Source organism: Dermacentor andersoni, chromosome 9 (assembly GCF_023375885.2).
Source record: "Dermacentor andersoni chromosome 9, qqDerAnde1_hic_scaffold, whole genome shotgun sequence".
Classification (NCBI taxonomy): Eukaryota; Metazoa; Arthropoda; class Arachnida; order Ixodida; family Ixodidae; genus Dermacentor; species Dermacentor andersoni.
Window position 1 is genome coordinate 98,205,001 of NC_092822.1, and position 102,500 is coordinate 98,307,500.

The following is a 102,500-nucleotide window of genomic DNA, read 5'->3' on the forward strand; positions in this document are numbered from 1 at the left end:
TCCACGTCAGCAATAAATGACGCTCATAATGTATTTACGAAGGTAACGCAAGTACTAATTAAGTAGCTAGGACTCAAACGCCGGTGTCGTGGGGATCATGGTCTGGACTGTCAACCGGGTGACGGGAAAGACAGTCGGTGTCCTCGTGTAAACGGTCACATTAGTACCGTAGAGTAAGTCTATTTTTGTAGCCCCAGCGCCCAACGACCCAGTCGTCCAGACGGGTCATTCAGTGATGAGATCCAGCACAGGGCATGGTGATCAGTTATAACGAAAAATGGGCGACCAAATAAGTAAGGGCGGAACTTGGCTACTGCCCAAACCAACGCCAGGCACTCGCGTTCTATGGCAGAGAACTTCCGCTCTGTGGACGAGAGAAGGCGGCTAGCGTATGAAATTACGCGCAGTGCGTAGTCCTGCCGTTGAACGGCAATGGCTCCTATTACATGGCCACTGGCATCTGTGTGAACTTCAGTTGCAGCAGATTGGTCATAGTGAGCCAGCAAAGGGGGAACCGTTACAAGGTGGACGAGGGCGGCGAAGGCGTCGGCTTGCGCGGGTCTCCATGAAAAGGAAACATCTTTTTCAGTAGGTCAGCGAGCAGGCGGACGGTGTAGGCAAAGCTCTTGATGAAGCGGCGGGAATATGAGCATAGTCCAGCAAAGCTTCTGACATTTTCTGGGGATTACGGTGCCGGAAGGTCCTTGACGGCGCGAATTTCATCAGGGTCGGGTTGAACTCCTGCGGCACTGACAAGGTGGCCGAGAACAGTTATCTGGCGACGTCGAAAGTGGCACTTCGACGAGTTGAGTTGCAGGCGAGCACGACGGAAAACAGCAAGAGGGATCGACAGACGCGTAGAGTGACTCACAAATGTGGGCGGAAAAAACTATCGCGTCGTGTAATAACATAGACAAGTGGACCATTTATATCCGCGAAGTAGAGAGTCCATCATTCGCTCGAAGGTTGTAGGGGCATTAAAAAGACCGAACGACATAACTTTGCAATGATAAAGCGTGTCAGGTGTTACGAAGGCGGTCTTTTCGCGGTCCATGTGACCTACAGAGGTCTGCCAATACCCGGAGCGAAGGTCTATGGACGAGAAGTACTTGGCTCCATGCAGGCAGTCCAAGGCGTCATCAATACGTGGCAACGGGTACTCGTGTTTGCGCGTGATCTTATTGCTGTGTCGGTAATCGAGGCAAAAGCGCCAGCTGCCACCCTTCTTCTTAACATGGACAACTGGGGACACCCAGGGACTATAGACGAATGTTCGATGATGTTTTTAGTCAGCATTTTGTCCACCTCATGCTGTATAACTTGACATTCGGCATGCGAAACGTGGTATGGACGTCGGCGTGTGGAATTCGCGTCTACAGTATGTATACGGTGAGTGACCACTGACGTCTGGCCTAAGGGACGATTATCAAAATCTGAATTGTCGCGATAAGCCTTCAGGACGGGGCGTATGCCCGCAGCCTGCGTAGGAAGAGGGAAGAGGCCACACCTTTTTCTCGACAAATCATCGTCTTTGTCCATAGTCATACTACGACTATGCCCCACTGCGGCGTAAGTGTGTGCGTGTGTGTGTGTGTGTGTGTGTGTGTGTGTGTGCGTGCGTGCGTGCGTGCGTGCGTGCGTGCGTGCGTGAGTGCGTGCGCGCGCGCGCGCGCGTGTGTGTGTGTGTGTGTGTGTGTGTGTGTGTGTGTGTGTGTGCGTGCGTGTGTGTGTGTGTGTGCGTGCGTGTGTGTGTGTGTGTGTGTGTGTGTGTGTGTGTGTGTGTGTGTGTGTGTGTGTGTGTGTGTGTGTGTGTGTGTGTGTGTGTGTGTTTGTGTGTGTGTGTGCGTGTGTGTGTGCGTGTGTTTAGAGCGAACCTGCTGTAACAAGTAAAGTTAATTTAGGACCGCCTCTGCGTTTGACGAGATAGAGTGCTAGAACACAAGAACAAGGTGCGAATGCCAGCTCTATTTAGTACAGGGACGTTGAGTGAGCGTTTAGCCCCCTGCATATGTATTGGTTGTAAGTTCAAATCGTCGCTGAACTATGGGAATTTTTTTTGGTTGCACTTTTCTCGCGCTGTATTTTGACGTTAGAGCGACTACACTGGCGGGCACCTGAACGACCACAGTAGTAAGGTAACTACAGCAATTGCTGTAATAGAACCGTAAGGCCAGGCAAAAGCTAGTGCGCGAGAAACAATCGTCTTCCCTTTCTGCTGCATTCAATTTTACATCCATGTCTGCAGAATTTTTGCCTGCCATTGATTACATGCATCTCTCTGCTTTCTCAGCTTGCAGTTGCACAACGCTACACAACGCGGGAACAAGAAAGTCACTTACTGGGACTCGCGGGCGGGGTGTGCTTCGTCGTGACGTTTTTGGTTCTTTTCGAGGCCACGCTCTTCGCTGGTTCATCGTCAAGGGCCGCGGTTTTGACCTGCCGATGTCCCGTGCTATATTTTTTCGGAAAGTAGCTCGGCTGGGTGTTGACGGTTTCCTCTGCAGTCGTGCTGACGGCCTCAGACTGACGGAAGGCTGCGGCGTGGAACAGGTTCACGGAGTGAAGGATAGATGGATGGGACGGACGGACGGACCGACAGACAGACAGACAGACAGACAGACAGACAGACAGACAGACAGACAGACAGACAGACAGACAGATAGATAGATAGATAGATAGATAGATAGATAGATAGATAGATAGATAGATAGATAGATAGATAGATAGATAGATAGATAGATAGATAGATAGATAGATAGATAGATAGATAGATAGATAGATAGATAGATAGACAGACACAGACAGACAGACAGACAGACAGACAGACAGACAGACAGACAGACAGATAGATAGATAGATAGATAGATAGATAGATAGATAGATAGATAGATAGATAGATAGATAGATAGATAGATAGATAGATAGATAGATAGATAGATAGATAGATAGATAGATAGATAGATAGATAGATAGATAGATAGATAGAAAATTACGGCAGAACTCATCTCACTGTGACTCGAGCAATTTAGCGACAGACCGCATTCCCGACGCCATGCTTATTTCACACGTGTAGTGGTAATTCTGAGACTTGTTGCTTCGGCTATGTCACTTAATCCGATATTGTCCCACTTTGCTATGGCACTCCCTTGCCTCCATAAGCATGGATGCATGAAGACGACTCTATGATGCTGATGCAGTGGCGACGTAATGTCGAAAAGGAATGTTGTCGATGGAATGATGAAAGCGTATAAGAACGACGGCATGACGAGATTAAGATGTGGATTTTTAAGTTATGACAATGGTTTAAAGACGACAACGTGACGACGGCATGAAAACAATGGGATGGCGACGACAACGTCACGATGACGGTATAACGACAAGCGGGTAAAGTAGCGGGAATGACGAGGATGGCACGACCCAGACGGCACGACGACGACGGTATGATAACGGATTCAATAATAGAATTTGTGTGACGACTACGCAATGGCAACGACGACATGTCATTGGCGGCACATTTACGAATGAATGGCGACAGCGTGATTACGATAAGATGACGAACAAGAAATGACGTCAATAGATCAATGAAGGCGGTACGACGACTGCCAGACGGCAATCGGATGACGATACGGAAGTGAAGACAACGGCACAACGGCATGACGAGAATCAGGTATCGAAGTTACAATGAGGACGATAGAACGATCGCCACGGCATCCCGAGGGTGGTATGGCAGCGAATGCACGATTACGACTCTATGACGATGGTGCAATAAAGATTATGGGATGACGAGTAGTGTAAGCTGACAAGGACGTGACGATAACCGTACACAAAATCTGCATGACGATGATGGCATGACGCGAGTCGGACGACGAAGCTAGAGGTACGACGATGGCACGACACGACGGCATTACGGCGACGGCCTCACAATGCAAGCATGGTGGCGAGCGTCAGATGATGTCAGCATGGCAAGTGTGGCATGATAACGAATAAATGACGACACTATGATTACTATACAACGAAGAAGGAAGACTGACGTTGATCGAACGAATAAGGTGGTACGACAACGATGACAAGGCAACAATGGGATGAAATCACTCAAGTGATAACAATGGTTGAAACACAAGCGTGACAACGACGTAATGGCGACGGCTTGACGAGAGCCGCATGAGAAAGCTGGCATCACGACGATGCAATGACCGCTACAGCAACACAACCCCTAACACATGTTAACACACATGTTGATTGATTGATTGATTGATTGATTGATTGATTGATTGATTGATTGATTGATTGATTGATTGATTGATTGATTGATTGATTGATTGATTGATTGATTGATTGATTGATTGAAAGCGGCTGAAATAGGCAAAGAGTGCTTTTCGAATTATTATTGGTACTCCTTTTATCAGTTTATTTCGTCTCCGTGTTTTTCGCAGCAGGTACTTCAGAGGCACGCTTTTAGAAATAAATGAAAGTCAGCTACTAAACTCTAGTTAGTATACATAGCATTCCCGTAGTATCACCGTCGTTGTTTTGTTGCCCTGTTCATAGCTTCCACAGGTCCGCATTGAACATGATATCTATAACCAGGTAGGGGGCAATCAGCAGAATTCTCGCTGATGTTTTTACACCCCAACGGCCACGATGACGCCACCGTATGCCTCATACTAAAAAAAAATAAAATTATGGGGTTTTACGTGCCAAAGCCACTTTCTGATTATGAGGCACGCCGTAGTGGGGTACTCCGGGAATTTTGGCCACCTGGGGTTCCTTAACGTATGCCTAAATCTAAGTACACGGGTGTTCTCGCATTTCGCCCCATCGAAATGCGGCCGCCGCGGCTGGGATTCGATCCCGCGACCTCGTGCTCAGCAGCCCAACACCATAGCCACTGAGCAACCAATCAGTCCGGGTGGTTCTCTCTTGGAAAATTGTTATCACATGCGCAAAACGAATTCCGTAGACATTACAAACTCAGTAAACATTTATCTCGGCCGCAAAAAAAATACTACAATCAGGAAATCGATATTTACTATCCTAATTACATAAAATGTAGTTCATGCGCGGCACGACACACTACAAATAGCGTGAGTAGCCGTCGCACTCCGTTCTCTAGTTAGCAAGAATTTGCACTGAAATCTCTAATTGCAATCTTTGAGTCCCGTGTTGCAAAACCACGCATTATTATGACGTAGAGGCACATACGTGATCTTTAAAGCGGCTTCCACATTTCAGATATCAGAGATTACTTTGGTGTTCCGATTACCAAACATAGCGCAGACAGTTCGCCGCAAGAGCAGCGCACATTGTTATCGAGGTTGTAGTTTGTACCATAGAGTTTCTTACAACATCTACTAGAGGGAAATTCAGTACTATGTCTAGACTGTAAAAAAAGCCTCTGAAAAAAAGAATGGGAAAAGGATGACAATTCTTTGGCACAGCTTTTCTGTTTTCCTTCCTTTTCTGTTTCTCGCGTTTTCTGTAGTTTCACTGACATTATCTGTTGATGGTCCTTTCCATTATTAAAAAAAATTGTATAGTTTACTTAGCGCAGGGAGAAACTTTTGCTTCTCTCATGATGGCAGCTTTCACGGTGTACGAAAAAGTCAAATGCTGGGAAGCAGTTGTAACAATCTGCACAAGTACAGATAAGTTCGCCACATAGGACACATGAGATGGTACAAGACACCTGGCACTGCTCGAGACATCCGGGTAATCCGTCTACGAGTTTATAGAGCTGTGCTCTGAGCGGCATGACTCGACCGGTGAGCAGCTGCAACTGTTTGTCAAATTAAGACCACTTGGTTCGCGCACATGAGATGCATCTGGCTATAGAGTTTGGCGAAAACGATGTCATTGAGGGTAGTAACATGATGCATAAATCTCATTTCGTTTACAGTATTGCTAAGTTTTCAACCTAATCGTACGTATGTTCATTTCTGTTAAACAGAAGAGAAACGATGCCTTTCAGCATAATCATAAAAAGTTCGTTTCTTATTTTTTTTTTTTGTAGATTAATGAATCTCTGTTTCTCGCAATAAAAAATCTTGCACCAGAAGTTGAATTTATTTGTCTGCGGTTTTTTTTTCACATTCATTTTTTATGGTACACAAGGGGCAAGCATGGCGGTTCAGCCAAAATGATGAGTATAGTACATATATTCGTAATAGCACATGGATACTGCATGTATTGTGTACAGTACATGTATTGCATTGCGGTACATGTACACGCATTCGCCCAAATTTTGTCCTTCTGGCTTCAGAGGACTTTATTACTTCGCAAATGGAGAAATTTAAACAAACTATTGCGTAATGGATGCAACAATTTGATGGCAATGATGACACATGAGACCAGAAACTAATTGTCTAGCTGTGTTAAGAAAACCGTAATCGTTTTGAAATTTCGCAAGGTAAAAAGTAATAAATAAGATAACAAAGACATTCGCTTGTACAAGCCCAAGATTCGACAAATCTATGCACTACCATCATCATCATCAGCAGCAGCAGCGGCATCAGCAGCAGTAGCAGCAGCGGCAGCAGCAGCAGTAGCAGCAGCGGCAGCAGCAGCAACGGCAGCAACGGCAACGGCGGCGGCGCGCCACCGCCGTTGCCGCCTGCTTTATGTCCACAGCAGGACGAAGGCCTCTCTGTACTCGCCAGTTACCCCTGTCCTGCGCCAACCAATTCCAACTAGCACCTGCGAATTTCTTCATTTCATAACCCCGCCTAGTCTTCTCCCGTCCTCGACTGTTCTTTCCTCTTCTTGGCACCCATTCTGTGACCTTAATGGTGTACCGGTACACATGGCATGACGTGCCCAGCTCCATTTCTTTCTCCTAATGTCTATTTGAATATCGGCTATCCCCGTTTGCTCTTCGATTTAAACCGCTTTCTTTCTATTTCTTAACGTTATGCCTAACAGTCTTCGTTCCATTTCTCTTTGCTCGGTCCTTAACTTGTTCTCAAGCTTCTTTGTCAGCCTCCAAGTTTCTGCGCCATATGTCAGCGCCGGTATAATGCACTGATTGTACACCTTTTTTTTTTAATGACAATGGTAAGCTTCCAGTCAGGATCTGACAATGTCTGCCGTATGTGATCCATTCCATTTTTATTCTTCTATGAATCTCCTTCTCATAATAAGGGTTCCCTCTGAGTAATTGACCTAGGTAAACGTACTTCTTCACAGACTCTAGTGACTGACTGGCGATCCTGAACTTTTGTTGCCTTGCCCGGCTATTGATCATTGTCTTTGTCTTCTGCATATTAATCTTCATCCCCACTCTTAACTCTTTCTGTTAAGGTCCTCAATCATTCATTGTATTTCGTCCCCAGTGTTGCTGAACAGGACAATGTCATCTGCAAATGTAAGGTTGCTGAGATATTCGCCGTTGATCCTTACTCCCGAGCCCTGACCGGTTAAAAGTTTGAATACTTCTTCCAAGCCCGCAGTAAATAGCATTGGAGAGATTGTGTCTCCTTGTCTGACCCCTTTCTTGATATGTATCTTTCTACTTTTCCTGTGGAGAATTGAGGTAGCTGTGGAATCTCTGTAGATATTTTCCAAGATATTTACGTAAGCTTCCTGTACGCGTTGATAACGTAATGCCTCTATGACTGTTGTTATCTCTACTGAATCAAATGTTTTTTTGTTATCTATGAAAGCCATATGGAGAGGCTGGCTGTACTCTGCAGATTTCTCGCTTAACTGATTGATCACGTGATCCATTCTACAGTATCTCTTACTGAAGCCAGCCTGTTGTCTTGGTTGGTTGGAGTCAAGTAATGCCTTTGTTCTATTGGAAATTATCTCGGTGAATATTTTGTACAATTTTGAGAGTAAGCTAATGGGCCTATAATTTTTTCCATTTTTTTATTTTATGGACCTTTTAGCTTACAAAATATTCACCAAGATAATTTCCGATCGAATAAGGGCAACACTTGACTTCAGTCAACCAAGAGAACAGGCTGGCTTCAGAAAGGGTACAGCGATTTATTACGTGGCCTCAGAGTTCCCTGTAGTAATTGTTGTAAGAAATTCTTGTCTTGAACAGCTATCGACTGCCTGTCTAGCGCTTAGAAACGTTTGAACCGCTACCGACGGCCTGTCTGGCGCTTAGAAATGTTGCTTCGCGAGACGAAATGCAAGCGTGAGCGGTAAACCCCATGGCTTAAAGAATCGAAACGAAGCAAGAAGCAACAAGCAGCTTTCGGAACATTTCTTAATGCGGAGCCGCCTTCGCCTGGCAACAGGCGCTTTGCGGTAGGTAGGCTTGCTTGGCCATCGTCTGGGGCCTCTTCAATAAAAATTATTACTTCTCCAAGTTGGCTCCCTGAGGGATCCAGCCAGCTCGTAAGGATCAGCTTTTAATGTTTCTTTTTTTTTGCCGCATTACAATACATTAACCGTTATTATGTCGCCGTCACACATCGTCGTCGTCCTCCTCATCGCCTCTCCATACTGTCGTCACATGCCCTCGCACGACACGCACAAACAATTTCTCGCCTTACACAAACATTTGGGTCCATCTGAAAACTGTTCACAGAATCCCAAGCGACGCTGGGTACAGCCAGCTACCTACAGAACGTTTCGCATACCATCGACTCTCAAAGTTCGTCATTGTACCCGCGTGGTGTTTTGTCCACCCTGTTTGGGAAACCGCAGCGCCCGCAGACTGCAAAAGAACAGAAACGCTGCACTCTAAACATTTTTACACTTTTATGGATGTGTAGAGGGTGTTCAGTTCTCGCATGGCTAACACCCTCATGTTTGGTCATAATGTTGTTGGGAACCAATTGTGCCATCTTGTTTCCCGATTCTTTCTAGCATGTCAAGATGATGACAGCTGTGAAATGCGACATAAAAACAGCATTAAATGAAGTTTCATGTATATCCCTGTGAAATTCTCCTGACTAATATTTCTGTGCACCCTATATAGGCTGTCAGAACGATTACATAGTTTTCAACTACGTCTTTTATCATCGCACGTCTAGATAGAGCTCCGTTGCCGTCCCCTAAAAATTTTTGCAAAGCCCTAACGGCAGGGGTGTTACCCGTCTGACAAGCAAACGCATTTCAGGGTGCAAATATTTTTACAGTGTGGCTCTGCACCGCGATTCTCTTACACCCGCTGCATCCCAAATTAATTTCAGAAAACGGATTCGTTTTGTATTGTTTTGTTTTCAAATTGAAGATTGCAAAAGCGACCATACTTACTGTTTGACACTGCTACCATGGTGACCACGAAGGCGAGCAGAACGATCAGTGGCGCAGAGCACGCGACCCACTTGGGTCGTGGGCCGCCGCTGCGTTGGAAGAAATGGGTCGAATAAAAAAGCGTGGAACGGCATCCGTTACAGAGCGGTGTTCGCAAGTATACATGCCTTTGCGCCCGCTCCTGTGCTAGCTGCACACAATCAAAACCCGCTGTGCATGGCGCGCCGGCTTTGACGTTGCGCCGCTAAGCCTGAGGATGCGGGGTCAAATCGCGACCCCGGCGGCCGCCTTTCCATGGCAGCTGAATGCAAAAACACCCGGCGCACCGTGCATTTGATGCACGTCAAAGATCCCCGGATAGTCAAAATTATTTCAGAGACCCCCATTACGACGGTCCGCATAATCATATCATGGTTCTGGCAAGTAAAACACCAGAATAAAAAAAAAGAGAAACAACGTCATCGTGCCGGTGAATGAAGTTCCTAATGGCGCTTAAAGAAGGGACGCCATTCCACGCCGTATACGCACACTCGGCCAGATCTTAAGAGCACTCTCACAGTTTAACAGTTCCTCCATATTTATTTATTTGATCGATCTCTTTTTCCTTTGTTTCTCGCTTTATTCATCAAACTTTGGATAGGGCTCGCACTTTTGGGTGCTCACTTCTCTAACTTCCTATTAGCACTGTTATATTGACAAGGCAGCTCACGATAATGCACCACCCGCCGACATTCAATACTTCCCTTGTTTTTCTACGGTCAAGCGCTTTCCTCGCGTTTGAAATATTTTCATACTTACTTGCTTAGTGACGGCCTTTTCTGCTAACTCACAAATATTGGTTAGAATGTTAAGTAATTCTGACCAGCAGAGACCCTAAACCCTCACGTGTCTAACTCGTCAGCTATGGTGATACGTCATCAGTCGTATATTAACCACGTTACGCGAATCCTCGAAGTGCGCACCATACTCTAAATATATAGGTAAATAAATAAATATACATATTATGGCACAAGAAGTCACTGACAGCGCGAAAAGAATTTCGTAGTACTTTCAACACTGCGAAAATTGTGCCGTACCTTATTAAGGGAGGTTTGTCTCCCACAATATGCAGAGATATTTTCGTTCAGTTTCTTCTCTAGTACAGTTTAATGGTATACATATTGCAATGGCCCGGTACCCAAAGCGACATCTTTATCAAGTTCTCTTGGTATGCTATTGTTGATTTAATACATAATTTAAGGTTTGAACAATATGAAAGTCCACCGAGTAGATCTATTTTTAGGTCTACTCGGTTAACCTAACCGCTCGAAGCGACGAGGTCAGCACGAAGTTCGCTGGCAGTCGTTGTCTCCGATAAGCCGCGGAGCTTGCACCGAGTTGACCGTGCCATGGGCTGTGTGGCGCTGGTATGGAAGGAGCCTAGCAGACGAAACTAGCGCTTCCAGCGATCTCGGTGCGCATGCGCTATACTCCTGCTGATCTCGTCGCTTCGCGCGCTGAGAAGGCCCTGACCGGTCGGCCAGGCAGCCGACGCTCGCGCGGTACTGTAAAAGAAACGGTCGACTGTACCTTCAGTGAATGCCGATGAATGTAAATTCTGCAGGGCACTCGTCAATTTCGGTTTCTGCGCGTGAACATCGATTAAATTCACTTTTTTTTTTGCCAAGACGGTCACCCGCATCCTCTTGCTTACAGGTGGGCACGTACTCAACAACCATGCCTAAGGGGAAATGTAGCTTTTACTAGAGAACAATGGCAGCCGTGTCACCTGCCGAGGCAATCCTCCTCGTATTTTGTCTCAGCCAAGTTCCAGAAGTGCACAAGTTTGCGTGCTACACAATAATAACCAAAATTCACTGAAAAAACTGTTTTTTTTTTGTTTACTTACGTATGCGGATGCGACTCTGACACTGTGAGAGCTAAATACAAGCGCAAAACAAGGATAACAGTAAGCTTATAGCTTTGACTTACTTTATAATACTTGCTAATGCACAGTACCTACCCGTAGTATACTGTGCGATGGACTGATCTGCGAATAAAAATATTTTTTTTTTTTTTGCACTCATCCAAGTGGCGAATCGCAAAAATTAGTGGCCCGATGTGACAGCATAGCGGACGGCCGAGCGAGCCGGAGCGAGTGCCCCCAAATGTCGTAACATTCTGCTTCCGCGTGACCGCAAGTTTCGTCATGACGTCATCACACATTCCCCTCCCGAGAAAGAAAAGCTAGCATGGTCAGTTATTTAGTGCTCTCCGAGGTTTGCTTGTACTTACCCTACGACGTTAAGGTTGCTTACACTTTCTAATGTAAACAACACATTGAAAAGCCAGAAACTTCATGCAAGCGCCTTTTTATCACCGGTGAGAGGACGGAAGAAAAAGCGCTTACAAAATACCGTTCTAATTCAGCATGTTACACACACACACACACGTATATATATATATATATATATATATATATATAGTACGGCTTTCGAATCGCTATTACTTGCACAAGTATTGTCTAGGTGCCTATCTGCGCCTCCATCCATTCCTGTACTGTCACTTATCTGGCACAATGAATCGACCATTTGTGCTTCCAGTCTAACACAAAGAATGAATTCGCACGCTTACACGCGGAGTCCAACGACAGGGAGAGTGCCAGCTTGCTAAATAACACCGAATAATTTATTTATTGTATCTATTTATTCATTTTGGGGGAAGTGTAAAAGCAGTCCATAGCTTTTTTGTGGGAAACAAAAGGCAACAAGCGCTGGCACTGGTCAGACACGCCATTCAGGCGGTTGACTTGTTCAAGCAGGTGGCGGCTTAGATGCATGAGTACACCGGAAAGCTAATCTTAGACATTGTGGAGCAGCATCGAGGTAGCAGCCGAACATTCTGTGCACGATGTCAATAGGCACTACTCCCAATTGATTATTTTCCTTGATCCTACAAGGCCTGCTAGATTGAACAGTGGCTGGCTGTGAACATGTGGGACCGCGTCACCTTCAGCGTGGCGTCTTGGTCTTTAAAGCAATCTGCTAACGCTGCGTTGTGTAGGGGGACGGCGGGGGGCCGTAACTGAGAGACTAATTATGACGCAAGGATAAAATATTGCCTAAGACTCCTGTTGCGAAAGCACCACACAATATCAACAAATTCCTTTTTTATTTATTTACAAATACTGCAGGCACTATTCGGGCCCAAGAAGGAGTGGGTACATACAGCAAGGTAAATTACAACTGTCAATTAGCAATTGAGAACACAACAAAAACATGTACATACATCATTGTAACACTATACGTAACCGAAATAAACAAGAACATACAACAGTGTCATACTATCATACAACATACTATCAAGTCCGAACGTGTATTCGCTACAGAAGAGGAATTCAGTCGATAATTGAGACTGAAGATAGCCTTCTTCAAGGGGCTCAGAAAGCAGCGGTTAAGGGACAAAATTTAAAGAAATTGAGACAAACGACTTCTCGTCTGAAACATCTTTGCGTTTTCTGAAGCCATCATCATGTCCTCAAATGCCTGGCGTACCCTCTGTGCCTTGCCTGGTGACGTAACACGTAACAAAAGAAATAAAAGACCAAACTTCGAGGGGACAGTCACCAAGGCAAACCAACAGATAATGTTATCGAGCAGAAAATGTATAACGTGGCTGTGTGAGACATACTTCTTTGCTGCTATCTCAGAAATAGCTTGATTATCCTTAATATTTGATGTAGGTTGGGCTCATATGATATGTCCCTTCATTTTAAGCCCCTATTGGCGCTGTTTTGATTTTGCTAGGTTTAATCCCTCTGTAATTTTACTATTACTTCCTCTTCATGTACGACGTCAGCAGAGGAAGCACATATAGATGTGTGATTAACCATCAATTAAAGATAACTGAAAGATAGCGCTCGCCTGTACCTCTCGGTGTGTTTCATTTCAGTGTTTCGCACTGATCGGCATATTTGTCACTGTCGTACATGAACCTCAAAGGAAGGTATGCAAAGGTCTACTGGACCTCGGCGATACTATTTACATTATTGTATTCACCACTCATAAATCTGCATAGCACGTATGACAGGCTCACCTGGAATTTCTAGTTGCTCCTCGGTTCCCATCTCTGTTGGCGAAAAGAAAAAAAAATGTGTTAAGGTGAGCTTGAGCTTGGCACCGGCATCAGCAGCATGTGAGATTTCAGTGTTGAAATCAGTAAGCCGTTCTTCTTTTTTTCTTTCTTTTTCTTCGGGGGGGGGGGGGGGGGGGGCACATCATAACACTAATCGTTTCGCCCATCTTTCAAGGGAACATGTTAGTGTGTAGTACGTGCTGACTTTATTCTTTTTTTATTTTGTTAAGTGTGCCGTTGCCTGGCTGTGTAGCACATCAGTTGTGATTTGTGGCACTGGGTCTATTATGCGCTTCTGCACACTGCATTGGGATAACTTCAGCGGACGCTTGTGTCTGGAGTGTTATCATAGTGTGAGCCTGACATTGAAGTGTTCCCTTTAATAGTGGGCCCCACTGCAGGCTATAAAAAGCGCTGCTTCCAGATTTTGCCAAAAAATGGTGCACGCAATACGATATCGCACTGTCGGCACAAAGTGTAGTGTGAGCAATGATGTAACATTTAAGCGCACAAGACAAGGAACTGTGCCCTCTGTACTTGGTGACAACCTAACAAGTTCCAGCTCCCCCCATAACATTGCACTGCATCTGCTCTCCATGCAAGTTGTTCCCGAACATAGAGAGATATGAGAGTTACGGTGTTCGATAGGGCCTCTTCTGCCATGGGGATAATATTTTGTGTGTTAGTAATTTGGCTAGGTCAAGAACAGCAATTTTAAGTCCATAAGTATTTATTTGAGAATTCAGGACGCCACTTTTCTGGCAAAGCTGTAATTGCGTGCTGTTGAATACTTGGCGCGTTGAAGACCCCCGTTTGTTCCTTTGTGGTCTTAATCATATGCAAGAGCCATAATTTTCTTTTCGAGAAAATTGACACCGAGAAAAAGTAACAAAAAATTAGTTGCAGAAATATCGCAGAATGCTATATACATAATTTATTGATCCTGTATCATAAACAGATCATGATTTCCCTGATATTTCACTAATGGTCACAGGTCGATTCACGCTGAGATAAAGCCTCTGCGCTGTAACCTTAAAACATACTAATTAGTATTAGCAGCCTTTGGTAGCACAAGACCTCTCTTGAAGTAATATTTGCCCTTATTTTACGCGGGTATGTTCTGTGAAATAACAATTCTGAAAAAGCATATGCTGCTTAGAACTTGAGTTGTCAATGCGTGACAAAAACGATCAATTCGTTGCGAAAAAGTTCAGCAATAATTTTACCCCCTTTATTCTGCCCTTCTTTTTCTGCCGTTCTGATGCACACATTCAAAATATATTCACTTCATTGTAATAATGTGGACCAGACAGGGTGCATGTCCTATCACATCAGCCCAATTCACTGCTAACTAGAAACAATGTAGTGCGCAGGATACGCAATTCCTTCTATTTTGGCCGCAGTCCACGTTTGAGCTAGAGACAATTTGAAACTTCTTACGGTCGTAGCTTTAAAGAGTTGGCGATGGCTCGCCTTCTACGTGAAGCACACAAAATATGAAGACACACAAAGAAATACTGGCAGAAGAGTACAGCGCTGCCTGCTTGAGCCATTATATCTTTATGTCGTAACCTTGCATGCGGTTTGCGTTTAAGGTGATGAAACCTGCTCGGCGATCAACCACCGCGCAGCGTTCCTAGACTCGTCAGCAACCAATGAGATCTTGCACGCTGCGGTAAAGCACTGCTCTTTCTTTTTTTCAAAAAATGTAGCGTGGGGCTGTGCCTGGTGCTTGGTAAAATACCAATTAGGCTAACAAAGAAGGAGACACTCACCCATAACAAGTGATCGGAACACTGCGGAAGATAAGGATGCGGAACTAACGAATTCTGGCACTTACCCACTGCAGCGCATTCAAGAACATTAAAGGGATACGTTTTTCATGGTCCTCCTATGTTGTAGTGCAATTGAAACACTACCTTTAGAAGTGTCTAAATGTGCTGTTGTTTCTATGGAAAGCTAGCAGAAATTTTTTCAAGTAAATTATTGCGATCTGCGTAGTCTTCTTAAAGCTACGGACGCCATCAACAATGCGCTTACTGGACGCAAAAGCAATGTCGTGCAGGTAAACGTGAGATACTTCAGTGCATAGGCTCTCTGTAGGAACGGTTAATTTGCGTGAAACACTAAAACGTTGCCCTAGACATCGCGATCGGCTCGTAATTGGTTGCACAAGTCAATAGCGTTTTCTTTTCTGTTACCTATATCCTCACGTGTTTCCTACAGGCGTAGCTGTGTAATCTATTCTTCTGTTGATGCCGCTACAAAAATCCAAGCCTTTCGTTCGACGGTATTGCTGCTACGTTGGGGCGAGGAATGCCAACACAGGTGCTGCGGCTACTATAGTCCCATCGGGAAAAGTAACGCGCTCTTTTTTCGTGCGCCACCGAGGCGAGCTTCAGATATGATCACGTCGCTTGCGTGACCCTTCCTCCTCTAATAGGTTTCCTAGTCGAGCGCGGGCTGGCGTGAGCCGGAAGGTATTTTGCCTCGCTCGACTTGGTGCTGGATTTGGTGCGATGTAGCGAGTAACCACCAAATTGAAGCCCCGTGTTTATCATCTCCGTGCACGGAAAAAGTGTCTGGGTGGTTCATCAGAATTAGCAGGATATGAAAGTCCATTTTAATGCTGGCCACAGCGGCCGCATTTCAATGGGGGGGGGGGGGGGGGGGCGAAATTCGAAAAAGAAAGAACCTGCACTTACACTTAGGTGCACGTTAAAAAACCCCAGGTGGTCCAAATTATTCTGGAGTCCCCATCTATGGCGTGCCTCATAATCAGGTCGTGATATCGACGCCTGACATTGATCAATCTTGCCTTCGTCAATTGAAGTACAAACGCTTTTTGGGCGTAATTATTGACTACCGTCTACAGTGGCGACGAGCTGTGGACTCTATTGTGACATCACTATCTCCGCGTCTCAATGTGATCCGTAGAGTTGCAAGTGAGCAATGGGGAAATCACCCTTCTTCAATGATCAGGCTGCACGATGCACTAGTGACGAGTCGAATAATGTACCAGCTCCCTTTAATTTCCCCCTCACTATCACAGCTGGAACGACTTGAGGTTTTGCACAGAAAGGGCCTAAGGAGGGCTCTTGGCGTTCCGCAGTCTGCTCCTAATAATGCAGTACTTTATGAGTCTCTATCGAGACCTCTTAGCCTAGTCGCTTCACAAAGGCTATTGATGCAAATTGGCCGCCTCAAACAGACGATAGCCGGTCGAGCCCTTCTACAGAGCCTTCGAAAGAGATCCGAGTCCCGAGCGTACTTGGCCCTTAATACTATTGGTTACCTGGGTCTCGACGCTAGAGGTCGAACTAAGAGGTTGAATCCACCTTGGTCTTTCGCGAGCCTCGATTGTTCGTTGACAATTCCTCACGTTCGTGCTAAACGGAGTTCTCCTTTGGCGGCAACACGTTCGCTAGTACTGGAACATCTTGAAACTGAATATGCACGTCATCTTCAAATTTTTACTGATGGCTCTGTGGACAAGGTCAGAGGATCTAGTGCAGCTGCTTTTCATATTCCCGCTTTAAAGTATGATTGGTCGGTTCGCTTCACTACAGTCGTGTCCTCCACAACGGCCGAAAGCGTTGCCATTGAGGCAGCCCTAAAAAAGCTACGGCTTTGTACGCCTCAACCCGTAGTCATTCTTACAGATTCGAAATCCGCCCTTCAAAGGTTAGAGTATGGGTTCCCTACTGATGCTTTATGTCTAAGCTCCCTACGCTCGGTGCACACTCTCCTTATCAAAGGCTTCTCCATACGATTCCAATGGGTGCCCTCGCACATAGGTATCATAGGCAACGAGATGGCGGACAGCCTTGCCCATAGAGCGCTGTCTGGGAATCCTTTGAGAAAAGTGCCTCAAGAGGACAAGAGACTCTTCAGAGAAGCGGTGTCGTGCCACTTCCACTCTTTGTGGAGCTCACCTCACAAGCCATGTGTGACTAAGGGTCTCAAAAGAAACCAAGCCACTTTACTGCTCCGCATTCGCACGGGCTCTGCTCGTACCCCTGCGTGGATGTGTAAGACTGGCCTGGCGTTGTCACCATTATGTTCAACGTGTGGTGTGTGCGGTGACATAGAACATTACCTTATGTGCTGTACTCTGTATGACGCGGAAAGGAGCGTGTTATTCGGGTCCCTCAAGAGGACAGGAATTCCCCACAGTTCTATACAGGACATTGTTTTCCCGCGCGGGAACCGGTTAGATAGGAAGGAGGTTTCTCGCCTTCTTTTAAATTACCTGCAGGACACGGATTTGGCCTCCACATGGTGACCTTAGGTGTGACTATGTGTAGTGTAGTTGTGAGGTCTGTGTCTGATTTATATGATTTATGTATTTTAAGTGTCGCTACGGTGGAGCAATTGCCGGCAGCTACTGCAAGGCTAATCCCACCAGTAGCCTACAACCACTCAACTCAACTCAACTCAACTCAACCCATAATTTAATTTTAATTTGAAAAGTCAAATTTTTCACGGCAAAATGAAGAAAATAAAATTTAGAGAACACCCCGGATTTGAGAATAACTATGCATTTCAGCCCAAATTGCTATTACGAAACTCCTTTTATTTCATTGAAAAAGTACTGTTGATAAAAATTGTCATCGGTCATATCAAAATTCCCTTACGTATTAAGCAACCTCTGTTTAGGCTACTTACATTGGAAACGTGCAGGGAATAAAAAAATCTGACCACGACCGGTATTGTTCTAAGAAACGTATACAAAGTGTACCTAACCGCATTATTATTCTAGAGACGTAAGCGCACTATAGGCTGTGTTACGAATATTTTTCCGCGTCGCTAGTAAATAAATGCAGTGCAGTTTCTTAATATATGAAGCACGCTAGTGAAACCGGACAACTTTCATAGTCCTGTTGTACCGACTATTTTCCCTTCGCCCACCTTGTCGGCGTTGCTGTAATCAAGAAATGTTACCGACTTGCACGGCTTACCATTCTCGGGAAATTTGTGTTTTACCCTTCGGCCATTTCGTCACTTTTCTTGCAACAACCAGCCGGTTTTATACGCATTCGAAAGTGACTAATTTTCAAAGCAGAAAAGAAAGAATAACTTTTTATAATTTTGTATTGAAGAGTACTTTTATAATTTACATACTGGCGCCTATTTTTATAATTCACAGTGCTATATGAGCTTAAAATCTAACAAAAACGTTCTCTCTCCAAAACATAATGCAGTCATTTTCTGCGTGTTATTGAGAAACTCTTGCCCATTCTTCTCAATAAGGGAAAGCGAATGACACAGTGGCAATTTCGGCACGTAGAGTATGGACATCATTACATCTTTGGCAGGAGACAATCTCATATACTGTAACAAGGTGCTACAGAAGAAAACAGTTGACATAATCTCGAGTTTTGCGATACCTCAACGTGAATTGAATTCTGGGGCTTTACGCTTGAATCAAATCAAATTTCAACGAATGAAATCGTTCAAACCACGATTTGATTATGAGGCACGTCGCATTAATTTTAACCGCCAGATCTTTAAGGCGCCCGCAATGCACGGAACAAGGGCTTTCTTGCATTTCGCCAACATCGAAACGCGGCCGCCCTGGCCAAGATTGGAACCCGCGACCTTGTGCTTAGCAGCGCTACACCATAGCCGCTAAGCCACTGTGACGGTATGGGCGATATGTTACTCGTTGTTTTAAAATATTGACACGTGTACTTGTTTATCTTTCTCCAGTGACCGCTTTTCAACGGCTAACAAATCTTAAACGTTAACGCTCGGCACAAGATGCGCCTGCATGTGTTTCTCGAATTTTATCGATGGTTCTCTCCGTTGTCTGTTGTCATCGAGTCTTGTGCACTCTGATTGTATGTGCGTCGTGAATTGTGTACTACTTTCTGGAATACACGCAGGCACAAGCGATCACGCTGGAACCTTCAACGAGTCTCAACGTTTCACTACTCCCTCATTTCTCAACGTTTTCGCTACTGTCTGTTTCTTCACCGTCACTACAACGTAACATTTGGTGGAGCTGCTCTTCCGTTCATGTACCGGACGTCCCAGCGAATCCGTGATCCAAACCCGAACCTCGAAGACAGCACCAAACTCTCCGTGGATCATCTAGCTAACAGCAGGCTACAAAACCTGCCGCCGGACCAGATGACAGTATTGGACGCCCAGTGTGCCCCTCCTCTTCTCTTCTCCTTATGCTCTGATGAGACAGAGAGGCAAAGGTCTTGGGAGCCTGGCCTCGCAGCTGCCAGTCCACAAAGCCACACGAGTTCTACAATAGCTGAATGCGACAGACTAGACTAGAGTGCCCGATATGGCCTACGAAGTCTGTCTTAGTGCGTGCAAATGATCTAGACTCACCTCCTCCTCTCTACATATTTTACTCCCCAATCTTTCTCTCCGTGTGTAGTCATATCATAAGAAGGCCAAAACCTTCGCACGCGAAGGTTGCGGGATCGTTCTCCACCTACGGCAAGTTCTTTTGATCCTCTTTCATTTCCATTAATACATCGTTTCTTTACTTGTGCTTAATAATTGAACTAATTTCCCCTATGTTGTCCTTAGTGTCATTGTTTGTTGGCTTCTTCTGACGTGACAAAAATCAGCCCCCTCGGTTAACCCCCTTCCTTCTCGCTTATTACTTAACGAGGGTCTTGAATCCGGCAACATTAATGCCTTCAGGTAGCATGTGTGGGCTTAATGACCGGTTGCCTTCCCACACAAAAAAAAAGAAAAATAGATCACGCTCCCGTGACGCCTGCGGCAGAAAGTATGTTTCACATCCGCCGCCAAGGTCTGCGAGTGGTGGCGTTGGCTAACACTCCCAGGGTTCTACTAGAAAACATAAATACCCAAGAAAGTGGATGGGGAAACAGCGCCGCGGGAGCTCAATTGGTAGAGCGTCACACGCGAAATGTGAAGGTTATGAGATCGTTCCCCAGTTGCGGCAAGTTGGTTTTTCATCCACTTTCATTTCCATTAATTCATCGTTTCTTTATTTCATTTAGTAAGCACCAGTAATTTCCCCTACGTTGTGCTTGGTGTCAGTGTTTGTTGGCTTCTTATGATGTGACTAATAAATATCGGGCCCCTTGGTTAACCCCCTTTCTTCTCGTTTCTCCAAGTATAGGGTATCAAAGTGGCCAGTTTTGTTTGTCTCCCCCCCCCCCCAGCCTCCTTTTCCTTCCCTCTCTCTCTAGGAGTCATGAATCCGTGCCACCTGAAACAAGGAGGACAAAGTTTATGCAAGTCCCTATAGTACTCATCATTCCTGTGCTGGCACAACCTCCACACTTGCTTCTCTGACAGGCACTCTCCCTAAAAACATTTCTAGAAAACTCCATTGAGCCACCACAGCCGCCGCCTTAGTTCACTGGCTGTAGGGTTGCGCTGGTGAGGTAGTGGATGTTGTTTCTATCCAGGCCACGCCGGCGCATTCGGATGGGGGTGGGGAGGGGGTGGAAAAATGCAAGTACTCTCGCATGCTAGGCTTTCGGCTGTCGTTAAAGAAAAAACCGCGGTTGGTCGAAACCAATCCTGAGGGCTCCACTACTCGCAACTATATCGCGCCTTCGGCACGCAATGCCCCGGAATTTAAATTTTAAATCTATCGTGCCGCAACTACGGCAACAAGCCGCGTGCTGTTCAATCATTTATTGAATGTACGCTCCCTATTCTCCGTCAAGATGGGCTTGGCGACGGCCACCCGCGCGAACTTGCTCATCGTTACGCTCCCGTTGGAGGGACAGGAGGCCTCGTCATATATCTCGAAGGCGAGGTCGAAGAACGCCCAGCCCACTCTGTGGAACACCACGTCGTCGAGTGGCGTGACGAACCGGCGCATCTGCAAAGCAAGCGTCGCAAAGACAGTTGATGAGGCGAATCATATTTCCAGTTAGGCTTCAAAGGCGCGCAAGCAGAAAAAGAATGAAAGTTGAGCCACCAGTCCCGAGGACCAGCTTCGACTGGCGGACAGAGCACGACGGGCGGAGAGTAACCACTGCTCTTGAAATAAAGTTCATTTCTCTATCACTCTCTCGCGGCAACAACTAACACCTCTATGGTATGAAGTTGAAGGCGAAAGTGCACCTACTTCCTTTTTTTTATTACTATGTCATAATGATTGGCCGCTAGGAAGCGAGGCGCTGTACTGCTAGGGGTTGCACTATAGGCATGAGCCGATGCAGAAGCCTGCCGAGCGCCACAGGAGGAATTTGAGAGATGCTTTCTCGAATGTGGCAGTCCGCAACGCGGCCAGCTTGATCTGACAATTTAAGCGAGTTGCAAGCAGAGTCGCGCGTGTGTCAGTGTTAAGGCCTAATTAGCACAAAATTATAAATAAATCCTAATCCAGAACAAAAAACGCCCATTGTGTACACTTAAAAGAAATGTTTGCCTTGGTAAAACGAGATTTTACATATTACATTCTTATACATTTGACCTTCAGGGCCAATCAAGATTACTTCCTCATATATTTCAGTTCGGTATTAAGCGTTTAGTCACATCAAGGTTTCACTGTTAGGGAATTTCATTTCCACTGTGCCAAAAATACCAAAATACCATGGTTATTATAACAGCAGACTTATTTATTAATACTTATTAATACATACTGCAGACCAATCTGGTCCAAGCAGGACGGGCAATACAATTTACAGAGTATATTGACACGTGTGCTTATCTTTATCGGCCGACCACGTTTCGCCGCTTACCGACTGTAATCGCACAGCGAGGGACGCGCCTGCATGTATCCGTCGTTTCTGGAAAGTTATCGATGCTTCTACCCGGCTGTCTGTTGTCGTCGAACCTTGTGTTATCTGATTTCATCGCGTGATTCGAATGTTGTAGAACATTGTGGAAGGCATGCGGGTCCCAACGATTAGTCTGGAACATTCGACGACTGTAGTATAGAAGCCGACGCGCTTCACCCGCTGATCAGACTTTCGACGATCGCCGACAGTGTTCGCCACTCTCGTTGTGCTTTAAGTGTAGCCTACTTTGTGGGCACAGGTTCGCCCAATAAAAGCTACTTTTGCCTTTCACAGTACTGCTACTGTGTTCTTTGACGTCACGACCACGTGACATCTGGTGGAGGTGCTTTTCGTTCATGTACCGGACGCCCCCGACAAGCCGTGATCCAAGCCCGGACCGCAAAGAGAACACCAACGTAGTCCCGGAGCATCGAGCAAGCCGCCGTCTTCAACAGCTGCCCCCGGAGCACGGACTTCTACCTGAGAAGACCAAGAAGATTGTGGACAAGGCAACCCCAATGGCAGCCCCAGCATCCCTCATCGTGCTGCAGCAGCCCAGGGAACCTCCGACGTTCCGCGGATCAACATTCGAGGACCCGGAAACCTGGCTCGAAACGTATGAGAGGGTCGCTAAGTTTAACAGTTGGGACAGCGACGACAAGCTGCGGCATGTCTATTTCGCATTGGAAGACGCCGCCAGGACGTGGTTCGAGAATCGGGAAGCCACCTTAACGACGTGGGACCTTTTCCGAAGCGGCTTCTTGCACACGTTTACAAGCGTCGTGCGAAAAGAGCGAGCCCAAGCTCTACTAGAAACCAGAGTGCAGCTGCCAAACGAGACGATCGCGATCTTTACGGAGGAGATGGCCCGTCTTTTCCGGCACGCCGACCCGGAAATGTCGGAGGAGAAAAAAGTTCGCTTCCTGATGCGCGGCGTGAAGCAAGACCTTTTCGCCGGACTTATTCGTAACCCACCGAAGACTGTGGCTGTGTTTTCTGCAGAGGCATCGACGATCGAGAAAACTCTGGAGATGCGCACCCGGCAATATAACCGCCAGGGGCACACGCCGCAGTATGCCATCCAAGGACTGGGTTCGGACGACCTTCAAGAGACCATCAGGGCCATTGTGCGCGAAGAACTGCGCAAGGTCCTGCCTTCGTCGCAGCCTCAAATAGCTTCGATCGCTGACATCGTGAAAGATGAGGTTCAGCGATCGCTTGGGGTTCCTGAGGTGCAACCTCAATTACCGCAGCCCCAGCCAGAAGCGATGACCTACGCCGCAGTCGCACGCCGTCAAGGTCCCCCTCCGCGACCACGCCAGGGCCCTGCAACGACGCAATTCCGTCGTCCGCCGCCGCCGCCGCCAGCACGCCCACCCGTCGCCCAGCGCACCTACGCGAGGAAGACTGACATTTGGCGAGCCCCCGACCACCGTCCGCTCTGCTATCACTGCGGAGAAGCCGGCCATGTGTATCGCCGATGCCCATACCGGGAGATGGGACTGCGAGGTTTCGACGTCAATGCTCCGCGCCCGCAGCGAGGTGAACGCCCTCGCGATATCGCCGACTACCTCGCCGCTACTCAGTGGAGCTCTCGATGACCGTCGCGTTCGCCATCACCAGGCCGCTACCTGTCGCCGCAGCGCCGACCATACACTGGCCCAGCCCGGGGCCGGTCAGCGAGCCCGTATCCGGAAAACTAAAAGCAGCAACCGATGGAGGTGCGGTTGCTGTTCGTCGAACTGACGAAGATCCTCCGCCGCCGACGAAGACGACGAAGAAACCATCTAGACGACCTAATGACGACCCGCCGCCGTCCCGACGAAGTCAGGAAGCCAAGACTACACCGAGGAAAGACGACTTGACGACACGACGTTCCAGCTTCAGTTCAACACGACGCAGCCGTGATCCGACACCGAGACCTAACTGTAACGCAAGACAAAGAACCACCGACCTCGACGGCCACGCAGTCACCGCCTTAGCAGACACAGGAGCCGATTACTCCGTCATGAGTGGACCCATCGCCGCCCAGTTGAGGAAAGTTAAGACTGCATGGGAAGGCCCTCAAATTCGCACCGCTGGAGGACCCCTGATTACGCCGACTGGGATCTGCACGGCAAGAATTACCGTTCATGACCGGACTTACCCTGCCACCTTCGTTATCCTCCAACAGTGTTCACGAGGCGTCATTCTCGGCATGGACTTCCTGAATCAACATGGCGCAGTCATCGACCTGAAGTCGAAATCGATAACGCTGTCACAAGATCAAGCGATACCGCCGGAGAGCTGTCGTAGTCACCACGCCTTGAGTGTGCTCGAAGATCAAGTGAGCATCCCGCCGCGCGCCAGCATTATTATTTCCGTCGGCACTGAAACACCCGCTGACGTAGAAGGCGTCATCGAGGGCGACCAACATCTACTGCTCGACCGTGAAATTTGCGTCGCAAGAGGGATCGCTCGACTCCACGGAGGGCAAGTGGAAGTTATGCTAACCAACTTCAGCCAAGAGTTCAAGCACATCAACAAGGGCACGACAATCGCATACATCGAGGAAATTGTGGAAACCAGCAATGCCTTTGTCCTCTCGGATTCAGCCGCATCTACCCCGATGAGCATTGTCCCCGAACCAGACTTCGACGTGAATCCAAGTCTTCCTATGAGTAAGCAGCAACAGATCAGAAGTCTTCTCCGACGATACAAAGACTGCTTTTCGACGTCATCGAGGATTCGACAAACACCGGTTGCAAAGCATCGCATAATAACCGAAGAGAGCGCTCGACCACTCCGCCAGAGCCCTTACCGAGTTTCGACGCGAGAACGTGAAGCTATTAGGCAACAAGTCGACGAAATGCTGCGCGACGACATCATCCAGCGGTCGAAAAGCCCGTGGGCCTCTCCTGTAGTCCTGGTAAAGAAAAAGGACGGAACCCTACGCTTCTGCGTCGATTATCGTCGACTGAACAAGATCACGAAGAAGGATGTGTACCCCCTTCCACGGATAGACGACGCATTGGATCGGCTCTGCAACGCTAAATACTTCTCGTCGATGGACCTCAAGTCTGGCTACTGGCAAATAGAAGTCGACGAGAGAGATCGCGAAAAGACTGCCTTCATCACGCCAGACGGCCTCTACGAGCTCAAGGTCATGCCATTCGGACTGTGCTCGGCGCCTGCAACGTTTCAGCGCGTCATGGACACGGTGTTAGCCGGACTGAAGTGGCAGACGTGCCTTGTTTACCTGGATGACGTCGTTGTCTTCGCCGGAAATTTCGACGATCACCTTAGGCGGCTTGCGACAGTGTTAGAAGCCATCAAGTCATCAGGGCTCACTCTGAAGCCGGAAAAGTGCCGCTTCGCTTACGATGAGCTTTTGTTCCTAGGCCACGTGATCAGCAAATCAGGGGTACGCCCCGACCCACAGAAGACAGCTGCCATCGCAAAGTTCCCGCAGCCAACCGACAAGAAGGCAGTGCGCAGATTCCTTGGCATGTGTGCCTAATATAGGCGCTTTGTCAAGGACTTCTCACGCATCGCGGAGCCGCTAACACATCTAACCAAATGTGATGTCGCGTTCAAGTGGGAAACGCCGCAGGCCAAGGCATTTCAAGAACTCAAACGACGCATGCAGTCGCCGCCGGTACTTGCACACTTCGACGAGGACGCCGATACCGAAATCCACACTGACGCCAGTAGCCTACGCCTCGGTGCCGTCCTAGTCCAGAGGAAAGAAGGACTTGAAAGGGTGTTATCGTATGCTAGCCGGTCGCTGTCAAAAGCGGAAAGCAACTATTCTACGACTGAAAAGGAATGCCTCGCCATCATTTGGGCTATAGCTAAATTCCGCCCTTACCTCTATGTCAGGCCATTCAAAGTCGTCAGTGACCATCATGCATTGTGTTGGCTAGCTGACTTAAAGGACCCTTCAGGACGGCTGGCGCGGTGGAGCCTCAGACTACAAGAATATGACGTCACGGTAATATACAAGTCCGGAAGAAAACACTCCGACGCCGACTGCTTATCGCGCGCCCCCATCGATCCCCCGCCGCGAGACGACGAGGACGACGACGCCTTCCTTGGGATAATAAGCGCGGAAGACTTCACTAAACAGCAACGAGCAGACCCGGAGCTAAAAGGCCTCGTCGAGTATTTGGAAGGAAACACCGACGTTGTCCCTAGGGCATTTAAGCGCGGGTTGTCGTCGTTCACGCTACAAAACAACCTGCTCGTGAAGAAGAACTTCTCACCAGTCCGCGCCAGCTACCATCTTGTTGTACCGTCAGCGCTGCGTCCAGAAATACTGCACGCCCTACACGACGATCCAACCGCTGGTCACCTCGGATTCTCCCGGACGCTGTCGAGAATACAGGAAAGGTATTACTGGCCGCGTCTGACCGCCGACGTCGCCCGTTACGTCAAGACATGCCGAGACTGTCAACGACGCAAGACACCACCGACAAGGCCAGCAGGATTACTACAGCCGATCGAACCTCCTCGCCGAACATTCCAGCAGATTGGGATGGATTTGTTGGGGCCGTTTCCGATATCAACATCCGGGAATAAGTGGATCGTCGTGGCGACGGACTATCTCACCCGTTTTGCTGAAACTAAAGCTCTACCAAAAGGCAGCGCAGCCGAAGTGGCGAAGTTTTTCGTAGAGAACATCCTGCTGCGACATGGTGCCCCAGAAGTCCTCATCACCGACAGAGGAACGGCTTTTACAGCAGAGCTCACCCAAGCCATTCTGCAGTACAGCCAGACAAGCCACAGGAGGACAACTGCCTACCATCCGCAGACGAATGGTCTCACGGAGCGCCTGAACAAGACCCTCGCCGACATGCTAGCAATGTACGTCGACGTCGAACACAAGACGTGGGACGCGATCTTGCCGTACGTAACCTTTGCGTACAACACGGCGGTGCAAGAAACAACACAGATCACGCCGTTTAAGCTGGTTTACGGCAGGAACCCGACGACGACGCTTGACGCCATGCTGCCGCACGTAACTGACGAAGAGAATGTTGACCTCGCTAGCTATCTCCAGCGCGCCGAAGAAGCCCGACAGCTCGCCCGCCTGCGAATCAAGAGCCAGCAGAGGACCGACAGCCGACACTACAATCTCCGACGACGCTTCGTCGAGTACCAGCCTGGCGGCCGTGTTTGGGTCTGGACCCCGATACGCCGACGAGGACTCAGTGAGAAACTACTCCGACGCTATTTCGGACCCTACAAGGTCATCCGACGTATTGGAGCTCTGGACTATGAGGTCGTGCCAGACGGCATTTCGCATTCACAGCGGCGCCGCGCACGATCTGAAGTGGTCCACGTGGTGCGCCTTAAACCCTTTTGCGGACGCTGACGAACTTCGTTATTTTTGTTCTTTTCTTTGCTACGAGTGCTTTTGTTTATTAACTTCGTTTGTTTGCAGCATCGGGTCAATGCTATTTAAGAGGGGGGTATTGACACATGTGCTTATCTTTATCGGCCGACCACGTTTCGCCGCTTAACAACTGTAATCGCACAGCGAGGAACGCGCCTGCATGTATCCGACGTTTCTGGAAAGTTATCGATGCTTCTACCCGGCTGTCTGTTGTCGCCGAACCTTGTGTTATCTGATTTCATCGCGTGACTCGAATGTTGTAGAACTTTGTGGAAGGCATGCGGGTCCCAACGATTAGTCTGGAACATTCGACGACTGTTGTATAAAAGCCGACGCGCTTCACCCGCTGATCAGACTTTCGACGATCGCCGACAGTGTTCGCCACTCTCGTTGTGCTTTAAGTGTAGCCTGCTTTGTGGGCATAGGTTCGCCCAATGAAAGCTACTTTTGCCTTTCACAGTACTGCTACTGTGTTCTTTGACGTCACGACCACGTGACAATATGCTTTACACAAAAGGAGAACAACAACAAGAAAAGAAGCATGGTAGTACCAGAGGAAAGAACACAAAAAGACAAACATCTAGTCATATAGTGCGTCATAAGGTTCTGTTAGGCTGTTGCAGTCGGCACAGAACGCGGAAAAAAGGAAAACTTATGTATGTTCTTGCGAAGTAAGGGGTTAGAAAGTGTGTTTCGTAACGTCGCGTAGGTCTTGTGGCCAAAGGGGAAATAAACGGCGTCTGATCAATAGCCATTTTACCGTTAAGAAGTAAGTTTAAGAAATTCAAACGATATTTTTTTCTTCTCAATTCAAGTAGCTCAATGTTGTTAGCTTTCATGAGCTCAGAAGGAGAATCAGTATACCTGAATTTGGAATAGATAAACCTCACAGCTTTTCGCTGAATCCTTTCTAACTTCTTAATGTTAAGCTTAGTATAAAGATCCCAAACAATCGAGCAATATTCAAGCTTAGGTCGCATGAATGTGAAATAACTAAGAAGTTTGACATTAGGAGGAGAATTACGAAGTTTGTCTTAAGTAACAATGTTTGCGGAAAGCTGAAGAGCAAATGTTATCAATGTGCAGATTCCAAGATAGGTTATTAGTGATTGTCACTCCTAGGTACTTGTAACTGGTAACCTGTTTCAAAGGATGAGATGGCAGGTTATAAATATATTTTAGAGGAGTTTTGTTCAACGTTACACAAAGATAAACAGTTTTATCGGTGTTAACAGTCATGCCAAAATCTGTGCACCACTTAGATACATTAATCAGATTAGAATTCAACTCAACCTGATCATGTACACCTCTGATTTCACGAAATAAGACAACATCATCTGCAAATAACCTAATTTGAGTTCCAGGAGTAATTACGGAGACAATGTCATTTATATATAAAAGAAACAGCAAGGGTCCCAGAACACTTCCTTGAGGCACACCTGATGTTACAGGAAGACGGCAGGAATCAAAACCGTCAATTGAAACAAAGTGCGTTCGGTTATGTAAGTAATCGGAAACCCAAGAGACCAAAATGTCGGGAAGGTTAATATTTACGAGTTTATTGAGCAATTTATCATGAATAACTCTGTCAAATGCTTTACTGAAATCTAAGAATACCGCGTCAATTTGTCCACAATTATCTATGCATGCTGCAAATGAATGTACTACCATGACCAATTGTGTTGCAGTAGAGAAATACCAAAAAATACCAATACTAAAATACCACGGTTATTATAACAGCAGGCTTGACGAATTCGAGAAAAATAAAACGAGAAGGGTGGCGACACCACCTTGAAATTTGCGCACAAGCTGGGCGTGGCGTCATTAACTTAAGCAGAGTCTGCTCGAGCCTTGGTAGTGGTTTATAGAGTAAGATGGACTACTTTCTATTCTTCTGAATCCGAACACTGAAGTCAAGAAATATTGAGAACTCTAACTGCGCCACGTCCTCCCACATACAAGTATTGTGGAATCCAATAAGTCACACTGATATGCAGGCTCTAGGGTTTCGGCACGAAATTCAAAGCTGGTAGTTCAACTCTTCATCAGATAATGAACATTTTATCACAAATAAAAAAAATACTTAGGCAGAATACTGCTCAGTCTAAAGCGCTTTAGCGTCCCTCCTCTACGTACCTCTAGAGGGAAGAAGCAATAAAAACCACTAACTGCGGAATGACGTGTACAATAATGCAAATAATTTTTTACCAGGCAGGTACATTGAGGATTTTTTTTTAATTACGCATCCGATGCGGCTATTGAACCAGGATAACCAGTACAAAGGCCCGATGCTCTACTCAATAGCATACAGAAACATATAAAATTCTTTACTGCGAAGTCAAGAAGCCTTTTAAGACGATTGAGGGTTTATCAAATAATAAATATATTCAACTGTAAATATCCATATGAAAGGCCGCAGTAAAATGATGAGATTCTCACGAAAGCTCGCTTCCTTCTTCACCCAGAAATTAAAGATAAAAAATATTAGCAGGCATTTGTGTTGCTAGGCATAACTTTAAGAGACAGAAAGAGAGCGGTTTGGATCAGAGAGCAAACTGGTATAGACTATATTCTAATAGACATTAAGAGAAAAAAATGGCGCTGGGCAGGTCATGTAATGAGCAGATTAGATAACCATTGGACCATTAGGGTGACAGAATGGGTACCAAGAGAAGGGAAGCGCAGTAGAGGACGGCAAAACACTAGGTGGTGCGACCAAATGAGGAAATTTGCGGGTGCTGGTTGGAATCGGTTGGCGCAGGACAGGGGTAATTGGCGATCGCAGGCAGAGGCCTTCATCGTGCAGTGGACATAAAATAGGATGATGATGATGATGCTGTTGATGATGCTGGTGCTGATGATGATGCTGATTATTCGTGTTGCATAGCAATAAAGCGCGATCTGCAATCAACTTTGTTTTGCAACAAAGAAACTTTCCGCGCCTGGGCCACTGGTAAGTTTTGGCACCCAATCTCGATGCACATACTAATGTAGACACTTTGAGCTTTTAGTACATATTTTAACTAAATCATTCTTGAAGATAAAATTTTCTTGAAACATGCCAGCGAATATTGCCACGGTTGGAAGCCCTCCTAAACCTGAATCATCCTAGCTTCCGAAACTGCTAATGCTTTTGTTGAAGAATGACGTAAGCGCATGGACGTAAGTCTATAGATTCACCTTCCAATGATGAGGCCGGCAATTTCACCTGCTTATTCTAAAGAGGGTGCAAATAAAACTCGCGTTTCCGTTATGTGAAGAACCATCCCCATAAAGATAATAATAGAAAAGCAGGGAATAATACCTTTAGAACCAACACTCAAACATGCAGCTCGCCATACAACACTTTCTCCAACTAAAACATGCGGGAAATAATGGCAGGTTTGTACCATTTGCAGTGTTAACAAAATATTACTTTCTTACAGCTCGAGCCGCACTTGTCTGCTTCCTCTCGATGCCGGCGTTTAATCGCAATCGCGCTCACTTATCACTGTTTCCAGTATGTTCCTTGAGCACTACTACATCCTCAATGCAGATCGGAAAATGGTGATGGAAAATGTTGCTCAGCGTCTCGCGTGTTAACACTGTTTTAATGGACACTCAGACCAATACGCTTTCCGTTGCACAAAAATATCGGGTACCATAAAAATTGGTTCTCAGTCTCTTTAAGTTTTATATCGCCTACGCTGCCACGGGCAGACACTTTACTACTTTTTTTCTCTCGGACCTAATAGAGAACACTGAACAACTAGCATATCCATGTGCGTCATCGCTGAAGGTGGCACTAGCTCTGTTAGGTACGATAGAACGTGCTTCTCGTGTAGCTGAGTTTGAGCATCCCACATTTACAGCTGTTCAAGCACCTACACATTGCACACACAAACAAACAAAAAAAGACAAGCGAGACATTCACACGTACGCAGCCCTGTTTCTGCGCATGCTAGTCTGGTGTCGCTTTTTCTTTCCGCGGTCCTGAGTACTCGAATACGGCTCATTCATGTGCATGAAAGATACTGGACACGAAATCTGTCAAATTCCGCGTAGCCTTATTTGCCGTAATGGAACAATAATCGCTGCGCAGTTACGCTATCGACATTGACACCTGAATGCTTTCTGCATCGAAAACACAGTTTTGGGTACGGTTTGATCTCCCTGGGCTTTCCGTCCGGAGACCTCACCGAGCAGACCCATAATACAGACGCCGAAAGGTCGTTAACGGCACTTTTATGCTGTTATCGTAGGTGCGCTGCGGTGGAAGATGATGATATGTAGTGCTTATTGGCGCAAGGGCCAAGTGTGGCCAAAGAGCGCCAAGGCAGTGGTGATGAGTACGGCACGGCTGATGTGACGTGGCTGTAGAGAGGCCTAAAACTGAGAGATATAAGTTGCATAAAATACATAAGGAATAAAAATATGAGAATGGCTGACGTAAGGTATGCTATAAGTATAGGATGTACAACGATGGTGTAATAGCGTTACATGAATAAAAATAGACAGGTGATTGTTGTTGACGAGTAGCACAACAGCCTCAGTGGATCCCTTGAGCACAAGGGCCCGGAAGCACGTGCTATAACAAAGGTTCACATCGCAACCGTGGCCTCTCTCAAGAGGCCGTGTTACGAATTTCTTGGACAGAAAATGTGGTGCGTGTCAACGTCGTTTAAAAAGGCTAAGGTAGATTGCATGTGAAATAGCGGTTCTCTGCCTAGAAACAGTGCCAGCTGAAGTGGTATACACTGACTGTATGCTAAAGGGAAGTGTGTTTTCCTCTCGACTTGTGTTTCGCGGCATTCTAGGAAGACATGCTGAAAACTGAGTGTCTCCCCACATCTACTACACATTGGACGTTCACCGCCAGTAACAAAAAGCTATGTGCACCGTAAGTGTGCCCTATTCTGAGCCGACAGATTAGGACATCACTTCGTCTGGACTTGGTCAGTTATGGCCAGGATCCTAAATGTGGCTTAACTATGTGGAGTTTAATAAGGGTTTCAGCGTCCGACTTATGCTGCCAGTAAGTTCTGAGTGTTTTCTGTAAGTATGGCTTTAGGTCTGAGACCGGAACGGTTACGGACATGTTGCAAGCTTTTTTGTCTAAAGAGGTAGCAATTCGGTCTGCCAGGACGTTACCTTCAATACCACTGCGTCCAGGCACCCAACATATCGTTACATGTTGGCCAGAGGCATAAATAGTACAGAGGAGAGAGAAAAGATCAGCATTTACTGAATTTATGTGGTTGAAGCATGACATCAATGTTTTCACAACGCTTAATGAGTCCGTGTATATGACCGCCTTATGTAGTTTTAACTGTCTGATGTGTTTCGCAGCCGACCACAGTGCCTACGCCTCTGCTGTAAAGATGCTTGTTTGAGGGTGCAGAAAATCGGACTCGGAAAAGGATGGGCCGACGGCTGCATATGACACCCCAGCATGTGATTTAGACGCATCTGTGTAATACTCTGGACACGGGTATTTAAATTGTAATTCCAGAAAATGCATATGAATGTGCGCCTCTGGGGCGTGCTTCGTTGCCTCCACAAATGACGTGTCACAGTCAATGATTCCCCACAACCACGGTGGAAACGGTTTGGCAGAAGCCATTAGACGATTTTCATGAATAGGGACATCCATCTCCTCGCCCAGCTTTCTCACACGGATCCAGAATGGCGCTCTGGCTGTAGGTTTGTTATGAAAGAGTGTTGCAGAGGTCATATCGTTTATGGTGGGATAACAAGGATGGTTTTTGTTAGCATGTACTTTCAGAAAATAATTAAAAGTAGAATATGACCGCTGCAGATCGAGCGACCATTCATTCGATTCGACATAGAGGCTTTGAATCGGACTCGTCCTAAATGCACCGGTGGCGAGGCGGATACCAAGATGATGCACAGGGTCCAGCATCTTGAGAGCACTGGGTGTAGCTGAGTGAAACACAACGGCACCGTAGTCTAACCGCGATCGTACAAGGCTCCTGTAGAGGTTCATGAGGCATTTCCTGTCGCTTCTCCATGTTGTATGTGAAGTATTTTCAGGATGTTCATTGTTTTAAGGCATTTAGCTTCCAAATACTTGATATGAGGAATGAAGGTTAGTTTTGAGTCGAGTATTATGCCTAAAATTTATGTTCAGCGCTGAGTGCTATGTGTTGTCCATGCAGCATAATATCAGGATCTTGTATCAAGCCTCTCTTTCTAGAAAAAAGTACACAGGAGCTTTTGAGGGGGTTTAGCTTGAAACCATTTTCATTTGCCCATTTTGAGACCTTGTTCAGTCCGAGTTGGACTTGGCGCTCGCAGACAGCAAGGTTACAAGACTTAACTCCTGGTTGCACATCATCTACATATATTCAATAAAACGTTAAGGATGGAATGACTTTGTGAAGGGAATTCATTTTCACAATGACGAGGGTGCAACTAAGCACGCCCCCTTGTGGCACACCAGTCTCTTGAGTGAATAGCCTGGACAGGGCATTGCCCACTCTAACACTGAACGTGCGGTTAGTCAAGTAGTTTTCTATCATATTTAGCATATTGCCGCGTACGCCCATCGCAGATAGGTCTCGGAGTATTCCGAATCGCCATGTTGTGTCATAGGCTATCTCCCAGTCGAGAAATACAGAAAAAAAATGTTTGTGTGTATATAAGCCTCTTTAATGCTTGCCTCAAGGCGAACAAGGTGGTCTGTTGTCGACCTACCCTCCCTGAAACCACATTGAAGGAGATCAAGTAGACGGTTGCTTTCCAGGAAATAGATTAGACGCTGATTTACCATTTTTTTATATAGCTTACACATGCAGCTTGTTAGTGCTATTGACCTATAGCTACTGGCTAATGCGGGGTCTTTGCCTTGCTTGTGAATGGGGATGACAATCACTTCTTTCCATGAGGATGGAATATGCCCAGATACTCACATGGTGTAAAAAGACAGGAGTGTGTTCAATGTTTCTGGATGCATATTCTTGATCATTGCATACATTATGCGGTCACCACCTGGTGCTCAGTTGCTACAGGAAATGAGAGCAGCCTTCAGTTCAGTGAGACTAAAGGGAAGGTTGTAAGGTTCATCTGCTGCGAATTTTCGTCCAAGGCGCTCTCGCTCTATGCGTTCCCTGAACTTTAGGAAAGTTGGCGCATAGTGTGATGCACTGAAAATATTTTGAAAATGCTTGCCCAGGAAATCTGCATGATCTTTCATGATGTCGCCTTGAGCGTTTACTAAAGGAAGCGGTTGTATTTCCCTGCCTTTTAATCTGTTCACCCTGTTCCATACCTTACCCTCATCCTTGTACGAATTGATACTACATATGCACCTTTCACAGCTTTCTCGCTTAGCACGTCGACTTGTTCTCCTGCCCTGTGATTTTGCCTTCTTGAAATTAATGAGGTTCTCCGCAGTAGAAGAATCACGAAGCAGGCCCCAAGCTTTATTTTGTTTTTTTCCGTGCCTCTTTGCATTCGACATTCCACCAAAGCAAACGGCGCTTATTAGCAAGTCCGTTAGTTTGTTTTATGCATTTTCAGCGGCGTCCATAATAAAGTGTGTTAAATATGCCATAGGATCATCTATGTTTAAAGAGCTCAAATCATCGTACTGTAAATATGCAATCTCCTGAAACAGTTCCCAATTCGACGAGTCGATTTTCCATCGGGGAATCTGTGGAGCGCATTCAGCGCGTTTTGTTAAATTTAAGACAATAGGAAAGTGGTCACTTCCGTAGGGGTTTTTCAGGACCTTCCAATCAAGGTACGGCATTAGAGATGGAGAGGCTATGGTTAGGTCTATTGAAGAATATGATTTATGTGTAGTGCTATAAAAGGTGGGTTCTTTTTTAGTCAGAAGAACTGCACCGGTATATAAAACAAATTCTTCTATAGTACGCCCTCTTGCATCACAGCGTGAGTCGCCCCATAGCGCATTATGGGCGTTCACATCACTGTTTAAAATGAATGGCTCCGGAAGCTGATTGACAAGCGTTTCAAGTTCCCTTAATTGCAAGCGATGTTCGGGTGGTATGTAGAGGGAACTGACCGTAACCAACCTGTCGAATAGAATCGCCCTAAGCGCTACTGCCTCAAAATTAGTTTGAAGATGGAGGTGTTGGCAAGCAACTGACCTCTGAGCTATAATAGCCACGCCACCAGACGCGGCATGGCCATCATCGCGATCTTTGCGGAATAATGTGCATTGTGTTAAGAAATTTCTATTTGATGTTTTCAAGTGTATTTCCTGAATGCAGAACAGCCTAGGGTTAAACTCTTGTATTATTTCTTTCATGTCATCTAAGTTGTTTAGAATGCCACGGGCATTCCAATCAATAATTTGTACAGCCATTTTATTAGGATTAGAAATGTTCTGTGTTCAGGTGTGTAGTGGTGTAACTTAGGCAACCGGACCGTCGTCTGGCCCTGTTATGGGTTTTTTGTTTGTTTTGGCGAGCTCGAGAGAGCCACGCCGGTTTTTCGGCACCAAACGTACCGGTGTTGTGTGCATTATTGCCTCTTGGGAAGCACTGGATGCCCGCGCGTGCGGGCTCCTAGTTTGTTTGTCAGACCTCGCCTGGCGAGGCGTGGTCTTGAGGCCCGACGTACCCGGGGTAGCCGGCCTCTGTGTCTTGGTGGGTGGATCATATTTGACTGCTGCCACCTCGGGGGCGGGGGATGCCACAGCCAACGACTCGCTCTGCGTGGGCCGGGCAGGTTGCGCAGGCCGGTGCGGCGCTGCCCCCTGACCCGTCGCATCGGCATACGTTGGGGTGTCGAACGGCGAGCACCTTTTACGTGCTTCCTTGAAAGAGATGTTTGCGTGTACTTTTATGGTGATTATTTCCTTTTCTTTTTTCCAGTTGGGACAAGATCGGGAGTATGCTGTATGTTCACCTTCACAGTTTACACAGTGAGGTGTTGCTTCACATTTATCTGAGGCGCGGCCTTGGACTCCACATTTCGCACATGTGAGTTTACCACGGCAGCTCTGCGATCCGTGGCCAAATCTTTGACATTGGAAGCATCTTCTTGGATTAGGGATGTATGGTCTGATAGCTATCTTTGTGTATCCAGTTTCTATTTTTTGTGGCAGATCGCGAGTGGCAAAGGTGAGGATCAGGTACTTTGTAGGAATATCTTTTTTTTTCTTCTGAAGATGATGCGCTGCACGTTGGTTACATTTTGCTCTTTCCATTCTTCTAATAGTTCTGTTTCGGACAAGTCGACGAAACCTGCATCAAATACTACACCGCGTGCTGTGTTCATAGACCGGTGGGGTGAAACGGTAACAGGAATATCTCCAAATGCCACAAGTGTGTTTAGTTTGTTGTGCTGTTCTTTATCAGGGATCTCAAGCAGGAGGTCCCCGCTCGCCATTTTAGTGACCTTATAGCCTGGGCCAAGTGCATCAGTCAAGCCTTTTGCAACAAGGAATTGGGATAGAGTTCTAGCTGGTTTTTCAGTTCTTTCGCTATGCACAGCTTGCAATCGGGGGAAAATTTCTTTTGGTTTGAAAAGGCTTATAATTTCATCGGTGCGTCCCCTCTTTCGAGGGTGACGATCAAGTAGACGTGGAAAAGCAGGTGTTCCCATAATATTTCGGTCATTTTCGGCGGTAATGGCGGCAACCCACCACGGAGCCAAACATGGGACGCTGTAGCACTTAACGGGTAAGGCCGCAGACGGCAGCCGTGCATTGCTGCTATAACCTAATATAACATACCCAAGGGAGGGCACATACACGAGGTTAACCCTAGCCACCTAGGAAAATTAGGAAGTGACGGAAGAGACGAGATGATAGGACAGTAAAAGAAAAAAGATAGGAAAGAAAACGATTCAAGAGGGGGACAGGAAAAGGCGACTGCCGATTTCCCCCGGGTGGGTCAGTCCGGGGGTGCCGTCTACGGGAAGCAGAGGGCAAAGAGGTGTGTTGCCTCCGCCGGGGGGGCATTAACGGCCTGAACACCCGGCATCGGCCCAACCCCCAGGATCCCCCTTTCCCCGGACACGGCTAAGCCGCGCACGGCTACACGCGGGAGGGTCCAACCCTCGTGTGCTCGGGTACGTGGTGTCGCAACACACCAAACGCCTGCGGACGCAGACGCCCCTGCGGGGCTGCGGTGGAAGGCAAGACGCGCACTACCACATAGTTTGCCACAACAAAATGAGAACCCACTCTAGATAGCTTGCCAGGCACGAAGTCCTTTCTATTTGAAGAAACTATTCTTTGGTGTCGTTTCTCACTTAGCGCAAAAAACTTGTGCAGCCACTGGACTACACTCTAACACCACGTGAGGATCATCACACACTTCACACAAACTTTCTTTTCTATTTCACGCTTCCGATACTACCGGATTAAAATGTGAACACGGCGGCTTCAGGGAGACTTGGATTTTGAAGATCGACGGAAAATAAGCGCACAGGAAATCTGCAATGCGTCATCTAGCCCATCTGCAAGTGTTGGATTTTGGAGGATGGCTGCGCGACGAAATGCTCCTTTCGAGAAAGAAAGCAATATTTGGCATCTTGGTATTCTACTTTATGCCTTAGCACAAAAAAAACAGCACAAGGACGGTGTAACGGACGTGGACAAAGCGCTCATTTCCAATAGACATTTATTTTCACAAGTGTCGTATACATGCTAGGTGTTTTTTTTTGACCATACAGTATTATTAAATATAACTTATGGCAGATAGCACAATGGCAGTCATTGAGCGGCATTACTCAAAGAGGCCGGCATTACTTGCATTAGAATTTGAAATGCATAATCGACTAATTAACTAAGATTCAGTAAATATTTTAATCATTACATTACGTTCAGCCCATATTGCAATTTACGAATTGCAGCCGGCTAGTTCACAAGGCGTATTTACTTGGAGCAAATTTTCAGGATGATCGAAATTTCCAGATATTCATTGCTGTAGCACACGACAAAATACGTGGGTGTTTCAGTTACTTTTGTGCTTTACCGCAAAGAACGGCACTATTATCGTGAAAGTGGAACAAGAATGCCTTTTTTGGCCGCAAGTTTCACGGCCCGCATTACAAAACCTGTGCGACCCTGAGGAGCCGTTCCAAGTGGATACGCCTCGCAAACTCACCGGTTGCAATTCGTACATTTTAATATATTCCGTAAAGCAATTATTTAAAAGGTAATTGGTGAATATTTGTTAATTAGCCGAATATACCTTTCCACTTCACGTGCGACGAATGTCCGCCGCTTCCAGTCATTCAGGTGAAGGGCGACAATTATTCTACCTTCCACAGGCGATTTAAAAATGTTCTGTATGGTCTAAAAGAACTCTCCGTGTATGAGGTGCACACTGAAATCCGGCGCAAGTGAATTTGTAGAAGTTGACAAATCACGACATAAACAAGCCAATGAAAGATGCGAGAAGTGCGATTAATCATAGGAGCGCACTACAAGTTAAGAACGATCTAAGCTGCAAGATCATACGCTACGCCGCAAGCGTCTACGCCTGTTACGTAGTTCTTGCGTTTTCTGATTTAGGGTAAAAGACTAAAACGGCTCCCTTCTGGTTCATTTCCTCATTCCATGAGTGCAAGTGCTGGTCATTACCTACCTTCTTCTCGATGCTCTCGGGCGTCTCGAAGCTAAACAGCGTGTCTCCGTGGAAGCCGACTGCGCTCAGACTGTCGTCGTCGATTTGCACGTTGGGCAGCGCGTCCACGCAGTACCTCTCCATGTGCATCCTGTAGTTTCGAACACACGGCTCGCCGAACTCGACCGGCTTGGACACCGGCTTCTTCATGTGGAACGACACCAACACGAGAGTGGAGGAGAGGGCGACCTCCATCGTCGTCCTCTCACGCAGACCAGCCACGAGGAACTTGAAGATTTGCTCCTGCGAGCAGGCACAGGACAGTCACCCTCTGACAGGTCTCACTTCTTCCGCTTCACGGACCGATTCATTATTTCCATTTGAAATTTACTTTCCACAGGTTTCTTGCATCTTTCGAATGTTTAAAATCAGACTGCTGGAGAACGGAGTAAAAAGTTTTACTTCTTCGGTACGTCAAGTTTACAAAATGTGGGTTCTACTCGAGAATTTTTCGCCGATACGCTATATTCGAGAACACTGACTACATTCCGTCCCCGATATTTGGGAAGCACCCTTCCGGTTGCTTGAAAAAATGTGCCTCACGTAAATCGTTGTGAAAGACAGTAAAATAAGGGAACCAGCTACGTCTCGACACACTGGCACCGAGAGCTGACACCAGCCGTCTACGTTCCAACCCTTTGTACTGAAACTCGTCGTACATACATGATTTCAGCTACTTGCCGCACAGGGTCACTGAAAAAGTGTTCCTGAAAATGTGTGCGATACGTTACAAATGTCTTCACACTCTATATTATGGCGTGCAATTGTGCACGCTTTGCCTGAAGGACTGGCGTGCCCTGAGTTCCACGAGCCAAAACCACAATCTCATTATTTGGCACGTCTATCGTAGTAGGCAACTCCGAAATAACTTCTGCCAGCTAGGATTATTTAATGTGCACCTTAATCTAATTTCACGAGTGTTTTTCACATTTTTGCGCTGACAAAATGCGACCAACACGGCCGGCATACCGAACCCGTAGACCTCAATTTCAGCAGCGACACGCCATTAATTGTCATTGAGCTATCACGACGAGTACATAAAATTTCAATGAGCAATAACGGTATTCTAGCGCAGCTGCGTTGCAGGCCACAAAGGTGGTTTGGTGACTAATTTAATAGATAGCGTTACTGTGTACACATATTCGATAACGCGAGTACACCATTACAGTGTAAAATATAGATAAGTAACGCCGAGTTCCGTTTGGATTGTTCGAAGGCCAAAGCAACAGTTCATGGAACTGAGAAACGTAATGTTAATAATCGCACTCAAAGACATTTTGTGAAATTGGCGACGCTGTAGCGGTCATACGCAAGCCGCAGTATTGCCATTTGACCTGAAACAGCAGAAGCTCTGCGATTTACTTGATACAATAAAACTCCCGTCAAAGTCTCTTCCGATTGAATACGGCCTTTTCTGTGTTCGATATTACCCAATTACCCAATGGCCCTCAGTACCCAGCAGCTGCGGAGCACCTGATCAAGGCGGCGGTCACACCTGTAACGCAGCAGATGGTGCTAAGAATCTCTGGATCCGGACAGGCCGCCAATGGAAACTGACCCTTGCAACGTTTAACACCCGAACGCTCTCGAGTGAAGCTAGCTTAGCAAGACTCTTTGAGGAATTAACAGGCATTATTTCGGATATTATCGGCCATAGGGAGATTAGAAGAACTGGTGAGGCTTAGACTTTGCTAAATAACGGCCATGTCCTCTGCTATAGAGGTCTCCCTAATTACAAGCAATAAAGGATAGGATTCCTAATCCATAAGGACATAGCGGGCAACATTGACGAATTCTACAGTATCAACGAGAGGGTAGCAGTAGTCGCAATAAAAATAAGGGGTATCAATTAAAGATAGTTCTAGCCTACACTCCAACATCCAGTCATGAGGATGATGACAAAACTGCAAACACGCTTAACAGTAGTAATGTGTCACTTCAATGCAAAAGTGGGGGAAAAGCAGGCAGGTGAACAGGCAATTGGCAACTACGGTGTCGATTCTAGAAACCCTAGAGGTGAGATGCTGGTAGAATTCTCAGAAAGGAATAAGCTGAGAATAATGACCATCTCTTTCACGAAACGTAACAACAGAAAGTGGACCTGGAAAAGCCCTAATGGTGAACCAAGAAATGAAATTGATTTCATGCATTCTGCCGATCCCAGCATAGTGCAGGATGTAGAAGTGATAGGTAGGGTAAAGTGCAGTGTTCATAAGTTAGTGAGGGCTAGGATTCACCTCAATTTGAAAAGAGAAAGAGTAAAATTGGTCAAGAAAAAACAGGTCAACTTAGAGGCAGTAAGTGTAAAAGCAGACAAATTTAGGCTGGTACTTGCAAACAAATATGCTGCCTTAGAACAGAGAGATGATGATGATGACATAGAGATAATTAATGAAACCGTAACGAGGCTGGCTTCAGACGCAGCAATTGAAGTGGGAGGCAAGGCACCAAGGCAACAATAGGCAAGCCCTCCCAAGTAACAAAGGACCTAATTAAGAAACGACAAAAAATGAAAGTGTCCAACTCAAGAGATAAGATAGAATTCGCGGAACTGTCAAAACTGATCAACAAAGCGAAAATCAGTGATATTAAAAATTATAACGTGAGAAAGACTGAAGAAGCCGTAAAAAGTGGACGCAGCCTGAAATCAGTGAAAAGGAAACTTGGCATAGGACAAACCAAGATGTATGCACTGAAAGGTAAGCAGGGTAATACCATCAGCAATCTCGAAGGTATAATAAAAGCAGCGGAAGAAGTCTATACTGACCTGTACAGTACCCAGATGACTCACGAATACTCTACTCGGAACAATAATGAACAATATAGAGAAACTCCTCCTATAACAAGAGATGAGGTCCGAAGAGCCTTGCAAGGCATGAAACGTGGAAAAGCGGCAGGAAAGGATGGAATAACAGTCGATTTATTCAAAGGTGGAGGAGACATAATGCTTGAAAAACTAGTGGCTCTCTATACAAGGTGTCTATCGACTGCAAGGGTCACAGAACACTGGAAAAATGCAAACATTGTACTAATCCACAAAAGGGCAACGTTAATGAAATGAAAAATTATAGGCCCATCAGCTTACTCCCAGTATTATATAAGATATTTACCAAAATAATCTCCAATAAAATAAGGGCAACATTGGACTACAGTCAACCAAGGGAAGAGGCTGGCTTTAAGAAAGGGTACTTTACAATGAATCACATACATGTCATTATTCAGGTTATCGAGAAATCGGCAGAGTACAATAGGCATCTCTGTATGGCTTTCATAGATCGCGAAAAAGAATTTGATTCAGTAGAGATACCAGGAGTCATAGAGGCATAGCGTAATCAAGGAGCACAGCCCGCTTAGGTAAATACCCTGGAAAATACCTACAGAGGTTCCACAGCCACCTTAATTCTACCCAAGAAAAGTAGGAAGATGCCTATAAAGAAAAGGGTCAGACAAGCAGACACAATCTCTCCAATGCTATTCACTGCGTACTTGGAATAATTATTCCAGCTATTATTCTGGAAAGGTTTAGGAGTAAGGATCGATGGCGAATACGTCAGCAACCTTCGGTTTGCCGATGACATTGTTCTATTCAGCAACAATGCGGGTGAGTTACAACAAATGATCGAGGACCTTAACAGGGAGAGTGCAAGAGTGGGACTGAAGATTAACATGCAGAAGACAAAGATAATGATAAATAACCGGGCGAGAGAACAAGAGTTCAAGATCGCAAGTCAGCCTCTAGAGTCTGTGAAGGAGTATGTTTACCTAGGTCAACTAATTACAAGGAACCCATACCATGAGAAGCAAATTCACAGAAGATTAAAAATGGGTTGAATCGCATACGGCAGACATCGTGATCTCCTGGTTAGGAGCTTACCGTTATCATTGAAGAGGAAAGTATACAATCAGTGCATTTTACCGGTGCTGACATATGGCGCAGAGACTTGGAGACTGACAAAGAAGCTTGATAACAAGTTAAGAACCGCTCATAGACTGATGGAACAAAGAATGCTAGGCGTAACTTTATAAGACAGAAAGAGAGCGGTTTGGATCAGAGAGCAAACGGGTATAGACGATATTCTAATAGACATTAAGAGAAAAAAATGACGCTGGGCAGGCCATGTAATGCGCAGATTGGATAACCGTTGGACCATTAGAGTGACAGAATGGGTACCAAGAAAAGGGAAACGCTGTAGAGGACGGCAGAAGAATATATGGGTGGTGCGACGAAATTAGGAAATTTGCGGGTGCTAGTTGGAATCGGTTGGCGCAGGACAGGGGTAATTGGAGATGCCTTCGTCCTGCAGTGGACATACATAGGCTGATGAGGATGATGATGATGATGATGTGCTCGATATTACGTAATTAATGATAATTGTGAACTGCCACCTGTGTTGTGCTTGGCCTATGCAGTTTCTCACTACATTACCTAGAGGGAAATCTGGCGCTGCGGCGCTGTGGTATGCATGGGAATGCCGGTATATTGTGACTTCGGATTGGCATCGTTTTCGGAGAGTCAGGCAAGTACCGTTCCGTTTGTCACAATGATCAATTTTGTACTAAAACAGCACGTAAAACTATGTTTTAGCTTTATTGTCACACAAGAACACGTTTTGTTTAACTATGAGAACTTTTTATCGCATGTACAATTATATGAAACGTAAAAAGTATAAGCAGGCCGCTAAAGTTGAAGGACAGAAGACAAGATTTGTGCTCGCTTTGGAACAGTGTGTCATTTGTTCTTGCTTTTCTTCGCTTGGTTATGCATTGTAGGTGAGTAAACTTCACTGGAAGATGTAATATACGTGAATAGAAACATTTTATGAGGATTTTACTTTAAGAAGGCATTATTTGTGTAACCATATCCACGTTTTAGACGAAGACTCTTACAGCACCAGCCAACACAAGCCTCGCAGACACTGTGCCGTCATTCCCATGACCGCACAGTGCCCCTTAAGGAACTCCCATAGACGGTGGTGCCAGATTTCCCTCTAGGCGTTATAGTGAGAAACGGTATGGCTTGGCCTTTCCACACTTCAACAACTGCGTAGGCATACCGATAGCCATATTGTCTTTTATGACTACAGGACGAAAGAATCAGCGAGAAATCGCGACCATACAGAGGCGTGGTCTTTGCCTAACTCAGTCGTGACGAACTTCATTATTTATTTGCCGTTTCTTGTACTACAAACGGACTAGTAAGCGACTGCACCTCTTCAGTCTCGTCGCCAAGCAAGAAAGCGGTCACGAGTGCCAAACTATTTTCAGCTTATCAGTGCCATGCTTTCCTATCAACGACAGCTCAATAAAACCAAGTAACGTGTTAACCATCTTGTTGACCTTGACGTAGATATATTTCGCTGGAACATAGCTTCGATGCTACATTACTTGTTTACTGTTGCTCTTTTTTTCCAGATTCCTAAGGAGTACTAGCGTAACTAATGGCTGCCAATAACAATGCTTAGTAACAAAGCTTCAGCACTCTTCGTCGCGTTCTCTCTCTGGGCTGTCTGCAGCAGGAGCCAATTTGTTCAGTACGAGCTGTACCAAGACGTGCTGCCGCGTGAGGGTTGTATATCAGCAAAAGCAGCACAAAAAAAATAATTACAAGACCACGTATTTTGCCACTCAGCTGGCAAAGCTCGCATTAACAATAAAACGCGTTAACGAAGTCGATCAATGCCTTTTAAAATACACGCATTTCGAGAACTATGATATTTTTTACCGGCGTGTAAATTTGAAAAGAATTTAAAGGAAATAATTCCCTCCCGATGTCAGCAGCAACGCGTGACCTACTAGGGCGAGTCTTTCCTTGTTTTTGTAGGCCTTGGACGACCACGAGCTGACCGGCTCGGAGATGCACGAGGACTGCTCCATGTCTCTGACGTTGTGAGTCACTAACACAAGCAGGTTCACCCTGCGACAGAAATAGCATAGTGCACGTTACAGAAAAACATTTACCACGTACTATCACCTCGTGTGGCCCTGTGATTCCCAAACACAAAAACATATAAAAGAATTAAAGCAACTTGATCCCCATTAGGTCTGGCGACGAAGCGTACATTTAGTACACTAGAGGTTTCGATGACCCAGCCTATTCATTCGTTATTCAGTAATTAGATTTCTGAACTATGTACGGCTTGGGGGAGAGGGCAACTCGCTCCATCACGTTACAAACGCTGGTATACGATATGCGTTAAATTTCCTGCGCTCAAGTAACACCCTTGGGGTATGAAAATTGCCGTAGCAAAAATTAAACAGTAGGAATTACACGGTAAAGAATGGAACTGTGTTCCGCTGTTACTTAGACACGCGAAAATATAATCAGAAATCGCATTCGGCTCAAAACATGTGCAAATCAAGAAGCTTGTTCTGTTTTTGTGCTGTGCATTTCCACAAAGCCTTTCTTATACAGTAGCTGCTTTCCGCAGGCAATTTTCCATGCTTATTTCAAGGACACCGAATTAGACTCGGCAGTTAGCGAAAGCGCTTAAACGAGGGTTGTTGTATGAATACAGATATACTTTGTTCCCGGACGGAGTTGCAAGACGACGCTATATTTATGACGATTTTGAGCCACAAGAAAACACACCTTTTTTGGCCGCCATTTCAACGAACGATCCACCGCTACATTCCAACGACAACTGGTCTTCGAGCTACATAATCACGGAAAAGCTCCGCCAGACGCGAGTATAGCTTTCTTCTTTTGATTGGCTGGTGATGATTCATGTTCAGTCCGAGGTTGCCACCTTAATATGCAGGTGAAATAAATTTTACGGTCCTTAGCTTCAATATGCAAGTCCGTTGCAAGGTTTGAATAAACAACCCTTATTTATTCAAATAATCTGATGCGGACTGGTACTGCGCGCTTTCTTCATTGGGATTATATATCGGGTGTCCAAGTTAACTTGGACCAAGGTATTAAAAAATCCCAAGACCTCCGGAGAAATTGTACCGACTGCATAGTAGCGGTAGTCACGTGTACTTACAGCCAGTATGTTTTTCATCGCGAAATATTATTTCAAAAATTGCTTTCAATTAGTGAAATTTTTATTTATTGCTTGAATCGCAAACATGTCCATCACAAAATTGTAGAGCACGTCAAATAACCTCCGAATCAATCATTTATTTCGTGCTGAAGTGTGCCTGGTTGTTCCTTTTATGAAAAAACAAAAGCCCGCGAAATATGAAATAGATGCGCGCACGCGCGCCGCTACTCAAGCGCCACCTAGAAACCTTTGAAAGATATACGGCTGCATTTGTTTATCGCCGCATCGTACAAGGCTTCGTCATGTAGGATGGCTCGAGAGGTTGCGAGACCTAACCAGCGTGGTGCGATAGGCGTCAGCATCAGCGGACGCAAGGACATTGTGTTCGATCATGACGCACTCGGGATAGCGTCAGCCTTTGCGTATTCTGAAACAAAGCTACAAAAGAAATTCAAGCAATGTTAAAAAAAAGACAGTGAGCGAAAGAGTACGAAAAAAGAGAAAAGGCAGCTCTCGGAAGAACAGAAGAAAGCTACTGAGGAGATTATGTTTAAAAAAAATTATCCAGAAGCACGTAAGGTGTCTCAGCCACCCACAAACAAATATTCAAAGGTGCAACTGGTTTAGCCATTTACCTTTTATGTCTCTTCAACTCCGGTAAAGAGCACAACAAAGCACTTTTCTACCTATTTCTCTCGGCGGCAAGCTTTACTTACGTAAAAATAGGATGACATTATGAAGGTACGTTAAACAGTTACGTTTTACACCAGTTTTGAGCGGTTATTTTCCACTGTCGCTTTTAGCATGTGCTCAAATAGGTCACCATTTCGAGCAATATAGTACTTGCTTCTTTCCAACACTTGTGCTGTTGTAGCGTTAACCAACGCAGCTTATTTTTGCCTTTATAGCGTCCCATGTGGTAGTTTCGCTGCTACACACGTGATCTTTTACGTAGCCCTACAAGAAGTCCAGTAGTGTCATGTCCGGCGACCTTGCAGGCCAGGGCGCCGGTCTGTGCCGGCCAATCCACTATCCACGGAAAAGCTTGTCGAGCCAGGCTCGAGACTGACTAGTATTGTGCGCAGGAGCCGATCGTGCTGAAACCAGACGTTCCGAAGGTGCGCAAGTGGACCGTTGCAACAGACGCCGTTCACGGGGTACCGGAGGATGTCTTTGACGTAGCGCCGCGTCATTAGTGTGTTGTCAAAAAAGATGGGTTCGATGACGCTCCCATCAAAAACACCGCACCACACATTAAACGACCTCTGGTATTGGTGTCGTGTTTGTGGCAGCCAGTGGGGATTCCTATCACTTTAGTACTGCGCGTTGTGAAGATTAACTTATGCTATTCTGGAGAAATTGGCCTCATCCGTCCAAAGCACGCGAGTGATAAAGTGCGGTTCTTCTTCCCATTTTGTGAAATTCCAATTGCCAAAGTCAAATCTGTTTTTAAAATCTCGGTCTTCAAGTTTTTCATGAAGACGTACATGGTACGGGCGCATATGACGTTTTAAAGAAAAATCCTTCGCACTGATGATCTTGAGGCTCCGGCCTCCGCACTGGCGTCGCGCACACTACCGTGAGGGTTAGCCGCCAAGAATGCCAAAACATACGTTTCCGGTTCTTGAACTGCCGTCGCAGTCCTGTGTCGCTTTCTTGTGAAGCTAACCATCTCACAAAGTACTTCGCGTCTTCTAAGTATGGTTGACGGACCAGGACGTCCTCCCCAATGCCACATCCGGAATAGCTTGGCTGCCTTCCTCCTGTCCCCGTGCTTCGCCCCCAGAGCCGGGATCATTTTAGCCTTCTGATCATTCGTGAAGGGCACGCCTGTCTTTTTGAAGAACAGGTCGCTGGCGTGGCACCGCTGAGCTCTCCCGTTATTATCTACTCATCGACACGTCAAGCAAAAATTACTTACGAATTTATTAGCATACATTGGCAGGCCGTACAGACCCGCCAAAACGCATTACATGGACATAGCCTGCGCAACGTTTGTTTCTATTGCTAAAGGGAGCAAAACGAACATGCGTTCCGAGCGCGCATATCTACAGGACAAGATGAGTGCGCGAAAATTACGGTTTCGCGGGTTCGAAATCCCCCCTCCCCCACTACGGCTCCGCTACGCTTATCATGAGAACACACCGCTGACGCATGTCAGCGGCATTTTCTCATGATGCCGCGACCACCCCATAGCGTGAAGCCCTGTATCGAGCTGCCGCCGCTAGTAAAGTTGTGTATTCGTAAATATTCGCTTGGGAGCGCTTGAGTAGCGCTGTGCGAGAGCGTATCTATTTCGTATTTTGGATGTTTCACGATGTTTTGTCTTTCTCGGACAAACCAACGAGGCAAAGCTGATCACGAAACAAATGCTTGATTCGGAGGTTATTTCAGCTGCCCTACAACTTTGTAATTGATATGTTTGCGATTCGAGTTTAAAAGTTCACGAAATAAAAGTAATTAATTAATTAATACTTCGATTGTGATGAAAAACATACTGGCTGCATGTACACACGACTACGGCTACTATGCAGTCAGTACGATTTCCTTTGAGTCTTGGGCTCTTGGGGTTTTTTAAAATCTTGGCCCAAGTTTACTGGGACAGCTGGTATATAGTTAAGCGTGACCGGTCTATCTTGAAATAATGTCACGGAGCGCTATCATATTATCTCCTAAAGCAAGGAAATGAAGAATTATGCGCGTATGAAATGGCCTGGTGAAAATAATGTACAGTAGAACCCTCGAAACTGGACCCTTGCAAGACCGCCATATTTGGTCGAAATAATAAAGGATAGCAAAATGAACGAATCAAATTATTTTTGTATTGCTTCAAGTAATCTGTAACGTCTTTTTGTTTCTTTCTCGCGAAACGGTGACTCAACACGACGCTAGAAGCTCCGACATGTTAAAGCGCTCGCTCACCGTGACATCACGCAAAACAAGCAGGAGCTGATTGCTTAAGCGTCGGCCATTAAATATGAAAATATCTTTATATTAAATTGAATTACGGAGTTTTACGTGTCGAAACCACGATCTGATTACGAGGCACGCCGTAGTGGGGGACTCCGGAAATTTGGACCACCTGAGGTTCTTTAACGTGCACCTAAATCTTAAGTACAAGGATGTCTTGGCATTTCGCCCCCATCGAAAGGTGGCCGTCGTAACCGGGATTCGATCCCGCGACCTCGTGCTTAACAGTCCAACACCTCAGCCACTAAGCAACCACGGTGGGTTAAAATTTATTTATACAAAACTGCTCCGCACCTAGAGAACCAGTAGGTCTGGTAATGTCTTTATTTTACAGTTACTGCTGCGCGCCTAAGGGTGAACCGGCGCTTCGTGGGTATATAATTACCCGAAGTGATATGCTTTCGAGTTAAAATTAAATGAGTTATTCTTTTATACCAGAAATTGGTTTCTCACAAAAACTTTTAAGTGCATTCGAATTAAGCAAGAAGTCGAATTAAACGTGATCACAATGACGAGAGTTGGCATCATTTAAGCTTTTTTAGCATTTTGGTATTTCAGAAATGTGTTTGCAATGCAGTAGTTACTGCTGCAACTCTAATACCTTTTAGTAGAGTTTTATACTCTTTCTTAATACAGTGTTCTGAGATAGTTCCACAGAAATTGAGTGCAGGTGCAGCAGCGTATCGCCTTTTTGAGTACACATCTAATGAATTATGGCTAAATTTTGAAAAACATCATCGCTATTTCTTACATCCTTCACAACTTGGCGAACAAAAATTACGCACGCCGCATTTTATCGTTACAATGGTCGGGCGCGACAATTTTAGCACGACAACGTAGGGTGAGGCGGCGAGCTTTCCTATACAGATGGTAATGTTTCATAATACGGTTACCCTGGCGGTAGTGTATATAGGAGCTGCAAGCGTTTCGGTTCAGTCACTGTGGAATGGAATTGGAGTTAGCAAATGGACCTGCCCAAACTATCTTTCTCTTTTCAAAGGGACTTGTAACATTGTAAATTGAGCATTACCAACAAAGCATTCCACTTTAAATACAACAGTGCCAAATGATGATGCCTTTGCATAAACTCTTTATTGGTATCTGTATTTGAATACACAGGATTGCCTAAAACACTAGGCCAGTGAAGACAGATAAAGCATACTAGATAAAGTCACAAAACCATCTGAAGCCACAAGCATGAAGACCATACGAATCCGTGTTATAGCCATCACTCCCATGGTACGTGAACGATCGTGGCGCCAGAGCTTCCTGTAGTCATGTTTTAGTAAGAAAGCCTGAGCTGCAACTGACTTCACAGTAAATGAAAAACAGTAGCAATGCCTGTCACAAGACATTTCTTCTACCACAACAGACAACATGGAACTTGAGCTCCTCAAAGACAAGACGACTATCTTGATCTGGACAGTGGGAACTAAGATCTGACATCGATATTGAAGCACCCCTGCTATAAAACCGGATAATGTTCGACGTCGTTTTTGTTGCACCGTTTTCAATCTGAAACCGTTTTTCGAAGTTAGCGAGCTCGAAGTGGTTTGTCTTATTTTATTGGGCGCGTCAGCTGCTCAGTGAGCATTCCTATGGCTGCAAGGATACAACTTGACCAAAAGAAAAAAAATAATGGCACTTCTTCTGTCTCGTGTTCACGTCCGACTTGGCTGGGGGAAGTGCGTTGTTTGATCCCGACCGCTAGACAACCACTGGTTTGAAATATGGGTGCAAGCCACTCCTCTCCCCTCTCCGGACAGACGTCCGGCATTCAAGTGGTCGGCTTGCTTAGGAAAGGTTCGTACAGACCACTACGCTTCTACGCAAGAACAAAGATAACCAAAAAGTACACAAACCTCAAAAGTACAAAGCCCATCTATGACAGTCATTTCCCATGTGGCATCCCAATGTGTATCTCTTACGTGTGGAGGGTCACGGGTAGCGGACAAACACGCCGTTCCAAGAGTAGAGGTCCCATAGTGGTCAATCACCAAGCTGGGAACGTGCCTGCACCTAATTTACCACTAAGTTCCCGGCGGCAGCTCTGATTACCTCCCAGAGTTAAAGCGGATGCTATTCCACAAAGTAGTCCGGGGTTGGACAAGGGCGCGAACTCCATGCCCGTAATCTCTATACGGTCATCTTTCGATATGCAACCCCCTCTCCCCCCCTCAAGTAGCCAAGTCAAAAGCCCGTGGTCATATCTGCACGAAATAAAAACCAATGGGTTCCCGGCTCCACCGGGATTTGAACTTAGAACCTCGAGCGTATGAGGCAAATGCTCTGCCACTAGGCCATCGGGGCGGTATATATAAAAAAATCGCAGTTTCACCCAAAAGGTGAAGCATCAATTGCGATAGCAAATTACTAGATAGCTATACGAAGTAAGGATAGAAGTTTTGTCGGCCGTATAACCTTGCAGCTTACTAAATAAATTAACAAGCATTAGGTCACGCGCGCACCAGCAAAGATGAACACATCTCACTCGATGACCGCGGAAACTCGCTTCGTACTGCCTCTCCCTTAAACGTGAACTAAGCGGCGAAAACGCAGCGCACGCGAAGCTACCAGCACTGTTATCGCCCTTGGACCTTATAGGGAACATCATGCTGATGCGACGGCGACGGCAGGAATGCGCTTGGAGTGCTCATATAATTGCTATCGCAATAAACAGTGGCTTGGCGGTATCATGCCGGCCAGCTTCCCATCATGTAGGTTTTCTGCCAAGCGTCTGCAACGGCCGTAGTTGCCGAGCAAAGGGCCAGGAGCGAGCTTATACCCATTTTTTACACCGCTTATGCCTATGCTCCCCTGCCTCCCACGGCAGCGGCGGACCTTTGACCATTTCACCAATACCCAGATTGGACAAGGGGCGCCGAGAGACCTCTGCAAATTTCTGCAGAGGCCCCATTTCCAGATGATTACCCGTATAACCAATCAGGCGGCGGGTGGCGGTACATCTCTACACAAAATAAAATCCGGTGGGTTTCCAGAGAAACCGAGATTGGAAGCCAGTACCTCCCACATACAAGGCGGGAGCTCCACCATTTCACCACCACTGCAGTGTGGTGGCACTTGCGTGAGTGCATATATTCATTGTTTCCGTTGCCTGCATTGTTGCGTTGTGGCTGCGAATGCCGATAAGCGGCACGGATCTCTCAAGCCCTCAGAACAAGCAAAAGAGACTCAATACCTTGAGACATCTATGTATGTGTTTTGAGAGCATACGTTCTTATAATGTGGTGCAGTGATTACGAAAGGACTATTATTTCACTGTACCTTTTTTTAATGCTTGTAAGCACAATGATTCTGCGCTTAGCTCTTTTCGCTTTTGCTTCCAGCACAATGTGAAACAATTACCTTCACAAACTACGACACCTACTTCATCTTTTTCACCGTTTCGAAGACATCCTTGGCCAGCTTGTCTTTTGAAGCGAGGTCTTCTCCTTTGTCATTCAGCCTGAGCCCAAGGAAAACTGTTCCGTTGGTAATCCGTGATGCAAATACAGAAAGGGCCTGCGTGTTAAAGCAGACGACGAAGACCGGTTGCGGTGTATACTGGGCTCTCTGACGATCTACGTTACCTGTTCATGAACCACAATAAAATTTATTATGATTCCACACACTGTGGAAATTTGTGTTATGCGAAGGGATTTGTAGGCAGCTAGCTATTCAGCACCGTTTGGATTTCTGCAAAAGCGTTACCACGTGGACAAATGCTTTTTTGTGTATGTCAACCCATTGTGTGTGTGCACGCTAGCCCGTGCGTCCCGACAGCCCCAAAAAACGATGACGTCATGTAAAACGGCGATGGCACGGCAACAGTTCTTTTTTTTTTTAAGCGTAGTAATGTTACAACCTGTTTCGTTACTAGACTGGCAAATTCTGCAGGCGGTGCGATCTAACACAAGCTCTCAAATCGCTAACAATGATGAGCGAAGGACGAAAAAAACTGGCACGTGCTTCCTCTTGTAAGGAATTTGACAATATGGCACGTGACGCATGCAAAAAGACATTGGTAGGATTGAGTGTTCGCGCGTTTCATTCCCCAGCCTGTGGAGCCAGTGGAAACTGCCGGTTGAGCACGTGCTCTCACTCATGGCACGGCTGCTTTTAGTCTTAGGGTTTCACATTAATTTTAAGGTGCGAGATACCACTTGTTTTTCTTCACTGCTGCTCACGCTTCCAGGCAACTGCAGCTTATGTAACTGCACTATTTAACGGGAAGCGCTGACGGCAAATCCTATGCAGGAAGGCGCGCCGGCGCGCACATCTCTAGGGCTGTAAGGAGGCGCGCCTGGTTCCTTGCAAAGCCTCCAGATGGCGCTCGCCTCCCACGCAGTATAGTGTTCCTGTATAGACCGTTTTTTAGTAGGCGCCGCCATATTGTGAACGCAGTGGCGCCTCCTATGAGCAGCGCCATACTGGCTTGGGTGAAAGCGGTCTTTTGCATGGCAGGTATACGCTCGGCGGTAGGTTCTGGCGTTTGTTTTCGCGGTCGTGCTGTCTGTTTAGTATGACGTGCGTCTTCTACGTGGTAAACGGTTCTGTGAGGCGTGCTGGAGTGGTTTAAGGCGTCATGGCCGGAATTTCTGCTGGCGTTGAGGTGTACGGAACACGCAGCGCGATGGGGGGGGGGGGGGGGGGGGGGTGCTCGCATATTTGAGCCTACAATCAGCCTCAGAGATCAATTGTGTATTTCTAAATGTTCCAATCACTAATGTGACCTTATTGCAGTATTATCCTCTATTTCTAAGCTGCGGTTTAGGAGCCATAATACATACGCGACGATCGTAACAGCATGGGTACTGTTCTGCTACGATAGGAGCTGTGCTGTTTGACAAGCGTTCTAACTGTTCACTGCAGTTACATTGCGTGACTACTTGGTTGGATGGATGAGGTTTCCACCCATTAATAAAATAGTTTTGGCTAGTAATAGCAGCATACCTTACAGTCTGAATTAAGCTTGTCCAGCAAAGCGACCGTTTACGAACTGCGCGAGCGTCCTAAGCAGTAGTAGGTGCTGCATTACAGATATATTTGTTCTATATAGCGCATGGTCCAAGCATACGGCATCAGCGGTTAATAGGTTTATAAACATTGTGCGGTGTTAGCCCGTTTTAAAGAAAGAGGATGATGACCGAATTTTTTTTTCGGTTGTGTTCGTTCAGTTCTCTACGACGCACTCACACGTATCACGGAAATTTTGCGCTCAAAAATAGCCATCGCATTCTTTTTATGCGAACCCTCTCATATATTATGGCTGTATACAGGCCAAAAAGGCAATGCCGAAGCACACAGCTTATATGTGTATCGTGCTGGCTCACCAACCGCAGTGGTCGCTGTGTTGAGCAGCGCCATGGGCCTCATGCAGCAAGGCTAGCATAGACATATGGTAATTTCAAGCATACTAGACTTGAAATGCGTGAGAACGATGCCAGTGTACCAAAAATATTTGATAGCGCCTGCCGCTCAGATGTTTCGTGGTTGCCTTAGGTTGGCCGTGCACGAGCATGCGCTCTTATGTTTTATGTTTTACTGCCTACACCAATCCATCAGACAGTGAGCTGATTTACCATATAATGTTGGTAATACAGAGACGCCGGCTTTCTTTGTTGAATTAAAATCGATATAAGCAAAATAGTAAACAACACATACACGCACCGCGACTGATAATGCTCGTACACCGCGGCTGATTATGCGTGTCACATTTTTGCGCCCCCAAGACATATTTCTGCCTACAGTAGTTACCGATGCACCGAAAGGCTTCCCTGACGACCTTGTATCAACGAACATGGCGTAAATTTCACAAAGTAAGATCTAAAACATCTCGAAATCGTTCCGCAGCACGCGACAGCAATACTTTCAAGCAGCGCCGCGCCGGATCGCCCAAGCCAGAGAGGAGGAAAGGCTCTCCGCGCGCCCTTTCCTCCTCGCCCGATGAAACGGTCTATATGCTCCCGCAGGGAGCAGAGTTGCGCATACCTTTTCCGGCGCCGCTCGCACCGCTATTCGCCGAGCGCAATCACGTGGCGCAAAATGACGTCAAATGATCAACTGCGCGCTCCGAAGCCAACTTTACGGAAACGGCGCCGACTCGTTTCTGTCAGTGCCACCGAAATTGCTATCAGCGGACCGTCGAGCGAGCGTGCGTAGCAACGATCGGCTCCGGGTTGCAGGTATGGTACTCGAGGATATTAAGTTAATGACTTTGGTGAAGTGCTACGAAGCAGATCATTTTGACACTTGTATTCAAGTATGACGGGTTGCAGCGCACCAAACTGCGCAAATCGCACGGAAGGTGGCAAAGCTATTTACGCGGTGCCGTGCGGACGGGCGAGACCGGCCGGCTCCGAAAGGGACCGGGATATGCGAGGTCCGTTCGCCTTGTTTACAGAGGTGAGTTCAGCTTGTTTACACTAAAGCAGCATTTATCTCGAGTAACACTCTTGTACACGCTGAAATGCGTACGCCTGGCATGAGAAGTTGTTCAGTTGTGCAATTTTTGGTGTATATGTGCAGCGCGACACAGACGCGGTACAAAGAAAGGACGGCACGTCTGTGTCGCGCTGCACATATACGCCAAGAATGTTAACTTACCAACACTCTCAATTCGCTTTGTTGCTTGTACGATTGTTCTGACTATGCGGCTCCAGAAAAGTGTGTTCAGAACAGAGTAAATGCCAGCAGGTACAATTTGCCCGCTGCACCCTGGCTTTTCTCTGCACCGTTCTTTTTTTTAAAATTTGTCGGCGTTCTGATTTTTCATGTAAAGTCGATTGCTGTGGTGGTGTTCATTGTTTTGTAGTAAGCGAAGACACCGTGCGCTCCTGCTTATGAGACAGCTACGATAGCTTCAGCATTTACCGCCCGCAATATGTCGCTTGTTCGATCAGCCTTAGTCGACGTGAGGAATGCAAAATTATTTTTGTACGTTTAGTAAGCGCTGTGTTATAGTAAATTAACCTGAGTAGTATGAAGAGATAAAGAACGATGTGCTGTCATATTACAGTCTGTAATGTGTGAATAATTACTTTGCCAGTTTGTCATCTTATGTGATTAGTCCTATAAAAATAACCTGTTGTTACTTTTAATAACTTGTTGCCTTTCCAGTGGCTTTGAATTCTTCCCCCCGAGGCTCCAAGAACCAGCACTCATCCCCTGCTACTACCAGCTATTGCTCATCCATTCCCTTGTACGAAATAAATTTGATCTAGAAGCTCGTGCCTCTTCAATCTTTTTCCATTTGCAGATTTGCTGCTACGAAGCAGCTGTTAAGTGTGCGGTATGAATCGTAAAAATAAGCTTTGCATAAGATGTGCGCAGGTGGACATTTGAAATGCGTTTAAATTTACGCGCCTGCACCGTATATATAGAAAACGCGCAGTTGCTGTGAACGACGTTTAGTGATGAATGACGGCCAACGGTCACTGCCATAATTGCAGGCACGATAGTTCTGTTGGCGACATTGATTATTCCTCTCGTTTCGGCAGCCAAAATGTGCTCACATAATTGTCTACCACACGTGTGTGAAGTTTTCTTTAAACACCGTCGAAAACATTTCTTGTCTTCCGACTCCGCGAGAAAACTTCATATACGTGCTGAAAAACATTGCACCGCTTTTTGTTGCAAGGTAATGCGCGTTTGCACGCGAACTTTTCAGCTGTTCGAGCCACGGGCGTAGTCAGGATTTTATTTCGAGGGATCGAGGGGGGGGGGGGGGGGCTATTGTTTATATGTACATTCGTGCGTGTGTGTGTATATGTGCGTGTATATATGTACACACAAATTAAAACTTTCGGTGGGTTGGCGCCTCTCCGTCTGCGCCAATCGTTCGAGCTTTGCCTGCATTAAAAAGTGTCGCCTTGCTCAGCGCTTGCGTACAGTTGCCGCGTGTAGCTCGCGACCAGCAGACGAACAAGCAAATGGAACACAAATGGAACGACCCAGCACCCGTGTAACAAGAGGATCGGAAAAATGGATGATAAGGCACCATCGAACGAATTACTTTATGCAAACCCTGACATACAACGTACCCGCGCAATTAAATCAACTGCAGAAGTGAGTAAATGGAGATACGGTTCTATCACGCATGCTATTCCGCGATATCTTTGTCTTTGATAAATTTCACCTGACTGTTTAAAATTTGTAATTTAGTTGGTTTTCATACGTATTCAGAATGTACTCGTCACATGTATATTCATTTCATTTCTTGTAAGTTGCACTTGCACATTCTTTACTGTTGTTTAACTTCCTTTTAATTATTGCTTTTAATAATGTTCATTTTTTAAACTGTAACAGTATATATTTCCCTGGCGCTAATGTTATTCACCCGAATTTCAATGCGCTCGGAATGATTATGCATGTATGAAGATCTATTCATGCCCAGGGAAGTGGATATATACCACGTGTTGTATTACTGAAGTTACTTACGAAAGCTTATTGTTTGCACTGCGGATGTGTGCGATGCTGATGTTGCCTGGTGGTGGCCCCCTGGCCTCGTCAAGCTGTATGTTTACAGCTTTCTTGCCAGGGTGGCCTTCAACACTGTACTTTGTACATGTTGTAAATAAGCTTGACTCGACCGCGCGGCATTTGCCTCCTGCGCGCGCGAGGAGTGGCTTCACTGCAGGGCTGGATCATAAACCGGACCTATGCGCAACTCTGCTCCCTGCGGGAGCATATACAGGAACACTAACGCAGTACAGCCTCGGAAGTGATCATAAGCGTATTAGTCTACAGTTGGGAGCCCTACTCAAAATAGAAATACAGGGAAGCCAAAAAGAGTACGCAAAATTAAATGACGCGCAAATAGCGCAAATAGCGGCTGGCATAGAGGAAGCAATAATGAAACATCCCATGGAAAGGTGGGATTATAATGAGTTAGAACTACTCATTAGTACAAAAATAAAAGAGGTAAAAGGAGTAAACCGCTGGAGAGGAAAGGGGAAGCCACGAAGTTGGTGGAATAAGGAAATTAGAGAGGCCATCGAACAACGACGGTGGGCATCTCGGGAACACAGAGAAGCAAAGAGGGCGCAGTTATCTGAAGAGGAGATAGGCCAAAAATGAGAATATTATCGACAAAAGAAACAACAAGTGCATGTCCTCGTCCAGGCTAAAATAAAGCAGTCCTCTGATCGCTGGCTGGCTGAAGCTCGCGATGCAACTAAAGGGGGGTCAAGAAAATTCTGGAACCATATAAGCTGGCTGGGTAAAGCTAATCACAGAAAAGAGGAACAGATTCACGATGCCGAAGGAAATTGTTTAGAGGGAGATGACGCTGTGAACTACATTGGTTCAGTTATAGCAGAGTCATTTAGGAAAGACGATAGGGTAATCGCCCCAAGTGAGGGAGCAACACAGAATAGCATAATAGAAAACAGCTTAGAATTGACCAATCTTAACTGGAAAAAGGCGGAGGCAAATGTTCCAAAATGCACGTCCGCGGGGATAGACGAAATTCCAATCAAGTTAATTAATGAACTTGGCCCAAGAAGCAAGGAAACGCTGATAAAAGCATTTGAGGCAGTCATAACAAATAAGCAAATTCCGCACAGCTGGAAACAGAGTAAAATGAATTTGATTTATAAAGGAAAAGGTGATAAGAAGAACATAAAATCTTTCCGACCAATTACGATAACATCAGTTATATATAGGCTGGCGATGCAGGCGGTGAAATTAAAAATGCAGTCATGGGTAGAAAGTAATAGAATACTTGGAGAACTTCAGAACGGGTTCAGAAGTGGTAGGCGCTTAGATGATAGCCTGTTCGTGCTTACCCAGTGCATAGAAATAGCTAAGGCGGAAAATAGACCTCTGTATTTAGCCTTCCTGGACATAAGTGGTGCATACGACAATGTGAACAGGGAACTCCTGTGGAGCATATTAAAAGCTGAAGGTATCGGTAATGAGGTAATTGATTTTCTACAGGAACTATATCGAGAAAATAATGTTGAAATAACATGGGAAGGAATCAAGAGTACGACAACTGTCGAGGTTCACAAAGGATTAAGGCAAGGTTGTCCTCTATCACCGCTGCTGTTCATGCTTTATATGATAAGCATGGAAAGAAGGTTACAACGAAGCAATCTAGGGTATAATCTGTCGTACAGATTAGGCGAAAAGGTTGTTGAGCAACGACTACCGGGTTTAATGTATGCGGACGATATTGTACTGTTCGCAGATAGCCAGGAAGATGTGCAAACTCTGGTTAATTACTGTGGGAACGAAGGAGACAGTTTAGGTTTCAGTTTTAGTGCAGCTAAGTCCGGTGGGATGTTTTTCAACGATACAACTGATCAGGAGCTTACAATACAAGGCCACGAAATACCCCGAGTGGCCGAATACAAGTATCTCGGGGTTTGGATAAACAAAGGGCAGATGTACACGGAAAAGCACGAACAGTCTCTAATAGCAAAAGGGCGAAGGGATGCCGGGATAATGAAACATAAGGCATTGTGGGGTTACAACAGGTATGAGGTACTGAGAGGCATTTGGAAGGGAGTAATGGTGCCGGGGCTTACTTTCGGGAATGCGGTCCTGTGTTTAAGGGCAGAGGTTCAGTCGAGACTAGAGGTAAATCAGAGAGCTGTGGGAAGGTTAGCACTAGGTGCCCACGGGAAAACCACAAACGAAGCAGTACAGGGAGATATGGGCTGGGCGTCATTCGAAGCACGGGAAGCTCAGAGTAAAATCCTATACGAAAAACGTCTGAGGAAATTGGATGATAACAGGTGGGCAGCTAAGGTGTTTAAATACCTATACAGAAAGAGCGTTGACTCACAATGGCGGAAAAGAACTAGAAAGCTAACCAGTAAGTATGCCAGACACGAGGACGAAAAAGGACAGAGCATTAAACGACAGGTTAAAAATGCGGAAGGCAAAAATTGGATAAATTCAATGGGAAATAAGCATAGTGTAGAACTATATCGATACTGGAAACAGCAGATCAGGAAGGAAGCGTTTTATGATAACTCAAGAGGCAGTGCCCTACTCTTTGAAGCTAGATCAGGATGTCTTAGAACGCGGAGCTATAAAAAGAAATTTAACGAAGAAGAAGACACATGTACTGTGTGTGGTAAATATGTAGAAACAATGGAACACCTCATACTAAAATGTGATGGTATCAACCCCGATGTCGATGCGGCCACAGTCACCCTTCCTGAGGCCCTAGGGTTCAGAGATAATGATAGTCATGTAAATAAAGGTGCGGTGGAAATTAGGAAAAGGCGATTGGAGGATTGGTGGCTCAAAAGCAGAGAGGTGACATAAGGTTAAAAGGGTAGGAAGACGTATTTAAAGAAAATCGAGAAATTCAATAACACACCACACAGATAAAAATAAAAGGCAAAATAAAAATCTGAGCATGGTGGCAACTGCCATCGCCCCGTTTCAAAGGGGACGCTCCTACCTTCCACCCATCCATCCATCCATGGGGATACAATAGGTACGAGGTCCTCCGAGGTATGTGGAAAGGTGTAATGGTTTCAGGACTTACTTTTGGAAATGCGGTTGCTTGCTATAAATCAGGGGTACAATCAGGACTCGACGGTAACCAAAGGTCAGTGGGTCGCCTCGCATTGGGCACTCACGGGAAGACTACAAATGGAGCTGTGCAGGGTGATATGGGCTGGACTAGTTTTGAAGTGAGGGAAGCTCGCAGTAAAATTGAGTATGAAGAACGGCTGAGGAATATGGAAGAAAGTGAATGGGCTGGGAGAATGTTCAGGTATCTGTACAGGAAAAACATTGAGTCACAGTGTAGGAAAAGAACTAGGAAGCTTACCAGCAAGTATGCGGCCTGTAGAGTGGACAACACAGCAACAAAGAAGGTCAAGCGGAAAGTCAGAGGCTGAATTAATCTCATGTGTGGCGGCAAAGGAAAAGAAACCTGCCATGAGTAACTACTTAAGAGGAAAAAACGAAATCAGGAAAGAAACCATTGATGATAACTCAAAGGGAAGCTGATTACGTTTTGAAGCGAGATCGGGATGCCTTAGAACACGCACCTATAAAGCGAGATGTGAGAAGGAAGAAGAAGCATGTGCTTGCTGCAGTAAAGCTAGGGAAACTACGGAGCATGTTTTATTAGAATGTGTAGACGTCTACCAGAATGTGTAGACGTCTACCCAGCGGTCGATTTAGGCACCACTGGCCTCCTTGAAGCCGGAAGAAAAGTAGGGAAACGACAAAAGACGGAGACGTACAAAAGCACAGTTCGCCATAGGGGATCAGAAAAATTGGGCGTGGTAGTTCAGAGTGTTTTTTTTTCCCTTTTTTCATTGTTTAACTTAGGTAGGATATTAGGCAGTATAGTAGCAAGAGCTTGGTGGCGCAACCCACCGCCCCTTTCCAAAGGGGACGCTCATATCCATCCATATTCGCGATAGGGGATCAGAAAGTTTGGTTGTGGAAGTTCAGTGTTTTTTGCTTCTTGTTTTGTTTAACCTGGATGGATGGATGGATGGATGGATGGATGGATGGATGGATGGATGGATGGATGGATGGATGGATGGATGGATGGATGGATGGATGGATGGATGCAGGCAGGCAGGCAGGCAGGCAGGCAGGCAGGCAGGCAGGCAGGCAGGCAGGCAGGCAGGCAGGCAGGCAGGCAGGCAGGCAGGCAGGCAGGCAGGCAGGCAGGCAGGCAGGCAGGCAGGCAGGCAGGCAGGCAGGCAGGCAGGCAGGCAGGCAGGCAGGCAGGCAGGCAGGCAGGCAGGCAGGCAGGCAGGCAGGCAGGCAGGCAGGCAGGCAGGCAGGCAGGCAGGCAGGCAGGCAGGCAGGCAGGCAGGCAGGCAGGCAGGCAGGCAGGCAGGCAGGCAGGCAGGCAGGCAGGCAGGCAGGCAGGCAGGCAGGCAGGCAGGCAGGCAGGCAGGCAGGCAGGCAGGCAGGCAGGCAGGCAGGCAGGCAGGCAGGCAGGCAGGCAGGCAGGCAGGCAGGCAGGCAGGCAGGCAGGCAGGCAGGCAGGCAGGCAGGCAGGCAGGCAGGCAGGCAGGCAGGCAGGCAGGCAGGCAGGCAGGCAGGCAGGCAGGCAGGCAGGCAGGCAGGCAGGCAGGCAGGCAGGCAGGCAGGCAGGCAGGCAGGCAGGCAGGCAGGCAGGCAGGCAGGCAGGCAGGCAGGCAGGCAGGCAGGCAGGCAGGCAGGCAGGCAGGCAGGCAGGCAGGCAGGCAGGCAGGCAGGCAGGCAGGCAGGCAGGCAGGCAGGCAGGCAGGCAGGCAGGCAGGCAGGCAGGCAGGCAGGCAGGCAGGCAGGCAGGCAGGCAGGCAGGCAGGCAGGCAGGCAGGCAGGCAGGCAGGCAGGCAGGCAGGCAGGCAGGCAGGCAGGCAGGCAGGCAGGCAGGCAGGCAGGCAGGCAGGCAGGCAGGCAGGCAGGCAGGCAGGCAGGCAGGCAGGCAGGCAGGCAGGCAGGCAGGCAGGCAGGCAGGCAGGCAGGCAGGCAGGCAGGCAGGCAGGCAGGCAGGCAGGCAGGCAGGCAGGCAGGCAGGCAGGCAGGCAGGCAGGCAGGCAGGCAGGCAGGCAGGCAGGCAGGCAGGCAGGCAGGCAGGCAGGCAGGCAGGCAGGCAGGCAGGCAGGCAGGCAGGCAGGCAGGCAGGCAGGCAGGCAGGCAGGCAGGCAGGCAGGCAGGCAGGCAGGCAGGCAGGCAGGCAGGCAGGCAGGCAGGCAGGCAGGCAGGCAGGCAGGCAGGCAGGCAGGCAGGCAGGCAGGCAGGCAGGCAGGCAGGCAGGCAGGCAGGCAGGCAGGCAGGCAGGCAGGCAGGCAGGCAGGCAGGCAGGCAGGCAGGCAGGCAGGCAGGCAGGCAGGCAGGCAGGCAGGCAGGCAGGCAGGCAGGCAGGCAGGCAGGCAGGCAGGCAGGCAGGCAGGCAGGCAGGCAGGCAGGCAGGCAGGCAGGCAGGCAGGCAGGCAGGCAGGCAGGCAGGCAGGCAGGCAGGCAGGCAGGCAGGCAGGCAGGCAGGCAGGCAGGCAGGCAGGCAGGCAGGCAGGCAGGCAGGCAGGCAGGCAGGCAGGCAGGCAGGCAGGCAGGCAGGCAGGCAGGCAGGCAGGCAGGCAGGCAGGCAGGCAGGCAGGCAGGCAGGCAGGCAGGCAGGCAGGCAGGCAGGCAGGCAGGCAGGCAGGCAGGCAGGCAGGCAGGCAGGCAGGCAGGCAGGCAGGCAGGCAGGCAGGCAGGCAGGCAGGCAGGCAGGCAGGCAGGCAGGCAGGCAGGCAGGCAGGCAGGCAGGCAGGCAGGCAGGCAGGCAGGCAGGCAGGCAGGCAGGCAGGCAGGCAGGCAGGCAGGCAGGCAGGCAGGCAGGCAGGCAGGCAGGCAGGCAGGCAGGCAGGCAGGCAGGCAGGCAGGCAGGCAGGCAGGCAGGCAGGCAGGCAGGCAGGCAGGCAGGCAGGCAGGCAGGCAGGCAGGCAGGCAGGCAGGCAGGCAGGCAGGCAGGCAGGCAGGCAGGCAGGCAGGCAGGCAGGCAGGCAGGCAGGCAGGCAGGCAGGCAGGCAGGCAGGCAGGCAGGCAGGCAGGCAGGCAGGCAGGCAGGCAGGCAGGCAGGCAGGCAGGCAGGCAGGCAGGCAGGCAGGCAGGCAGGCAGGCAGGCAGGCAGGCAGGCAGGCAGGCAGGCAGGCAGGCAGGCAGGCAGGCAGGCAGGCAGGCAGGCAGGCAGGCAGGCAGGCAGGCAGGCAGGCAGGCAGGCAGGCAGGCAGGCAGGCAGGCAGGCAGGCAGGCAGGCAGGCAGGCAGGCAGGCAGGCAGGCAGGCAGGCAGGCAGGCAGGCAGGCAGGCAGGCAGGCAGGCAGGCAGGCAGGCAGGCAGGCAGGCAGGCAGGCAGGCAGGCAGGCAGGCAGGCAGGCAGGCAGGCAGGCAGGCAGGCAGGCAGGCAGGCAGGCAGGCAGGCAGGCAGGCAGGCAGGCAGGCAGGCAGGCAGGCAGGCAGGCAGGCAGGCAGGCAGGCAGGCAGGCAGGCAGGCAGGCAGGCAGGCAGGCAGGCAGGCAGGCAGGCAGGCAGGCAGGCAGGCAGGCAGGCAGGCAGGCAGGCAGGCAGGCAGGCAGGCAGGCAGGCAGGCAGGCAGGCAGGCAGGCAGGCAGGCAGGCAGGCAGGCAGGCAGGCAGGCAGGCAGGCAGGCAGGCAGGCAGGCAGGCAGGCAGGCAGGCAGGCAGGCAGGCAGGCAGGCAGGCAGGCAGGCAGGCAGGCAGGCAGGCAGGCAGGCAGGCAGGCAGGCAGGCAGGCAGGCAGGCAGGCAGGCAGGCAGGCAGGCAGGCAGGCAGGCAGGCAGGCAGGCAGGCAGGCAGGCAGGCAGGCAGGCAGGCAGGCAGGCAGGCAGGCAGGCAGGCAGGCAGGCAGGCAGGCAGGCAGGCAGGCAGGCAGGCAGGCAGGCAGGCAGGCAGGCAGGCAGGCAGGCAGGCAGGCAGGCAGGCAGGCAGGCAGGCAGGCAGGCAGGCAGGCAGGCAGGCAGGCAGGCAGGCAGGCAGGCAGGCAGGCAGGCAGGCAGGCAGGCAGGCAGGCAGGCAGGCAGGCAGGCAGGCAGGCAGGCAGGCAGGCAGGCAGGCAGGCAGGCAGGCAGGCAGGCAGGCAGGCAGGCAGGCAGGCAGGCAGGCAGGCAGGCAGGCAGGCAGGCAGGCAGGCAGGCAGGCAGGCAGGCAGGCAGGCAGGCAGGCAGGCAGGCAGGCAGGCAGGCAGGCAGGCAGGCAGGCAGGCAGGCAGGCAGGCAGGCAGGCAGGCAGGCAGGCAGGCAGGCAGGCAGGCAGGCAGGCAGGCAGGCAGGCAGGCAGGCAGGCAGGCAGGCAGGCAGGCAGGCAGGCAGGCAGGCAGGCAGGCAGGCAGGCAGGCAGGCAGGCAGGCAGGCAGGCAGGCAGGCAGGCAGGCAGGCAGGCAGGCAGGCAGGCAGGCAGGCAGGCAGGCAGGCAGGCAGGCAGGCAGGCAGGCAGGCAGGCAGGCAGGCAGGCAGGCAGGCAGGCAGGCAGGCAGGCAGGCAGGCAGGCAGGCAGGCAGGCAGGCAGGCAGGCAGGCAGGCAGGCAGGCAGGCAGGCAGGCAGGCAGGCAGGCAGGCAGGCAGGCAGGCAGGCAGGCAGGCAGGCAGGCAGGCAGGCAGGCAGGCAGGCAGGCAGGCAGGCAGGCAGGCAGGCAGGCAGGCAGGCAGGCAGGCAGGCAGGCAGGCAGGCAGGCAGGCAGGCAGGCAGGCAGGCAGGCAGGCAGGCAGGCAGGCAGGCAGGCAGGCAGGCAGGCAGGCAGGCAGGCAGGCAGGCAGGCAGGCAGGCAGGCAGGCAGGCAGGCAGGCAGGCAGGCAGGCAGGCAGGCAGGCAGGCAGGCAGGCAGGCAGGCAGGCAGGCAGGCAGGCAGGCAGGCAGGCAGGCAGGCAGGCAGGCAGGCAGGCAGGCAGGCAGGCAGGCAGGCAGGCAGGCAGGCAGGCAGGCAGGCAGGCAGGCAGGCAGGCAGGCAGGCAGGCAGGCAGGCAGGCAGGCAGGCAGGCAGGCAGGCAGGCAGGCAGGCAGGCAGGCAGGCAGGCAGGCAGGCAGGCAGGCAGGCAGGCAGGCAGGCAGGCAGGCAGGCAGGCAGGCAGGCAGGCAGGCAGGCAGGCAGGCAGGCAGGCAGGCAGGCAGGCAGGCAGGCAGGCAGGCAGGCAGGCAGGCAGGCAGGCAGGCAGGCAGGCAGGCAGGCAGGCAGGCAGGCAGGCAGGCAGGCAGGCAGGCAGGCAGGCAGGCAGGCAGGCAGGCAGGCAGGCAGGCAGGCAGGCAGGCAGGCAGGCAGGCAGGCAGGCAGGCAGGCAGGCAGGCAGGCAGGCAGGCAGGCAGGCAGGCAGGCAGGCAGGCAGGCAGGCAGGCAGGCAGGCAGGCAGGCAGGCAGGCAGGCAGGCAGGCAGGCAGGCAGGCAGGCAGGCAGGCAGGCAGGCAGGCAGGCAGGCAGGCAGGCAGGCAGGCAGGCAGGCAGGCAGGCAGGCAGGCAGGCAGGCAGGCAGGCAGGCAGGCAGGCAGGCAGGCAGGCAGGGTAGGTAGGTAGGTAGGTAGGTAGGTAGGTAGGTAGGTAGGTAGGTAGGTAGGATTAGGCAGTATAATAGCAAGAGCTTGGTGGCGCAACCCACAAAGTTCTAAAGGAGACGCTCATAACATCTATCCATCCATGTCATCCTAAAAAATCGAGCAGTGGCGACTGTGAACGCATGTGAATATGTGAACGCTACGTCAGCCGTGAACATCTATCCGCTGTCTGTTTTCCGTCGTTTTACTTGCGTGTGCTCTGTTGCTCGATGATGCACCCGGAAGGGTAGCCGTCATAAAGTGACGGGCGAGTGGTATAGCTGTTCGTTTTGTGGGGCTGGATCGTCGTCCACTGTGAGAACTAGGGCTAACACAGGTCTCTAAAGGCTTCAATAGCATCGGAAGTTACGGCCGTCGGCAAGAGTTGGCGCTAGTCCCCTGACATGGAGAGAAGCAAGAAGCGTCGGCAAACTACCGACGAAATACAGGTTCGGTGCGATGAGTACGTCAGGTGGACCTATCGCGAGGAAGCAGACTTCAGAACACAACAGGAGGCAGACTTGTCGACGCAGTTTGCATGCTATCTGCACACGCAGCGGGCTACGCTGAGGGCCGAAATCCATGATGCAAGGACGGATGCTGCTGGATTCCGCGAGCAGGCACAACGCCTCCAAGAGGACTTAGGGCAGCTAGAAGCGCGTTCTGGTCAGAGGCAAACGCAACGCGTGCGACAGCACCAGGCCGAACGTGAAGATGCTCGTGCGGAGACTGCCGCCCTAGCTGCGCGATCTGGTGCACAGCCTCCTAGAGCAACTTGCATGACTGAAAACAATGTGGCAGCCGGGGCAGGCTTAGGGTGGCCAACAGTGCCTCGCTGGCCCTCCACCGAACCAAGTGACGAGCCAGAGCGCGATTCAGGATCCGGACCAACACTCCTCCCGGCGGGGTACACAGGACACCGGAAACGAAGTGAAGCAGGATGGTGCAAATCGCAGCGATAAGTCGAACGTAGACATTAAGAAACCTCATAAGAGACGGACCTATCGCAACATCGCTAAGGAAATCATCCCTTGTGGAGACGGGAACGCACTACACATCGCTCAAGCACTACGTCTACACATTAAATGTGAGCTCAGCGTGAAAACCCGGTTCCTAAGGGGGGCAACAATTGATATGGCTCAACCTTTACTTCAGTGCTCCTGCGACGAGGCAGACAAGAGTGAGTGACTAGTGATTTTACATGCGGGCGTGAGTGATATTAACAAGAGCGCCCAACCGGAGGAGGTGGGCCAGTTCGTGCACGAACGCATAATCCGATACGCGCCGGAACTGGCGATATGCTCCGTCCCCGAATTACGTCACGAGGCAGAGAAGCACAAGCGCGAGCGATGCTACTGAATACACAATTGAAAAGCTGGGCACAAGTGGGACAGTAAAATTTCTGGACCTATCGGAAGCCGTACGGGGACAAGGCCGGTTAGCTTTAAGACGATATCCACTATCTCGCCTATACCAGCCGAAAGGTAGCCACAGAAGTCACAAAGCTAAATCGTCCTCTTTTATGACAACGAAAAGGGGGCAAACGTGCAGTCGGAGGCAATGCATGCAAGACGAGACTTGGGGATAAGAGCGACCGACAGTCGCTACGACAACGAGCACAACAGTGGAAACGCTCTTAAACCCAACTGAAGACTGGAGAGCACCCGCACAGAAGAACGCTGGCAGCGATCCCGGTGCACGAGCAGCCCCCACCACCGTGACACGCGCCCCGAGAACGTATCCAACACTTTACTCTCACGCCAAAGTACGCGGGTATACAGGCCAACTCCCACTAGCCCCCTCCAGCCAAAACTCAGCACCTGGGTTTACCGTTACCATCCACCAGTGGGGCCTCTACAGTGTGCCACACTGCCACAGGGTCTAATGAGGCAATCGCTGAACTCCTATTCGGGCATCGACCTATTCCGCATGGCGGTGACCGGGTCCACCACCATATTTCCCTCTAAGGGCCCCTGCAACAGGAGTAAAAGTGGCCAGAAGAAACACAGGCGTAGAAAAATAAAGTGGGGGATCGCTTTCAAGGTCGGATTCTTAAAGTTATGAACGGAGCCCGCCACGAGACAAAATTGGAGGAGCTTTACCGCATGCTGAGCGAAGAGCAGATCTCGCTGTATGCGGCGGCCAAAACTCATCTCAGAGACTTAAAGGAACCGCCCCTATACCCAGAGTGATGTTGGGCGGGCATGAACAGAGACAGCTGCAGCCGAAAAGGCGTAGGCGTCGCAGTCCTATGGAGGCGATCTTTGCGCTGGCAACGTGACGTGGGAAACTGCAGCGAACATATTTGGATAATGGAAGAGCTGCTTTGTGTGCCTACAGCAATTAGTCTAGTGTATTTTGCTGTGCACAATGCGTGTAGTGGTCAACAGTCAGTTGGTGAAATGCCTGTATGGGGACATCAAGCGAATGGCAAACTATACGTAGCTACATATAGCAGGTGACTTCAATGGCCATCTCTCAGAGCTGGACGGATGTACAGATGCAAATGGTGACCATCTTAGACGTCTAGCCAAGCGCCTGGATGCCCAAATCGCCAACATGGGTCCACGCTGTCAAGGACAGTACACAGGGTGCGCGCGCGGCAGCGTAACATACATTGATTATGCCTTAGTGCCTCTCGTCTCTCAGAGCTAATGGAATGGTTGGACATGACGACGAAGGCTTACACAGCCTGGGAAGTGATTACAACGGCCTGCGCATAGGCTTCAACCAGGCTCAGCGCAAAGTAGTGGAACAATAAGAGCACGCCAAATGTGGAAATTTCCTACCAAACCGTGCTGTTGAATTTGTGGCCACGGAGTTTGAGCAGAGTGGAGAGCGGCATGCGGCGAAGTCGTACGAGGAGTGTGTGTGAGTGCTCATCGGGATCATGCGACGCCACATGGTACACGGCCGGAAAGAACGAAGAAGAAACAGATGGTGCGACAGAGGGGTTGCGGAGGCGTGGCGTGCGAAGCGCCTGGCAACTCAAGAGCATTGACGAGCACTCGAAACCGGGGAGACAGAGTCCTCCTCCCAAATCCCCTGGAAGCTCTAACTACAGCTCAAGCGAGCAATGCAGGCAATGGTGCAGGCTAAGCTTGCGGAGGATAACATGCGCCAAATTCAGAGCCTCCGGGCGGACGGCAAATTGACTGCGCAGAGTTTCTGGCGATATGTCCGGTCCATCGGGAGACAGAACCAGTCCTCTGTGCAGATAACAGATGTATCAGGCCAACCGGTCGCATGCCTCAACGAATGTATAACTCACGATCTTCAGAGGCTCTACAGGTCAAATGCAGCCGAGCTTTCAAGCAGAACAGTGTAATCAGAACTGGTGCACCAAGACGAGGAAAGCGGGAAACTAAGGTGAGAGTTTAGGCTTTGCATTATTGATCGCGCAATATCGCACGTCCGCATCCAAGCAGCGGCTGGTGAGGCCGGCATTTCGGCCCACCTCATGAAAAGCCTTGGTTCCAACTGAAGGAAACAACTGGCGGGTTTATTCACTGAAATAATCGCTGGAAGGGCAATTACTAGCGACTGGCGCCAGGACAGAGTGTCCCTCATTCTGGAATGCGGAGGGAAAGCAGAGAAGCTCCCGAGACTACCGATCCATAACGGCGACAAGCGTCCTCTACAGCCTTTGTACAGTCTTTGAAGGGATGGATTGAAGGCTGGGCAGAATCTGAACGCCGTCTCACGGAGTTACAGCACCGTTTTCGAAGAGGAAGGCGCTTGGAGGACAGCATCTTTCTCATCACCCAGTGTGCTAAAGTAGCAAGAAAGGAAGAGGGGTCCTTGAGCTGCTGTGCGCTGTATGTAGAGACGGCCTGCCATAGTGTGCCTCACTGACACTGCCTTGAAAGTCTAGCCGTTTTGGGCCTCCCTGTGGAACAGGTCCGCACTATACATAGGTCATAATCCGATAACGTGGTGGCCGCCAAATTCGGCAGAACAGAAACTGGGAATGCCCCCCGTCAAGGTTGCCTCCTTTCACCACTCTTCTTCTTACTATACGTGTAGGGCGTTGAGAAAGCCCTCCTGCAAGCTGACCAGGGGTCACAACAAGCGGTATTGACAATAACCGCGGGATCACAGGCCTGGCATACGCAGATGTCATCGTGCAGATGGCAGAGGCTCCTTGCGACCTGCGTAGCCTAATGGACATACGTGGAGCTCAAATTAAGAAGCTCGGCGTTCGATTCAACGCTCAGAAATCCACAGTTGTTCAGCTGGCCCGGAAGTTGGCAGAAGGCACGGTTCTCCGATTGGAGGAAGGGGTGCTACAAATCGCCTCATCAGTCATGTACCTTGGTGTTAAATTTTGCGAAGACGAGGTCTTATACGGGCTCCACGAAGAGAAACTGGGACAAACTGCTCTTAGAGCCCAGTGCACATTGCGACGCAGATGCCTATGGGGACGTAACCACTTCGTAATGATGAGAGACTTGTGGAAACTGGTTCATGTTCCTGATCTGACATTTGCAAACGCGGTGGTGTGCCTCTCGGCGAAAGGCATTGAGGTGCTGGAGAGGCGACAGCGATAAGTCCGCCGAATAGCGTTTCGATGCCATGGAACTGTGGCTAACGAGGCCATCCAAGAAGATTTAGGTTGGTTTAGTTTTGCTGCACGCAAGACCTCAAGCAAGCTGGCCTTCTACAACCGCTTGCTGCATGTGCATCGTGACAGGTGGGCGAGGAGAGCCTTTGACTGCATGTCGGCAACCTGTTTTCTTACGGAGTGGACGCGGCGGGAGCAAAAATATGGCTTCATACGAGACCCCATACTGGCGAAATCGGTTGTAGCCTACGCCAAGGCAGTGCAACAAAGAGGCCGGGACGTGGAGCACGCGGCACGGCATGAGGCATTATTCCATAAAGAGACTGTCTTTCTACCGCCAACACAAAAGCTTCATCAAAACCGTCCGCCTATACGACAATAGTTTCGGAGATTTTCGAGGCCAGAGCAGCGGCGCTGCACACTCTGACGTGGCAACGTGCGTTCGATACAACAGTCACGTGCCTGTTGTGCCGGTCCTGTGGGAGCTCGGATGAAACAATCGAGCATCTGGTACTTCAATCTGACGAGCTTGGGGAGTCTTGGGGAGACGCAGGGGAGACAGCGCTAGGAGCAGCACTAGGCTTCGATGTCTATGAGAGTGACGTGCAGGCTGTGACAGCGTCCAGAAATAAGCGACGCCTTGAACAGTGGAGGGCAGCAACACGGAAAAGCAGGCAGTTGCCAACAGCGTCACTGGAAGACCCCGGGCACGGTGTAAGGAAAACGCCGTGACCGGGGAGGGGCTGGGATGTGGTTTAAAGGCACGAAATCAGCCACGCTTCCTGGAACACACCTTTGTAGATTTTGTCCTTTTATATGTCGTTTATTTTTCTTCCATACTGCCAGGCCGTCATCGTAACGGCCACCCGTTTCATAAGAAAAAATTCGCAGTGGCTTAGCTCGGCTATGCCAGGATATACGTAGCGAAAGCTAAGGCATGGCATGGTTAGCCTTGGTTAATCTTGATTGCACGTCCAGGTTAGTCTGTATGTCTAGCTATATTGCAGCGTTTACCAGTCGTTCGGCGCGCTGTTCGTCTGTTTCCTGGGCGATTCATATCCTCTTCATCTCGTTCCGTAGTCGATTCCAGGCCTCCTCCTGTTTGTCAGCATTGTCGCCGTCCATACTGCAGCCTCAACTGTGGTTGCGGCGCACGCGAGCTCTCCTTTTCAATCCTCGGGCATGTTATCAGGCATCCGACGCAGCTGGCGAAGCGGGCGGAGGCGAACGCAACGACGAGGAACACGGTGTGACGTCATGTGCCTCATCGGAGCACGACCACGGCGAAATCGCAAATTCGCGGCCAGTAAAGCTTTCGCTTTAAAAGGCACCACTTCCTCATCATCATCACCATCGTGGCCCACGCAAGCACCCGTGTTTCTACCAGAAAGCTCGCCCTTCGTGCATATAGCGTTCACCGCCAGAGTTTCCCGGTAAACACTACGGTTACATAAGCTTCTGTTCCCGGGAAGCGTGAGCAGCAGTCTGGAATCTCTTTGAATTCTATCGCGTTCCACTCTTAAAGGCGAAGCTTGGGCGTAGTCCAAATTTTTCGTTACGCGTTCCGAATGAAGCTATAAAAGAATGGCGGACACTTTACATGGCAATGAAGGGAAAGCTACGGAGGCAAAGTACGCACAAGTGATGACATTTCTGAAAAGAGTCCCGTGTTTTCATCCACGTTAGCTGGTGAAGGGAAAACATAAAGACCTTATTCCCAACAGTTAACGTAAGATAAAACACTCCAGTGAATGCAAAAATTTACTTATTTTGCGGGTTTTCACTTCCACGTCTGGGCAAACGCGCAACCGTCGCACGTGAAGCTCCGTCGATTCAGCGTCTATTCCGAGCAACCAAAAGAACTGTCAAACGCTGGCGGACTACTTGGCATCGTAACACATGTGCTTCAGCCACGCGCCCGTAGCTTTCCCTTTATTGCCACAGAAAGCTGCCCGCGAGTATAGCTCTTTGAAAGACTTGGCGCGTGCGTTTCATGCCACTATCTCGTCTTCTTTCCATGTAACAGCTCGCGCTTTAAGGCGCCGTGTTAGAATGCACTATTTCCGCCCAACCCTACCCTTTCCTCTTGGGAGTCTGCGCTGCTCAGCACAAGCCGGCAGTAATAACAACGGCTCATCCACCGGGCTCGCGAAATCGCGCATGGCAATGGAGCCCTGGACAGAGGGCCCCACTCTTCGAGAAAAATTTCCTACTCGTTTTGCCAAATAAATGTTTATTCTCTCTCACTCCGCGACCGGCCCGTTTTCTCCAGTACTTCCTTCTGAGCAGCTAACGCTACGTAGAAACTGTGCGGCGCTTTATCGACTTCATGATTCCTCAATCTAATCATGTTTTAAAGTTTCTGTGCCACAATGCAAATTAATCGTCATTTCAGCATACGCCGCGTGACACATCCACAGATACGTACGACTGCATAACACGTAGTCGCCGATGACGTCATAATCCGCGTTTCCCTCGCTTACGCCTTCGTCTATATGAATGGAACGCAACAATCATCATAATGTAACATCGCGTGGAACGGCCGGCATAGGAATTGTGTCGTTGGTCGCCTTGCGATCATCTTGAACGCGTTCGTCGTTGTGCGGCTGCCGCCACACACACGTCTGCTTGCGAAGCTCAAAGGCAACTACTACACACACGGAAACACGTTGGTCCCTCTGGTAGCACTTTGCTCTACGCCGAAAAATGCTCAACCCCTAGTGCTTGCTCATGCTTGGAATAACATCGATTGCCACAGTGCGTGGGATCTGCACAATTATGCAGTAGTAATAGTTACGTCTGATTTACCAGTGCAAGAAAAACGAAAATAAAAACCACAAAGGCTGTTTCAAATGTGCGCAGTGTGCAACGACACTGCTCACTACCGCGGGAACTCAGCGTGACGCATTCCTGCAGTAAAGTGCCGCGCCGCCCACACAGCCATTCGTTGTCACTCCGCGACGTATGTGCTGCGTGTGCTTGCCTGGAACCAGGCGACCAGCTTCGGCTCATGCGTGAAGTCCATCACTTTTCGAACGAGGCCCATGACGCCGATGGCGGAGAGACCCGCATCGCCGTAGAGTTGGTCGGCGGTCGACAGGAACTCCTTGGCCGCCTCGTCGCCGCCTCCGCTCTGTGCGAGCTGGGAGCTGAGCGCGTGCGGCGAGTGGCTGAGGCCGAACAACGTGCGCCTGTCACGCGCCTGGTCCGCCAAGACCTGAGTGAAGAAGAAAAATGAAAGGTCGAAAGTCAAGTCGGTAGTGGACAGTTGAATTCACTGTTTGTTACGAGCCAAGGTTTCGTGCCACTCCCGGGAGCAGCACGACTTCAAACGTTTTCGCCACTCACCCGAGTGCAGCGCAGGCTCTCACAGTGAGCACAGATGAGCGTTTGCTGCCCGGGTATTGGTCGCACTTACATTAGCAGAGTATGGTCCAGTCGTTTGAAAAATCTCCCTTGCACCGCGAACCTGCCTTCACAAAACGGATAAAAAATAAACGTGGCGCTGGAAGCGTCGCGTCCTCGCTGCTGTGTATGTTGACGAATACACGGATGACTGTTTCAGAAATCGGTCTGTTTTGTTGTAATTCCGTTAAACGGAACTTAGCGAAAAGAATAGAGAGTTTTCTTGCTTTCTGCTTCGGTTGTTGCCTTTTGTGTTTCTCGTTTTGTGGCGAGTGTTTTCAAGTGGTCATACCCCTGAGAACTTGGCAGCACCAACATAAATAAGAACTCCATAGGGAAGCTCGAGAGATTCAACAAAACAGAGTAAATGGTACATTGTTCGTCATCGGGTACTACCTGGCAGTCATATATATTGACACGTGTACTTATATTTATTGGGCGACCACGTTTCGCCGCCTAACAAATCTTATCGCACAGCGCGGGACGCGCTTGCATGTATCCGAAGTTTCTGGAAAGTTATCGATGCTTCTATCCACAGTCTGTTGTCGACGAACCTTCTGTTATCTGATTTATTCGCCTGACTCGAATGGTGTAGAACTTTGTGGAAGGCACGCGGGTCCCAACGATTAGTCTGGAACATTCGACGATACTGTATAAAAGCCGACGCGCTTGACCCGCTGATCAGATTTTCGACGATCGCCGACTGTGTTCGCCGCTTTCGTTGTGCTATAAGTGTAGCCTGTTTTGTGGGCACAGGTTCGCCCAATAAAAAATCTAGTTTTGCCTTTCACAGTATTGTTACTGTGTTCTTAACGTCACCACCACGTGACATCTGGTGGAGGTGCTTTGCGTTCATGTACCGGACGCCCCCACAAAGCCGTGACCCAAGCCCTCACTCGGAAGACACCAACGTCGCCAAGAACCAGCGAGGTAGCCGCAGGCTGCAAGGACTGCCCCCGGAGCACGGACTTTTGCCTGAGACGACTAGGAAGATGGCCACCACGTCCACACCAATGGCAGCCCCAGCGTCACCCGTCGTGCTCCAGCAGCCCAGGGAGCCTCCGACGTTCCGCGGTTCAACTTTCGAGGACCCGGAAAGCTGGCTTGAGACGTACGAGAGGGTCGCTGCTTTTAACAACTGGAACAGCGACGACAAACTGCGATATGTCTTCTTCGCTTTGGAAGACGCGGCCAGGACGTGGTTCGAGAACCGAGAAGCCACCTTAACGACCTGGGAACTTTTCCGAAGCGGCTTCCTGCAGACGTTCGCAAGCGTCGTACGCCGAGAACGAGCCCAAGCGCTATTAGAAACCCGGGTGCAACTACCAAATGAGACCACCGCAATTTTTACAGAAGAAATGAGCCGCCTATTCCGCCACGCCGACCCGGAAATGTCCGAGGAAAAGAAAGTCCGCCTACTCATGCGTGGTGTGAAGGAGGAACTTTTTGCCGGAATGGTACGAAGCCCACCGAAGACCGTGGACGAGTTTCTTCGCGAGGCCACCAGCATCGAGAAGACACTCGAGATCCGAAACCGGCAATTCGACCGCCGCACAAACTCGACGAACTACGCCGGAGTTCAATCACTGGCCACCGACGACCTGCGCGAGGCTATCCGAGCGGTCGTGCGGGAGGAGCTACAAAAGCTGTTCCCACCATCACAGCCTCAAGTGGCTTCGATTGCCGACGCCGTGCGTGAAGAGCTCCAACAACAACTTGGAGTAGCCCCTGTATCGCCCCAGCCTGAGCCGCAAGCGATGACCTACGCCGCCGTCGCACGCCGTCAAGGTCCCCCTCCGCGACCGCGCCAGGGCCCTGTCACGCCGCAGTTCCGTCGTCCGCCGCCGCCAGCGCCAGCACGACCACCCGTCGCCCAGCGGACCTACGCGAGGAAGACGGACATTTGGCGCGCTCCTGACCACCGCCCGCTCTGCTACCACTGCGGAGAAGCGGGGCACATCTACCGCCGATGCCCATACCGGGAGATGGGACTGCGAGGTTTCGCCGTTAACGCGCCGCGGCCACAGATTGGCGAACGACCTCGCGATATCGCCGACTACCTCGCCGCCACTCAGTGGAGCCCTCGACGAGCTTCCCGTTCGCCGTCACCAGGCCGCTACCTGTCGCCGCAGCGCCGACCATACACTGGCCCAGCCCGGGGCCGGTCCGTCAGCCCATATCCGGAAAACTAAAAGCAGCAACCGATGGAGGTGCGGTTGCTGTTCGTCGAACTGACGAAGATCCTCCGCCGCCGACGAAAACGACGAAGAAACCATCTCGACGACTTCATGACGACACGCCGCCGTCCCGAAGAAGTCGGGAAGCCAAGACTACACCGACGAAAGACGACTTGACGACGCGACGTTCAAGCTTCAGATCAACACGACGCAGCCGTGATCCGACGCCAAGACCCAACTGCAACGCCAGACAAAGAACCACCGACCTCGACGTGCTCCTCGACGGCCACGCAGTCACTGCCTTAGTCGACACAGGGGCCGATTACTCCGTAATGAGTGGACACATCGCCGTCCAGTTGAAGAAGGTTAAGACTGCATGGGAAGGCCCTCAAATTCGGACCGCTGGAGGACACCTGATTACGCCGACAGGAATGTGCACGGCAAGAATTACCATTCACGACCGGACTTACCCTGTCACCTTCGTTATCCTCCAACAGTGTTCACGAGACGTCATTCTCGGCATGGACTTCCTCAACCAACACGGCGCAGTCATCGACCTGAAGTCGAAGTCAATAACGCTGTCGGAAGATCATGCAATACCGCCGGAGAGCCCTCGTAGTCACCACGCCTTGAGTGTGCTTGAAGATCAAGTGAGCATCCCGCCTCGCTCCAGCATTGTTATTTTGGTCGGCACCGAAACACCCGCTGACGTAGAAGGCGTCATCGAAGGCGACCAACGTCTACTGCTCGACCGTGAAATTTGCGTCGCAAGAGGGATCGCTCGACTGCACGGAGGAAACACGAAAGTGTTGCTGACAAACTTCAGCAAGGAGTTCAAGCACATCAACAAGGGCACGACGATCGCATACATCGAGGAAATTGTGGAAACCAGCGATGCCTTTGTCCTCTCGGATTCTATCGCATCTACCCCGACAACCGTAGTTCCCGAGCCAGACTTCGACATAAGTCCAAGTCTCCCCGTGATTAAGCAGCAACAGCTCAGAAGTCTGCTTCGACGATACAAAGGCTGCTTTTCGACGTCATCGAGGATTCGACAAACACCAGTCGCAAAGCATCGCATAATAACCGAAGAATGCGCTCGACCACTACGCCAGAGCCCTTACCGAGTTTCGACGCGGGAACGTGAAGCTATAAGAGAACAAGTCGACGAAATGCTGCGCGACGACATCATCCAGCCGTCGAAAAGCCCGTGGGCATCCCCTGTTGTCCTGGTAAAGAAAAAGGACGGAACCCTACGTTTCTGTGTCGATTATCGTCGACTGAACAAGATCACGAAGAAGGATGTGTACCCCCTCCCACGGATAGACGACGCATTAGATCGGCTCTGCAACGCTAAATACTTCTCGTCGATGGACCTCAAGTCTGGCTATTGGCAAATTGAAGTCGACGAAAGAGATCGCGAAAAGACCGCCTTCATCACCCCAGACGGCCTCTACGAGTTCAAGGTTATGCCATTTGGACTGTGCTCGGCGCCTGCAACGTTCCAGCGCGTGATGGACACGGTTTTAGCAGGATTGAAGTGGCAGACCTGTCTCGTTTACTTGGATGACGTCGTTGTCTTCGCCGAAAATTTCGACGAACACCTTAGGCGGCTCGCAACAGTACTCGAGGCCATCAAGTCATCAGGGCTCACTCTGAAGCCAGAAAAGTGCCGCTTCGCCTACGATGAGCTTCTGTTCCTAGGCCACGTCATCAGCAAGTCTGGAGTCCGCCCCGACCCGCAGAAGACAGCTGCCATCGCAAAGTTCCCGCAGCCCACCGACAAAAAGGCAGTGCGTAGATTTCTTGGCATGTGTGCCTACTACAGGCGATTTGTCAAGGACTTTTCACGCATCGCTGAGCCGCTGACACAGCTAACTAAATGTGACATCGAGTTCAAGTGGGAAACGCCGCAGGCCGACGCATTTGAAGAACTCAAACGACGCATGCAGTCGCCGCCCGTACTTGCGCACTTCGACGAGCTCGCTGATACCGAAATCCACACTGACGCCAGTAGCCTAGGCCTCGGTGCCGTCCTAGTCCAGAGAAAAGATGGACATGAACACGTGATAGCTTACGCTAGCCGGTCGTTGTCAAAAGCGGAAGGCAATTATTCCACAACGGAAAAGGAATGCCTAGCCATCGTTTGGGCTACAGCGAAATTTCGCCCCTACCTATATGGCAGGCCATTCAGAGTGGTCAGCGACCATCACGCGTTGTGTTGGCTAGCTAACTTAAAGGACCCTTCAGGACGGCTGGCACGGTGGAGCCTCAGACTACAAGAATACGACATCACTGTAACATACAAGTCCGGTCGAAAACACTCAGATGCCGATTGCCTATCACGCGCCCCCATTGACCCGCCGCCGCAAGATAACGAGGACGACGACGCCTTCCTTGGAATAATAAGCGCGGAAGACTTCGCTGATCAACAACGAGGGGACCCGGAGCTAAAAGCCCTTGTCGAGTATTTGGAAGGGCACACCGACGTTGTCCCTAGGGCATTTAAGCGTGGATTATCTTCGTTCACGCTTCAAAACAACCTACTCGTGAAGAAAAACTTTTCACCAGTCCGCGCCAACTACCTTCTTGTTGTTCCATCGGCGCTGCGTCCAGAAGTACTGCACGCCTTACACGACGATCCCACTGCTGGGCACCTCGGATTCTCCCGGACGCTGTCGAGGATACATGAAAGGTATTACTGGCCGCGTCTTACCGCCGACGTCGCCCGTTACGTCAAGACATGCCGAGACTGTCAACGACGCAAGACACCACCGACAAGGCCAGCAGGGTTACTACAGCCGATTGAACCTCCTCGTCGACCATTCGAGCAGATTGGGATGGATTTGTTGGGGCCGTTTCCGACGTCAACATCCGGGAATAAGTGGATCGTCGTGGCGACGGACTATCTCACCCGATTCGCTGAAACAAAAGCTCTACCGAAAGGCAGCGCAGCCGAGGTGGCGAAATTTTTCGTCGAGAACATCCTGCTGCGACATGGCGCCCCAGAAGTCCTCATCACCGACAGAGGAACGGCTTTTACAGCAGAGCTCACCCAAGCCATTCTGCAATATAGCCAGACAAGCCACAGGAGGACAACTGCCTACCATCCGCAAACTAATGGTCTCACGGAGCGCCTGAATAAGACCCTCGCCGACATGCTAGCGATGTACGTCGACGTTGAGCACAAGACGTGGGACGCGGTCCTGCCGTATGTAACCTTCGCTTACAACACGGCGGTGCAAGAAACAACACAGATCACGCCGTTTAAGCTGGTTTACGGCAGGAACCCGACGACCACGCTCGACGCCATGCTGCCCCACGTCATTGACGAAGAGAATGTTGACGTCGCTAGCTATCTCCAGCGCGCCGAAGAAGCCCGACAGCTCGCCCGCCTCCGGATCAAGAGCCAGCAGAGGACCGACAGCCGACGCTACAACCTCCGACGACGCTTTATCGAGTACCAGCCCGGTGACCGTGTTTGGGTTTGGACCCCTATACGCCGACGAGGACTGAGCGAGAAGCTCTTGCGTCGCTATTTCGGACCGTACAAGATCATCCGACGTATTGGCGTACTGGACTATGAGGTCGTGCCAGACGGCATTTCGCTGTCACAGCGGCGTCGCTCACGACCTGAAATTGTCCACGTTGTGCGACTCAAGCCGTACCACCAGCGTTGACGAACTTTGGGACTTCGCGTAACTGACTTTTAGACTTGATTTCTTTTCGTTGTTTTGTTACTTATGTTTAATAAGTGTCCTTTTGTGTGTCGCTCTCTTATATTTGTAGCATCGGGACGATGCTTTTTAAGAGGGGGGTATTGACACGTGTACTTATATTTATTGGGCGACCACGTTTCGCCGCCTAACAAATCTTATCGCACAGCGCGGGACGCGCTTGCATGTATCCGAAGTTTCTGGAAAGTTATCGATGCTTCTATCCACAGTCTGTTGTCGACGAACCTTCTGTTATCTGATTTATTCGCCTGACTCGAATGGTGTAGAACTTTGTGGAAGGCACGCGGGTCCCAACGATTAGTCTGGAACATTCGACGATACTGTATAAAAGCCGACGCGCTTGACCCGCTGATCAGATTTTCGACGATCGCCGACTGTGTTCGCCGCTTTCGTTGTGCTATAAGTGTAGCCTGTTTTGTGGGCACAGGTTCGCCCAATAAAAAATCTAGTTTTGCCTTTCACAGTATTGTTACTGTGTTCTTAACGTCACCACCACGTGACAATATATATATATATATATATATATATATATATATATATATATATATATGTGTGTATGTATGTATGTATCTCTTAGCGTAATGACGAAGGGCGGCACCGGATCTAGGGCGCTGGGAGTACGCGGAAGACGAAGAATGGCTCAGAATAGAACAGCCCATCCACTGAATGAGTGTTGTTTCTGTTCTCTTATTTACAATTGCGCAGTCGACAGTACGTTCCAGCGCGCCATGAACACACTACTGTGTTCGCTGATAAAGCACGCCTGCGTTGTGTACCTTGACGACATCCTGGTTATTGAGGAAACGGAAGATGAAGACCGCAATATCTCGAAAAAAAAACTAGACAGGTTGCATCACGCCGGGTTCCGACTCAACCGCGAAAAATGCGAGTTTCGGATGACTACATCTTAGCTCGGTTATAGCATATCTCAGGACGGCGTACAGCCTCTTCCTGAACGAATAGAGGTCGTAATCGACTATCCCGTGCCGACCTGTAATAAAACCTGCACGTATTTCAAGGAATCTTATAGTATTTGTGCAAGTTTGTGCCGTACTTTGCGGCAACTGCTGGTCCTCTTACGGTCCTGCTTAAAGAAGGAGCTCAGTTCCAATGGGGACCATCGGAGGGCATAGCCTTTCGAACCCTCAAACAACAGCTGACACAGAATCCTGTTCTATGCGACTTCCATGAAGGCTGGGCGGCAGAAGCGCACACCGATGCAGGTCAGGTTGGCGTAGGAGCAGTCTTGATTCAACGTGACACGGACGCACGTGGGCGCGTCGTCACCCACGCCGGCCGTAACCAGTCGAAAGAGCTGGAGCGCCTGACTGTCGTTTAGAGCGCAGACACATTTCGTCGCTATGTTTCGCCGACAATTCACGGCTGTAATGGATAATATCGCTATCGCATGGACGTTTAAAAAACTATACCTCAAATAGAAGCTTGCCCGATGGATCGTTCGGATACAAGACTACACTTACGAGATCCGTCGTCGTGCAGGAGCACAATACCAGGCTGAGGAAGCTCTATCGCGAGACCCAACCGAGGAAGGCTCCCCACGGAACCGAGAAAGCTGAATCCTGTTCTCCTGGCAAGACGTTTCGAATGCCCAACGAGTCGACAAAGATTTAGTGTCCCTTACGAATTCCCTTACGGATACGGGACGTAATGCCAAATTTGTTTTACACGGAGGTACACTGTACCTTCACCACTGGGCCTACGGAAGACGAACTCCACCTTCTGCTCACTCCTAGCTTCTAGCGCTCAAGTATTTTGCTCACTATCCACGACACACCCGAAGAGGCCACGTCGGCCATTGAGCTACCCTGCGCAAGGCACAAGAATGCTTTGGAGGCCGAAACTGGATAAAAACGTGAGTTCGTCTGTTGCCAGCTGTGAGGCGTGCCAACAACACAAACAGCGACCCGGGCGTCAATGTGGCTTCCTTACACCCATTACGCCCCATGAGGCAATTATCCACACTGTGGGAACAGATCATATCAGGCCTTTAGCAACAACGGCAGTAGGCAGCCGATATATTATAGTCGCTGTAGACTACTAGATAACTACTAAAACTGCTAATAGACTACTAATAATATACTAATATTAATAATAATGCTACGTAGGAAGACGCAGACGAAAAGCTATGTACAAGTATATTTACAAGAAAATACGCTGCGCTTGACAAGAGGCAACAGCCCGCGCTAGCTTCTCCCCGTCGTCGTCGTCTTCGCACTGCTCGCCTTTTCGTGATCGCACATATTGTTCCGTAGCAATAATAATAATAAACTACTAATAGACTACTACTAACAGAGGTCGCTGCCGTGTCTTCGCTTGCTGTCAGCTATGTCATAAGATTCCTACGGGCCCGCTTCGAAGGGAAACACCGCTTCTCTAAGAAGCTCATCTCCGACAGGTCGACTACTTTTCGTAGCCGTAGATCCGTACTTGTCTACTGCTAGCAATAGTTGAGCATCACATCGCGTCAATCTACCACCCACAATCGAACGGTCTGTCGGAGTGGTCGAAGCAGACCCTCCGAGCTCGACTCGCGCCGCATTGTACAAACAACAGGCCAGGCGAAGCCGATTGGGATGAGCACCTTCAATAGGCTGCAAGTGCAATTAGCACGGCTTTGCAGATTTCTACAAGAACATCGCCATACGAGATTGTGCACGGCCAGCTACCAAATCTACGCGCTAAATACGGCTAGGACACCTGTAAAAGACGCTTCTCCGCAACGTCCTACAGAGGCGCGAAAGAAAAATGTACATGCCCCACGGGCGTAAAAACGGCACTACAACCGCCACCGCAGTCTTGCAACGCAATACAATATCGGCAATGAAGTGCGGGTGCAACGACATGCACCATCCAGTTCAAACAACTTGTGCGCAAAGCACGAGTGACCCTTTATTTTTACCGAACGCCTCGGCGAGAACACTTGGCGTGTGCGCTCTTCCGCTTTTGACTCGCGCACAGACAAAAGAAAGCGGAATAGCGTTTCACTTAATGTGTCGCGTATTAAGAACTGCGTCCGTCAACAAATTTAAAGTGGTGCCAATGTGTTTATCTTTCAGGGGTGCACGCACCAGTCGCAGCGCGGCCGAGCGTAATCACGAAGAGCAACGAAGGAGCTCGGTGCTGGGTCCTCAAAATAGCGCCAAATTGGCTCGCCAAAATTGCGCGCCAAAATAGCGAGCGTCGTCTTTTCACCGATGACGCCACCGATATCATATATGGAAACAAAGCGATGCATGAGTGGAGGTCTGTCTGCAGCGGCTGCTGGGAATCGCGCCTACGCGTCACCCCCGCGCTGCATCTCGCAATCTCCCGATTAAGGCCGATCCACACGACGGACCAAGTCCGCGGGCCGCTCGGTCACGTGATGCGACGTCACGGCCCAACGCGGTCCGGTCCGGCGCAGAGCACATCCACACGGCGGACCGCCATAGCAGACGGCAGAGCAGACCAACCAGCTACACTCTCGGCCAAAATGTTATCATTGTTATCATTCCGGCTCGAGTCCCACAAAGCCGGGAACTGCTCAACGAGGGATACAAAATAAAAACCTCCTCGTCACTCCAAGAGGACACGGTGTTTAAAAAATATATCTGCTGCACACACGTGTAGGCGGAACGGCGGACATGAAACGACTGGCTTGACTGGCTTTTGCTGAGCCGAAAACTAGATTGGATTTGGCTGAAGACACACTGTTGCCGGACAACATTCGTTGGCTAAGCCAAAATCGCTGCGGTTTGCATGCGGTCCGCCGCCAAAACGGAAGCGGGAAAAGCCTCGGCGATTTGTTCGACCCCGAGGGCCGCGGTCTTGCGCGGGCCAACGGCGGTACGCACGAACTGGTAACGTCCTATCACGTGATGCGCGGACCGCGGTCCAAAAGCCAAGTGTGACTCAATAGCGCCACACTTGGCTCCGTTTGCAACGAGCCACACGAGACAGGTCGTCCGCGCCAGCCAATATATCGCGAAATGAACACACGCAAACAGTGTGCGTGCGTGTACGTGTGCGTGTGTGTGCGTGTGTGTGTGTATTGTAAAATAGATGCAAGTTTTTTAAAGGTGCATCAAAGCAACACCCCAAAGTGCATTACACTAACAACCGCGCTATTTCAACAGCTATCCCCCCTCAACCAGAGAACTATTTTTTTCGAAATGATCTGGGCTCCTGCTGTCTAGCTACAGTTTACCCTTCGCGTCGTTGTACGAGGCATGAAATATTTTCCTCTGAAATGAAAGTCAACGAGGAGGAATATTCGTGGTGAATAAAGGGTGAGGAATGGGCGAGTGAGAGACAGCCAACGCTGAGGGTGAATGAAACGTGTAACGTGGCATAAAAGAACATAATTAGCCTATGCATGCGAAAGTGATGGACATTCACTACGACATCTATAATAGCACTCGCGCAAATGATAGCGCGAACGTGTCATAACCGTGCATTCCCTTGTCGCACTCTGAGGCAAACAGCGCAGCTTCTACCCACAACTTCTTGTAGAAATACTAGCATCCGTGAATGCTGCTGGCTGATACTCATAGGGCTAGATGTAGTAGTTACGTAAAGGTACACATGAAAGCTGACGGCAGGACTGCCGCCGTAGTAGCTTAACAGTAAATTGCACCACACTTAATCCGGTATATGTGGCTACGGCTTCCAGCAGTCGTTGCGCCTACTTTAACTTACTCCGTTAATTCCGTACATTCTTTCCTTGGCTTACAAGTCTGCCTCATAAGGTTTTCATTGATAAAATGAATTGAGCTTCTTCGCCTCCACCCCCCTCCGTTTAACTTTGATCTTATGTCATATTTACCTACGCAAAATTTATATATCGCAGGAAATATACTATTCGTTCATTAAATAATAGTGTATCAAAAAATGTGATGTGCCCAACCTTCTCAGAGGTTCGAACGCAAGCAATCACGACGCTTCACTTCCATTGCGTATTTACGTCCCAGAGCGTAAATACGCACGAAAATGATCGTTCTTTGGATCTGGACGTTTGGCGCTCATCTACCCGCACGCTTCTACATCATTGCTTAGGGGGCCCTCCCTCTCCCCCCCCCCTCCAAAAAAAAGTTAGAAAGCTTAACATGAGCATCATTGTCACCCTCATTTTTAGCCCTACATTGTATCTTTACAGTAAGGCTACATCATTCATTTCCAGCGACCTTCAATTATGCCTCCGTGCGTAAACGCGCTCCGTACAATACCTGGATATTTCCTCGACTCATCACCCGCTACAATCATCACCCGCCTTAATCAACTGCGCTTCCCTTCCCTTCGCACTCCATTCGGCTTCCCTGATGGTCTTCGGATCTACGCATTGCATGGCCTACAACGCTTCTTCCAGTTAAACAAAACTCTAACGCTAGCCGCATCCGCTGCCGCTATAAATAATTTTGACATCGGCTAGTTACCCAACCTTCAATTTATCATTTCCAGTTTCGTGTTTACCATGCGATGCTCTTTAGTGGTTTCTCGCTTCTCAAAGCTAGTCAAGTTTGCGGGCGACGAGCTAGGCGCAGGCGCAGTACTCAAGAAGCGGCTCTTTCCTGCAACACCGCTACAGATTTTCTGAAATTGAAGACATCCTGTACGGTCCTACTTGACACCACTGTATCGTGAGGTGTGGTTCCGCACCTCTAGGAAGGTCTCGAACGACGCGTTCCCCGCGGCCGAGACGAGCACGCCCCTGCTGGGGTAGACGTGCGTGAAGATGATGAAGTCGCACAGCTCCTCCTTCACGGGAAGCATGCTCACGCTGATGCCGCTGCGTCCGATGGTGCACACCGTGTAGCCGTAGCCGATGGAAGCTGCGCACGTGCAATAAGGCAGTGAACATGCTTTGCCAATGTCACGGTACTCACGGTACTTGCTTAGTGCGACTTCCTTTACTACGAGCGGTAGTTATCAGCTGGGAAACGGGTTCATCCTGCTACACTTTTCTTCCCCCGTCTGTGGTTCAAGCATGGCACGTCATGAAACCCAACTAGAAATAAGTAGTTGGCAGTATGGCTTCAGTGACGCTCGCTAACACTCTCCAGGCCAGATATATTTAAGCCCAAATACCGAACTTAGTGGTGCGATTGACGGTCGTTGCAGTAGCACAATTGGTAGTGTAGCGCACGGGTAATGGCGAGGTCATGGGCCCGGCTCCTATCGGCGTCAATCCTTTCGCCCACTTTCATCTGTCTTTTCTTCAGTATTCTCTATATTTCACTTTCAACAACAGCTTATTTTCCCTGTGCTTTCCTTGGCTTTATTGTCTGCTGATTTTATATGATCATGATTAACAAAAATCGAGCCCCTCAGTTTCCCTCCTCTGCTTCATTTGTAGGAGGGTCTCGAATCTGGCATCCGCCCGCCATGATCCATGATCTGGCATTGGCTAACACTCCCAGGGCTAGATCTAGAAAACCTTAGAAATCCGAGACAGTGGTCGGATTCATGGGCGTCACCGTATCGCAATTGGTAATGAAACGCATGAGTAATGCGGAGGTTGTGGGTACGGCTCCCACTAGCGGCAAGTTATCTTTTCGTCCACAATCATTTGTGTTAGCTTCATTACTTTCTGCATTAGAATTTCAACCATACCGAATTTCACTAACTTTTCCTTGTCTTGCTTATCTTTCAGATTTATGTAGTTGTGATTGACGGTACGACAACTACCCGATGACAACGATACCACGACGGCAGTGATGGCACAGCAGTGACCACGACGCCGCAATGAAAATAGCAGAACAAGGACGACAGTGGTGACAACAGAAATACAATGACGATGGTGACAAGAGTACCATGACAATAACCCGACGACAATATCATGCTCACCAAAAAATTCGGCAGAACCCATCTCACAATGACTGTCTACGGTAATGCACCTAGCATTGAATCAAAATAAGGACACAACGTATTTCCGCCGTCGAAACAAGCTAATGTATGAGGCGTGTAGTGCGTCTAAATTCCTATTTCGCGCTTCCCTAAGCACGCACGGTTCCATCTAGAGCCGTAACCGCGAGACATGCACGTGGCCTCTAAAACGCATGCCGTGTCGGTGCGTGCGAACGCTGCGAAACGCGTCATGCGCCGACCGGGCTCCTCTCTCGCGCCACTTTCTGAACATGCTGCGCCATCCAGCGGCACTGCCGAGAAGTCCGCACACGGCCTCCGAGATGAGCAGCGTGGCACACCGGTGGCTGCAAACGCTGAGATTTGTTACCTCGCTTTACGCCCTTTCAGACGCATATTCTCAGTGACCCAAGTTGTCTAGAGGTTCGTTGAAGAGCGGCAAATACCCGCTATATCCATAGCGCAGCTCGGAAAAGCGTTGGCGTGAAAGACATTAATAGAAAAGTGGCACATACACCATGCATTTGTGGCACAGCCTTCGAAAGCGTCGCGTTGCTGTCCTTGAGGATCGCGAGCTAAAAAATTAATTATGGGTTTTCACGTGACAAAACCACGATCTGATTATCAGGCACGCAATAGTGGGGTACTCCGGAATAATTTGGACCACCAGTTCTTTATTGTGCTCCTCAATCTAACTACAAGGGTGTTTTCGCCTTTCGCCCCCATCTAAATGCGAAATGGACGCCAGTATTCCATCCCGGGACCTCGTGCTTAGCAGCCCAACACCATAGCCACTAACCACCTACAACAGGTCTTGAGAAACTATTCTGACGTGGGTTAGATTCCGCTAATAATCGGATAAATTTCAGAGGTGGCAGATACCCATTTACCAAAGTTGGCATCAAAGACATTCATTGCAGAGCTGTACACGGCTACTGGCACATACCCAGTGACGCTAGTTGGCATCGAAGTTCATAAAGACGAGCACAAACCGAATGGGACATACCCAGTGCTCATATTCGGGGTCAAACAGTTGTATTGAACAGCTGTACCTGCACAGTCCAACATTTACAGTGGGCCATGTCGACGTCAAAGAGTTTTGTTGCAGAGCGGCATTCATATTGTTGCGGAAGGATGAAGGAAGAGAGAGGAGGAAGAAGATCGGAGACGCTGGCTGCTGTGTGTTGTTGGTGGTCGACCATCTTGTCTACGCTGACTCATCCTGTATATATATATTGTAAACAGTCTTTATATACTCCTAACATCCCCGTAACATATTGGTGAGAAGTGCGGGGTACCAAGGCTGGAAACAGAGCTCCGCAGTGGACGTCGCATCACCGTCCGCACCGAGAACGACGGTGAGCACGCGGGATCAACGTCGTTGCCGCCTCCAGCGTCACCGTCGCCAGCTACGTCACTGTGACCTTCGGTTGTCGCTGTGCAACCCAAGGATTCTGGAACTTTCTGCGGGACCGATGGCGCCGACGTTGAAGAGTGCGTGGCCATCTACGAACGCGTGAGTGGATTTAACAGATGGGACCCTACGCTTATTCTAGCTAATCTGTTATTCTACCTAAAAGGCACGGCAAAGGTGTTGTACGAAAACCACGAAGAGGAGCTAACTAGCTGGGACCAATGCAAAGATAAATTGACAGAGTTGTTTGGCAAACCAGCCGGCCGTAAAATTGCCGCAGAACAGGAACTGGCCTCCCGTGCCCAATCCCCCATGGAGTCCTAAGTCTCGTACGTCCAGGACGTGCTGGCACTTCATCGTAAAGCCGATCACGACATGCCATAGAGAAGGTCGGGCACGTGCTTGAGGGCATTGCTGACGACGCGTTTAATCTTCTCATGTACAAGAGCTGCTCTACAGTTGACGCAATCATAAAAGAGTTCTGACAATTCGAGCAGCCCAAAAGCCAATGCGTCTTACAACCATTCGCCAGACTTTCCAATACTCCCGCAACGTCTACGTGTGAGGATCAACCCGCACAGCAGCATGCGTCGCCATCAGAGGGCGTGGTGCGAATCGTTAGACGTGAACTGGATGCGATGGCGCCCGCAGCTTTCTGTTCGCGCACCCCTAATGCTACAACATTTTCAGTTCCCCAGGTACCAGCCATCATTCGCCAGGAACTTGAAAACATTGGTTTACAGTATGTGTGTGCTGTCGCCAATCCCAGAGCTAACGAACGCCCTCCTACTATTTTCGCTCCACCCCGACACTTCTCTCCACGTTATCGCAACCCGACTGAGTGGAGAACTGCGGACGACCAGTCGATATGTTTCACCTATCGCCGCATTGGCCATGTCGCCCGATACTGTCGCAACTCGTGGCCCTCAACACCTCGCACGCTGACAAACCTGAGCCATTTTGATGGAAATACCCGCAATATTTCGCCCATCGGCGAGTTTCACAGGGCCGACAACTCTGCTCGAAACACGTGGTACAGCCGCTAACCATCGCCGCGTGGACACTAGTCTCGTTCACCGCAAACACGTCGCCCATCTTCCCGTTCGCCGCAGCCACATCGCCTTTCGTCGCCTGTGGCTTTTGGATCCACCCTTTCGGAAAACTCGGAAACAGCCACCTCACCCGACTCGCTGCAATTCTGGCGGTCATCCGAAAAGCCGGCCTTCAACTGAACTTCACGAAGTGTCAGTTCGGGCACCGTCAGATCACTGTGTTGGGACACCTCGTTGACGCAACCGGTGTACAACCAGATCCGGAAAAAGTTCGCGCCGTATGTATTTTCCCTGTGCTACGTTCTGCTTCTGACCTGCGTTGCTTCGACGGCCTGTGTTCTTACTTTCGCCGTTTCGTCAAAAACTTCGTCGACGTTACTCGGCTTTCGACAGATCTTCTAAAGAACACGCCATTCTCATGGGGCCGTACTTGCCCACTTTGATCCATATGCACCGACGGAAGTCCACACTGACGAAAGCGGCTATGCCATCGGCGCTGTTCTCGCCCAACACCAGAATGATACCGAGTGCGTGATAGCCTACGCCAGCTGCCTGCTGTCACCTGCCGAGAGAAATTACTCCATCACCGAACGGGAGTGTTTGGCTTTAGTTTGGGCTGTCGCCAAGTTCCGGTCATACTTGTATGGCCGCACGTTTTCGGTCGTCACAGACCACCACGCACGCTGCTGGCTATCTTCACTACGGGACCCTACTGGACGGCTTGGTCGCTGGGCATTGCGGCTCCAGGAATTTTAATTTAGCAACCATTACAAGACTGGACGCCTCCACAAGGACGCTGACTGCCTCTCGCATCACCCCGTGGATCCTCCCGATCCTGTTTCGCATGTTCCGATGACCTGCGTGATGGCTTTGACTGACGTGACCGACATGCGCGCTCAACAACAACGCAACGCATCCTTGCAGTCCACCATCGCCTAAGTGCAATCTGGCAGCACCGACGGCACGTACCACATGTTAGTGCTGCATGATGGCATCCTCTACCGCCGCAATATCATCCCTGACGGCCCCGAGTTACTCCTTCTCTTTCCTCGTCACCTGCGACCCGTCGTTCTCGAACAATTCCACGATGCACCGACGGTGGGACACCTTGGAGTTTTGCGTACATACGACCACGTACGACGCCGGTTCTCTGGACGGGTCTCTACCGCTCTGTGCGTCGTTATGTCGCAACTTGCGAATTGTGTCAGCGCCGCAAGAAACCTCCCCTGGCACCTGTCGGATGACTCCATCCCATTGAAGTTCCCTCTGAACCGTTCTTTCGTGTAGGCCTTGACCTGCTTGGCCCTTTTCCGACAACGACTAGAGGGAACAAGTCGATCGCCGTCGCTACTGATTACGCGACACGCTACGCGATAACAAAGGCGTTGCCGACTAGTTGCACTACACACGTCGCTGATTTTCTCCTCCACGACGTCATTCTCCACCATGGTGCACCTCGACAGTTACTTAAAGACCGCGGCCGCTCGTTCTTATCTCGAGTTGTCGACGACCTCCTCTGCCCTTGTGCCACTGAGCACAAGCTGTCCACCGCCTACCACCCACAAACGAACCGTCTCACGAAACGTCTCAACCGAGCAATCACAGACATGATGTCAATGTACGTCTCCAACGATCACCGCAACTGAGACGCCACGCTAGCTTACGTAACGTTCGCGTATAACTCGTCCCGGCATGACACGGCAGGATATTCACCCTTCTATCTCTTGGATGGTCGCGACCCCACACTGCCCTTTGACACCATCCTCCCTTCTGTGCCACCTGTTGCAACTGAGTACGCTCGTGAAGTGATCGATCGCGCTCACATGGCACGTCAAGTCACCCGATCTCATTTATTAGCCTCGCAGCGTATACAAAAAGAGCGTTACGACCACTGCCATCGCGATGTTAAGTTCGCACCAGGTGCTTGGGTGCTGCTCTGGTCACCATGTCATCGGGTTGGCCTCTCCCAGAAGCTTCTGTCTCGCTACACGGGGCCTTATGAAATCCTCCGCCAAGGTAACGAAGTAAACTACGAGATTTCGCCGCTAAACTTTGATGCATCCTCAAGTCAGACGCCTGTTGACGTCGTGCACGTTTCTCGGCTGAAGCCATACTTCGCTCGCAATTCTTCGCCTGCCATGCACTGTGACGGCGCTTCGCCAACCGGGGGTCCTGTTACAGAAGGATGAAGGAAGAAAGAGGAAGAACAAGATCGGTGACGCTGACTGCAGCGTGTTGTTGGTGGTCAGCCATCTTGACTACGCTGACTCATCCTGTATAATATGTAATAATTAAATTAATTATGGGGTTTTACGTGCCAAAACCCCTTTCTGATTATGAGGCACGCCGTAGTCGAGGACTCTTGAAATTTTGACCAGCTGGGGTTCTTTACCGTGCACCTAAATCTAAGTACGTGGGTGTTTTCGCAGTTCGCCCCCAGCGAAATGCGGACGCCGTGGGCAGGATTCAATCCCACGACCTCGTGCTCAGCAGCCCCACGCCATGGCCACTGAGCAACCACGGCGGGTCATATATATATATATATATATATATATATATATATATATATATATTATAAATACAGTCTTTATATACTCCTAAGATCCCCGTAACAATATTGTCACGTAGTAGTGACGATGAAGAAAGCAGCGAAACTGACGAAACTAGCGTTTTCATCGGTGAACCTGTGCTCTCAAAAACAGGCTACGATCAAAGCACAACGACAGCGGCGAACACAGCCGGCAATCGTAGAAAATATGATCAGCGTGTCCTGCGCGTCGGCTTTTATACATCCGTCATCGAAGGTTCCAGAGTAATCGCTGGTACCCGCGTGTCTTCCAGAAACTTATACGCTATTCGCGTAGCGCATACATGAAATCAGAATACACAAGGTTCGGTGACAACAGACAGTTAATAGAACCATCGATAATTCTCGGGAAGCTTTCGATACATGCAGGCGCGTCCGGCGCTGTGCGATAACATTTGTTAGGCGGTGAGAAGCGGTCACCCGAAAACATAAATTAGCACACGTGTCGATGCCCCCCTCTCAAACAGCATCGTACCGATGTTACACACAGGAGAACGAAAAACAAACAGGACAATTATAAAGAAAGTAGCAAAAGAAGAAAAAACAGTCCAAAGTTACACAATAAGAAAAAAGGAAGTCCAAAGTTCAGTTATGCAAAGTCCCAAAATGCGTTAGTGCTGGTAGAACGGCTTAAGCCATACAACGAACAATTCCAGGTCATGAGCGGCGCCGCTGCAGTGTGATAGCGAAATTCCGTCTAGCACGACCTCATATTCGAGTGCGCCAATGCGCCAGATGATCTGGTAGGGTTCGAAATAGCGCCGTAATAGTTTCTCACTTAGTCCTCGTCGGCGTATCAGGGTCCAAACCCAAGCACGGTCGCCTGGCTGGTATTCCACGTAGCGTCGTCGAAGATTGTAGTGTCGGCTGTCCGTCCTCACCTGGTTCTTGATGCGCAGGCGGGAGAGCTGTCGGCCTTCTCGGCGTGCTGGAGATAGGTGACGACGTCGGCATTTTCATCATCGGTTACGTGCGGCAGCATGGCGTCGAGAGTTGTCGTAGAGTTCCTTCCGTAAACCAGCTTGAACGGCGTGATCTGCGTTGTTTCTTGAACTGCCCTGTTCTAAGCAAAGGTTACGTACGGAAGGACGGCATCCTACGTCTTGTGTTCGTCTTCAACGTACATTGCTAGCATGTCGGCGAGGGTCTTGTTCAGCCGCTCCGTAAAACCATTCGTCTGCGGATGGTAGGCCGTTGTCGTCCTGTGGCTTGTCCGGCTGTATTGCAGAATGGCTTGGGTGAGCTCTGCTGTAAACTCCTTTCCTCTGCCGGTGATTACGACTTCTGGGGCACCATTTAGCAGCAGGATGTTCTCGGCAAAGAATTTTGCCACTTCTGCTGGACTACCGTTTGGCAGTATTTTCACTTCACCGAACCATGTGAAGTAGTCATTCACCAAAATGATCCACTTATATCCGGATGTTGACGTCGGAAATGATTCCAGCATGTCCATCCCGATCTGCTGAAATGGTCGGCAATGATGCTCGATCGGCTGTAGTATTCCTGCTGGCCTTGTCGGTGGCGTCTTCCCTCGCTCACAGTTGACGCATGTCTTGATGTAACGGGCGACGCCAGTGGTCAGGCGTAGCCAGTAATACTTTTCCTGTATCCTCGATAGCGTCGGGGAGAATCTGAGCTGCCTGGTGGTCGGATCGTCATGTAGGGTGGGCGGACCTTCTCGACACAGGGCTGAGGGAACAACAAGAAGGTAGTTGGCACAGACTGGTGAAAAGTTCTTTACGAGAAGGTTGTTTTAAAGCGAGAACTTATACAATGTTCGCTTAAATGCCCTAGGGAAATCGTCGGTGTTCCCTTCCAAATACTTGACGAGGCTTTTTAGCTCCAGGTCTGCTCTTTGCTGTTAAGCGAAGTCTTCCGTGCTAATTATTCCAATGAAGGCGTCATCATCATCTTGTGGCGGCTGGTCACTAGGGGCGTGTGATATGCAATCGGCATCCGAGTGGTTTCGTCCGCACTGGTAGATTATAGTGATTTCACACTATTGCAGTCCTTTATATCGCTAGCCAACACAACGCGTGATGTTCTCTGACTATATTGAACGGCCTGCCATATAGGTAAGGGCGCAATTTCGCTGTAGCCCAAATGATGGCGAGACATTCCTTTTCGGCAGTAGAATAATTGCCTTCTGCTTTTGACAGCGACCGGCTAGCGTAAGCTATCACCCGTTTAAGTCTGTCTTTCCTCTGGACTAGGAAGGCACCGAGACCTATACTGACGTCACTGTGGGTTTCTTTATTGGCGTCCTCGTCGAAGTGCGCAAGTACAGGTGACGACTGCATGCGTCGTTTGAGTTCTTGAAATGCGTCGGCCTGCATCGTTCCCCCCCCCCCCCCCCACTTCAACACGACATCACATTTAATCAGATGTGGCAGCGGCTCAGCGATGCGTGAACATTCCTTGACAAAGCGCCTGTAGTAGGCGCACATGCCAAGGAATCTACGCACTGCCTTCTTGTCGACGGGCTGCTGAACTTTGCGACAGCAGCTGTTATATGCGTGTAAGAGCGGACTCCAGATTTGCTTATGAGGTTGCTTAAAAACAGAAGCGAAGCGGAATTCTTGCAGCTTCAGAATGAATGACTTGATGGCCTCTAGTACTGTCGCAATCCGCCTAAAGTGATCGTTGAAATTTCCTGCGATGACGACGACATCATCCAAGTAAACAAGACAGGTCTGCCACTTCAATCCTGCTAAACCGTGTCCATCACGCGATGGAACATTGCAGCCGCCGAGAACAGTCCGAATGGCACGACCTTGAACTCATAGATCATAGAGGCCATCTGGTGTGACGAAGGCGGTGTTTTCGCGAGCTGTCTCGTCGACTTCTATTTGCCAGCAGTCCATCTTGAGATACATCGACGATACATCAATTTTTTTTCAGAAATATGACATTTTAACCCCAGCTCAATTTGGATTTAGAAAGCATAGGTCTACGGAACTAGCCTTGATAGAACAAAAAGTTTATTTTATCACAGTTTTCAAGTAAGATGGTTGTACTGGGCCTGTACATTGACTTCACGAAAGCATTTGACTGCATTGTTCATTCCATTTTACTCAAAAAACTTGAATTGTATGGAGTGCGTGGCCATTGCTGGAATCTTATAAAATCTTACCTTGGCTATCGGCGGCAGTATGTTCAAATAGGTGAGCACTGTTCCGACCAAAAACCGATTGCAAGAGGAGTGCCTCAAGGCAGCATTCTTGGACCTTTTCTTTTTAATATCTATATAAATGATCTGGTAAATATATGCGCTGAAGCCAAATATATATTGTACGCCGACGATGCCAGCATATTTTTTTCCGCTACAGACTGTGAGCAAATCAGCTATATAGCAAACTCCGCCCTTGTAAAACTTCTGGAATGGTCTGTAGCAAATCAGTTAGAGGTTAACACCAACAAAACTAAGGCTGTGCTATTTAGACCGAAATCAAAGCAGGAACGTAGATCTTATCTATGGCACCAGAAAAATAGAAATAGTAAGTGGTATTAAAATTCTTGGGGTCACGTTTTCGCAAAATATGCTGTGGGATATTCATGTAGATTCTGTTTGCACTAAACTGTCAAGTGTCGTTGGTATTTTATCCAGATGTAGGTCTATATTACCTTTCAGCGTAAAAAAGCTGATATATTATTCTCTTTTTTACTCTCACCTCTCTTACTGCTTTTTGGTATGGGGATCTACCACAGTAACAAACTTAACAAAGGTGTACGTCCTACAAAAAAGATAATTAGGCTTATTTTTGATGTCCCCTACAATTCTCATACACATACTCTGTTCATTAAAGCAGATATAATGCCTGTCTGGAAATTGTTTAGCTATAGACTAATTGTTGCCTTTAAGTGCGAATTAAAAGAAAATCGAAATTTCTTTCGCAACCTAGCCAAGCTAGAAATAAAGCCTACATCCTATACTATACGTCAGTTTGACTACTGGAAGGTGGTCACTCCCCGTGCTAACTATTCTATGGGTACACTATCGTATATTTTGCCTAAACTTCTTAATGATCTGAATAAATGTGGAATTGATTTAGGTCGCACTACAGTTCGCGAACTGCGGCACGTGATATGTCATGTTTTTGAACAATTCTAATATTGATTCCTTGTGATACATTAAATCGAATCAATTCTGCGTTTCTGTATGTTTGTATTCCTGTATATTTCATGTATGCTCCTGTACTGCCTTGTAGAGGGGACCGTGGGCTCTAGTCAAGCTGTTCTGCAGCTTTTGCCCACGGCCCCTCCATCGTTTTGATGGAAATAAAGCTTATTATTATTATTATTATTATTATTATTATTATTATTATTATTATTATTATTATTATTATTATTATTATTATTAGACGTATTTACCGTTGCAGAGTCAATCCATCATCTCTCCGTGGGAGGGGGTATACGTCCTTCTTCGTGATCTTGTTCAGCAGACGATAATCGACGTAGAAACGTATGGTTCCCTCCTTTTTCTTCAAGACTACAGGAGATGCCCACGGGCTTTTCGACGGCTGAAAGATATCATCGCACAGCAGTTCGTCGAATTGTTGCCTAATAGCTTCACGTTCTCGCTCCGAAACTCGGTAAGAGCTCTGGCAGAGTGGTCGAGCGCACTCTTATGCTATTATGTGATGCTTTGCAACTGGCGCTTGTCGAATCCTCGATGACGTCGAAAAGCTGTCGTTGTATCGTCGGAGAAGGTTCCTGAGCTGTTGCTGCTTAATCGTGGGTGACTTGGGTTTATTTTAACTGTGGCCGTGAGGGTAGACGCGGCAGAATCTGAGCAGACAGACCCATTGCTGCTTTACACAATTACGTAGATGTATGCAACCGCCGTGCCCTTGATGTGCTTGAACTCCTGGCCGAAGTTTGTCAGCATCACTTTCGCTCTCCGTCCGTGAAGTCGAGCGATCCGCCTTGCGAGGCAAAATCAACCGTGCGTCGAGCCTATCGCTTATCAGGGACGACGGCGCTTCCTTTCCATGAGCCACCACCAAAGATGTTCACGCACTGTGAAGCCGATGCCCAGAGCCGCGGCCGCTCACCTCTCCACGGTCCGCGCCCACGGTTCTTTCACACGAGCCGCGATTGACAGCGCTGCAATACGACAGCGGATGAGCGCAGTCAGGTGGTTTTGTTTTCTATTTCGCGGGCGGTGAAAAAAATCACCACGCAGCATGCACGTCGCCCCAAAAAATTCGACCGCTCGTTACTGAACTTCTACAACGCAACGAAACGCACTTGGCCCTAAAGTAAATATTAAAAATCTTGCATAATTCATCTTGGTTAATGAAGTAATTAAGCGGAATATAAAATCATACATCATGTGAATGTGTTTTGCCTTATTTTGAATCGCAAGTAAGCTCTCGTACATATGCTTGCTCTCTTGAAAACGTAATAAACTATTTCGATAGCAAAGCTTGTCAACGTCCCCCCCCCTTTTTTTTTTCTTCTTACGTCTGGTTTCGCACAGTTTAAAAAGACCGAACACCAGTTAGCCCGGTCTCATGTCCTACTCCAGCTTACAATGCCTGGAAGACTGGTGGCGAAAAAGGAAGAGGAAGAAACGCAGCGTAGCAAACTTTCTATATCGAACAATGCAGCATCGTGAATGATGTTATTTGAACGTTTTCATTCAGAAGAAACTCAAGGTTCAAGTGTAACACTAGGAATTTTCGACGAGGACGTGAACTGAAAGGCGGGCAAGGAAAAGCGGTTGTCTTTTACTGTCCCTCGGCTCATGTCTTCACTCAAAAGTCACACTTTTAAATTTTGAATCCATCAAAGCCAACTAACTGAAACTTAACATTCTTAATGTGGCACAAGGTATAGTTAAAAGAACAAAAAATAAATGATGAAATCAAGTTTGTTACGATAGTTACGCTTTTTTAATGACAGATTTGTCATTTAAGCTAGAAGAAAAGCTTTGTGAGCCAGAAAGTTACGAAATATGAATACCGTATTGGCCCCAGATATTTTGTACTAGGCGGTATCTATTGTGTGACTTCACCACTGGTTGATTCGCAGAGAGCGGTAGAGAGAGAGGTCACGTGTGAATTACGTCAGCTAGTTTGTTTTAGTGCGGGTGACTCAAATTTAGCACATCAGCGTAACACCGTGGTGGCAGTTTTTTTTTTTTTGTGCGTGATAATGTAAGTAAAACGTATTGTTACGGGAATGAGAGTAGCCAAAAGAAATACAAAATTGTATTTACATGATATATACAGAGAGAGACGGCTGCAGGCTAGATGGCAGCTAGAACAACAACACGAGCGCTACTCTGATCGTCGTCTTTTCGGCGCATTCTTCCATGCTCGGCAGAATGCGTGCTTCAGTGCTCGAGAATCGCGCGTAAGAAAGAACCGCCGCCGGCGAGAGCGCCGTCTCGGCGCTGAAGGAGCAGAAGGATTGTGTCCGGCAAATAAAGCTTAAGCCGGGAGACATGCAGGATATCAGTGGCGGACGCGGCAGATGATCGACTATCCAATGGAGCGATCTCGTACGTGACCTCAGTGATCTGGCGTAGGAACTTGTAAGGCCCACGGTAGCGGGAAAGAAGCTTTGAGGACAAGCCAACGTGGAGGAAAGGCGTCCAGAGGAGGACCAAAGAACCCGAAGAGTAATTAACAGCCCTGTGACGGCAATCATAGCGGGCCTTCTGGGACAGCTGGGAGGCATAAAGTCGACCCCTTGCAATCTGGCGAGCCGTTGCAGCCCGAGAAGCTTCATCGCGGGCGTAGTCTGTAACAGGGTGCACAGGTGATAATAAAAGAGTCTCGAATGGCAATTTGAGATGGCGGCCAAACAAGAGATAAAAGAGGGATAGCCAGCGGTGTCAAGGCGTGACGAGTTATGGGCAAATGTCACATAAGGCAAGGTGCTGTGCCAATCAGGGTGGGCTGAGGAAACGTACACGGAGAGCATTGTGGTCAGCGTACGGTTGAGGCGCTCGGTAAGCCCCTTGGTTTGTGGATGGTAGGCAGTGGTTGGCTTATGACGTATGGAAAACGAACGGACAATGTCGTCGACGGCTTTGGACAGAAATGAGCGACCATGATCGGTCAGCAGCTGTTGAGGAGCGCCGCGGTGAAGAATAACGTCGTAACGGGTAAATTCCGCAACTTCAGTGGCACAGCTTGCCGGCAGTGCCCGTGTGATAGCGCATCGTGTCACGTAGTCCGTAGCTACGGCAATAGACTTGTTTCCAGTCAGAGATATCGGAAATGGCCCGACGAGATCAGGGTTGACGCGGTAGAACGGGACATTGCGAATGTCTATGGGTTGAAGAGAACCGGCCGGCGACAAGGGGCACTGGTAGGACTCACACGAGACAACGTTTCGGCGCACAGAGCAGTGGAGGCCTGGCCAGAAGAACCGACGCCGAACGCGATTGTACGTGCGAGTTGTTCCGAGATGTCCAGCGGTTGGGGAGTCTTGAAGCTGTTCGAGAACAGTGGAACGGAGTGTTTCGTGAACAAGTGGAAGCTCTGGGCCATCGGAGCTGGTGTTGCGTCTGTATAAGATTCCGGCACGAACCAAGAATAATTGTAGGGACGGGGCAGAGGGATGACAGCGGAGACGGTGGATAATTGACCGCAAGTTGGCATCGCGGAGCTGTTCGCTGCGTATGTCGTTAAACCGGATATCGCGAAGACACAGGTGTCCGAATCATGCGCTCACAAGTCGGGAAGAACCACTGGATAACGGGATGGATAGGCAGTCCGCATCCTGGTGCAGTCTGCCAGACTTGTAAGGGACATCAAAGCTGTATTCTTGCAGTTTCACCCCCGTATTCACAAACGCACCTCGACTTGACCCTCCACTCGAAATGCTCCTTGAGGGCGGTTTTTCATTTCACAAATCGCCCTCCACTTGAAACGCGCCTTGAGTGAAGGAAAGCTCGAGCGCTTTACTCGAGAATCTCAAGGTAGCCTCGCAGCTACCTTGAATCGCTCCTCGAGTGAAGTTAGTGCGTTAACATGGCTGCCTTGCGATCTGCCGCTCGCCTCGTCAGCATTTTCCGATGGACGCCAGTTGCCTCCGTAGCTTTTCTTGGGTTAACCGTGCTGCGCATTTTCAAGGGCTTCATTTTAGGGACCGGTGCAGTCTTCTGGAGCGCTTCGGCACCGGAATTATTCCACTGCGGCGCCGAGACAGATCGGCCGTCCTGTCAAGAAGACTGCGAGCTAGTGCAGTGACTGTCGTCTTAATCCGTGCATGAGCTAGTTGATGGCCTGCATACGGGTATTCTTCGCGCCAGTGCTCCGAAACTACTATCGGCGTCAGTGCATTCACGTGTTTCTCGCGGCTCATCGTAGAAAGCCGCGTCAGTTCAAGCACGGTGCGATACATAACTGCGGTGGACTTCGAACTTGTAAAGGGAAAACCGCTACGAAGATTCCTGTCATCAGTGCGTGTATTGCCTGTTGTGCGTGTGTCGCTTGCGCGAGCGCCGGCCGTCGCCCCGTCGGCGCTGTTTGTACTCGGGCAGATCATCACTGTCTACGCTAATCCAAGGACGGCGAAGCACACCGCAGCAAAGCGAGCATCTCTGTAAACGAGCAGGTGCATTCACTTTAATTTTTACAATTTTCTTTAATTTGATGCGGCTAGTTGCGCTAAGGAAAATAAGAAATGTACTGTAATTTCGCGCGGACCGTGTGCAGTTGGTGCAATTTAAAGTCATAAGCAATTATTACGTAATCCTTGCTTCAAACCATTCACTTTAATTAGCTTGTCATCCCTATGAAGATCCAAGCTCAACGAGGAAGTCACCAACCATGCAATGGCATTCAGAATTATACCTGCACGTATACACAGGTTAATGTAATGTTTTGTTCGAATAAAAGAACAGAATAACAATACAACAGAGTAGAGTTCTTGTGCATCACATTATTTTTTATTCCAATCAATAAAGGTGTAGCAGTGTAGTGACAGCTCCTATACAGACAGTGCTAGCAAGTTGTAGCAGATATATCTCGCACACCTTTATTGCGAACATCCCAGCTCTCTATAGGGTTCATTATGTAAGTGTTAGATCGCTGTTGTCGGGCTTGCTGAGCAAGCGGTAGACTAGCTGAAAAATGTTTCTTTGCTAATAAAAATAAATAAAAACAGTATGAGCTAATTAATGTAAAAAAATCGCGCTCTAGAACACAAACTTCTTAAACGAATGTATTATTACGAAATGTAAACTACAGAAAACGAATACAGTACCTAGGCTAGTTTTCATGGTCTTTTTTTTAACATCGTTGTATGTTTATTACCAAACCCTTCTCTTATGCAGGAACCAGGTTGCCAACACACGCACGAAGAACAACTGCCTTTCCAACTGTGCTGTGTGCTGCGCTTGCATTGGTGTGCAAGTGGAGGAGAGCTCCAGTTAATGTCCTGCTGCACTATAATAGCCGCCGAAATATTCTGCTTAAGACATCTATCACTTTTCTGACATCCTACCAGCTCAAACATCACCACTAAAAGCAGTTTGACTGCATGGATGTGCCTTTATAGACACGTTGTAGCTGAAGTCATTGTATTTTTCATCCAGATGCCCTTTCTTCAGTCATATTTATTAAGTCAGTATGTACCCCTTAATAATTTCTGGTCAATTCGTGCCAATTTTTTTCTAAAACAATAAATTAACATTATTCTCGCCTTTTTGTACTTTGATAGTATGCAATACAGCGTGAATGAACTCTTATTCTCCAAACAAGCAGTAATGAAGGAGAAGAAAGGGGGTTGATCGAGGGGCGCGATATTTAATAATCATATCATGAGAAGCCAACAAGCAAAGTCACCAAAGACAACATAAGGGAAATTACTTGTACTTACTAATTGAATTAAAGACATGATAAATTATAGGCAATGACAGTGGATGAAAAAACAACTTGCCGCAGGTGGGAAATGATGTAGTTCTAATAGTAGTAGTAGTAGTAGTTAGTTCTAGTAGTAAAATATAAATACACAAGAAACTGGATGGGAAAACGGTGCCGCGGTAGCTCCATTGGTTTGAGCATCGCACGCCTATGGCAAGTTTTCTCAACCACTTTCATTGCCATTAATTTGTCATTTCTTTAATTCAATTAGTAAGTACAAGTAATTTCTCCCATGTTGTCTTTGGTGTCTTCGCTTGTTTGTTTCCAAGGATATAAACAGAAGGTGTAGTACTGCTGACAAATATATTCTGGAATAAAACACCATATCTGTTCAAGACAGTAGCCTGTCGGGTGTAGCCACCCGACGGCATGCAGTGGTAAATTCTTGTAGAATAGATGCTGTTTCTACCATGCTTCTAGCTTAAGCTTAAGATAAATTATGACGGCCAGAACAATGCATGAGTTTCTTCCATTGGATGCTGATGACAGGTTGGCTTCAATGGGGCTTGCAGAACTTCAGCAATTGACCGAGGTACAAAACCCAGGGTAGCAGCGTGTCTTGTGGGATCCAAAAATAGGCCAAATGGGGATGCAGACTGTCACAATGACAATGCTGAAAAATACAGTATAGAGCGCATTACTACCGTTATTTCAGAAAAGCTGAGATCAACCATCAAAACTATAGCATATTTTTAATCTACACTTGCTCATGCTAAAGCAGATTCAGCATGCCACTAAATATGTAGTGCTGGCTACAAATGCTACGGAAGTGTTGCTTCACAAATTGTGGGCAGCAAAAAGATACTGTCGCAGCTGCGACGCACCG

The 102,500-nt window shown here is 48.8% G+C and overlaps 1 protein-coding gene and 2 long non-coding RNA genes across 3 annotated transcripts in view; 1 reads left to right on the forward strand and 2 right to left on the reverse strand.

Annotated features, from left to right (window-relative positions):
* Positions 1–20,949: 20,949 nt before the first annotated feature.
* Positions 20,950–52,513, reverse strand: LOC129383932 (uncharacterized). The gene is made up of 4 exons (XM_072284379.1): positions 52,386–52,513; positions 44,835–44,955; positions 39,003–39,284; positions 20,950–21,154 (listed from the first exon to the last, which is right to left on the reverse strand). Exons 1-4 carry the CDS (start codon positions 52,388–52,390, stop codon positions 20,960–20,962), a joined length of 603 nt encoding a protein of 200 aa, XP_072140480.1. The 5' UTR covers positions 52,391–52,513; the 3' UTR covers positions 20,950–20,959.
* Positions 52,514–99,585: 47,072 nt separating this feature from the next.
* On the forward strand, positions 99,586–101,453 carry LOC140213236 (uncharacterized). Its single transcript, XR_011890182.1, has 2 exons — positions 99,586–100,364; positions 101,086–101,453. It is a non-coding gene; the product is annotated as an uncharacterized lncRNA (long non-coding RNA).
* Positions 101,454–101,901: 448 nt separating this feature from the next.
* The window catches only part of LOC129388274 (uncharacterized), a 2,072-nt gene continuing 1,473 nt past the window's right edge, over positions 101,902–102,500 (reverse strand). Inside the window, exon 3 of the long non-coding RNA XR_011890181.1 lies at positions 101,902–102,287. This is a non-coding gene — a long non-coding RNA (uncharacterized lncRNA). The remainder of the gene's footprint in view (positions 102,288–102,500) is intronic.

Coding starts and splice junctions, on each gene's coding strand:
- LOC129383932 (XM_072284379.1), bottom strand. Junction 39,285..44,834: donor ACAAGGAAAGACTCGCCCTA/GTAGGTCACGCG, acceptor GCCTGCTCGCAG/GAGCAAATCTTCAAGTTCCT. Junction 21,155..39,002: donor CCGAGAGCATCGAGAAGAAG/GTAGGTAATGAC, acceptor CTTGCTTTGCAG/ATGCGCCGGTTCGTCACGCC.